This window comes from Hetaerina americana, unplaced genomic scaffold (assembly GCF_022747635.1).
Source record: "Hetaerina americana unplaced genomic scaffold, ioHetAmer1.1.p SCAF_81, whole genome shotgun sequence".
NCBI classification, from domain to species: Eukaryota; Metazoa; Arthropoda; class Insecta; order Odonata; family Calopterygidae; genus Hetaerina; species Hetaerina americana.
The window spans coordinates 538175-682353 of record NW_027287439.1 but is presented as its reverse complement, the minus strand read 5'-3'; the positions used below and the strand labels follow the sequence as shown (position 1 = coordinate 682353).

The 144179-nt window shown below is 37.7% G+C and overlaps 3 protein-coding genes across 4 annotated transcripts; 1 reads left to right on the top strand and 2 right to left on the bottom strand.

Annotated features, from left to right (window-relative positions):
• The first annotated feature begins 25489 nt into the window (after nucleotides 1–25489).
• On the top strand, nucleotides 25490–74026 carry LOC139698300 (uncharacterized). Its single transcript, XM_071597184.1, has 20 exons — nucleotides 25490–25565; nucleotides 30813–30981; nucleotides 39095–39220; nucleotides 42419–42491; nucleotides 43264–43446; nucleotides 45527–45618; nucleotides 53559–53776; nucleotides 54628–54893; nucleotides 55823–55881; nucleotides 59905–60456; nucleotides 61121–61177; nucleotides 63782–63847; nucleotides 65417–65503; nucleotides 66002–66108; nucleotides 67263–67488; nucleotides 69145–69274; nucleotides 69847–70009; nucleotides 70578–70722; nucleotides 70930–71128; nucleotides 72360–74026. The coding sequence occupies exons 1-20, from the start codon at nucleotides 25490–25492 to the stop codon at nucleotides 72516–72518; spliced, it is 3153 nt and encodes a 1050-aa protein (XP_071453285.1). The 3' UTR covers nucleotides 72519–74026.
• Nucleotides 74027–84548: 10522 nt separating this feature from the next.
• LOC139698308 (probable peptidoglycan muropeptide transporter SLC46) lies at nucleotides 84549–115191 on the bottom strand. Of its 2 annotated transcripts, none has more exons than XM_071597195.1 (9): nucleotides 114836–115191; nucleotides 98801–99203; nucleotides 89779–90143; nucleotides 89133–89258; nucleotides 88919–89020; nucleotides 88622–88759; nucleotides 87591–87674; nucleotides 86917–87073; nucleotides 84549–84801 (listed from the first exon to the last, which is right to left on the bottom strand). In XM_071597195.1, the coding sequence occupies exons 2-9, from the start codon at nucleotides 99133–99135 to the stop codon at nucleotides 84711–84713; spliced, it is 1398 nt and encodes a 465-aa protein (XP_071453296.1). In that variant the 5' UTR covers nucleotides 99136–99203; nucleotides 114836–115191; the 3' UTR covers nucleotides 84549–84710. The 2 variants fall into 2 exon arrangements, with proteins under 2 accessions (XP_071453296.1, XP_071453293.1); XM_071597192.1 differs by having other exon boundaries at nucleotides 84549–84767.
• A 15753-nt stretch (nucleotides 115192–130944) lies between these two features.
• Nucleotides 130945–134427, bottom strand: LOC139698299 (kynureninase-like; the record flags this gene model as incomplete). The annotated part of the gene is made up of 5 exons (XM_071597183.1): nucleotides 134341–134427; nucleotides 133362–133536; nucleotides 132476–132621; nucleotides 132125–132340; nucleotides 130945–131037 (listed from the first exon to the last, which is right to left on the bottom strand). Coding segments are annotated over exons 1-5 (717 nt in total), but the record flags the coding sequence as incomplete, so codon positions are not given.
• Nucleotides 134428–144179: the final 9752 nt, after the last annotated feature.

Genomic DNA, 144179 nt, shown 5'->3' with positions numbered 1-144179 from the left:
AACAATATTCTTTCTTCCCCCACCTTGCTCAGTACTTTGTACCTCTTTTTACCCACTAATATTTCACTTATTCCATCCTTAAATCCACATCAAACCTTCAAAATCCTCCAAAATTTATTTTTGTTCTCTATCCTCAACTGCCAAGTTTTGGAGGCATACAAAACCAATCTTCATATGAAAATTTTCCGATTTTCTACACTTCTTTACTCAAGATCCTTATCATCAATTTCCTCCTCTTTGTAAAACAGGAAGGAATCGCTTTGCTTCTTCGTATTTTAATTTATTAATTCATTTCTTCTTTTGATTTCCTTGCCGCCTTCTCCAGCCTCGTATAAAACTTCTTAAATGGGTCATCTACATGTTTAAATTTATCCTTCACCACCAAACTATTTGACTGAAAAAAATCACAGATTTTTGGGTTAAGCTGAGAGCTTTCAAATCCTAGTGGATAAATCCTCAAGGGGGAATTTGAACGCGGGAGTGAGATTTCGTCCATTAGACGAGCGCCAGTCACCCACCTTCCTGCCCACGGCACCAAGCGTACGAGTTCCCGTATCTTATGTCCCGCGCACGCGTGAATGCATTCGTGCTCACGCCTTCGGGATCGCCTCTCCTCTCCTTTCCTCCCCCGCCCCCCCCCCCCGCCTCAACTCACCGCCCGCCCACCCGGCTCGGATTCCGGACTCGATCGGCGTTGGCAGTGAGCCCGCAAATATCGTGAGCCGCTCCACTTTCACCGTCCCTTTAGAATCCTTTCTCCTCCCTTTATCTCCTCCCCAAATCAATCACTTTTTCTGTCCGAAACCCTTCGAATGAATTCGGCGGTTCGGCGAGCGGCGTTGGCCTCTCTGAAACGAAAATGTAATTCGAAAGCCAAATAAAGCACCCCTGCCTCAAATTTCGGAAGCGTTCAAAGAAAATATATTTTATGGGGGAAAAAAAGGATCGTTACCCTGAGAGGAGGAAATATTAAGCTCAGGAATTGAATTCAGCATCCTTCCTGCATTTTGGGAAAACTCCACAACAAAACGTACGCTTGAACGAGACAATCCTGAAGCAAGTAGTTGGCAAATTCACATAAAATCCTTTTTCCAGTCCGAGTGAAAGAGGATAGAAAGGGATCGATGTGGTTTGCGTCAGAGTGTCGCCCTAATTCTGCCTCCAATTACCAAATTTTGAACTTTTTGTCTGTCCTTCACTGGATTTAATTTCCAGCTCTGTTTTTGGGATATATTCAAGTGTAGCATTTAAAGCCATACTGTGTGATTTTGTCGTGAATGTATAAGTGATTTAAGTTGGCACTCAAACGCATCTACATTCTTCTATTAAACTAATGTGGATTTACTGTCTGTGTGATTTTTAATCATTATTGTTTCAATGGGTAAATATGAATTACGCACTCAAGTATACTGTGATTCTAGGATCATTCTCTCTCAATCCTTAAATAGAATCAAATTAGCAGCTATCTCGTGAGCAATCAGATCAGAATGCATTTGCCATGGCCTGCTTAAAAGTGAAATCCAAGCGAATTCACAAAACTGTGAGGACGTTTTTCAAGGTGTTTGACTATTTGTTCTGATGATTTCAATTCGTTTGCGTTTTTATCTCCTTTTTGACACACTTATATAAATATATAAATATATTTATATATCCCCCTACCCTGATGTGTGAATTTTCACACGCCGTATAGGGCTTAGTACTGGGTGATCTCTACCATCACCTACTAAACCGACCTTCGGGTTGATTACTGTGTTTATGGTTTATTTATATATATATATATATATATATATATATAAAGCACGAATCAATAAGTTTTTACATCCCACTTGACGTTTGATAAATTTTATGGTAGACGGAAGCATATGACATGGCATGGGAATCATTGTAAAAATGGATATTACCTTAATAGAAGAATTGGAAATTTTCATTTTATTTTGATTAAACTTAATATTAAGCTGCGAAACAGTTTATAATTTATGAGTAAAATATCACTTTTTCAATCACAGGGCGTAATAATCAATAACAATCAAACGCATAAGACCGTAATTATAGACTAGGGAAACCTTGAAGTTTAGTGACAAACTTTCTAACATATTCTCCCCTACTAAGTTGAGTCTTACGAGGTAGTTTAATTATTTCACAAGTATTTTATTCTAATGTTAAGCGCACGAATTTAGGCTTATCAGAAATCTATCATGGCTCAAGGTCTTGTATTCAATTCGAAAGGCAGTGATTATGTTTTCATCCACTGTATTCAGAATTGTTTCCCATTTGAATCTTTATCTCGATATACTCGAGCTGTTACTGCATACTGCCTTTACGTTTTCTTTGAGTAATGACTTATCAGAGGAATCAGGAATTAAAATGTTTGTACTTACCAACGAAACTAGTTCTTGTGTCAGAACTGAAAAATAAAATTTCTACAGATCAAAAAGAGAACATGAAAATACGTGAACGTTCAGTACAATACATTTATGTTAATTTCTGTGGCTTCATAAAAGGATCTGGAGGTTTTCATCTTTTTTAACTTATTCTCCTAGCCTTATGAATGAACTTAAAAAAAAGTAAAAAGTTTTAGACAGGTATATTCGTTAAATTCATAAACGAATGCCATTTAGCCACTTTGACATCAAAACAGTTTATTTATGTCGTACTCGCACTAAAATATGCGTTGATGTATTTTAACATTGTGCATAGAAAATGCCTAGAATTATACCCTTACATGACCCACTCCTAAGACGGTAATGTAAACAGCCTTATAGTTTGCCAAGGAGAAGAAATGGAATGACAATCATTGGAGTTTGTTCACGGAGCATGATAATGCTCCTGTGTGCAGCTGTGTTTATTTCTCAACGGTTTATCTTTCAGTGCTCCAAGTCCTTGAGAAGTTAAGACTTCCTTAATTCCTGAGAAGTTAAGACTTCAGCCAAGAGTTGCGTCAAAAAATCTTTTAATCTCTCTCTCTTTTGTTTCTGAATCAGTTTATATTAGATTCATGAGTTTTCGTCATGGTTGATGGAAATGAAAGGAACGAAAGTGCCTATTCATTTACATGAGTTATAGACCAATTTACAGTAGTTTTCGTAAACTTACTTGCGCAAAATGGTTAGAGGACATTGTTTTTAAAACAGGCCAAGGATATTTTTAACATGAAATATTATTTGGAAAGGACCTTTGCCAAATTTATTGCATTTATAAAACGAAGCTGTAAATACTCTTTATATTCTGGCTTCGATCATTTTTGTCTAAATTTACCCAATGTTGTCCAATGTAAAAAAAACAGGATCTTTCACTTTTTACCTACCGTAACCAATTAACTTATCCAAGAGTCTATTTATCATAAAGTCTTCACCTGCCATGATTAAAAAATACGTGTAATGCCAACTCATAGCAATTTTTCGGAAACCGAAGAAAAATCAGCTTTTTCTATCCATGTATTTATTCCCTCATGAAGAATGAAAATTTCATGTATTTCCTTCTCTTGAGGTAATCATGCTTCTCGTATACTTTTGTAATTTTTTCAGTTCCATATCATTTCGGACTGCCTTGAGCTTCCATTTCTTTCCTATCACCGTCAACCACATGAATGCATCGCGTTTTCCACACCGAGTTAACCAGCGGTATAATTTACATTCCTGCGCGTCACGAAGCCGTAATTAATTTGGCAACGGGAGTTTGGGATAAAAGTCTGATTCGTTTACGTATCACGCATTCCACTTCTGCGGAACGGTGTAATTTGACTCGACGAAAATAAGTTCCAGGAAATAAAATCGAACCATTAAAATTCTTGCGGGGCGAATTAGTCGAAAATTAACTCGAATGAACTCCAGGTGACCCGTGCCAATTGTCGTATACCGAAAATGGGGTGTCATAAATTTGAGCTGCTTTTAAGTGCTAAAATTAATGTTGGTGATACACGTTAAGTAGCCTCATGAGAAGATCTTATTGCTTTCATAAGGGCATTAGAGGTGGAATAATGTGATGTTGAAATAAGCATTTCCTTTCCTTTCCACCTTTTGACTACCACCGCCCACGAACACTTTGTACAACCAAGGTTCATCTAAAGTTCAGTTTCATAGTTCACTCAGTACTCTCCATAGACTCCGAAGCCGAGGTATTTGTTGACGTCTCCGACTGCGGGGCCCAACAATTTTTAGAACAAATGGTAAAGGCGGCGAGGATATGAGAATAGTTCTCAGGAATCTTATTTGTTCTGAAGCATCGGTTGACCAATTCCTTGGAGGAAGCCTTTGGAATAAATTAAACGTATGTTTTTGCAGAGCGACTCCAGCGACCCTCACCGAGGCTATGAAGAATGGTAAGTGGTATATTCTACACATAATTTCCGCTTAATTAATGTCGATTGAACGAATTCTATACCTCCAGAGACCATAGTTTAGCAAAAAGGGAAGTTTGCAAGGGGGGGAAGCCATTTATATTTAATTTTATCATAGCGTTCCTTAACAACGATATTCTGATGATTACGAGTGAAATTTTTAGAATTGTAATATTGTAAATCTAAGGGAGGAAATATATCATTGATTAATATTTAATGGCCCAAATAATTCAATATTTTGCTTAATTCCTGCAATTTAGTTTGCTGGCTTTGATTAAATTTCCCTTTGAAAATCATTTAGCGATTGCGCATAGCTATTGAATTATTTACCATTAGGAAAGAAAAAGAGTTTGTTTCACATATCACATGTGTAATTGATCATTCGACAAGCGTCATTTTCCTAAAACAACTTTATTTAGCGAGACAGCGTAGGAAACATGTATGTAATCACACGTGTTGATAGCAAAAGCCATGCACTCGTTCGTCGACAGATTTACGAAGATCTTTTGTTATTATACAACATTTTGATTATTTTTACATTTATATCGCTTCCTTCGAATGATATATGAGAAAAAAATTAATAAACCTTGGGCATGTTTTTCAATGATTGACCATACACAAAGTTGGTTCGATACATATTGTGATATATTTTTCATGAACTGAACTTGAATCTGTCTACAGTCCTAGATCTGTTGCCGTCAAAGAGAGGAGTTTCATTTTTTTGCCACGTTCGTTTCAAGTCAACTTCCTGTGAACAGAATGCTCATGAGGATTTAAGGATGAGAAAAACGTCTTTTGCACAAGAGGAGGAGCGTGACAAGATCGTATCTCGCCCACCCTAATGCAGTCAAGTGGACCGTGATGCGACAGCGTTCGTTTTTGCCTCTTGGCGGTGATTAATAGACTAGACTAGCCACCAGTTCTCTCACGCGTTCACTTTCGTTGAGGACAGAGGGCGATGACATCTGGAAGGAGGGGAATACCCTGGGCATCTAGAACTCTGTCAATGTATCGTATATTTTTCGTCCGGAATTGATATTTCCGGCCTTTGTGTCGACTTGCCACCACCTTACTCAACAAACCGAATTTCGGTTTCATCGGTGAGTTTAGAGGTCACATAGAACCTACGACATTAGATACTTATACAATTGAGAGGGTAGACATCCTTCCTGTGTGACCTGGGTGTGTGGTTTCTCAGTATGATCCAGGAAAATAGAGAAACATGGTCCTAGTCCCAGGCATCACTCAGATTTGAGTTATTCAGAACGTTCCATTTAGTAGTTGAACCCGCCCCCTCCTCCCATACCTGGCTCTGTCGTCACTTAACTACATATAGTATGATCATCAATTTTTGCATTTTAGAAGTGTGTCCAGTTTTGTATTGACTAACGTTGGATACATTCTTCCTCCTCTGTGTCCATCTGAGGGCTGCATAAGCCCTGGAAAATACATGTAGCCTGGAAATAAATACACACTTGTAACATGAAGTTAGGTCAAAAAGTGTTTTTTTTATTTTCAAAATAATCCCTTTTGTTGAGCTGGCGGAGTTTAGAAAACCAGACATTTTTGTTCAAATGTCCACTTATAAATAAATTATATATATACATATATATATATACTAGTATGTATTTTATATGTAAATATATATGTGTGTGTGTATATATATATATATGTGTGTGTGTGTGTGTGTGTGTGTGTGTGTGTGTGTGTGTACATATGTATGCATTCAAACACGAAATCCCGCAATATGGCGAACAAATATTCATTCACATGGAAATAGATATAAGAGAAATATATATACGTATATATACATACACACACATTCCAACACGAAAATCCCCCTAATGGTGAACACATATTCAGTCACATGGAATTAGATATCAGGAAATACAAAAGACAGATGGTTTTAGCTTTGGCTTGGCAAGTTGAAGATCCGTGTTTCGAGTCCCGATCAAGGAAACTTTTTTAAGGTTATGATTTCCTCGATTCTACCTTCTTCACCATTCCTGTGTTCGTCATGTATGTGTGTTCCTATCCCTTTTCCTTATATCTATAGCAATTTGAATTATATGTACAAATATATATATATATGATTACATATATGATTTTATATATATATATATATATATATATATATATATATATATATATATAATTACTTCTATATCTTCATATGAAGACGGATTGTTACCGTCGAAATATCAAGAAAATACGTGTGAGTGTTCTTCTTTTTTTTTGTTTCTATATTGTGTGTTACTGTGTATTGTACTATATATATATATATATATATATATATATATATATATAGAATATACGCATATTATTTGCACCCATGCATTCGCACACGAGTCGCGTACACTTTAGCATACTAGCATTCATGCCTATGAGCATCATGAAGTAATGTCTATTCTAATAAAGATTTACATTTTCCTTTTTGATTTAAAAATGTGGATGAGCAAACTTGAATCAAAAAGATACGGATGTGCATTATTTTGTTATGATTGTGCATCGTGCTTTGTAATCGAATATTTCAGTGATCATATCCATCTTATTCTCTTGTGAATCTAATGTTATACGAACGGTGAGCGTTTAAATATCAGTCTTCCTTTTGGCGATAAGTCATAAATATATTTATTTTTTTAAGTTAGACCCTATTGACATGGGGTCAGGTGGAAGAGGAGTTTACATTTATCCATCTCGACTGAAGTGTAAAGGTTGCGTGTTCGTCTAGGTTAATATCTATTACTCTCTTTCTAAATGCCGGATCAAGTGCAGTACATGTTTTGAGTTGCCTGAGATTTGTTCGCATTGCATGGCATTTCACTTGAGACGTCTAGTTCGGAAAGCGATGAAATCGTAACCCAGATCTAATTCACTTTCGCGTAGTCTGCGAGTTTCCTCCGAGAGACAAAAAGCGTTTGGTCGATGGACGCGAGGAAAGGAAACGTTTCCTCAGGGGAACGACGCCCTTTCATCCACCGCCCGCCCACCCACGCCCCATCACGGATGCAGGGAACGGATTTCGGTCGTCCATTGTCTCCGCATAACCACTCTCACGGCATTCGTGGGAGGAGACGGTGGGGGTAGATATGGGGGGGGGGAAGGATTTGAGCGAAGGGAAAGGGTCCTTTGGTGAGTGGCTCGAGTTTTGTGTCCGAGTGGGGTGTTGAACACGAGGAACTGTCCATGCGTGCTGTGAGGGCGGCGTTCCGGCCGGCAAGTCCGTCGGGGGTGAAAGAAAATGAGAAGGCTAATTCGTTCGTGAAAAGTGGTCATAGGGTTGAATGTTTCCTGAGAAGGGCAGACATAATTGCTCCCTGTGATGAACCAAAAAAAGACAACTGAAACTTTTGGAAGAATTGAGAATGGGTTGGTGAACGGCAAGTCGTTGTCCTTTCCATCGACCTCATACGGCTGGTGGCGGTATCGAAAAGCGTGTTTTCTTTGGGTCCGAAAGAGCAAAAACATTGGCAGCTGGTGAAAAGCTGATTGGTATAAGGCTTTGAAGTCGGATGAGGATAAAGGAATATTTGTTTTTTAACCATAATAGAAAAAATACCGATAGTCTCTCCCTTGGTCATTTGTTCTTTAAATGGGCTGTGAATGAAAGTGCTGGCCGACACTTACTTGGCAAACAAGAGTAAAACAAATGATGGTTTTCTGACATTGATAAAAAATGAATTTTTCGTGATACACCCATATTTCTCAGGTCTAGGCGTTCTCCTGTGTCTAATAAAGGGATACATTACCTCGTGTCACTGAAATTCCGGATATGCAGACCAATGTCATAAGTAATTCTGATAGATATTATTATAAATCGTTTAATGTACTTTACAATTTCTCTTGATAAAAAATAAACTCTCCTGAAAGGAAAGAATAATCGTAACCAATAAGTATCACCTGTTACTCATTAAATTCTTGATGTGACATTGGAATATTGCACCATTAAAAAATAATTTCCAATCTCACATGGTCAATACATAACTATTCATACCTTTCATATCCCTATTTTATTAAATTATCTTTAAAACAAACGATAAAATTATGAAATGACATAAACTTGGTATTCTGTTACCTTTAAAGATATCAGCATGAGTCAACAACTTTGTTTCCACAACGCTTTTGCACTTAGCAATGGTAAGAAATAGTATTGTTTCTTTTCACACGCTAATTGGCATCGTAATTCTGTCTGAAAAGTTTCCCTTTTCATAATCGTACCCGGAAAAGTAGAGAAGTAGAAGTTAAGGCATTTCCTCTTCTGATGAGTGTAGAATGTACTTTCCCTTATTTTAGAGCCTTGGGCTTTCTGTCCCTAATTGCTAAATGCAAGAAATGTTTTGTCTAATCATATATCAATCGTTTTTTGAATAACAATGCAGTCGTTTGATTTTTCAGCAAAGAAATATTCAGTTTCTTGGTAAAAATGGAATTAAACAACTATTATCAAATTCAAACTGTGGATTATTATCATAAGGTAATCTACCGGTTAAGGTAGGTTTTTGGATGGACAAAATTCCAAATAAATATTTTCTGACTCCTAATAAAACACAATCCAGCAACCTACTCTATATCAGGTCCCTCTTCATCTCTGAGTAAACTGTGGATGTATATGACAAACTTTATGGTTTTTATTCGAGGAATGCCGATTCTTAAATGGATATAATGGACTTAAAAGCTTATTTCTCTTTATTTTATTTAGTTTAACATGCCAGCAACCAGATATTTTACGCAAACTAAAGAAATCTGAACAAATCCACCGCGATAAACACGAAAATGTCCGAAATTAAACCGTAAAGAAGTAAAAATGAAGGTCAGCATGGAGAAAAAAAAAGATTACCTCATCCTCGATAATCAATAGATTAAGCAATTTGTACGTGTCTGCTTCAGAAGCAAATATATTTTTTTTTTTAAACTCATGATTCCAATCATTTCGTTGAGTCGATCATTGTCAGCAACGGCGACTGTTGTCTCATTCGAACCGTCAAAGAGACAATAATGAGAAAGAGCCGTTACTGTCTTCCGTTCGAGAAACCTTCGGCGGAACTTCCAAGACCCGCACAAAGACCTTTAAAACCTTACTAGTCATCCCGCAGGGGGCCAGTGAAATCAAAAGCGTATAATGCAGCACCGTATCCTCCGACGTGACGCTTTGAATCTAATGAGGTGAGCCTGGGCCGCCGCTCTTAGCTGCGAGAGGGTGGAAGGAAAGTCTCGAGGGTTGGATCGGTGGAAGTAAGGAAAGATCCGGGGTGGGGTGAGCGCGAATGTAGGTTGAGCCTATCGGAAGAGATGTGGGTGTTATAGGATTTATGGGGTCCCAGTGTCCTAAGGACACTTCCCGAGTGAATGTACTTGGAGAAAGGGATATGGGGGGAGGGGAGGATGGGCGGGAGACTGTTGTGGTGGGGAGATATGCGTGAATTAGTAGAAAATCTCGAGGAGGGGGGAACCTTCGTCGAACGGTGCGGACACGCGAGCATGTTCTCGTGAAAGGTTTTGACACACGAGGATGCTTTTGGACCCAGTAACTGTGAACGGAGATGCTGGGCACCACGTTACCAAACAGTTTCTCTGAATGTCAGAGAGTGTGTCTGTTTGGTAGAGAAACGACTGGGCGTGGTGATGTCCCTCGACGCGAGAGAAAATAAATCTCCTTCCTCTCTCTCTTTTTTATATATATATATATATATATATATATATATATATATATATATATATATATATAACGTCTCTAATCTTTCCGAAGTCGAAGTCGTTCGAGTGTGCCAGCAGGATCTCTCGAAATGAAATGTCGCCTTTTCCTTTTGTGCCCTTAATTTTCCGAAGCCTCTCTGTTTTTTTCTGTTAAAAAACATCAGATATATTGAATAGGACGCTAGAGTAAAAGAAACCGACCCGGATAAGTCAAGAGAGCTGTTCTTTTTAGGATACGTCGGAAGTTTTGAAGGAAGTGAACATAATTGAGAAGTGTGAGTTATTGGTGGAAAAAAAGTCTTTTAAAGCGATTTTAACTTGCTCGAGGAATAAATTTTTTCCTTCGTTTGTGAGTGAGTTCATATATAGTTCCGTACGTTAGATATGAGAAAAGGAATGACGCATAACAGACGTTATAGTTTATAGAAACAAATAAAAGTGAATGTATTGCTACTTGAGAGGAATAAGTTATCGGAAATATTCGAATAAATGCCCTGTTGTTCTTTATTTTTATCAACTCTCTGTCGATGTAAAGGCCAATAATACGTACATGTATCATGTTGAGTTTTTACACCATACCGACATTTGAAACAGGGTACTTAGCGTCTTCATTAGTGGTCCTTAAAGGGTATGAAGGACAATGAGTTCGCTATACTTAACTGTAAATTAATAACTCATCCCAATTATGCAGTGATCCACCAAACCTCAAGGGAAAGAAAAATTTTATTTGCTCTTGATACTTCATTCCAAAGTCAATCTCTTTCTTTAGGATTCTTTCAAGTCACAATAGAAAAAGTTAAAAAACCGAAAGTCCTCCGTGAAAGCCGGAGATTTTCACATTGATCTCAATTTTTTCCTCTCAAATGCCTTCCCCCGACCTTTTTTAATATACGAAAATTTGAAGTCGACTTCTCACGTCCGCCATTCAATCTCCAGTCTCCAGGTTGTGAGTGTGTGATCCACTTTCACGTCCGAGGGACAGATTTACAGATAACAGAGAGAAATTTCACTTTCGTTAGCGGCACATTGGGCGGAAAGGCGACCTAGAGAGTTGGTTAGAATCCTATATAAAATAGCACCATGATTTACTAAATCTACCGTAGGAGTTTTCTTTACTAGTTTGATTTTGTCTTTCATTTGTTTTGATTCATAATCTCCATTTGTTTTCCCCCTGGGCGGAAGCATCATTTCAGAATGGCTCACATATTTTTTCGCTAGGTTCATATTCTCATTGATATTCTTGATCTTTCCGAAGATAAAAGGGGCCTCTTTTCATTTTACCTCATTTAATTATCTTATCATTGATAAAGCAAGGCATGGTAAGTGGATCAACTCCCCACTATGAATATAACTATTTCTTGTTGTATCAACGTAGATATATTGTTTATTTTCGATTTTTTAATGCGTATAGTTTAATTGTTGAACCAAAAATTGGAATTCTATATGCTTTCGTTTAATTAAGAAAGTTATCTCGGCAGGTAATGTGATTATTCATTATTTATTAGAGTTTTCATGTCGCGATAGTACTCGTATATACCAAGCATCGGAAAAGCTTTACAAACTTGTGACGCTAACGTTTTTCCCTCTTTCGTTAATGTCTTTCTGCTGAAAAACTTATAAATTATGTTTCCCGTTTTGTTTGCTCAAGATTAAAATTTTATTAAAAACATATAGTATACCTGTTAACTGATTCGTCAAGCACTGAGAGTTGCAACGGTGTTATTTCATCAACCATTCAGTCAATTAAATACATCGAAAATTACACCATTAGAGAGGCTAAGAAAATCCACACAGCGAGGAACGATTACTTAACTGTCCAGCCTCATTTCGTCGTCCCGCAACACGAAAATCCATTTACGCAAGCTCCCCTGTGAGTGTCTCCTTCTGCGAAGGGAGAACTTTCCATTTTCGAATCGGCAAATTAGAAGGAACGCCTCGGGAATGAAGAGATTGGTGGACCAAGGTGTGCGGTTGAATTAATATGCAGACTGACCAAAGGGACTGCCGGAAAGTGTTATATATGTTGGAAGGACTTCTGTTTTCAGTAGAGCGACGAAATGTTTCGAAAAAGTCCATCTGTAACGCCGCAAATACAGAAAAAGAGCACTTAAAAGCGGTAGAGGATTAACTTATGCAGTCCTAAGTTTTGATCAAATGGGATTGAATTATTCGCTCATTGTAGGGGGAATACTTTAATAATAATTTATTAATACGCTCGTGATTCACGTGTCTCACAAAATTTTTCTCCACCTAAAATAAACTTTTATATATTTTCTCTTTCACCTGAGAATGACATCTCATTCTCGTTCTTCGTTCTTCATTCTCACCACTAAAGAAATTCTTCTACTCCATTTCGTGTATTCGTTAAACATCTAATCTAAAAGCATTACCTAGCGCCTATTTAAGAAATATAAAATCCATATTGGCTCTTAAGAGGTTGAACAGGACAGTCAGTGTTAGGGAAGGAATTAGGAAGACGAGAAAAGGTAGAGAAATACTCTTTAGTGTTGATACAATGAAAAGAAAGCTAGAGTTTCATTCAACGTATCCCGTTCAACTTTTTAATTTTTATTTTTCCCCCATGATTAATTATATTTTCCTATATTATTTCCAAAGAGCCTAAAAGTAGACCAAAGGCATCTTGATCAATAATGTAAGAAAGGATCAAAGACATATTGATAATCAAAATTTAAAATAAAACGTACGATAAACTCAATTTCTTTTGCGTTAGAGGAAGATTATTTTTTTAAATTAATCTCGAATGAACATAAAACACAGAACACACCATCATTAGCCAGTAACCCAAAAATGACTTTCCGATATATATTTATCAAACAGGAAAAAAGCATAGAGATTCTTTTAGCGAATTACATCACTTTCATTCGATGTGTTTTTTCAAAGTCGAGACATATAAATAACTTTCTCACCCGAAAGTGGTAGTTTCATTTCATTTCATCAAAATTTTCAGGTTGAATCTCAAGATAAAATTAGCGGGAATCGCTTGCTTAAAAATTTAGAATACCAGTTATTAGAGCAGAATGAAATTTTTCAGGAGGCGAGTGGGAAAAGCAGTGTACGAATCTCCCCTTCCTATAAGGTTTCCAGTCGAACGTCCTTCCCTGAGGGCAAGGCGCCTGGCGTGTAGCTTCGTCCCCAGCAACGCTCCCGCTCGGCTTGCCTACCGACTGATTTTTCCGTCACGCAGTTCGCGGGAATTCTCCCTCCTCCTCTTCACTCCCTCCCACCACGTGAGATCGCATTAACTCTACGTCAGACGTGAAGTTCGAAAGATCTTTTCAAGGGTTTTATTCGACAGTTTTGAAAAGATGCTATGGTCGAGGTATTACCTCGAGTGGACTTAAACAGTCCAACCATCCCTTAAATCAGATGGCGATGTACTGTCATTACCGGGTTCCATCTGTTATTTATCCTCGTGAAACGAACTAAAGTGAGGAGGCAAATCTTAGAAGGTGACAGGAAAATCGTGAGGATAAAAAGAACAGAAATGTAGTGCGAGTTAAGTGGGTACCTGGATGCGTCTTATTCTTTTTTCATGGTATTCAAGGTGGACTGGAGTAAATCTCGTCTCTCGAGTAAGGGTATAGGAGTTTCATAGGTTCGGATTTGTATGATTTCCTCGGACACCCGGAACCTCAAAATCATGCAGGAAGATTTATGTAGATATCCGGAGGATCTCCTTGCTGTGGATATATGATTTCACGTGACTGTAGGTCATTTAATTCTCTCAACAACCTCAACCAAATTAGTCTCGTGATGTTTACACTACCTGGACCTTTATAACGCTCGGTTGTAGAGATGACCATCAGGACCTGATCTGTGGGGGGTTAAAACTATTAAAAATATAAGTGGCTTTGCGGATGTGATAAGGAACAGAGTCAACTAACAAAATAGAACAAGGGCAGCGTTAAAAAATTATATATATACACATATTAATATATATATATATATATATATATATATATATATATATATATATGTATGTATATATATATTAATATGTATAAATTCTGATGACGACGGTCGTACCGTCAAAACGTCAAAACTTTATATGCAAGTGTCCTTTCTTTATGTTTCTATGTTTTAAAAATCTATATCTGTGTTTTTATTTATGCATCCGTCGCCAAACAGCGTTCCATTTCGAATATATATATTTAAATATATATATATATATATATATATATATATATATATATATATATATATATATAACTCCTCCACGCGTACGTTCCCATCGTAAACTTAATGGAAACTTACCAATGCAGCATATTAAAAAATATTTATTTACGCTCTAGACTTTTTTTTAAGATACCAGTAGGTGTATATTTTGGCTTATCCCCAATTCGATTGTTTTTCCTGCACAAAACTTATAAAGGTGAAATGGGAATATTAAATTAATATTTTTCTCTTATGAAATATTTGAAATAGTTTTTTTCGAAGCGTCTTGGCGTGGTGGTGTCCTCTTGACTTATTGATGGTAAAATGTGCTCGGAACACCATGCATGTAAGCACTTGTACGCCCATTAAAATGACGAGTACGGGGCCTCACAAGCTGGGGAAAAGATTAACAAGGGGATGGCGAGAAGAATAATCGCAGTGCGTTTGACCCGTGGAAGAACAGGAGATAATCGTGAGTTTATCAAGGCCTTGGAAGTAAGGAGAAGGGTAGGAACGCCTGTTTCCCAGTTTCGAGTTCGGTCCCCGTCCAGAGGCATATTTTACGTCGGCTGCCTATTGGTTGCTTAAGTTGCTCCCTCCATAATGGACCACGCCACGCGCTCTTCCATTGGTGGAAAGGATTTTACGTCACTTCACCACCAGGTCTTTTGTTGCGAGGCGAGTGGTGTCGACGGTCAAGGCATATACCGTCTCTCCCAGCATGCAGCATGGGCGTCCACAGTTCGCCTCAGCACAAAGAGGTGCTTGGGAGCGAAGCCAGGAATCTGTCATCGTAAAAGTAGGGAGTAAGTTTTTGCCCGCCGGATCCACGTTACGAGCGAGGGAAAGGCGAAACTGGAGCCCGTAAAACTTCATTTAAACCTCAAGGTGGGGGAAAAGGGAGAGAGAGAAAGATAGAGAGTTCTGAGGAAAGAGCTCAGGAGCGTGGAAAAAAATGGGAGACACTGGTATTGAAATCGAAAATACGGAAGTGTATAAACAATCTGATCCAATTAAAATTTTGAGGCCGTTCTATGAGACGGACGAAATTACGAGACGCGAAGGTGCCCGAAATAATTTCATCATCGTAGAGATAAATAGGAGGCAGGGATTTAATTGAAGATCGCATAGAATTAGAAAAATAGGAGCAAAGAAAGATGAAAAAAACTGAATTTTGAAATACTTCCCTTGTTTTGCCACTCTCATCTTTCGAAATGGAGATTCTTTTCTGGTAATTAAAACCAGAGTATTTTGATGCAACAAAATCAGAGTGTAAATATCATTCGCCTTGACCGGAATTCGAACCCAGACTCCTCGATGTCTGGCTGAATGATTTAAAGCTTAGCTTGGCTTAGGCCTCGGTAGCTTAACTGGCTGAAGTACTTGGCCGGACATCGAGGGATTCGGGTTCGAATCCCGGTCAAGGCGAATGACTTTTACACTCTGAAATTGTTGCATTGAAATGCATATTTGCGGATGACTCCGTTAAAAGTTACTGTTGCCGCATTCTAAGCAGTTTCTTGGAATTCGCAGTACATTGGTTGCTTACCTATGTAGCTCTCTATACTCAAGTCACCTGAAAAGTTGGAACATTGTCGCGACGTGTTCTTAAAAATAGAAAATCTTGGCTCGGTCAACGTTCAAGTTTTTCTTCACTTCAAGACAATTTCGTTGCTGGATATTATAATTTTTTCTACAGAATGCTAAGGTTATAATTATTACTTTGAAAAACTAGGTAAAATGCCAATATGAGACCAATGGAAAATGTATAATAAAGTTTGATTTAATAAATCCTAGCCTATATCTGGTGGAGCTATAATGATAAAACGGCGAATACTAACGCTCTTTATATTACTCCACACCAGAAGGCATTCTCTTCACTGAAGCTGAAGAGCTGTGCCCTCTGTATTCTTTTGAATATAGTTTATTTCCAATTGCAAAGGATATCTTCAAATCAAAGTGATGACCTTATTGACCCGAAGATGCCCTCTTCGAGGGGAACATATCTGAGAATAAAAGAAAACGGAGGAAAATTTGACGCATCTGAATAAATAACATCAAACAAGCAACGAAACGTCGAGGAAACTTAAGGATAGGTCTCTGTTTCTCAAAGCTTCGGGTCAATTTAGAAGTACTTACTCTTGTAGAACCTTCTAGTGGAAATAACTATGTCCCAGCACTTATCAGGTCTGCTTTTCATAGGAAGCGTGGTTTAGAATGATCCATATAATATCTTCAATTGCTCTCAAAGGACTTGTAAATTGAGTCGTAGCGTTGATAAATGGATCACCGATATTCAATCAAACAAAACGAAGACCGAGAAATCGCGAGTGAATTTCCTTGAGGGCTGTTTGGCTTGCGTAATAAAAAAATATTTTTTTTTTAATTTTGAAGAGCTGTCGGAGTAATAATTAAAAAAGGAATGGTCTGTTTCTAACTGGACCAGGATGGGAAAATATCCTTAGAAGAAGGGAAGTAAAACAAAAAAACAAAAGTAAGAATATGAATCGTGAGTGTGACGAGTTCCACTGAGGGGGGGGTGGAGCGGAGGGTGTGAGAGCTGTGGGTGTAGGGATGGAAATAAATATAATGCGAAATGGAGCTAAAAGGATGTGGGGCGACGATGAATGATTGAGTGGGCACGACTAAGATACGGAGAAGAGGAAATCAGGGTCGGGACCACATGAATCAGGAAGAGGGGAGTCGAAAGACGAGAAAATAAAAGAGAGGTGAAGCTATATATATTTACCGCCGGAGGCTGTCATTTTATCGGCGCGGATCCTGTTTTAAAATGGGTCCAATGTTTTTTTTAGTGCAAGAGGGATATCTTTGCACCAGAAAATTTCGTCTTGAATCTGCTTACAAATATCTTCATTAGTCCGCGTTTAAAAATTCACACATCGTTTTTTGCATGATGCCTTCATTCTAAAATACGTAAGCTTCAACTTTACAAGATTTGTATAGTTGTTTTTCATAAATATTTTACTACGACCAAATTAATATGTCCTTATTACAATGCAATGATTTAGGGGTGTAAAAATCATTCGGAAGCCGGAATTCGAACCCGGATTATATCTTCCAAAAATCTTCGAAGTATAAGAGGACGCCTTGTTAGCTAAACTGGCTAAAGCACTCGGCCGGACGACAAAGGATTTGAGTTCGAACCCCTTTCAAGGGGAATGAGTTACTGTCGTGGCATCTCCCTCAACTTCTTTGACTTTGTCACGTATTCGTATTCGACATAAACGTAGATTCCTCTTGAACTCGATGAACCACAAATGATAACCATGAATACATTATTTTTTTATTTCGTAGTTGGGTTTAATAATTTCGTTTCGTTTTTATTAGCTGTAGTCTCTTGATAAAGCTCCACATCTGTATGAATAAAACGAAGCCTTATTTTCAAATATATTTATCGATGGAAATGGGTGATGAAATGTCGAATTTCAACGAAGGAAATCATCTGGCTGTAGAAATGATTTCAATCACTTGGAGGACACTGGATATAGCAAAGTATACCCGCCTTACAAAATACAAAAGCAATGGAAGAAGGAATGAATATATTGAACAAGTTTGAGAGAGGGGAGTGCATGGTAGAGGGGAGAGGGGGACAAGCGGGAGATGGGGGAGTTACGTGTGTGGAGGTGGAGGGCGTCATGGGTGAGTTTGAAAGCGAAATGAGAGTGGGGTGGGGCCGGCGGACGGGCGGGGTGCTGGATAGGCGGGAGGGCGCTCAAGTGGTGGGGAGGAACCGGGTTCTCTGGGTTGTTTGTGAGCCGAACGAGCTCTCGTTCCTTCGGCTTATATATATTTTTTTTCACAGCTGAACCCAGTTTCACTCCCACTCTCGGACGCATGAAAAAAAATAAACGTGTATAGTCCGGAGCTGACCACGCCCGCGCGTCCTTGGAGCATTCTTAAATCGCCCCTGCCCCCGATCGCCCCTCGCCGCACCCCAACCCACCCCTCCCCTCAATCCCCATTCCCCATCCCACCTCCATCTCTCGCTCTCTCTCTTTTTTTCTCTCTCTATCTTTATCTCTCTCTTAACCCCTTTCTCTCTTTCCTTTCCCTGCCTCTATCTCTTTTTTCATAATATCTCTCCCTTCCACTGTAAAAATTATTTCTCCATTTCATTTTTTCCACGAGACACGCCCTACATCACCTTCCTGACGTGTACCAACTAAATATTTTTCACGAATTATTTCACGACGCAGCTGTTGCCCTTCTGACAAAAACGGAGGCTAAGGTAAAAGGAGAACGGTCTCGGCGACCGAAAAGTCTTTAAATGAGTTACGTATTCTGCTGCGAGAGAGAAGGGGAGAGAACTCTGAACGACGGAATCTTAACTTTTTCGAAAAAACTCCTTTTCCCATGGGCTAAACTACCACCATTAGCATTGGTACTCCATGAAGTTTTATCTTCTACGAGACCGAAGACCTTTTTCTCCCTGTTTTCGATCATTTTAGAAGTCCCTCTTTTCTCGAAAATACAATTTTTGTCAATAGTGAGAACAAAATCCTGTTTTATTACTTTGTTAAGTTAATTCTTTCTGTCTTTTGGTTTGGGTACGCTTTACAATATTTTAGCGCTTTAACGTCGAGGTCCTCTGGTTTGTTTGACCTGTAAATTATTTAGTCGACACACTTTAGACGACATTGACATATTGCTTAGGGTGGAATGTCTCCCACCTCCATGTATATCGTAACAGCGGCCATGACCCTCCCCTCCACCTTGTTTTTTACTCAAAACTCCTGTTGTTATTTAACGACGGTATATGTACGTGAAGAAAATGTGGTGCTTATTTAAAATTGCAAATATTTACTGTTTGTAAACGGTGATCATGTTTTTTTCATTACGAAATACATTTATCATGTTTAATCTCCACGTTTTCGTGTCGGCGGAAAAATTACTTAATCTGTCTTACTCTGAGTAGAGTAAAAAAAATCTGCAGTTTCTGTGTTCAAGACTGTGACCTGAAATCTTTTTTTTTTGCTGCTCGGACTTTCAAGTTGCGTAAAGTCGGTCGGTTACGCACTGAGTGCAATAAGGATTCCTCGAATATAAACAAAATATATTACTATAAAATCAAAAAGCATCTGAATCACCAAGTCCAGCGCTCACCAGGGCCGATTGAAAACCTTCCCAGGCCATATCCAAAGGCTATGGGTTTGCGATCGCTGTATTGCTGTAACATTCGGCGCTTAACATCTGAATTTATTTATTGTCCTATTCGTAGTTGCCTCTTTCCGATACCCCATTCAAGATATTACCTATTGATTCATGAGAAAATATCCTCTATTTACGACAATTTCTTCAAAGAAGCACAACGTTGCAACGTCCTCGGACTTCACCGAGCCTCACTCAACGGTTATTCGAACTCCTCCCTAGCAGCGCACCTAAAGATAAAACAGACCCTACATCTCCGGCAAAAACTGCTGCATGGCATTTGTACGGCCTATGCTTTGAAAATTATAGCTCCACGTTATGAATCCCAAGACGGACTTGGAACCCACACAGTAATTCTCCGCGATAAAACAACAACGGTGACCCGAGCTTTCGTACTAAAGGCAGAGGATTGGCTCGCTCGGGTCTTACGTTCCAAGGAAGCTTTGAAGGCCCCACTTGCCTTCGGAAAGTTTTTCAAGCATTCGGCCGACCCAAAGGGAAGTGACACGTGCGTGAGGTGCCATCCTTTGTTGCCCTTGGCATCTTTCGTTTGGAGCAGACTAATTTCGACGCAGGGTTTTCCCTCCCTCCCCCCCCCCGTTTCCTTTGCATGCCACTGTGTGTGCGTGATTTGCCTGTGGGAAATGTGAGATTTTGCGATACGCTGGAATACTGTCTTCGCAGACGACGGCCGATGAGAACATCACCTTCGGTACGAGGACTAGGGAAACAGAAGCGTTCCAGAGAGAAATAAATTAGAAATAATTTCTCTTTGAGAGAATTTTCAGTATTGTTTTTAAACCTCGGATTTACCTACAGCAAAGCTTAAAGCACGAAGGGTTTTTGATAGTTAAGTTACTCCAAATATCGAAGTTAGATTCAGCCAACATTTGAAAGTCCAATAAATAAATGTACTTTTTATAGATTCCTATCCTATACCTGTATATCCTATTCCTAAATATAATTAATATCCTTTTACGAGCCATCTGGTATATTTTTCGTTGAGCGACCCTCAAAGTTTATCGCCTTTGTATTGAAGTTTTTATTTTTAATGCAGTAGTTATTTAAACATAGCGTCTCAGTGAAATCGATGATAATTCCACAAACCCACCTGAATTTATCTTTTGCTCGGGTGAACAGAATGAGTGAAGTATATAAGTTAATTCGCATTTGTTGGAAGAATAATAGGCGAGAGAAAGAGAGCGGCATATCATAATTTTGGCTTTTTTTAGGTCCACACAAAAAACGTAGATTTATGTTTGATATCCTATGCCCCACCCTTCCTCTTGATAAGTCGTGATAACCCTGTCTGCAAAGCAGGCAGGTGAACAGTTAAGGAGTTGGCACGAAATATTCAGGAGCAAAAAGTGGTCGGCCTTGAACTCGGGTCAGATTTTATACCCATGGACCTTGGGGAAGAGAGGATAAAGAGAATTGGAGTAGTTATTTAAGAAAATAAGGCCTCACTGCCTTGACCCTAGGTTCAGATTGCAAAGATATCTATCGAAGTTCGTGACTTTTAAAGTGCTCCCAAAAATCAAAACGATCACGTTTTTTACCACTTTAGATATTTTTTTAAAACCTTCAATCGAGTTTTGGAACGAAGAAAAGAATAAAAAATATCTTTCATTCCACTCTCCAGCCTTTTTACTGGCCACAGTAAAAAAAACAATAGAACGCAAAATCTCGCTCTTTTATCTTAATCATCTCCCCAGTTAAGTCGTCGTAATTGACCGATTATTCTAATCTTTTATAGAGTTCGTCTTCTAAGAATTAGACGAAATTAATAATGGTAGTCATTCTTTTTACTTTCCTCTCCGACGATGCAAAGCGTGAGATTGATCAATATTTTCATGACAGGATCAAGATTTATCGTGGGAACAGAAAGTAAGAAATTTTACACTCCGATTTATGATTCCGTGCCCAATATCTGCGGTTTGTCCTTGGAAGAAACATGATACGCTCTGGAAAACCAAATCAGCGGTCTTCGGTGGACAAAAGCAATAATGAAAACGTTCACCCTCCTTCCAGCCACTAGAAGTTCGATGATAAAATGTTTTGAGAGGGGTCTTGAATTGGGTTGGATTAGTGTATTAGTCGTTTAAACCCTCCAGTTCATAATGCAAAATATACTCTCTCAGATATGTTGCTTTCAATCGCCTTAATTGGAGGAAGTGCATTCTTACTCTCATTACAGCCGCACCTCTCGGATACCAAAGTGTCCCTCCAGGGTCAACATAAAAGGTCACAGATAACTTAAGTAAAATTATTTAAAAGATAAATCAAATTTGGTTTGTCTACAATAATTTGTTCATCTCCTGTTTTTCCTGTCTTCGTAATTGGTGAGATTTTAACCACCTATTCTTCTGTTCTTCCTTCTGGCATCAATCTTGGCCAGTACAAACATAAGGTTATAAGCTGTCTTCGTGTTGTTAATTTTTGTGGGGTTGTCCAATCTGACGAAAGGCACTGGAAATCCTCGTGGAAGACTTTCTTGTATCCACTTATTCACCCGCCAGATTACGCAATGCGTTTCGAGTTTCTCTTTCACGTGTCACTCCGACCCTCAGAAGGAAACATTTCATTAATTAATCTGCAAAATATTCGACAGGAACTTAACCAGCACTTTTAGGTGTAGTTTTTATTTTCCTATCGCAATACGAACCTTTTATAAACTCCTTGTGATAATGAATTTAGTAGATGAAATAAGCTTAATCATTCTGGAAATATTTTCACCGCAGGTTTTAAGCTCTCAGAATTTCCGCTCTTTTACTTAACACCATTAGTTGCATCCGGCTCAATCTCCACTGAAAGTGAAGTGAAAGTCACTCTCATTATATTCAAGTGCGTTAAAATTTTTTTGTGGGTCGATTTTAGAAGAAAAAAATTCTGCTGTGTAGTCTTCACTGTCACTCTAAGCTAGATCTAGAATGTATGTAGAATTGTCGGAACGCTTTGAATAAAAAGTTTCCTCTTACTGGGAGAAACATTTTCACCACTGCAGATGCATATTGAGTAATATCGTCATTCTACCTCCTTCATATTTAAATCCCAAAATTCTAGCTTACATACGTACAATACTGCTTAAATAAACGAAAGGTTTTCGATTAATCATTTCTACGGCTATTGGCGTAAAAACACCCCTATAGAATGCTAAACTATGTTTTAATTTTTTATTACTTGAGATCTACTAATGAAAGCGCTCTCTTCCCTGATTCGAATAAACTTTGGGAGCTGATTGAATTATTGGGAAATCATTCTTTCAATTTTTTGTTAGATGGATTTAAAACCTGCCAAATCTCTATGTTGCATGAAATTCACACATATTGACTCAGCACTTAAGAGCCAATCTCATAAAATTTCCTTGGTTATTTCGCGAAATTTAAAACCCGCCGCTACGTCGGATTGTATCGTAAAAATATTAAATTTAAGTTGCTCCATTAATGCTCTCTAAAACATTTCGGACACAAATAGTTTCATGTGATACGAGGGAATTTATTACATCTCCGAAACTGAGTTCATTTTGAAATTATTTATGCAGAATGAAGAAAAAAACTATGAATGAATCTTCCTTAGATGCAATGTGATTTAAGCTTTAAAACGGCCAATTAAAAGCATGAATTCGATTCATTATGTAATTTTTTCTCTCCAGAGGAAAATTTTCAAGTAGGTAATCTTTATATTTAATTGAAACCTGGATTTTATGCTTCTTTGTATCTATTAACAGTTATATTTAGCATATTGTGCGTTTTTTAGAATATTCTGGAATGAAATTTGAAATATGTAACATACTCTGAAGAATAAAATTGCCGAGGAAGAAATAAATATTGCCAATATTTTAATGCAATGTGTTAGATGAAAATACTGAATATTTTAATATCGTATGTCATAATAGGAATGCGAAAAGTATTTCATAGTCTTATATGGTTTTCACCTGATAAATGGCCGATGCAAAGATATGTTTATTCGTTAATCCGAGTAATTGACATCAATATGCACACCTATCAACTTTTATTAGCTGAACTTGCATTTTGTTGCATTTTGAAAAACAACATGAATGTATTTTCCACAAAAGCTTCATCTTTTTATGAGAATATTATTCATCTACTGTTACAAACCCTTTCTTCTCCATTCCAGTGATTAATTCCATTTCTAAATGTTGTAATAATAAAATCCGTCATTCTATTCGAACCTTTCACTTTTATCGAAGCCTTTATTTGATGATTGCAGAACACATTGTAACACATTTGGCGAATTTCTAAGTAAAACCTTCCGCTGGTCCGTGAGGCACTGAGAAAAGACTCTTCCTATTAATTAAAGTGTTTCCCTCCCCCAGGGTAATATATAACACCCATTCTGCCCAAGGAAGACTATACGTTTTCATATATATATAAATATATATATATATATATATATATATATATATATATATATAAGAAATAACGTGTGAGTGTTCTTTGCATGTGCTATGTGCTCTTATATTGTTTGTTGCTGTCCAATTTATATATATATATATATATTTTGGTAGTATATTGCTAATTTTGTCTGAACTCAACATATTTGCTCCACAGTCTCAGGATCGATGGGGAAATTACGCTCTTTCGGATTAGAACTCTTACTAGCACACTTGATGCCTCCACTAGTCCAATTTCTATGTTCGGCGCTCTTAAGTTATGGTTCAGAGGTAATTGGAACTTCTCACATTACCATGAAAAGCAGCAATTAAGAATGGACTTTCACCGTTGAGAATATAATTAGCCTGGAGACTTTTACGCCTGAAATAACGTACCTCCGGAACCTGTGACGCCGGAGGCGCTAACTTGACCGTCTTAGGCGACCGATGAATGCTTTTCCTGAAAGGATATATCTCTAATTGAATTCATCCAGACAATGTAGACAATCTACATGTAGTGCAGTTTCTGCATTGTCTTATTGTTCACCCCAACAAAATCATGACTGGCCTCCTGTGAAAAAGATGAGTTCTATGACGCTGGAACTATAGGAGAACGACCGGAACCTTACATCAAATTTATGGTTGATAGCAATAAGCTCTGGCATAAACATTAGGAAGAAATACTGTATAATTTTGAGATTTCTTTTCGAAAAAATATAGAGGAATAGAGTCCGTGCGAATACCAACAGAACTTTTCATCAAATCGAAAGTGTACATGGATATGAAAGTGAAAATGTATTGTATAATTTGAAGTCTAAAAAGCGAATTCTGGAAGGTAATACTGAACAATGCAGTTTACAGTTTATGAACATGTCCGCTGGCTCTTTACTTGTGGATTTTCTCCCCTATGAGCGACAAAATATTACTTCGAAGATCTCGTAGCTCTACTCAAAATTCAAGTTTTCTCCTTTTACTCCTCTTCCTTTCTTTCTCTATCTCTCCTTCAACAATTTTCTTGTGCCAATACAATTTGAATCAAGTCAATGGGGCCGCAAGGTACACGTAGTTTCCCACGAGTCGTTGAACAGCATGTAGTCTTGCACGATGGTAATTCCTCTGCATATTCCGAAAGGCGAATACCGCGCGAATTATATGGAATGACAAGGTCCAAAAGAGGAGAGATAATAATTTCCTGGAGGAAAATCAGAACACGCTCAGCAAAACTGGACCCGCCCTCTTTGTGTAGGAAGGATGAAAAAATTACCTTGCAGGTTCTGTGTTGTTTGTTCGCCAAGTTTGACCGGAACGTATGTATTTAGTTCAAGGATTTTACCACCAAATTACGAGCCGGAACTATATTGAAGTTATAATATTTTGTCATTGTGAACGAGATTATCCGGGTTGTCCCCGTCGTTCTTAACCTTGAATTCTCATCCAGAACTTTGGCTCGGCCTCGTATGAAAATAGCAGATCAAGCGCCCCAAGCGAATCATCCAGTAGGTTTATGAGGCAATTGGGGGAGAGATGGGAGACCCGAATGGAGAATGGCAGGATGAGAAGGAATATGGGACGGGATTGGCGTTCCGCAAAGAGCGGGTGTGGCTCGGACGAAGGGGGCTTGAAAACGGCAACAGGATCGGAGATTGACCGAAGATCTCAGGTTCAAGATCCTTTTCAGGGCAAACCGGACCCTCCCGAAGGACGCCTCACTTGGAGATGAGATGGACGAGAACGAAAGTGATCTTTGTGTTGAAGAGCTTTGGTTCAGGGAGAGAATTGAGAGAAGTGGAGAGCTGGGTGTGGTGGGCGAGGAAAAATGGCAAATTGCTAACCGTAGATGGGATTTGGGAGGGAGGTCAAATATTCGGAATGAAACGTCACTCAGTCGGTTTTATTGATCTTAGACATTTTACGAATTCCATGATGCTACGTGGATACCTTTTAAGTACTTATGTGATTCTTTTTTTCACTGAAGGAAGCTTTGCAATAGGATATTTTTTGCTTAATTTATTTTTTTCCTAAGTAGCTCGCTCGCTTAAATAATGAATGAATAATCTGAAATAAGCAATTTGCACGGATTTATTAAATGGTATTTCTCCTTTAATTAATTCTAAGAATTGTACACACTACCGTATACTTAAAATAGCATCATGCTCATAAGAATAATCATGCTAGAATTTTCAAAATACGTTTTTTCAAATTTCATAGAAAAAGATCAAAAGTCTGTCTACGTAAATTACTGGATACTCAACATTTACGAAAATCTATTCAACATTTTCATTTATGAATAATTAATGATAATTATTTGGAAATTATTGGAGATTAACATTTCTGTTTGATAAATTTTCGTTGTCGTTGATAGTTTACGAGACTCTTTTTTCTATCTAAACAAACGGTTTCCCATTCTAAATGCCATCCTGATATAGCCCATTGATATAGATAGCCCCTCTACCAATTATACGAGAAGTTGGAAATGTTAGAGGGTAATACCGCCACTTCAGCGAAGCATTGTTTTATCGATAGGTAATTGGAAGATTCCTGGGTAATTGATTGCTTTGAGTCCCGATATTGCTCTTTTCTCAGTCCTTGGGAGTAAATAGCGCAGCATCCAATCCCTTGCACACAATTTGCTCTTTTTTTTATTCCATCAAACCTCTGAATTTTCTCATTTTTTTCTTTCTCCCTCTCCCATCCTTTTTGTGCCCTCATCGCATTAGCACAGAGCGTGGTCCAAACAGAGCTTCCCGCTCCGCAGGTCTAAAAGGATGTAGCATCAAGGCGATGCTGATGCTTGGCGTCGGCTAGGAAATGAAAGCGCATTTGGCTTAGCGAAGGTCAAAATAGTTTAACTGTAAGAGGAAGTTTCCTCTATAGACCACGCCCTGATATGGGCGAAGGTCACTCAGGTCTGTCCGCTCTCAGCATCCTTCCTAAATCTCATTAATGCTTAGGTATGGAATAATTATGGGTTTAAGAGAGAGTGGAAGCCGTTACGAGGTCATGTGTCATGCTTTTGTGGTCAATGTATAAAGTAGGAAAATCTACACCTCTCACCAAGATATCTTGGTGAGAGGGTTCAGTAGAAGTAATTTAATGCGCTTTGGTGATTCAAGGTGTTGTTTCAATGGAGAGTTGGGTCAATGCTGGATTAGATCGTGGCGCCACTACGTCCTCTTTGATCCTTAAGATCCTGAGATTCATTTTCAATTGCGAAACTCATGACGTTGAGGACCTGGTCCATTATTAGAACTTCAGTCTTCTATTTCCTTCGATTAAAAACACTTAACTGTTTATTACTGAGCGTTACACCGTGTTCAAAGATTTCCAGGACCACTGGGATCAAAAGAGAATTCTATAACCAGCATGCAATGAAAGGGAAAGAACAATGACAAGCTCTCTCATTGTCTACTTAATGAATTAGTATATGTAATGGTGGTTCTAGAATTATAACCCTAGTTTTTGCTCACTTGTGAAAATAATGATACCTACATTTGAGAGACCAATGGCGTTTTTAACAAAAAACGTAGAATTTTTTATAAAAAATGTCCCTTCAATTCCTGATGAACTCTCAGGTAAATGGAAGAACCAAAGTTAACATTACTTTAAGTAACAGAATATGGCTTAGATTATCTCACCTAATAAGCATGTGTTCATCAGAAGTTGCTCTTAAAAAATTACCCTTCACTACCAATAGCCCGGAAAATGGGTGCCTGGCACGCACAAAACAATAACTTTCACCCTCGATTTCCAACTACCGTTCTTTCACTTTCCACCTCGCTTCTTTTGATCTGGTTTTTGGTGCAAATCCTGTCATTAATCTTGATTGAATACGATTATCCCTAGCATGAGTCTATCATTCTTTCAAAAGTTTAAACTTATATGTCTCAACTTCTTCTCCTGCTCTTATAAGTCAATTAAATCGTAAAAATTATAGCGTTAGCATTATCCTACATAATGAACATCAAATTTAATATTTTCCTTTCTGTCGGTGTGTAAATGCATGCTTATTATTTGTATGTATGTGTGTGTTTATATATATATATATATATATATATATATATATATATATATATATATATATATATGCTACTCCCGTTTGTGCTCAAATTTCGCTATTAGACATATAATCATTGTCAACTTGTATTTTCGAGGAAAATAATTGTTTCAAGAAAATAAATCTGTTTACAAGGTTCACTACCTCAAATTAAGTGTGCTTAGCTTTCGACAAGGAAAGTCGACTCCAATCGCTGTGATCTATTGGAATAACTCTAACCGCGTGACCCTAAGCAAAGCATCAATTCAGATAGCAGGGCTATGGAGGAAGGCACCAGGGAGACCTCCACCTGCGCACTTCCAATTGTAAGGCCAAAGAAAGCAGACAAAACGATTCACGGCCTGCTCATGGCTATTACCTCCCCGTTTCGCTAACGGAGATGGACGGGAAAGTGCGGTTAGCCAACGGCGCTCTTGAAGCGGCCGGGAGAACAGGAGGAAGGAAGGTGAGATGAGGAGGGAAGCGGTTGGGAGAAAGGGAGGAGGGAGGCAACTGGAGACGGACGTGATAGGAAGATTGCTGGCCTTGCCCAAGGTCATCTCCATGGAGAGCTGTGGAGATGTCGAGAGACGGCTCCTCCCATGATCCCGTTTCTAATGGGAATTAATATATCTAACTGCAAGGGGCCGACTCATCTCTGTGATTGGACCATGTTAGAAATAGCGTTTTAGATTAGTTGACCATGGTATTTCCGAGAAAAGGAGATGAACTATTTTGCCAGGAACAAAAATAACTTGATTCCAACGTGCAGTTAAGTGTCTTATAGAAACTTTACCAGCCTAAAGTGCTCAATAATTGTGAAAACAACAATTTTTTTTTAGTTAATTTGATGAAATCGATGAATTTTAAGTACATTTAAACTCAATTTTTCTTCAATTTCTTCCCTTTTTGCAGGGTGTGAGCCATATTAGTTTTCCAAATACCCATCCAAAATATGATTTCATTTGAAGTTAGAAGTCGTTTCCACCTCCCTACTCCACCAAGTAAATGTAGTTTATGTACACCGTTGCCATCGGCCCCCTCCTACCTCTCCAGGGGGCGTCCCAATGACCGTGCTCCTGATACAACATTTCTTTCGTGGTCATCATTAGAGCCGATCGTCTTCACTCGCAATTATAAAAAAATGAGACCGAACAGAATTGTGGAATGGCAAGGCCCAAACGCGTCGAAAAACTTGAATCAGAGGCTTTTTTCCATGGTGGTGAAAGCGGGTGGTGCGAGGACGGACCTCCTCGGTTTCCAACCGCCGGTGACTTCAACGACCGACTCAATCGGCAGGGCCGATCTCGGAGATTTCAACGCGGGCGGTTTGCCATGTGGAATTCGTGCGACCCCGGGCGTTTCGGATGGGTGTGATTCCCCGGCGATCCCAATGAGTCTCTCCTTCCGGAGACTTCTCCCTTCCGTGCAAGGTGTCTCAGGGAGACTTGCGTGGGCCTATTTTGGAACCGGTGACGAGATTGGCATGATACTAGACGTCCTCGCTCCATTCAGTTGCATTGCGTCCTCGCCAGGAATGTCACAAAACCTCGCCCAGTGGCATTTAGGAGGAGTAGGAAGCAGTGTTGAGATATGGAGGACGAAGGTCCGGAAAATTAATTCAACGTTCAAAATTTCAGTGATGGATATTGATGAAATCCTCGGACCATGCTGAATGTAGAGCGAGGACAAGTAAATATAATTATTGAGATCAAGGCAGGGAGAACATTATTTGAAAGGAAAGAGCGTAAAATTGCAATTAATTGGATAAAAAAATGCTATGTTGATTTCTTTTAATAGGGGTACCAAAGCCATTCGATCGTAAAAGTCATTCAAATCCCACAATGTAAAAATTATATATTGTTATTTTATCACACTTATAGATTAAGACTGAATAGAAAAGAATGAAAAACAGCAGTAAACCAGCCACATGATCTAAATACTGATGATGATACACTTTTATGAAATAGTTAATATAGGAATGGTATTTAGCTCAATTAGACAAAAAATATTTTTTAGCATTGAAAAAATATTTGAAGATTTCAACCAACTGTCAAATATTGATCTTTATTTATATTTAAATATATTAATGTTTGTATATTTTATATATTACTTTCTAATATTCATTATATAATATCGTATTTAAACTTCAACCGTAAGAGATACTTTAAAAGTGACACTTCATTCACTATTTACGAGAGACGCAATTTTTCCACTGAGTGACTCAAGTTTTATTTAATTACGATGGTTATTGAAGTCCGCAAGCCAAAGTAGATCAGCCAAGATTGTAAGTGAAAGTATGCATATTCCTTAATTATATGAGAAAGGTAAGCACCGATATCCTTTTTATTTTCCCCGTGATAATTATTCAAAGAGAAAAGATTGCGGACGGTAAATTGTGAAGGCAATTAGAAAGTGGAAAGGAGAGCTATTATTTCCTATTGGTATTAATAATGCCTACTAAGAATTAGAATAAATGAATTATTGATTCCTTGATCTTATCATTGTTTAGGCAATATAAGTGCGTACCAATTGATAAATAGTATTTATGTTTACATTTTTTTACTACAAGTTTGGTGAAAGCGATGTCCTGGCCACATCAAAATGATATAATTGAATTTATGAAATAAAGGCTCTACAGCTATTTGTAAAAAGTTACTTTTAGACCGCATTACGTATTCATAGATCTAATTTTAGGATATCAGGGCTAATTAGGGAGCATAAAAAATGTTTACGGTCATTAATTTATGACCAACGCATCGAAATATTATGATATAGGACCATTCTGAGAAGGAAATTGGTAACTATTGGAAAAATCAAGGTGTGGAAATACACGCTATAGTTTTGGGAATATATATTTTTCTTGTTATGCACAAGCGACGACTGACGCATGTTTTAATTAAGTGAAACAGTGTAATAATTGGAATTTGGATATTTTGTATGCATGACAAAATTACGACTCTCTTTCCTTATTTTTATTGTGACCCTAATCATTCTTTTTCTTCCCACAGATGTATCACTCTGTCAGAGGAGGCGAGTCAGAGGAGGATCTGGAGGTGTCGAGTTCGACTGTCCAGAAGAGTTTGGATACTACCCACACCCGACAGACTGCACGCAGTACTATGTCTGCGTCTTCGGCGGTGCCCTCCTCGAATCCTGTACCGGAGGTCTCATGTACAGGTGAGCGAACACTCGGATAAAGACGGGAAGTTTAAACACGAGTTTCTCGAACGTCTCCTTTGAATTTGTAACCAAACGCTCGAGAAAGAAGCATTAGATTAATAATCTGAAGAGATTTTATTGGGTTTTGTATAATACCCAATATATTATCCTCTTACTAACGAGGATTTGGTTTCTATTTTTTGGTGCATATTTATTTTCCGTTATCCTTGCATTTCTGAAATGATCCACCACTTTTTAACGCTAAATAGCAATATTGGTACAACCTGTAAATCTTCATATAATTTTGCCGACCCTCGATGGAAACTGGGTATGGTCTCCGCCTGCCAATCAAGAGCGGGTTCGATTCCCCCAGGGGAGCTTTTCTCCACTTTGCGGCTTGGATGTTTATCTTTGTTGTTATTTTTAAATTTAAAAATCCGATTCAAAGACCAAAAGTGGTTATTTTTGGATTAATGGCAAATTAATGTGCGTTTCGGTTTCAATTTGAAATTTAGAATAAAAATAAGAACAGGTCTAAATGCCCACGCACATTATTACACCTTTTTATGTGGCAAAAAAGTGATATTACTTGTGTCACGTTTTTCATGGTTCATACAAAAGGTTTATCTTTTCTGCGCCATAAGAAAATCCACTTGTTCATGGTTTAATCCCTTCCCTTTAATTTAAAAAGTTTTTCATCATAATTCCACGAAAAAACTGGCGTAGCTCCCTATGGAGATCTCCACACCATTATTCATTGCATGTGCATTGGAATAAAACCATTCATTAAGTACTACTACCAAACCTGAATGTCCTTTTATGTCTTCTTTTGCTGTCATTATTATTATTGGTAGGCTATAGTTAAAGGTAGGTTTTTTATGGGCACAGACTTATCGTCAAACTTTCCAGCTCCGTCCAGTATGACAAAACCTGACATCTCACACTACAGTGAGCTTTTCTTCAAATCCGAATGTTTTTATCTCCTTCATTCTATACAACTTGCCTAACCTTTTCCTCCCCTTACCTCATTAACAAAATGTTCAGCCTGCTATCACAGTCTTTATCATCCCATTGCCGATCGATATGTTCTGCATCCATCTTTCCTGCCTTCTATGGATGGCTCCCCACATTCCCCTCTCCTTTCCAACCATGTCTTGTTTCTTCTTGGTGAGTTTTCCTTTCTTTTTTTCTTTTGTACCCTTCTGCCCATCCGTATCTCAAAACCCTCCAATCAACGCCTATCATCTTTCTTCAACGACCACGTTTTTGCGCCGTACAAAGCCACTCTTCATACCAAAGTTTTCACTAGTCTCTTCTTAACGTTTCTGTTATCGATTTCCTTCAACTTTTGAAAGCTTCTTTGCCTAACGCAAATCTTTTTCTTATAATACTTCAAAAATTTTGATCCAAAACATTCCACCGAGAAATAAACTGTCCCATCTGCTCCAGAGTTTTTTTCCCTCCAATTTTAACGTTTAGCATTTTTCCTTTTCAAGAACCTCATAAATGTTGTTTGTTTAGGCTGATCTTCTTCCATTACCTATCATAGACAGGGGATACAGTTCTATTAGCGAAGAATTAATAATTATCATAGCAAATCTTCTCCATCTCAAGGCAAACCCATCAACTAGCCGAAACTTATAAAGAAACAGACTTGCAATAATAGAAATGTAATGGAAGAAATCTCCACTCGCCGTCAATTTCGTGAGTTTTATCACTTCATTCTTTAAATCCAGGGGTTAAAATCAAATGTTAACGCAAATGGGAAACAACATTACAGGCCATGGAAAAGGTTATCATAAATCATTTGTGCAATTATTTTTCCATGAAAAAGTAATAGCTTTAGTCGATGACCAAAAATATAATCCGGGTGATTGTGAGACGCGTGGCAGGTCTCATGCGTCCCTCATCTTCATTTTTTTTCGCACGGAAGAATGCGCCCGCGGGGATTAGTATTAATGAAATTGCCTCTTCTTCCTCCGTTAATAACAGGTATCCAACCCCTTAATTGTATCTTGCCTCATAATACCTATTTCTACGGCAACACTGGAGGGAGAGAAAGAGAGGTACAATCATTATCCACGAAAAAAAACAAATAAAACAACAATAAAATCTGCTCGGACGAAAGAGGTTAATACTTTTTGTGGGTTTATCTGAGAATGAAATTTAAAGAGAAAAGAAATTCCATTCCGTTAGATTTGAAAATAAATTTTTCTTTTGCCTGTAATTTATGTTAAATGAAAAAGAAACATGTCGGAGAATTTTGTTTCCAATGGTCGCAAAAAAATATTGAAATGAAAGTAATATCGACTAGAAACTTTAATTTTTTAATGAAAGGATTCATTTAGGAAAGAAATACTTAGTTATTACACATATATTTTATTAAACACCACATTAGTGTTTAATAAAATATGCAGTAGTCAGTCTTAAAACATATCATAGTGTCATTTAGTCATATAGTAGACTTACAAAATAAAAAAAATAAGGAAAAACAATATATTGTGATACAGCCATACACCTTCTGCCGTATTGCATTGAACAATCCCATCATGTATACCTTTTACATTCACGCCTAAATGATTTAATGCTTTTGGGTAAGGGCTTAAAGAGTTCATCAGGCAGCTGGTTCCACTCTTTGATTCCCATATTTAGGAAAAAAACTTGGCGGTGTTTGTCTTTTGGGGCATTAATATTGGGGCATATATGTGGAATAACTAAGTATTTCTTTTAGAAATGAATCGCTTCCACAAAGTGACGCCTCAAACCATTCTATTCAAAAGGATTCAGTATTAAATTTATTTATCTTCTCCAAATGGTTATTTATTCGCGAGATTTTTTCATTTGAAGAATGAAAAGTGTTATAGTAATGTAAAAGCCTATTATGCAAGGAAAAGGGTGCAATACTTTTGACTCAATTGATTTCAGTTTTTGCTTTGGTTGAATCAATCTAAAAGTGGTAGTTTATCGTTAGGTAATCATTTATTGTCAACGCTGTTGTAGAATATAAATGCTAAAGACCTTTTTCATCCATTAATGATTTCATATTGCGCTAGTCTTTGGAAACAAAACTGTAAAAAGTAAAACAATAAAGAGAATTCTTGCTCTGTCTATACTCAATCCCCAAAATTCCTATTTCATTTTAGTAAATATTAATTCAGTTGTCAGTAGGGATTCATCAAAAACTTTACCTTTTCATTTAACATATTTTTATGACATTATTCCCCTTAGGCCTTCCTCTTAGAATTTATATCGTACCGTTCGGTAGTTTTTGTTAGTTATTTGTTAGTTTCATTCGGAAAATTTTACACTCGCTAATTGCCGAATTTTATCTTAATAATTTTTTTGCTCTCTTTTTTATATGAAAATATATGTCCGTGGCGTAATTAGTCTTTATCAGAAATTAAATATCGTCGCCTGTCGTCATTATTATATCTCCATAATCATCTAGCTAAGAAAACTATAATTATCCATATTAAGCCACAAAGAACATATGATCGTGTGCTCTGCAGTAATTCGCCACCATTATTGTCTCAAAAATAATCTTTCGTGTGCGAGGTCAGTTTTGCGACGAAACATATTAGTTCGCAGATCTTATAGGAAGAAAAATCGAAAATCAGCAGCTTCATTAGTCCACATGCTGTTCGTGTGCTGAGAACATCATTCAAATATCCATAGGTTATTTATACCAGGAGTCTAATACAAGAAACGAAAGGAGTAATGAAATATGTCTACCAACTGCTGGACCCGCTATTAAATATTTCCTTTAATATGGATATGTACACGCACATGTACAAGCTCGTACGCGTACGCACACGTACATGCTCGTATAAACGTAAATCCTAACTTCACAATCAGCATCACTATAAAAATATTTGATCATTAAGTTAGAGTAAGATTTTTATTTGGATTGCAGATTTTTTCCAAATTATTAAATGCCTGAATTTATATTTCGATCACTTAACAGTAGTATTCATTTAGGGAAATTGACCTGCCTCCTATGGTATCATGAGTTATATCATGTTTAGTTGCCTAAACAAGATATTGCGAGACGAACTAACATATACTTGCACTAATATAGCTTCCAAAATGTGACTTAAAATATGCATTTAGATAATACATGAACTCAACTATGAAAATCTTAGCAAGTCATAAATCAACAAATATTTCGGAATATGGCAAATAAAACGTTGAGATTAAGGCAGCACAGTCATATTATTAAATGATTATGATAACCCATCCACTCTGGGATTTTAGCCAATGGTTTTGTTTACTTCTCAAATGTATATGGTTTGGGTATATTTAAATGTGCAGGTCTTCTTGTAAAATGAACACAAGCTTTCTTCAATTGTGCATTTATATCTTCTTAATCTCTTCCCTTCGTAATACCTCAGAATTCATCTTTCCCAATCGGATTCTAGGATCGCCTGAGGAGGTTTAAATATTCTTATTTTCGAGATTTAAGGCTGAATTAGAACCGATTTAAATAAATGTTTTCTACATACCACTACAACTGTTATCAGCAGGTTTACAAGGTTAGTTTACTAGGTGAGGATACAGCTGACGTTATTCTAGTCCTAACGGTGTGTGAAACTCTCACAGCTTGGTGGTAATGGGACCAGTTCCTTTCTCTGTGCTGCCTGTGGTTCTCCAGGAAGATTAGGTACTCGAAAAATCACACAGTTAGGGTGAAGCTGAGGGTCCTCAGTGGCGTCCCCGGGAATCGAACTCGGGCCCTCAGGTCAGTAGCCTAGCGCTGTGCCCATTGGACTTTTACGTTCCATTCCAACTATATTATGTCTTATTCAATGCCGTACTTGTGCCCGAGCTGTTACCTTTGCTTTAAAACGTGATTATTACTCCAACGGAATTTCTAAAATAGATTTGTGTCATAAGTGAAGATTGTTCACGTCGTGATAACTTCGTGAGCTTCAAGGCGCGCTTCTTCGCGAGGCTTTCTAGCGTATAATAAGCTACGAGTCACTGTGTAAACGTTTTTAATGGCCAGCGATCACGAGTAAACCTTTCGGGGCCTCCTCTCCCGCACAAAATCTCGTCATTTTCTGTTTTCGTATGGAAGAGAGTCCCCTGGATCTCCCATTGGCAATCCGAATATATTTTTACCCGGCTCGACTGGAATCGCGAGTGATTTTTATGAGGAATTCGGCTTTATTACTTTTTCTCGAAGCCTCACCTTAATTGCTTGGGTGCATTGGTGGTCAATTAAACCAGTCGCAGCCCCCATTTTATCGAAGTGATGCCGAAAGACGATCAGACAAGGAGCAGCAGCACAATTTGGAGTAGATTTTTTTCAAGATTTAATACGACATATAAGATTGGACAAGAGACTGGCATTGAAGCAAATCCCAAATTTGCACCAACCACCCATATTTTCGCCACGAGGCGAACATTTTGACTCGGGGCGTTTCGAGGTGGCATTGACTCAAAAACGGAATGCACTTGTTTTGGCGCATTGAGTGATTCAACCTCTCGTTTGTTGACTCAATGCGATTCGTATAAACCCCCTATGAATATCCTAACTTAGCTAGCTCTCCCTTTTAGAGTCGCACATGAATGTTCTTTCTCATTTATTTTAAATTAAGATGACCTTTACACATCTAGTTCCAGGAAACTGCGTGAGACGCCGCGAAAGTAACTTTTTGACGAAGTCATCCGCTAATATGCATTATAATTCAAAAATTTCAGAGTGTAATAATAATTCGCCTTAACCAGGATTCGAACCGAGATCCCTCGAGGCCTGGTCGACAAGCGCGTAAGACAGTTAAGCCATCGAGGCGTCTACTTATAATCCGAAATTTTGGGGACTTTAAAGGAACAAGATGTTGTGAAGAAATACCGTACATTCAATGTCATAGGCATTCGTAGCCGTGGGCAACGTGCCACAGTCCACGAGGTTAAAGCCAACTTTAAACTGCTGGGACATCGAGGAATCCGGGTTCGAATCCCGGTCAAGGCGAATGACTTTTACACTCTGAAATTGTTGCATTATAATGCACATTATTTTGCATTACATCTAGTGCTTGTTAATTTAAATATTTAAATGTCATCAATTCTACCACGCTCTGGTAATGACGCTGAAGAAAGGGTAATAAAACGCAGCAATTTTTCTGGCGTTTCGTCTGTCGTAGGTAACAGTATGGGGACGTTAAGGGAGGTATAGCTCGAAAGCTTCGGTTAAAATAATAAAAGGCAGACGCATTAATGAATGGAATCAGCAGTTAAAAATAGCTCCAGACAAACAATAAACTTGATGGAAGTCCGCCCTTCATCCCAACAACACATCCCTCTCCATCAATGGCAGATGGGCGTTATGGACGATCCCAAAACGAGAGACAAGCGTGAGACACCGTGCGAAATTTACCTCCAGTTTTCAAATGGGCAGCACTGATCGACAGCGGGCCGGCTAGCGTTCTTTAAGTTGTCTCAGACCAAGGGCACGATGAAATTTCGCAATGATGTTTCCCCCACCCACGACTGCTCTTCTCCTTGAAATTTCGATGTTTTTATTTTTCTCGTTTTTCCCCCTCCCTTTTTTCTTTAGATTTAGCAAGCGCGGGATAAATTCGTTTCTCCATCTAGTCTTCAGCTCCGTGACAGCTTCGCATATCCACTTGGAATTCTCGGTCTAATGAATTTGTCGCCTTGAAACGGCTCGCGTTTCAGTCCCACGTCGGTATTTCGACAACCAAGGGACGAAAGAGGAATTCGAGTAAGCACATAAATTTCAAAAGCATGGACTGTATTTGAGGTACTCCCGACGGCTGGAGACACTCACAGCATTAGTTATTTGAAATAAAAAACATTGTAACACAGCGCAGATGTTAATGACTGAAATCGGTGTTGGACCTCAGTCCTCAATTGCGCGTCAGCGTTGTAACCGGTACTTAAGATAAACCTGTTGAACGCCGAATAAATTTTCCCCTGGGGTCATATGTTAGCTTTTTTGAGAAAAAGTGGTTTAGTTTCGGCATTCATTTTCAGGAGAAGCATTACATTAAAAGTAGGGCTTCAAATACTCAGAGGAATATTTTCGGCACTCCTAAGTGCGCGCCATCTATATGTCAACTCGTAAGTCAATCTTTAATGCATCAATGATTCTATAAGTGGGATAGGTTTTAAAAAAATAACTTTTTTGGCATATTTTAAGCACATAATTGAAATATTTCTAGAAAATGATAGATTTTGTATTTTAAAAAATTGACAGAGACGAAAACTATTACAATTCACCGCTTATTATGTATTAATTGGATTACAATTAAATGGAAAATTGTAAAAGTTTTCGTATCTGTTGCAATGGAAAAAATCCACCACATCACACCTGAATTTTTAATTTATATTTGAAAAGAGTTTTTTTAGTAAACGGATTTTATTCTGTTTCCGCCGCTGTCCACAATGGCACCGGTGAAAGACTTTGTTTATGGGGAAGAGTAAAATTATACTAAACCTACAAATTGATGGTAAGCCATATGGATAAGTAAAATTTAATCATGATGAGGGTAAAAAAGAAACTTTATGCTTCGGCAATAAAGTTTCAATATTTCACGACCATGGTTTCGATGCTGCGCATCATCATCAGGTGATGGTGATCATGTGATTATGATGCGCAGCACTAAAACCATGGTCGTGAAATATTGAATCTTTATTGTGGAAGTGTTAAGTTTCTTTTTACCCTCATATTGAAGGAAATCCATATAGTTAAACCTGAAATTCTTATGTTTAAAATTTAATCAGTTTACACCTTTCGGTATCTAAACATTAATGTGCTCATTACCAGCAGTTCGAAATCCCTATATTTTTCCACAGAAAATCTCTCCTCTTAGTTTGTCTTTCTCTCTTAACTCTTTCACAGCTCTCTGCATCCATGCCCATCATTACTTCTTGCATTATTTCATTCCTCAATCAGGTGAAAGTAATCCCATGGAGGGTTAACAAAAAATTTAGTTGCATCAATGAACTTGCCTTTGAGTTTTCTTTAATGTCCTGAAATTGCGAGCGAGTACGCGTAAGCACATGAAATATAATTTCAGAGATTTATTATGCTCTCGTGTCTCTTTTGCCGCAGACTAACTGGTTCATGCTCACACACCTCTCTCCTCTTTTGTTTCATTTCCAGTCACGAGCTCCAGACGTGCGACTGGCCGCGGAACGTCGGATGCGGTGGATCCTCAGACCACGCATCTCTCTCCACGGTGAGGGTGACCGATCCGCGTACCAGAGGGGACGCCAGGTCATCTACAAGGTAAATGGAAAGGGGCAAACCATCGGCGGAGAGAGTCCGTCAGCCGCCAGGCAGACGAAGTTCGTCGGTCGGACGCACGCCCACATTCGCGGCGTGCGTCCGACCTCCTCGATCCTCTTAGTGTTTTATGTATGCGAAAATGGTTATTCCCGTGCTCGTAGGCTTTAAGGGTAGTCCCGTCTGAGAGTTTGAGCGTGGGGGTTTAATTTTCTCCGTCGTCTGCGCAGAGAAAAAGGAAAACTTCTTCCATCCCATAAATTTAATTCTTCTGCATTAGGACATGACACCAGAGCATGATTCCCGCGTTGGTACGAGAGATGTAAATTGTTTTTTTTAATCCAGGGAGAAATATTAATGCATGCATGTTTCATTTAACGAATGAGAAAAATATTTTGCTGTAAAATATTTCAAGCGCAAAAATTAGTCTGGTGTTTATTGACCCCCTGCCACACACCCTAGTGGTGGCTTGCAGGGTACATAAATAAATAAACAATGACTGTCACGGTTGTAACTAAATGTTATAAATTCTGAAGGCTTGGAGTACTCACTTGTTCTTTGAACCACGCATTGCGAAGAAAAATTATGCCTTGTTGATTAGAAGGCGAATATTTTCTCCGTTTTCGCTGTTTTTGCTATGATTGTACATTATCTCTTAGTTACAATTAAATTGCCTTATTGATCAATGCAATAAACTGTAAGGAATGACTACAAAAGCAACTTTAGAGAAGTCATCCACTTGAATGCATGAATATTGCGAGAATTCCAAAGTGCAGAAATCTGTCCGGGGAAAAGAATTTTGCACTATGGAATGCTCACGTTTTGTTCAATGATCATATTGATAGCATAGTTCCGGTTATCTACGTCTATATCCATCCCTTTTTCCATCTCAATTTAGTTGCATAGCTTTTATTTGCAGCTTGAAGATAGATATCACTAATTTGACAAAAATGTGACTAATTCCAAAGAAACTGCGGGAGATGCCGCAACAGTAACTTTTAACGGAGTCATCCGCTAATGTGCATTTCAATGCTACAATTTCAGAGCTTAAAAATCATTCGCCTTGACTGGGACCCAGTCAAGGCGAATGATTTTTAAGCTCTGAAATTGTAGCATTGAAAAATGTGACTTCAAACTTCCAAGTATTCAAAAGCAAGAAGTGGATAATAAACCAATTTCTTGAACTGTATTTAATTTGGACTATTTTTTACAGCTTTCATTTTTGTCTATGATTGAACGAGTGTATTTTAAATAATATTAGACTCAAGGTTCACCTGCTCTCCCTCTGAACTTCTTTTCCGATTAATAGTAGACAAAAGCGCACTTGGACGTTGGGGAGCCGTATATGTACAAACTTTCTAACAAGGGACTATTCTGGATCATTTCATTCCAATAATGGACAATATTTTTTCATAGGTCCAAAATATTCACCGAAATAATGGGCGTTCTTTATGATTTGAGCCATTGATAACGTTACCTTTAAGATATGAGTGTATAATTGTAGATTAGCTACATGACGCCCACCTTGCTGAATCCATTTCCGTGTCCTGAACTAATTCAAGGGATAGGGATTCCATCGCCATGGCATCGCTCTCATAGTGTCGTCCCAGTTAATTAAGTATGGCTTCGAATTTTGCGCGCTCCTACTTGTGAAAGCGCTTAACACACAAGAGCGAAAGTGTATTCCACAACCTTTTTTTAGTTCTTCCCACCCATCACCTGATTCAGTCTATACAGTCCTCTGTCTCATTAAAAGTCACCAAATTGCAAGACAAATGTCCCTTCGTGGTTCAAACCATTAAGTCTTATATTTATGGTCAAAGAGTCTTCGGCGTGTATTGCGAAGAGCAACGTCCCCGATATATACGTGGATTAATAAGACAGCGGGCCCTCATCTCTCCTCCTATTAACCCTTCTATCGCCGCTGCAGGCCCCCAGTGTGGGCGAGGACGTGAGGGAGTGAGGTCAGGACCTGAGGGGGCGGCGAACGCGTGGATGAGGACAGGAATCGGTTCGTGTGGGAGGGGTGAATCGGACGATGATTCAGCGGAGGACAAAGGAGATTCTGCGGCATTATGCTTTTTTCGCGAATAAACCGGAAATACGAGTCTTGGCGATCGGGATGGGATGCTTCATTGGCAAACGGCAGTGGCCTTTAGAACTCTCCACCACGAGCGGATATGATGCTTTAATCCTATCTATAAGATCTCAGTGACAGAATGCAAAAGAAGCCGATGGGAAAGATATCTTGACAACCCTACGAGGTACGAATTTTAAAGTCCGATATCGTACCGGCATGTTGGTCAATTTGATTGCTTATGTTGGTCAGCTCTTGAGCATTGGGGAAGAAACGGCCCTGAGCATTGTTTCTGCAATTGACCGCACAAAATCGTCGCCGTTGAACCATGATTTAAAGCTTGATTTTTTGCTGACAAAGTTGAGAGACCATGGCTGATGCAATTAGCTGAAGTAGGGTTTCATTTCAAAGGCAGTAGTTGTAATGAAATACCTTTACCGCTGTCATTTATTGTTAATACTGAGTTTTTATTCCGGATCAAAATCGATGTAAATGTCAGACTGTGGCTCTCAGCAACCATTAGTAGTTTTCATTGACCTTTTCTTCGGCACAAATGTCTATCAAATGTATTGAAGACTGTCATACCAACTATCAGCCAAAGGACAGGTTTAGAGAAATTTGGTAAGTGTTCCGTTTGTCCAAATGCACAGCACAAATTGATTAAAAAATTACTAAATTAGATGTTACAGTCGTCATATCTTAATTTTTTTCCAACTAAGTTGATTAAAACATGAACTAGAAATCAAATATTTTAAACAAGAAAAAATATTTAAGTTGAAAGGTGTATACTGATATTATTTTTGTAAGGGAAATTTCAACCCTCCTTGTCACAGTTTTTCCTTTATTAGTCCTTTCATTAAAACGCTGAATCTCTCCTTGCAGAAATTAAACACAACCCTTTCTAGGCCAAGGTGGTCAATGTTAAAAGAATATGTGTGTTTCCATCCAGTATTAAGGATGACTGTGCTTACGCCTAGGTTACACTACCATTAGTGAGGAAAACATCATGGATTCAAATTCCCTTTCGAATAGATAAAGAACATAGTCCTAGGTGTTGAATAAAAATATCTTATCTTAGCTAAGTATTGGGTATGTTCAGAGGAACTTTTGAATTTTCTTTGCAGACCCGTGACCGTCACGATACCCTCTCGAGACCAAGATCACCAGAGGCGGCAACAAGAAGATTTCGTCAAGAAGGTAAATCGCAACCCGTTACTGATTGAAATATATTCTGTGGAGTTTTAGAGTAAAATTCAAATTTTTATAGGCCTTCAATTTTCTAACACATTCCATATCTATAGGGGAGGAGACATTTTTACAGTTACATATTTTCTAAATGTTACTATTATTCATGAATTACTGGCCTTTGGGTAACTTAACATTAATTTTTTGGTTAAGTTCAATAACTATTTTTTTACAAATGAATATTTTGCTTTCCTCACTAGCGAAACATATGTAACAAACAATTTTCAAACTGTTCAGTACCGGGCGAAATATGATTGATTCGTCTACTCTCTTGAAAACATATCTCGGGGTGTCAATCTTTATTTCTGTAAGGGGATGGCTTTGAGTACTTGGTTGAAATGATCGTTTAAAATAGGGGTTCATTCAATAATTTTACTAGTTATTTTTATTTCAAACTGAGAACAGATTTTCTTACGAAATATTTGTGCGTGTTAAATTGTTCTTATTTTTCGTAAAATATAGCTATGGCGCATATCCCCGTCACGAATCCAAGGACATATTTTTTAAATCTCGTTTAGATGGGTGTTTCTCCACAGAGTGAACCTTGTTTATTTTTTGTTTCTTCACGATGAAATTTTAAAATAAAGACACATCAAATTAGCTCTATATATCTGCGTTCGATTTAGGTAAATGTTATTGTAAAGCAAATTATTGCTTAACCTATTACATCAATAATAGGAAACCAAGTGATTAGAAAGCATCCCTGACCCATTCCTTATTGCAGCAATATCCACTGTACGCCGAGGACAGCAGAGTGACGCCGGAGTCAGCAGCTGAAGAGGACGAGGGCCCAGAGGGAGGAGAGAGGCAGCAGAGGGTATACAGAGGACAGCCCGCCGGCCTTGGTGCGGCACCCAGGGAGAGGGACAGCCTCAGACACACTGGAGCGGTGACTAACACTATTCCTGTGAGTGACCATTTCGCTCCGTCCCTAAGCGCGCAGGGCATAAGTTATCAAATCACATCAAAGGGTGTTCAATCCACGGAATGCTCTATCGGGGTCTCTATGATTTATAAAAAATATTGCTTTTTACGGTTTTTTAATGGTTTTTTTAACATTATCGTTAAATAAGAGGGATACGAGAAGGAAGAGACAAGACCTCGAGCCAGAACCTAGAAAGAAATATGTTTATTTTATCTTAATCACACCCAGTCACCAATGGAGAAAGTCCGACGAGGAAATAGTAGAATAATAGAATACTTATCTGAGCTTTTTAATTGAGACGATAATTGAACAATAATTGATGAATACTTTTCATCACCCTCTAAACACCGTACTGGATATCGCAGCAAATGTTAAGGAGAAAAATGGTGTATATAAATTCTAATTTTTCAAATGCTTATTTATACGTGCATCAACTGGTGGAGTTTTGATTAAAAAGACGGTAGAAACATCCTAAGGATCTTATCAGTGAGTCGAAAGTTAAAATAGTTATCAAATTGGAGCAGTACCCTTTTTAAAAACTGTTCAATTTTCTTTGTAGTTGGCTGAAGACCCCATCTTGAAAATAGTGTCATTGAGCTGTTTTAGGTATTAAAATAGAACATATTTCTAAAGGAACTTGTGCCTTTTGCATCGGCATTTATCGAGTGTATTTTACGACAATGTTCTGATTTCCCTTTCACTTTTGGTGGATTCAGGTGTCTTGCGGAATTATAGAACCAAAATCAGCTATCCGAACTAGCCAAACATAATTAATTAACACTAAGTGTCACGACGGAAAATTATTTGGCAAAGTAAAGCGTCAAAACATCGAAGTATTTATATTGGAGTTAATCAATTTTTTCTTTGTTGTTTGCGTAATTTTGTTACAAATTATGCAAACAATTAGTAACATAATTGTTTGCATATTATAAATTCGATACTGAGCGTCTAGAAAATTATCCAAGGATCGATTTCTGACTTAATATTCATAGTATGAATATTAAGTACCATAGTATTCTTACGCTTCGAATAAATTATTTATACTGCCCTTATTTTCGATTCGTCCTGCGCAACCAATGAGGATCCAGATAAGGTAAAATGTCGAGGCCACGCGTATGATAATAGAATGACTTGCGCCGTAATTGGATGTTATTGGAATTCATGGAACAGCGTAAGAAATATCGGGACTTAATGAAATGCATTCCGTGGTGGAATTTCTATTACTTCTTCTCCTGCATGGATCAACCCAGTCATTATGGCAGTCCCTTGGTCGGCTTACCTCATTCAATCCCTTCCTGATTGAATGAGGTAAGCCGACAGTGCTCCATCTTTTTCACGTAATTCATAGATGCGAAACCTCTACAGGTGACGCCTGCAAGCACCCTTCCGTTGAGTCACTAATGCGGAAAAATATGAACCTAAACCTGCTCTGAGCAATGAGAATTGTTCACTGTCCTATTAATATTGAAATGTATTGAAGCTGTATCGTATATTTTTACTATTTATCGTATATCTTTCAGCAATTTTGTCACACTACTGTCTTTGTTATATCCCCCTTTGACAAATATCGTTGCCCTTCGCTGCACGCGACCTAACTCTTTTCCCTAACTCTAACCCTGCCTCATGAGGATCCCAGATACTGGTTGTATCCTCCAAATGAGGTCTAACATTAGGGACTACTTAACACATATATAATATATCAGTAGTACTGATGACTAAAGATGTATTGAAAGTTTTAGAAGAGAGTAGGAAATTCACCCTGTATTTCCGAGTCTGTCCACTTTCGCAGCGTGAAGGAGTGTCTCCGTTCAATGAGTATGATCTAGCCACCAATCTGTTCGCTAGGGTACTTAAATATCCTTTGACTACCGATGTAAACGGACGTCGATCCCTGCCTTGGGGACAAAATATGTCTCGATGTGACAGTGTGCAGGTGACCTTTTTCTGGGTGAAAATAATTGTGGGTCATCGGTAGAAAAAATCCAGATCCGTTTGATAAATCCTCTTAACAATAATTTCCCCCACTCCCTCTTTCCCTCCACCCATCTTCTCTCATTCGCAGGCTTCTGCAATCAGCGGAGTTCGCGGGGATAAGGGTGTCACTTACACGCTGGTGCAGCAGTCGGCGCAGCCGCAACAGCAGCAGCTATACAGGTGAGAGCGACATGGTGGCGACGAAGTAAATCGTTTTGAGGTGTCGCTGCCATTGTCTACAACGCGTCTTTTTGAGAGCGTTCCGTAATGTCTCAGTCCAAACTCTCGTTTTCCTTTCGGCATTCCTCGAACGCTCTTTTTCAAGTGAAGCAACGATTCGGTTGGGAGAGAAAAAAATCTCTCGAAAACGTAATGAGGTCAAACCTTCCTGGATTCTCAGACAGATTTCCGAAATGGACTCGAAGCCAAAAGTGATGGTTTGTATGTGTGATCTCCAGAGTTGGCATATGTGGGTCAGTGACTCTCCCACTACGGACGGCGTCGGGCAGAACCGTTTGACGGTGAACGAGATTACCCACTTCGGCTCAGGAAGCTATTCAAATGAGTATGGACTATTCGGGTAATGAATTTTGCTGCGGTGACAAATCTGTTCAAAACTTGAGAACTCAATATAATACTCTCCTTATGTCTGTCATTTTCCTTATGTCTGTCTAACACATACTTTTTGTTGGCAAATACGTCTCCTTTCGCTGGTGGGGCAACAAAGCTGGGAAATAGATTATGAAGCTCGAGTCACTGAAAGTATATACTATTAAATCACTATTCTTAAATATATGCCGATAATATGTCTTATTTATTTGCAAGTTGCCAACCATGAACCTTCAAACCTCAGCCAAACCTAATTTTAAATCTATTATAAACTTAACAGCTCAGTAATTGCATTACGAAACTAAATCTGGATCTGTTGAGCATATAAATATATCAATAATCAAAAAACGACTTCATAGGATAGAATATAATTTTATTGATAAGGTAATAATATCACGCAAATATTAAAACTTAATCAAAGCGCCTTGAATTTGGGACTTTAGGAGTACTTTGACTTGATTATTCATATTATCCCCAACGTTTCAATAATTCGGTCTCTTTGTTAGCCTTCTTCATAAGCTGACTCCGAAGATCATTCGTGTTCATTCATTTTTCCTTAGGAACTCAGTTTCACCAGTTATCATTTCACTATTTATTTATTTCCATAGTGGAATGAAACTCATTTTGTGTTTGACTGCTTCGTTATTGAGGACATATCCCAGCTAAGAGTCAATTCAGTTTTAAAGACTAAAACTCATAGTCAACGAAATGCTCCGATTAAAATTTGAAAGTATCACCCGAATACATTCAAGGAAAAAGAAGATAAGAGTTTTACAATGCCATCATAATGTACTACAGAGTTGATTTCATTTTGAAGAGTATTTTTCAAAACTATTGAGCCGAATAGGAATCAATTGAAGCCATTTTCTTCAAAGACTCAGCGAGTGAGTCAAGGCATTATTCACAAATGTTATACATTAAGTGGAGTTGATGGACATCTTGAATGGCGACCGCTACTGGAACTTTATCAGACAGGACATAAATACTCAACTTCCAAAACAATTGATCAGGAAACAAGTAGCCTGAGAGAATACTTGGTACGCGTGCCGTGGTTGCGATTGGCTTCGTGCCATGGCGCAACGCCAATGAGGGACGAACGTCCTACGTGCCTCGAGAACTTCACTTTTCTCTCGCACAGGAATTTATGGCAAAGAGCACTTTCCCCAAGCTAATTCTCTCATTCGACCCCCGCTCTTGGTGTCTTCTGCCCGGTATAATTCCTTTCTCAGCGGTCTAATATCGTGACCAGCCAGTCTGCATTCTAGCTATAATTGCGATCTTTTGCTCTCACGAATATTTCAAACGCATACTATGCATATGGATCTAGATATGGAATCCAAAAGAGCGAAATTATTACCTTAAAATGTAATGGGTTTATACACATATCCTTTACATTGTGTGTGAGGTCAAATTTTGGCTATTTGCATTGATAAAAGTTTTAATGAAACGCGTTGTCTTTGCATTAAAAGGATATTTCCTTGGTATTTGCGCTGAACACACTTTAAAACAGGTATGTAAAACCATTTCTGGGAAAAATGTCAATTCCCACAAGATTAATCAAATGCTTTATTTATTTTTGAGGAAAAATAATAGGTATATAGCAAAATAAAACAAAACTTTTTCGAAGCAGGATTAATAAGAAGACATTTCCGTATTTACTATTGCGTTATTAAATTAAAAACAAAAAGTAAGGCATATAAATTTCTCAGCCCATTTATTCTAGTATGATTCATATATTTATGCAGTAATTACAATTCCAATGTAGTATGGGAACCTAATATCTGTTCGACTTATGGGAATATCATCCTTTTCTTTGACTTTGAAAACTTGATAACATAAGACCAGTAAGTTTCTAGATAGACCAGCAGATTATATGATACTTACAGGTATTATTAGCAAATTACACAGCAGAAAAACTGCTCATGTGAAGTCAGTCAACCTGTAGAGTGTCGCAAACAACTCTGCCCTGTTCAGCTTGGCGATGCTAAATCCTAAATCCAAATTGCAGCATGTTGAAAACATTATAGGAAACGCTCGTGTGCTAACATTGGTCCAAACATTTGAATTTAGAAATGAGCTTTACGTTGCTTTCCGTTTTAGACGGAGTAGAATCGTCGCCAAAAGTCGTCTCATAGCCGCTATTGTTCAATTCCTGACCCTTTCTTCGTCATTGCATTTCGCTTCGCAGAATAGTATTTAAAATCTGATACATAGTTCACCAGTTATATATAATAAACGATCACAGGTTAAAATTTATAAAGTACCTACGAAACTATGGCAATTATTTCAAAGAAAATGAATGACGAACAAATATTGACGTAAATATTTGTTAACAATTAGAAACTGATAAAAAAATCAGGTATGAAATCTATTGTATGGACTAATGCGTGATTTTCACAAACATATGACTAATTATTTAACAACGAACAGCTTGATTTACACCAACGACATTGAAGACTCCCCTGGCAACTTGACCTACTACAATGACCAAAAATACGATGTCTACGTGTTCAGCGAATTCAACCTCTTGGACGCGGTGGGTAACAAGAGACTTGACCAACCAAGAGCATTACGGACGAAGAGGCAAATTGCTTACAGGTAAATGCTGGAGACGGCTTTAAGTGACGTTGACCAAATATTATTAAGGAATAACAATTCAGTATGAGACTATATGACTGGACATGGACTTGAAATATACTTACAAACCTTTGTTCTTTAAAATGATGGAATAAATTGATAATTTAAATGAAATATATTGAATAAATGAATCATATTCTTTATTAAATATACTTTAATTCCTCTAGTCTTTAAACTAGAAGAAATGAAGACACCATTTTGATGTCATATCGTCATATATAGATTTTAATTATCAGCGAACGTTATTTTGTAACTTTGAGAGGCGGCCATGCTGGCTGATTTTAAACAATCGAGACTCATTTCAAACAAATAATATGGTTATTAGTTGGATTAAATGAGCGGAAAGGGACTGACATCTTTTTTGTGCCGTCTTTTTCTCTTCCGCGAGCCAGATTCCCCACGGGAGGTCACCTCGTCACTGCCCCCAGACCTTCCTCTTACCCCCTCCAGTGGCCACCGGTCTCACCATCGGTGACCACCTTACCCCTCGCTTACTCCCCAAAGTTGCCTCCCAATAGACCCGTACCCCCGTCATCCTCCCCCAGCCAGAGGCCCCCGCCATCGGCGCCCCCACCGAGGCCCACCCTCGACCCACCGCTCCCTTCCTCTGTCCCGCCACGGCCCGTGCTGCGCTATCCCCCCTCTTCCCATCGCTCCCTGGGCGAGTTTTTGGGTTTGACGGGCGTAGAAGTCTCCAGTGGAGGGGCCCGCGACAAAGGATCGCCTTCCCAACAAACGGACTACCGATCCCCCACAACTCTGTCCCCCGACTACCGACCTACCCAGGTGACTGTAAGTCCGTTACAAATCTATCAAAACCAGAGTCCTATAGCTGGAGCACAGGGAGATCAAGGGGTCAGAACTGCGTCGAGACCGTCTTCGGAGAATAATCGTCAGCAGCCATCTAGATTGCAGTACCCCCAGCAATATCAACAGAGACCTCAATTCCCGCCAAGCACTAGCAACACTGGGTTTCTGGGAGATAGTAGAGATCCAGTTAAGGCACATGATGACCGGAGTGTCGGACGTCAGGAAGGTTTAAATGATGGAATCCGTCAAGGGAACTATTATCGGCAGGAGGCCCGAAATAATGATGAATTCATAGATTTTAGAAATGTGAAAGAGCAGCAGGGTGATATACATATATCACCGACGCAAGTCAGCAGGTTAAGTGGACATCCTGTAAGGATACATATACCGATACCAAATGTTAACTCAGCACCCACCAAACCAATTAATTTTGCCAGACCTCAGGTAACGTTAAAGCCATTACTGCCGCCACAGAAAAACTTTGCGGTGAATCAAGAGCCCGATCCATCATTTCCAGATGTCTTATCTCAGACTGCACCACTTGATACCCCATCCCCAGTGATGAGGCCCCCAGTATATGATTCTCCTTCACCTTTACCTGAAATCACAACCAAAGTGCATGTTACACCTTCATATCCTCAGTTGCCACTTTCACCAAGACACCCTAATCCCAACAATCGCCAAATTGTCCCTCCAAATACAGCCTCATTCCATTCTCAATCCAGTAATGCCAACATAGCAAATCCACCAAAGCAATTTTCACAGGTACAAAACTCACATAGAAAAACACCACAACATTCTGTTGATCACAGTAGAGTTGAGGAAGCGACCTTAGTGAGGCCGCATGTGCACCTTCCCAAAGAAAAAGATAGCTCAAAGAATGAGCATCCTCTTTACCCAGCTGCTCAGGTGCCATCAACATCCAACAAAGATGCAAAGGCAACATTAGCTTCAAAAGGAGACAAGCAAGAAGATAGTGAGTATGACAGAGATAATGATGATAGGTATGATGATGAAGAAGAGTATGAAGATGAGTATGAGGATGAGGAGGATTCTAGAGAAGAGGAGGATAAGCAAAGGAAGCCAAATCCATTTTATGGTGAGCACCGTTTTGGTCCCCTCTTAAATAATCCCAGTGAGGATGAAAATAAGAGTTCATTCAAGCCATCCAAGACAATCACAGACTTTTCACAGTCAAACTTTGATTTTGATGCATATTTGGACAAATTAAGAGAAGAGGTAGGTTTTAAAGGCCATAGTCAGGAAAAGCCTTTATTGCAGGCCACAACTTCAACTCAGGCTCCAAGAACAAAAAAAATAGATTCTAAGTATTTAGATAACCCCTTCCTCGCTCCTATCCTTAGGAGTCATTTGGGTGATTCTGATCAGCAGGATAATAAGAATGGTGTGGTAGCTACTACAGAAAAAATTATTCCAGAGCCAAAATCTGTTTTACAAGAACCATTCAAGCCAAAGGAGTCAGATTCTAGTTCAGCTAGGCATGTGGGTCATAAACCAGGTTCATTCAATCAAGAGCAATCACAGAGGACCAAAGAATCAACTGTTAGACCTAGCACTGAAAAAAATATTCAAGGGCTGTACAATAGGAACCCTTCACCTGTCAAAGGTCATTACATCTTACGAGATAGCCCGGCTTTACCAAACCAAGGGGGGATCAAACCAACACTTATTCGTATACCCGTGGCTATCAGTAGGCCCACATCTGCACCAAAGAAAAATCTTGTTGAAGTCACAACACAGCACGATGTCTATGAATTGGAGGAAGAGGAGTACGATGAATATACTGAGGAAACATCATCTCCCCTCCTTCCCACTGAGAGTGTACCTTACAGGTCTGGTAACCATATAGGGGAAGGTAAAAAGCTTTGGAGGATCCCCTTAACCTCAACTGAAACATTATTGCGCAAACCAGAGAAGGCCATTGCCACAACAACATCAAGGACAACTTCAACAACAACCACAACTACCTCAAGGCCTTATGCCCCATCCACCAGGAAGAGTCCCATTCCAAGCACGACCCCCAAATCAGCATCATTGGGAGGCAGCAATTTCTCCCCTAGACCCACCCGCCCAACCCGCCCTCCAACACCTTATCGTCCAACCCAGCGCTCTCGGCTAAGGACTACAACGTCCACTCCTCCCAAAGACCAATTGGACTCCAAAGACGAGGGGGTTGACAGCGCCAAAGGCAACACTAGATACGTTGCTGATGCTGGACACCAGAGCAGAACTCAGGGCAAAGCGAGGTAGCTTTTGACTCATCTTGGGATGCCAAATCACGTCTGCAGCACAAAATTTTCAGACTCTTCTCCCTCTTAACGCACGCAAAATGCACTCACATATGCTCCGCCAAAACTGACCAAGGTTTTCCAGGTGCAATGCATTAACACGATGTCTTAAAGTGCTAGCGCGGTGTACTTAGACCTCAAAACATTTTACTCGCGCTACTTGAAATGCGCCACTAGATATGCTGCTGTGCTGAATAGATGTTCTATTTCTTTCAACTCAACAGTCGCCATCAACCTTTCCACTTGATGAGTCCATATGTGTTTGCTAAATCTTATGTGCTTATTTTGCTTTTGATGTCATGTTATGTGCTTACATCCATCTTACCAAATAGCAAAAATTTCTCATGCAACCAAATGGCAAAAATCTCTTATGCAACTGATAATTGTTTCATTTATGTTCAACACAATGTCATCCACTCTTTTTATATGTTCTGTCAATCACTTTTGGCACTAGGAATGAGTTCACAATTTTCTGATGTGCATACTTCTGAATGACATATTATGAATGTTGTATGGAAAATCGTTTATAATATTGTAAAATACATTTCACTTTCATGTGCACTTTAAGACTATATGTTTGTGTTTTTAGTGAGGGTGGCTTGATATTAATTGTTGGAATTTTTTAAAATTTCTCTGTGAAATTGTGAAAATTCTAAGCATGTACTTCAATTCTGCATGACACTGAATACTATATAGTATACATAATTTATCCAAAAAAAATCATTTTGTTATAAGAAAATTTTCTGAAAATTGTATATATCTTTGCATGTATGGGTCTATAGGAATGTATAAAATGATATTTAAATTATGTAATAATTCTACATTTATGTAGAAGAAGTTAAAAGCATTTAAACCACCTTGTAGTTATACCTTTCTCATATAACTGGGTGACCTAGGCATTAGGTTTTTTAATTTATTGGTAAGGAAATATTTTAATGAATTCATGGGTATGAAGAATGAAGTTGGGCCTTTGTAGGTTAATGCATTTAGAACAGGCATGAATAGATGTAACAAATATCTTGTTAAGGAGATGATGAGTTTTGTGAAGAAAATCTCAGAGTGCCACTGTAGGCAGTTAATTGATTTCTGACCTTAGAAAGATATTTGTTGGTGATATCTCCATGAATTGGGCTTCTTAGTCTAGAGAGAGGAGAAAGAGTATTGAACAATAAATCCTCTTTTTCAGCTGAACATGTTATGCCTGTGGAATACAAAAATAATACCTATTTATTTCACATTTTGGGATTCTCACCATTTTGTAGATGTTTTCTTGAGCATGAAGTAGAAATTAAAGAACTATTATATTCGTCCTACAAAAAGTATTAACTTCTAATGTGGTTTAACAAAATTTATTTCTTTATTTCGTCCACTAAATAAACCTGTAAATTCATTGGTAGTAGGGTATTAATTTCCAACTTGCCTTCTCTATTCTAATTTGTGAATATTCAGTCTGTTCTGTGAATATCTTATTAACTGAAGCGCCACAATTTTCAGCCTGAGATAAATTAGCACTTGTGCAAGGACTACTCTCACTAATGTTTAACACCAAGCAAGTTACAATATTATTTTATTTTCATTTTGCTCAATCTCTTAGTTTCACTTAAATTTCACCTTGCACTTATGTAGTACAATATCATAAATTACAAATATATTCATTTTACAAATTTTTTCCAAAAAATTATTATTAATAAGTTTGAAACTATATTTTATTGACAACAAAATCATCTTACTAATTAATGCTCTGGTACACTCTAGGCCTGTTGATGCATCAGGATATTCTGACGTTGAAGTGTCTATTGAAAGTCGTCCTGTTCAGGCCCAGAGAGCAAGGCTTGTTTCAACTCCTGCCACATACAATGCCACAACCACCACCATCTATTCTTCTTCTGCTGCTCCTCCAGTTGCTCAACAGTATAATGCTAATTACTATGCTCTCTATGATGAAGATGAAGTAGAACTTTACAGGGATGTAGGTGAGCATCAAACAAAATCACCTTATTAATAGGTATTTTATCACTTAAATATATATATATATATATATATATATATATATATATATATATATATATATATATATATATATATATATATATATATTTATATATATATATATATTTATATATATATATATAACACTTTTTGAAAGTCTCACGGACGTGAATAATAATGTATAAAACTTAGCACTAGTGGACACAGACAAAAACACAGAAACACACAAAAAAGAGACTCACTATTTTTCGAATTTTCGGAACTATCAGAACAGAGTTCTGTCCCTCTCTTCCTTGATAAAGGTGGCAACGACCACTGAAAATTCGAAAAATAGTGAGTCTCTTTTTTGTGTGTTTCTGTGTTTTTGTCTGTGTCCACTAGTGCTAAGTGTTATACATTATATATTATATATATATATATATATATATATATATATATATATATATATATATATATATATATATATATATATATATATATATATATATATATATATAGATCCCTTAATGGTTGATACCTGTAGTCATTTTTATCACATAGTAAATATTGATATTTACTGTTTGAGTAATAGCAAATAAATTCATACTCTGAGTCCCACTAATTATGAAACAATTGAAGTAATTTAAAGAAATGGATATTTTGTCATGCTTTTACACACAATTTTAGAAGATAAGTTAAAAATTTCATGTTCTGTCATTTTTTGTTTAATTAAAAACACTTCCATTTGAAGCTAATTTTAACAACAGTTAATGTATCTCACCTCTGTAAATAAGACATTCAAATGGGAGATTAATTCTAGGGAGCACTAATTCTTCTTTTCTCAATCCTTGTATAGACTACAGCCAAGTATCTGGTGGGAGACAAACCAATGCAGGCAATGATAACTACAGAGGACAGACCAATTATAAGGTACAACAGGTTCAACAGCCTGAGGTGGTTCAACAGCAGAGTTACATTGGGCGAGGGAACACCAACAGCTATCTCAGTTCACAGCAACAGCCTCAGCAGACCTATGTTCAGCAGGATGTGCAACCTGAGATTTCATATGGAGGGGCTGCATTGGACTCTCCCGACTACAATGACAATTACAACAGCGCTGAGGTATCAATTTAATATAGAGCTTCTTAAAACATTAGCTTTTGTTTTTTGTTCTTGGATCATTTTCTCCGATATGTTGTCATTTACTGTAAAAGATTTTTGTTCCTTTGTGGACTGACAACATACAAACAGGTATCAAATAGGCCAAAGGGTCTTTAGAAATCTGTTTTATTCTGTAGCGTAGAATGTATTTGACTTACTGTTGTTGCTAGCTTTTCTCTCTGCTAACTTGAATGCTTGGCGATCATGAATATGTGGTGTAATAATTGTGCAGTACAGTGTGATAGGCATGCATATCTTCATAATGTTAATAATTATTGTCAGTGTCATTTATCATGCCAGTGATTTCTCTTGCTCTATGCTAGGAGATGAAAGATGGCAGGTTTTATCAAAACTTTTTTGCTATTGATTTTGAATTCAAATTTTTATTTCATCCATATAAATTTATTATTATGCAACCTATTGATGGAGGTTACATATAATACAAATTTTGTGATGAATAAAGCCTTACAGGTTCTCTGCTGCACTGAAAAATCAGGTCAAATGGCAAATAAATCTTCTCCAATCAGAAGAAGTCAGCAGGAATCCCTGCTAAATCTGTGATCTTTACATTTGAATCAATATAGAAGTGAATCCAGAAGTCCTTCAACTTCTAAATCTCCCTGGAAGCCTTGATTCGACATTTCATTTACACAACTAAAATAATTGTAGATATTTTAGAAAGGATGAAAGAAATAGGGTGAACTAATCCATTTTATGCTATACTATTCAAAAATCTTTGAAGTTGCTACTATTTTTAACCAATTTCAATTCAGCCTGTTCCAGCAGATTTAAATATTTGTGCACATATCAATCAGTTTTTAGGCAGATATTTAAAATTCAAAATTTTAAAAAATCACATAGTTCTCATTTTTCATTCATTAAATTTATAGGACAATGGAGGCATTCAGTACAATCAGGCTCCGCAGCAACAAAGGACTTCAGTGAACAGGTATGTGTAAACTTCAGTATCAGCAAAAGGTGTTATTCTAATCTGGAGATGTTTGGAAAATTTTTTATGCCTTCCTTTATTTCCAAAAATATTACTTTTCAAAAAGCTGGTGTTGCATTTGTGGTTACCACAACACTACTCTATGTAAATAACCTAGGTGCATACTATTAGTTAACCTTCTAAAATAGTGTCCCTTACGTAATAGGTACCTATCTACTAACATATTTGCTGTTACAACCAATGTTATTTGATGATGCATTACAAAATCAGGAATACCAAAGACTTTAAGACAATTATTTTCAATCTATTAAAACTCTACCTACCTCATCAAGTTACTATTCAGAAACCGGCATTTCTTGTTAAAGATATATGATAAAAACCCTACTAAATAATGCTTCATTTTGTTGTTTCCATGAATGCATGTACCATGTCTTCAGATATAGATAAATGCTAAGGCGTTCATATTTGCATATAAAAAGTTCTGTTTAAAAGAATTAGTAGATAACATTCAAGTAACTGTTAATTGCTAAAATGTCTGATCATTTCATTTGGTAATACATTTCCAAGGTATTCACATTTAATTGGCATGCAAAATGTTTTAAGACTTTTGTATTTTGTTAAGTACAAACAGGAATTTACCGGATAGGTTGACAACAAAACCTTGTGCATTATGTTTTTTTTGATAGAATGATGCCTAATTAAAGCATTGTATGCATGGCACAATAATCAATTTCTAAAATTCTGGTTGTAGGATATATATACATTGAATTAATGTTTTGATATTTCATTTTAAAAATTGCTTGATTTTTGGAAACTAGTATATAAATGATATAGTGGTGCAAACTCACCCACTGCCCCCCAATGCTAGAGTTATAAACTCCCGACCCTTCAATTTTCCCTGCTGCCATTGAAAAAAGAGAGTATATCCCTTGCAATCAGTGACACTCATTAAAATATTAAATTTTATGAAATTATTAAAAAGAATTATATGTATTGGGCACTTAGAATCCTCCCTTACTGTATGATTTTCCATTGTGGTTAATCAGTTGCTGCCATAATAATTTTGCTTCAGCCCTCAAAGAGCTAGATACATATATAATAGGTAGTTTTATAGCAGGTAGCGATTAAGTACCTACCTAATTTAATAAAAAAGTAAAATATTGAATTCAAGGTTAGGCAACAGTTTAGAGAAATTAAATGGTCCTCAAAATTGAAAAGTTAATGACAATTTCATTAGATACTTTTGGAAGAATCATACTTTCCATCTTGGGTCCATCTTCATGCTCATTTGTTTATAACCTTGTGGTGGCCATGATCAGAAAATGAGCATGAGCAGAAAATGGTGAACATTTTGGTCAGTTGGTGATTGTGGGTGTTGTTGGCTATTTGAATGTGATGACCACTCATCATTATGGTTTTTGACCTGGAAGTTTTGAGGAATGAGGAACTCTAAGATAGATCATAAAACCCCACCATATGGATGTCTGAAATTTATCATTACACTGACTCATTTACATTTGTGAATATATGGCATCTACCTACATCCCACCAGTGCCACTCAAAGTAATTTGGGTGTGACCAGAGGCAAGGTTAGGGGTGCCAGGGGAAGTCAGTTTCAGGGAATGGTCATGAATAAACCCCCAAAGACTCCCCATCTCCATACCTCACCTCAGCAACCCTCTATTCCACTGCTAACTCAAATGTCATGACTTCATATGTCAGCTGTGGGCATGAATGTTGTGTTTTGAATTAGCAAAGGTTTTTCTAGTACTGTGCTCCTGGTGTAATATGGCCACAACTGTCACATCACTTAACTAGATATCACTGTAATTGGTCACTGTAATATTTAGTTATCTTGATTTGAATAACCACACCAGGTTATGGATATTGTGATTGACATCGAATTCCCATGACTAATGGTAAACTAAATGCTAAACTATAATGCTATTGATACATGTAGAGCCACCAATAGAACCAGGTCTGTCAAAATTATGGAAGTCTGGTGAAGTTAATGAACCCTTCCCAGGTTTTGGAATGGGAGGATGTATTTTGGCCTTACCTGCTCCAAGAGTCAACCTCATCTACTATGGAGTTAATGGGTTGCATGCTGAGGAAAATGGTTCATTTATTTGAATATAAATGGTTTTTAATGCATATATATATAATTTTTATCCTCATATAAATAATATATTTTTACCTGTTTAATGTGTGTGGCAACTCAGGAAGTGTTCTAATGAAAGACTCGTTAGTAATATTTCATTTTAACTATGGCCATGAGTATATTAAACGATCATATTTCCTGGAAGGGATTTTACAGTGGATTTAATTATAAAAGGATTACTAAGTTTAGATGATTTAAATTTATGATTGATTCTGTCATAAAATTAGGCTAATAGTTTTAATGCATGCTTTTGAGCATTGGACAAATATTTACTTTATTTTTATAAATATTTATACAATTATAATTAGGCAACAATTTCCTTTCCCCAAATAATGATAAATTCATGACTAAAATGTGTGTTTCCTGTAATAGCAGGCTTAGTGTGTGCTTAAGTTTTATTTAAAGTGAATTATCTTGTAAAATTAATAAATGGGATAAAATTTTAAATTGTTGTTAACACTAATATTTGTCTCAGCTTTCTTATGTAAATAGGCATTGTATAAAAATTCTGTGTGCCAAGTATGCTGTACTTTTTAACTATCTGTTTCTCTCTTGGGAATGAAGTACCATATTTTCATAATTATATGCAAAGAAAATTCATTTTTCACTGAAATGTTTAGTAAATTGTGTATTGCCATTATTTGTTACTTCTAGGAGGATTTAAAACAGCAGATATTGTTTAATCAATGTGTATATACAACTGTGCAAAAATCTCTTCAAATTAATAATGCCATACGAGCTGACTCACTACTGTACCACCATTTAGCTTTAACAAAATACAACCAATTTTTCTTTAAATTGGCAAAATATCAATTTATGCATGCTTTCCATGAGTTTCTTTCCAAAAGTTTCATAAATACCAGAAAATATGGTACATTTTAATCTTGGTGGCTTAAATAGTGGTGCCGGCTGTGGATTAAGATTGCCATTTGTTTAGTAATAGATTTTTAGAATATCAGTATTGGAAATGTTATTAAGTTTAAAGGGACTGATGCCATAATAGACCCCATGACTATGACTAACTAGTGCTTTCACAAGCTGCCACAGGAACTGCTGGTAAACTGACCATGTTTGAAACTTGTAACTGTGAGTGCAAGTTGTCAAGATGAGGTTTCAATTATTTTATTTTCACATGGTTATATTTGCCTCTTTATGGCTGTATGGTATGGTAACACCATGCATTGAACAATATGCTTTCTTGGTAAAATTAATTTTTTTACAAGAACAAGCACTACTTTCAATCCCTACATAAAGGCTTGAAAAAGAGTAGAGTATAAAAGGAAATATCTCCAATAATCAAAGTATCCACCTGAAAATTTTAATATTTCATTTACCGCTCCATAAATGATAGAGCCAGGAAACATTAACAACTGTAGAAGATAGTAGGGTTTTGCGAAAGATATAAAATAAGCTGTTTCTGAGGTAGTACGTGGCAGCATTTGTTAATTGGGGTACTTATTGCTCTGCATTTTAAAGTACGGTCAACTTGGCTCAATAAACAACATTTGACCTAATTGTATGTTGCTTCGGTTAGAAGTGCACCTTATTTTGCTCTAAGGTTCTTGATCTGGCATGTTAATAGAGCAATGAGGTTCATGTGATAATCTATCAGGTTTGAGGATGTTACCGATTTTAACATTTTCACATTCATAGCCATAAGTTTGAAGGTGTCTCCGAATGCCAAGTCAATCTTACTTTCTGATTCAGAGCTATCATGGCACTAATACCTAACTTGTCCTGTAAGATACGCAGAACCATCGCAAGTGGAATACTATATGACGATCTCCAGTCCACTTTCAGCAATTGCTCCAAGTCTTAAGTCCTCTCTATCTCTCTATGTCTTTCTGTCTCTCCACTCGCAGAAACAGACAGAGGGGGAAAGCATCAGCAGGGACAGCTATTCGTGACGAGGCGGACAGAGCTCCTTCCTCTTCTTATTCTTCTCCTGCCATAACCCGGCAATCCCCGACCACCACCACGTCTACCACCACCACCACCACCACCACCTACTCCACCCCCACCGATTCCTCCTCTCCTCGGAGGGGTGCCTCCTCACGTGATGGCACAGCTTACATAAGAGCTGAGCCAGCCTCACCAAGACGGGGTTACCCAACCCAAAGGCCAATACAGCAAGCCCGCCGAAACCCTCCTCAGCCGCAAACTGTTGAGGCTGTGGAATCGGACTCTCTACCCTCCCGTCTCTCCGCCGCCTACCCAATCTCTTCCTCCTCTGACTCATCTGATCAGCCTCTCTCACAAAATTCTATCGAGCCTTTTGATTATGTGAATCCTTCTCGAGCCAGAGGATCTTTTAACAGGGAGCCTTCGTATACCTATTCAAACACGTCTGATTCAACAGTAGGACAACGTTTTAAGTCTACATCTGTTCTCCCAAAAGAAAAGCCACACGTGAGGTATGAATGCAAATTTCAAAATTCAGCTCCAATTTGATCATGTAATGCCAGTACTTACATTTTTCAGTTATTTAACTCCAGTAAGATTATTATTAAAATATCAACACATTTGAGATTTTCTGAAAGAGGTTACATTTTTTTTGCTTGCTGGCAAATTGAGATTAGATTTGTTTTCAGAATGGGTTTTATTGTTTTGAAAATTTCATATTTCCTGAAAGTCAGGATGTAGGTATTCATTCAATAGCAAGCTATTCCATAGCTGACTTAATCCTCAAGTAAAATGCTTATCTTCATAAATTGTCCAGATTGCTCCATGTATATATATATATATATATATATATATATATATATATATATATATATATATATATATATATATATATATATATATATATATATATATATATATATATTTTAATGACAAAGTTAAAATTTTTGTTTAAACAATAATTTTTTTTTAAATAATTCAATAAAATTTCAGTAATTTGTGATGATTAATATTCTACAATTAAATTATGATATCCTCATGGTTTAACTTCCGTTAAAAGTCACCTTCACAAGTTAAAACTTTTGCTCTTTCAGTCAGTTTTATTTTACAATCATATTTGTCTGATATTATCTAGCTGATATTATAAGATTCCTTTCTTCTTATATTGGGCTGCAGAATAAGGCCCACCACAGCCTCACCTGAAAGCCAGTCTACCACTGGTTCCCCTTCCAGGTAGGATTTCAGTGAGTCATTGCTTACGCAATTGCACCCACGTAAAGGAGAATTAAACTCCATGCTTTGCATTGCCCATTTTTTTTTTAAAGCAAGGATTAAGGGGGTCTTCCTCAATCTATCTTTTCATGTGCAATCTTCAAATCACAACATATGAATACACTTTCACCTAGAAATTTCTGAAGAGCGATGGTAGCAAATCTTCTCTTTTCTATCACAAATAGCTAAACTCAAACAACCTTGAGAGCAGCTCAAATGTAACAAAGCTATGCTATATATATTTTCCTTACAGCAATGTTTTATACACACATCAGTCAAATTTCCATTTAAATGCACTAAATCTATCTCTTTATCTCTCTTCTTTTCCTCTGATGAGTAGTGCAAGTTTTAAATGACCCAACATTGTTTGTGTTATGGTTATTTACTTAAGCTTTTCACCAACTTTAGTTAAAGTGAATCTGGCTAAAAACTTAAATTTGACTGATACAACTTAAAAAAAAAACACAAAAATATCTCCTTGTGTCTCTGTCACTAACTCTTTGTCTGTTGCTGTAATAACCTTTGCTTCTTATATGCAAAATATTTTTACATATTTTTTAAGTTCCTGATTCAATTATTCTATACCCTTTTTATGAATATGTTATCATCAAAATTTAATAATCATTATATTTTTATAGTAATGCATAGCATGTTTAGGGATGCACCAAATGCCTTAGAAAATATTTTGTTGAGTGTGTGAGTTAAATCCTTCATAAGCTTTATCTTTAATATAAACATCAAATACAAGCACCTACTCCAAACATATTAATTTTGGTCTTCATCGCAGGAATCAAGTTTACTACCTGGCTAACACAATAAATATGTAGTACCTTTAGCCTTATTTGCAATTTGTGTATATCCTTGATGGAATTACCTTATTTCTGCATACATAAATATGAAAGATGAACTTTAATGACTGGTGATTCCTAATGATAGCTATCACCAACATTTCTGGCTGGGGATGAGGGAGTTATAATGAAAAAGAAACTTTGGACTGGAATGGTTTTCTCTGTTGACTCAAATTGATGGAGGGCCACAGGGTAGATAAAGAAATGGGTGAAAGTAAGGGGCAGTACCTTTGCTAATAAGTAACCTATAAATTTTAGTAATTCAAACCTCAGTATAAAGGTACCTATTTTAAAGCCTATCTACTTAGGTTTAATACATTTCAGGATTCAAGAGCAATAATGCATGTGTTCACACCCACCTACTTAAGATGCCAACAGGAGAAATTTTCACAGATAATTGATTCTTGCATTTTTTAAATGTTTAGTATTACAGTGATATAAATACAATTTAGAGGTTCTTTCAGACTAAAAGATTCTATGAAAAATTTCAAGTATTGCATGTAAGTTTCCTATATCTGATATAATATCATGATTCTCAAAATCTACTCAAGTTAACTAGAAAATATAATCAAGTGCTATGGAAACTTAGAAAAGTAATTGCTATTTTAATGCTGGAATATTCAAATTGTGTGTCTGATAGTAAAGATAAAACTATATTCCACAACCTCTTCAGAATTCTTGCAATCTAAGCGATGAAGACTGAACTGGTGCTGTACAGTATTAATATTTATTGCAATGCTATATGACAAAATTTAATTTATTTTACAAATACATACAAAGTATCTCAAGTGTCATGATCACATAAAGTTTTAAAGAGAGCTCAATTAGCTTTAGATCATCATACAGATATAAGCTGTGCATACTTTCACATCTACCATGAATGAGAGTTCTCCTACAGAATGTACAAAAAAAATGATTTGTGTTTAGCAGCATTCTTATGTGATCATGAAATTTGAAATAATGGTATTTTCCACTGGAAGTATAAATTACATAATGTAGTTTGTGTACCTACTAACATTGGGACACTGGAAAATTTTCACAGCTTGCATTTGGTGTTTATGGCATGTGTACATTATTCATTCATATTTGGGACGTGTTAATTAAAGTAATCCCTTTTTTATTTATCTAAAAACTTCTATAAACCAATTCTGTATTAATGTCATTCAGCCTTACCCAGTGCTGTTGATCATTAACCCTGCATGTCTTTGTACATAATTATGCTTTCAGGATGCTGTTATAATCATGGTCCATCCATGATTACCTATGCTTCTTTGAATACTTGCTTGCTATTGTAAAATAGAGTGAATTAATGTGCATGTATCCTCATCAAGCTGTTCAGTTCAAGTTGGTTTACATTGAAATACCTTATTGGTTTTTTTACCCTTTATAATGATAAAAAATGTTGTAAATGGTTTAACCTTTACATTGATTTTTCAAACAATATAAATTAATTAAAACAAGAATAAACAATACTTTAATTAGCTTAATAAAAAACAATAAGTCGAATGATCACTTAATATATCTATTGCCATTACTGAAGGATGTTTTATTAGTTCATTCTTTCATCATACTTGAATAATTCTTTGGAGAAATATTTTTCCAACACTTATGCACTTTTATGAAATCACATGACTGTGATATTTTTCAAATAAATATCCATTAGCTTAAAACGTGATAAATACTTGTGTTTTAACAATATTTTATTTCACATCAATAGAGGAAGTTCTTCTAGCCGAACCCAAGGAAGAGGAAGTTCTCCATATAGTTCATCCAGTGTATCTGGGTATGTTTACTTGAACACATATATATCCTTATTAATATGTGCATGTTCAATCATACATATGTAGTATGGTGTGCTTTTTATGTCAGCCCAAATGCAATAGTGTCTGAAAGATTCTAACATCACATGAAAAAAATCATACACTAAAACGTGCTGAAAATATGATTATTTTTACCGTAATCATTTATCCTGAATCTTTATATAGGTAAAGGACAAGAAGTAGGCATACATATCACACATTTATCAATAATGGTGCTCTGCCAGTTTTTGTCACTGTTTGAGTCTGGTCTAATGAGATAAATGACTACCTTAAAATACTGTGGGATATAATTCCTTCAGTCTAGTCTCTTGATAGTACTCTTACAAAAACTGCAAAATTAACCATGACTAGTTGCTACTTTAATTCAAAGGAATCAATGATTAAGTGGAATGCGAATGTTTAGTAGTCATTGTGGGCTGCTGAAATCTGTGACCAGTACATCAGTCAAAAAAACTATTTTCCCATTGAAAACCATAGTTAACCGTAACTCTTATTTCTTCTTAAATTTGATTCATGAGGACAAAGTGAAAGCCACATTGCCTTCATTCCCTGGCTTGGTGGTTTCTCTTTCCAACTGTGCTATTCTCGGCTCATGCACATATTGAATGGCTTTTCCAATATGATGTTAGAAGATATGAAAATAAAGAAACAAATGTACTTATAAAATCACTGACTATTATCTAAATAAAATAACTTTGACAGTAGATATATTGAACTTAGATGCACAAATACCCTAAAAAGTGATTTTAACTAGTCTTTCCTCTGTGTGGATCTTAAAATGGCCAGTATACTTACTTATGTAAGTGATTAGCAGAGTCAATACAAGATCTTAGTCTCACATCTGAAGTGAGGGCAGCCTTCTATTGAAATGGAGTTTAGTTATGTACAGTGCGGAAACATGGTCATTGAAGAAGGATGATCAGTGTGCATAGATTGGAGGTTTTTGAAATGTGGGTGTGGAGAAGGTGGAATGGACAATAAGGAAAACAAATGAGAAGGTGCTGGGAAAGGAGAAAGGATTGTTGGGAGAAATCATTAGGAGACAGAAAAAATGCATGAAAAGCATATTGATCAGCAGAGGGATGCTGAAGACTGTGATAGATGGCAGAATGTTAGGCAAACAAGGAAAGGGTAGGAACAGGATGGGGATGTTGAATGGGATGAAGGGATGAAGGAAGTGCACCGAGATGAAGAGGGACCTGATGTAGAGTAGGATGTTGGATTGTGTTACTTAGGAGTCACAAAATATTTATTTGGTAGTTGTGTCCATTCAATATCTACCTTAACCAGTAGATTACCTAATACAGATATTGAAAGTGAAGAATGACTTAAGATTATTCATATATTTTCAGGGAATTAACTGTTAATATGCTCTCGCCAAAGTAAACAATGATCAAGATAAAACTTTCATGCATGTTTTGCATAACAATTAGAGATTAATTAAAATTTTTCCTTTGATCCCATTAAAACTACCAAGCCCCTTTGCAATATAAATTAACAGTTTCAAAAATAGCAAACCACTTCTATTACAGACGTTCAAGGCCTACTCTGAAACCATCCACATCAATTGTTTCCAAGGCATCTGAGTATATTGACGTATATCGCTTCCCACCAAGCCGGTAAGTTAAATTTCTGCTTAAATTTTTAAGGTAATTTGGTTTTATTATGAAAATAGGATCCACATTGCATACATTTTCATGCTTCAGTGGTGTAAGATAAATTCATTTATCATAACTGCAAGGAATGATACAAATTAAATATGCACAAATATTTATATGAAAAGTCAAAATTTTCAGAAACACCTTATCTGTCATCCAAATATTTTGAATTGTCTGAAAGTTTCACAGGTTACAATGCAATGACTCATGTATTGAACATACTAATTGTGCAGTGTTCTTTTAATTTGGTTGGCTGAGAGCCCTCTCTGCTCATTAAATGAATTTATTGAGAGTAATACCCTGAATATTGTATTTCAAAGTCATCCTATGCCTAATTGTTCTTGTATGATAATGGCTATTACATGATTGTAAGCCTGGTGTCTAATAAAGTTGACTTTGATGATACTTCTCAGATACCACTATGATACCCTCTTATCAATTACTTCTTACATTCTGTAGGCCAGAACCAGTCTACCCTCAGCCAAGGGTTGATCAAGCTGCAGCCAAATGCAGGAAAGATATCTGCCTGTTGCCAGATTGCAATTGTGGAGGAAAGGATATTCCAGGTACTATTCCATTATCTTTTGCTGGTATACATTATAATAATCATGAATAATTCTTTCTAAGAAGAAAAACCCAATATTTTAAAGCAAATATATATATATATATATATACACATATATATATATATATATATATACACATATATATATATATATATATATATATATATATATATATATATATATATATATACACATATATATACACATATATATACACATATATATATATATATATATATATATATATATATATATATATATATATATATATATATATACACATATATATACACATATATATATATATATATATATATATATATATATATATATGTATATATATATATATATATATATATATATATATATATATACAAATTCATTATGATGCCAAAACACCACCTTAAAACATTAACTCATGAAAATATTTGGATACTTGATAGCATAATAAACATTATTACAACAGGGAATTATTTGAAATGTTGAAACAATACCATATAATTATGTAATTAAAAAATAATACCTAATTTAAATTTTTTATAGATGTTGCAGTAAGTGAAAAGAGATATTGGCTAAACATTTTATTCATTCATGCAAAATAACATAATTATTCTTAATTCATATAAATCATTGGACAAGTGAACAATAATGGTAAATGTTTGGAAATGCAATGGAGTTACTATGACCTGAAAACTGTAATTATAATCAGTAGAAGTGGAAAGTGAGCTTATACCGTTGAACCCGAAGGGGTTTACTTAAAAAATTCCCTTAAATTTAATAGAACTGACCTTAAATAACTACCAATGTCTACCTTATTCAATATAATAGTGTTTGAATACCATAAATAATGGGCACCTATTATTACATGTATTTCTGTTTTCCATAACCCAATTAACACAAATGAAATTTTAGAAAAGGCACAAATATGACTTCAGAAGGCCAACATCTGTCAGAATGCATGTGATCCTGAATTTCATTATCTCTTTGTCTCTTTTCCCCATAAGAATATTCATAATGAACCAAGGTAAACATCTGTATAGACTTAAATAAATTGCAACCTCTACTTTCCTGAAATAGGGAAATACCTCCTATAATAGAGAGGCAGTATAAAAGTGGATCCTCATGGGTTAATAGTAGATTACTTTTACTTTCAGGCGGTTTGGAACCACAAAATGTGCCACAGATTGTGCTGTTGACTTTCGATGACTCTGTTAACGACCTCAACAAGCAACTCTATTCAGATCTCTTTGAGAAGGGCCGCAAGAACCCCAATGGCTGCCCAATTTCTGCCACGTTTTATGTCTCGCATGAGTGGACAGATTATTCTCAAGTACAGAACCTTTATGCAGCTGGTCATGAAATGGCATCCCACTCAATTTCGTAAGTATGGAAAATACCCTGGGAATTGGCATTTAAGTAAACATTAGTTGATTTCCTTTCACTGTTCTGAAGAATTTCAGCTGACATCAGACAAAACTATGATCACTATGAAAAGTGTATCTATAATATAGAAAAGTGTATCATGTTAACTGCCATGTACTAACTGCAATGTCCAATACCCACTGTTATATTCTTCTTTTTTGAAATTTGAAGCTTCATTTCACTCCACAATAAGAGAAGCTAAGTCTCTCTGAAAGTGTGACAGTGAAGGGGTTGAAAGAGAGGAGCTAAACCTAAGTTTGAACTCTCCTCACTGAGGACTTTCCATAAATGAGTAATCTTAGGAATCTGTCATCAGTATCCTCTGTCTGTGAATCAAATAATTAACCCCTTGCTCGAACTTAAGTTGCTGAGATTTTAAAAACTACGGCAATAGTAGTAATTCTTTATTTTGCCTGGAAAAAGTATTGTTTAAAATTCATTGCATTATGAGTATGTACTGTATTCTCTGAATTGGAGATTTAAATCTAGTTTTTCTTAAATTTTATAGGAATTAATTTCCAGGATCATTATGCTTTAATCTAGGAAATTTCTCTTTTGGGAAAAAAACCAATATTACCTCAGTACAATGGTACAATAGCTTTGTGACCGCAATTGCTAGGTATACTAATGTTTGTCATATGCTGTAATAGGAATGAACTTGAATGGTTACCAATCCTATTGGAGCAATGGCAATGATGTCATTGGTAAATAGAAGTTACCTCAATACTGCCATTAAATCAAGGCACCTAGAGTGCTTAGTGACCATAACTACTAAGCTTGTCAGATATTTTAATACAGAAGTGATCTGAAGGAAACTTAGGAAACAGGCTGACTTTTCTTTCTCAGTATCCGTCTTGACTCTGAATTGATACCTTTGGCTCAATAATTTGCATGAAGCTCTGAGAATTCACCTGGAATATTTAGGATCTGTGGTTCAAATCTCAGTTCAAAGTAACTTAAAGTGACCAGTGGCCAGGATTCCATCATTATGTGGAAATCAACTACTTTTATCTCAAAATTTAAAAAATCAGCATTTCCTAGTTATGAAATAATTTCAATATCAATGCATACCTAATGTCAGTTTCCTATTGATTTTTAGATTCTAATAATAGTTGGTGATCATATTAAAAGCTACTTAAATATCTGATATTTGACAATCAGCTGAATGCCTAATTTTGATGTATTGTGTATATCTTACAATCATTAGACCAGTGCCTTACAATGTTCTTCTATATCATGATAGGGTCTTTATTTCAAGTAATGTAATGAAAAAGACATTGGACAATATTTTTTACACATTATTTTTTTGTGGGTCGCGGTAGCCCAAGGGTCTTAAAGAGGACTCTTTATAGAGTTGGACTGCTGACCGAAGGGCCCGGGTTCAATTCCCAGATAAACCTTTTTGGGCACCTGCAGCTCCACCCAAGTTATGTGATTATTTAGGTACCAGATCTTCCTGGGAAACCATAACCAGTACAGGGAAAGGAACTGGCTCCCCTACCCTGAAATGTGAATTTCACACGCCATTGAGCTTAGTACTGGATGAACTCTACCATCAGCTACCAAACCGACCTTTGGGTTGATTAATGTGTTTATGGTTATTATTTTTTACAGGCATAGCTTTGGTGAACAGTTTTCTCAACGCAAATGGTCACGAGAGATAAACGGTCAGAGAGAGATTTTGGCTGCCTATGGAGGAGTTAAACTTGAGGACATCAGAGGAATGAGAGCACCTTTCCTTGCTGTAAGTGATGAAATTCTTCTTATAAAAAAAATCAACATTTATCTAAGAAATATCCCAAAATTCATTGAATTTGAACAACATTTTGACTAATTACTTGAAATAGAAGTAGATTTCATCTTTCACTCTAAGCTGTGCAAAATCATGGTTGCATTTTTACTTACTTGAAGTTATTACGTTGAACATTCATATTTCAAATTTACCAAATACATCGATTTTTACTTGAAAATTCAAGAGAAAATACCTATCACATTTGTGAATTTAAAAAAATTAACCATCTCAATGAGTCTGATCTTAGGTTTACAAAAGAAGTTTTATGTTCAATAATTAACATCTCAAATAATGTAATCATGTCTCGAGAATCTGGTCAGATCTGCGAGTCAGTAACTTGAATCGAATGGTTCAAATAATGATTGCACCAAGGGATGTTGTGCTAACTTTGGTGGTTTGGTTCTGGCAAAATCTGATGATAAGTCAACAGTAAATCAATTGAAAACCCCATTCCTGATTAACTGTTTCAGTGTTTTAGGCATGAGCCTACTTTGGTATTTGAATGCGGTTTCTTTCCTCCATAGGTTGGTGGTAACAAAATGTTCAAGATGTTGTATGACACAAACTTCACATATGATTCATCAATGCCTGTTTATGAGAACCGTCCACCAAGCTGGCCATACACCTTTGACTACAAGGTGTTCCACGACTGCATGATACCTCCTTGCCCAACTCGCTCTTATCCAGGTAAGGTATAAGCACGAATGCTGTACTTATTCATGATATGTATAATCTTTTTCTCCACCCATAAACTTATGATAAAATCATTTAAACCCAGTTATTGAGGGTACCTAAGTTATTGGTAATGATTACATTTTTAGGTATTTTATGCTTTTAATCATTACTGTTTGGCAAATGCAACTATGACTTGTAATTTACAAACGATTTAAAGTTAAGTGATATTTGATTTTTTTTATTTCAATCTCACCAGTACATTTCAAATCAATTTTGGCACAAAATTTTCCTGCTTTTCAAGGTCAAATACTATTAATTTTGAAGGAGAGAGTTTCAAAACCAGCCTTTTGTAACCTGTAAAATACATGCTATTAATGCTTTTATTTTTTGATCTGTGCATGTATTGATTAGCAAGTAACCCACATTTAAATATATTAATCTCCATTAACTATATGTGTAATTAGAGTTAAGCAATACTTTCTCACATTGAATGTACCATTTAGGCCTGCTTTTAAAATGTGGAAGGATCTTTACTGTATGATATTTTTTCTCATAAAAATAACAATTTGATCCTGTGCAGGTGTTTGGGAGGTTCCCATGGTTATGTGGCAAGATTTGAACGGAGGGCGATGCTCCATGGGAGATGCCTGCTCCAACCCACCAACGTCTGATGGAGTGTACAAAATGCTCATCAAAAATTTTGAACGCCATTACACAACAAACCGGTAACAATGAATTCATATATAGATATATATAAAAATTGGTTTGAACCATGAATATATATATATATGTGTGTATATATATATATATATATATATATATATATATATATATATATATATATATATATATATATAAAATATGTGTGTATTGGTTTGAGTTGTCCCTCACATTGTATATAATATTAACATTTTTTGTGCGATATATTCCAGTGCTCCCTTTGGTCTGTATTACCATGCCGCCTGGTTCACTCAACCACACCACAAAGAAGGCTTTGAGGCATTCCTGGACACAATTGTGGCCATGGATGATGTGTGGCTTGTCACCAACTGGCAGGCAATTCAATGGGTTCGTGACCCCACCCCACTCTCTCACGTTAAGCAGTTCCAGCCATTTGACTGCAACTACCCCGTAAGTACCAACACAGAATGGCATATTTGTGGGAAACAATAAGCAGTGCAGGGAAAGGCTCTGCCCCTCCTCCTTCCTACCCTGATGTGATTATTTCAACTGCCATTGGGTTTAGTAATGGGTGAACTCTACCATCTCCAACCAAACTGATCTTTGGGCTTGATTATTTTGTAAACTTTACTCAAGAAGGTAAGATGAGAGTCTATGCAACAAAAAAGGCTATATGAAATATATAGATCTGAAATCATTGTTTACTTGAGATAAATAATTGTATTCAATGCTGATTTGTAAAAAAATAAATCTCATTTAGTCTAATAATGTAGAATCAGTTCTTCATGTCGTGTGGTGATCAATGGGAGTGAAAAAAGGGATGGGTGAGGGGGAAGTAAGACATGAATCAGGAATGATTGGGTAGGAAAGATACTTGATGATATTTGAGGGTCGAGTCAGGGATGGAGAAAGAATTGAGAACCAGGGAATGGCAAACATCAAATATTAACAGAGTGGCAAGTGTTTAGGTAGATGGTTTTCTTAAATTATTGTGTGAATGGGACATATTTGTTCTACATTACACATCTTGGATTGGAATTCATATCCTGTTAATATGACCTTAAATATGAGAATAGAATGAAAATATTCCTGATGCAGTGCTGATTTCATTGATATGCCTCCTCTCCATCATCACTTTATTCATGTACCCCTGACATACTCCAAAGAAACTGCGGGAGATGCCGCAACAGTAACTTTTAACGGTTTAAAATTTCAGAGTTTAACAGGATGCCTTGACAGGTTAACTGGCTAAAGCACTCGACTGGGCATTGAGGGATCTGGGTTCAAATCCCAGTCAAGGCAAATGATTTTTACACTCTGAAATTGTTTTACTGAGAACATATTTGAATCAGAATATTTTATCAAAAAACCTTATTAAGTATCTTTAACTAATTTGTAAATAATTGAAAGCTTTACCAATAATAATTTCCTACCATTTCTGTGAACATTCAAAACCATCCATTTTACTCCATTCCCCCTTTGTGATTGATTTTGTTTCCAGACACTAATACAATCCAAGAATCAAACTTCCAAGACACTAAAAAATCATGGGGTCATCCAAATATTATTGATTAAAACTCCTTTTTCTTCCAATTGACATGAATATGGAATGGTATATGTATTCATATTGTCCTATGTTAATTACTTAACTCCATCACACCCATTTATTCTGTGATTACAGGATAGACCCAGAAAGTGCAATAACCCTAAGGTCTGCAACCTTTGGCACAAAAGTGGAGTACGCTACATGAGGACCTGCCAACCATGCCCAGATGTCTACCCATGGACTGGAAAGACTGGTGTGAAGAATAGTCGTGTGGATAATGAAGTTGAAGATTGAAGAAGGTAATAAGTGCAAAAAAGTGTGATGAACTGGGAAATGAATGGAAGCAGTGAGAATGAACAAAATGATGTAATCAAGAGGTTTTGTTCAGCATAGGGCTAATATATCAATGTCAACTCATCCTCATTTAAGATCTAATTCTGGAAGAAATATTAACTAGCCCTGTCAATTACTTCAAAATTTTATTCAAACAATTTCGCATGAAAATATTTAGCAAGGTTTAAGCTGAATAACAGATCAGTCAGCTTAGTTAAGGAGATGAAAACTGCCATATGATGACTGGATGAGTATGCTGTAAGAAAATGTGATAATACTTAAGGTTTCCTCTTGATATTAAGAAATATGTACTGACCATCTGAATAGGTTTAACTATTATTTAGATAAACTCAAATGGCAACCCTTCATTGGTGCTTTTGGAAAAAAAATGATCACTGACATCATCATTGATGATATTTTGATTATAAAGATGATGACCTTTTTTTTAAGCTTTAACAACATGTTCATTTAAAAAGAATAACTTATCATTAATGCTTCATCAGAAAAACTGAATTCATCACGAAATTTCAATGGTAGGCCTAGCCTGACTTTGGTGAATGAAGGAATGACTTGAAAAGTCAACTGCTGTCAAACCTATTCCCCCATCCTTCATTATGCTCGTGATACTGTATTATCAATGACAGCATGTGTTTGAGTGTGAATGTGCCAGACCATTTCAGCCATATTTGGGCTGTTATTTAATAATTTATCAGCCCTTGCCAATTGAGCTTAATTAAGAGAACATAAATACCCAATTAGATTCAGCATAATTTCATGATTACGGATAAAATCTGCTGAACAACATTTCAGAAGACTTCATTAAATTTTCTCTGCAAGAAAGTTATAGTTTTGATGGAAGGGAAAGATATATAACTATTATCTTGTGATAGCTACTAAAATGGCTGATTCAAAATTGGAAATTTCACTGAAGAGAGACGTTTTGGAGGATAAAATTGTCGCCAAAATCTCTTTATCTCTTCATCAATACTTGTTTGAAAATGAAAATTTTAGTGATCTGTATACATATATTGTTTTCAATATAACTGAAAAGTGTTTAGCAAACTTTAATTCAATCTGTAGTTGCTTAAAAAAAGAAAGCAAAACTGTTTGACACAAATATTTGTAAATACCTTCATATTACATAAGAAAAATAAAAATCATGGATTTCAAATAAAATTTTTTGAACTCATCTGATTTGTTCAAGATGAACTACATGTACTACCCACTGCATTTTAATATCACCTATCCATTGTGCAATATGCCATTTAATATGCTCCTACATACTGCTGCAAAGTGCCTACCTACCTGTTACTTTCGCTGTGACATAACAGCATTGCTCTGCGTAGAAATTTCTCCACATGGGGAAACAAATAATAGTGCTTATGTGTCAACTCAAATTAAACTAGGACCAAACGGAGCATTATGGTAAGGACTGGCAATGTTTATTGCTGTAAGTACATTTTCAAGTAATAAAAATGAAAAAATAAATAAAATTGTTTATATTTTTATAGACTTATTATTATGATGATATTAACAATTCATATAAGGGCCAGGCATTTCTGACTTCCTTTTTATATGTACACCTATAATTCCATTCAAAATGTAATTATTTCTTTAGCATAGTTCCATTTGGGTGGTGTATGGCTCATTGAAGATGTGGGAATAGCAAGGAAGACCTACTCCAAATTGAACCTGATGAAACTACAAGAGTCATATTTCATTCCAACAGAAAGAGTGACAAATACACTCTGATATTGGTTGTGGTATCACCATTACCATTTACCTACAATGTACTTCAAACCTTGAACTGTACAAGATGAGATCATCCTAGTGCATTAGATATTATGCCTGACCATGTTGTGTTTAAGGTTCTGAAAGGGCATACCCGAAAGGAATAGTGCTAACAGGGTAGCTAATGCGTTACAGATTTCAACCAAACTTGTTAGATGTCCCACTAAGACAAATGGCAGAAGGTATATATTATCATGCCCTGCATCTATTCCTTAATTAAGAATTACTGAGGCATCTGAACCAAGACCACTTTAAGTCACATTAAACTCCACTATTGAAGAATGCAGCAAGTAGTCGCCTCAATCATTTATCTCATGGAAATGAAGTAACCAAACATTAAACTAAGTCTCTGAAACCATTGGACCCTAGATTTTAGGTTGTGTTGCTCCCATCAATGGGAGAGGCGAAAACTTGCTTTGGTGTACTGACATCAATAGTGATGAGGACACTGAAGAGGGGCGTGAATGTTAGGATGAGGTTAATGGTATAGACATCGGAAAATAATTTCACTAATTTTTTCACTGTACAGAAAGAATAACATGAGTTGATGGCCGAGATTTCCGATTTTATATCCGATTCCCGTCCATCAATTTCACCTCTAAATTTCCGAGAATTTAATTATTTGTGGGCGAAATTACAGCGCAATGAGTGCTGAATCACTAAATTACATTCTGACATCTACTTTCGCTCCGCCGCCATACAAAAAAAAACACTAGACTCGTTGTTAGTAATTAGGACCACAAACCAAACAAAAAGAAGGCGTGTATTGGAGAGGAAGGGGTCATTGGTCCACTGGACATATAAACAGGGAAAGGAGAGCAATCCTCTCGTGAAAAGCAGGGTACACATCAAATGCCGGACCTTTTGATCTTCGTGCTTCTAACTGGAAGTAAGGAAAACATAGTGTCACCTCGGAGTTTACACATCCATTGTGCCTTACGGGGCGTAGTCACCAGTTCCTCTCCTTATTTCACATGACGCGGTGGACATTCTTCGGTGCCTTTTATTAGTTTCTTCTGAATATATTGATGCGTGGTGGTATCTAGTTTTCTATATCCTCGAGGTGTGGTTGCAGTAGTACGTATGTGAAATACAGATGGTAAAATCACAATGTTATCTGCTAATAGCTGTTTGAGGTGTTGGCTCATACTAAGTGAAAAGTGATGGCGATTGGTGTGTTGGCTCTGGTGTTGCCCAGCCAAACAAGGGTACACGTGAGGACTGACTGCACCATAAGGATTATCGTCAATATATTTTTGCGTACGATAGTGCTACTTATTCCACATGGGTGACATCGGCATCGTGATTTCATATCAACCAAAAGAAACAAGGTAAGTCATACCAAGTTCGCAACCTCCATAGTCATCGCTTCAAAAACCAAGCATAACATTCCTGAACATTCCAATGTATGATACGAAGAAGAGAATAAAAAAATCGTGCTTTGCCCATTACAATGCAATCAAAATCAGAATTCATAGAGTATTATACAAGTAGAAGTGGGAGAATACTGGTCTGAATGAGAGAGCATTGAGACAATTATGCTCTCAAATGCCATTTGTCCACCAACTAGAATATTAATGGAAACAATTAATACACTTCATTATGGCTTGTTAATCATAATTCGGAGTGAATGTAGTTCAGCGTGACACTTCTTGTCGTATCAAAAGCAGGAGAGTTGAGGTAATATTATTGCTGGTCATATTCGGTGAAACTTTGTCCTTAAAACTAGGCGAGGAGTATGTCTCGGTGCCATAACACAGTGCATCCGCGATCAATGTTAAGGTTACTCCATAGGACTTTGAGAGAACCGCATCTTTATGGTTGCCATTTCCATTGGAATTCTCCAGGAATTTGGCCGTAGAAGCCATTCCCTTCCGGTGAGAGTTTCAATTAAGCATTGTAGGTTTCTTTCCATATTTAGTTATGCCGGCATATTTAATCCAAATGTCTAAGTATATCTAAATATAAAATCTTTACCTCCTCGACGATACTGTACTCTTTTCTCAACTAGAGATGATTGATGACATTTGGTAATTACCTTAATTTATTTATTTACTTTTTTAATCAAAAAATTTGATTTCATTTAATCTGTTTTATAGTGTTAAGGTTACCACCTCTCGAATATCCCTACAGGTTAGTCACTTTTTAATTTATCGAGGAGGTCTAAATTTACTCTGCGGTTGAGGAAATACGTACTTTGGTTATCGTTGAAGTCGTGATTTTTTACCTAAGAGGCGCCCAGCCATCTCGAAGACTGTCGGCGCATACTTTTAAGCCTGGGAGCAACAATTACGTAAACCTGAATGCTAGTATTGTCGAAGAAATGGCACTGCGGTCGGAAAATTTTCTTCTGGTCCCTTGTCGTTCGTGGAAAAAAATACATCTTAAATCCATCCATTCTACAGTTGATCTCACTAATTTCATTGGCATGATCTCTTCTACCGAAGTACGATGGAGGTAATAATACATTTCTAATATCACTGCTAAAGAGACGTTCTTCCAATGCATGAAAGAGAATTAATTAATCTATAATTTATCCTTCGCTCCATTAGTTGATTCCTAGCCTAGTTCTTTTAATATATTGGATTCTCTACTATGTTTATCCTTACAACGTTTTACACATCTAGCTCCTCTAAGCTGCACGCGATCCAATCCGGCAAATAATCCAACTTCGTGAGGATCCCAATATATTAGCAGCATATTATGAATTAGGCCGAACTGGCGAAAGATAACCTTTCTCTTTGACCTGATCATCACATTGACCTAGAACCCTTCTAATAAATCTTAATTTTTTTTGAGCTTGTCCACACATACCTTGTATGTGTTTCACCCATGAGAGGTCGTAACGCCTAATTCGGGATCGAGTCTACTCATTCCATTTCTGTGATTTACGACTCCGCACTTGCGAGGTGAGATGCAAGGATAGTGGGGATTACTGGAGCAATAATAATAGAGTAATTACCAGCGGAGTGGACGAGAGAATCGAGGAGGGGTTACCATAACATTGAATAAATAGGTAGGAAGGATCGTAGTTAACAAAGAGCAAGCTACTGATAGAATTTTACCCAGGTCAATTAAAAGCAGAACCCATCATAACCGGTCATTGTTCAGGTATACGTACATGTCACCAAACAATGATAAGGAGGAAGAAGTCGATTGGATATGCCATCAGTTAGAGGATATAATCGCGGATGTTCCTGGAGGGAAGCATTTGATAGTGATGGGGGATTCGGATGGAACAGTGGCGAAGGGAAAGATGGCTATGAAGTAGCCTATGACGGTTTAGGCAGGTGGAGTGACCGTGGGGAGAAAGCCTTTTAATTCTGCATGTGACAGGGGTTAGCAATCACGAACACTTAATTTAGACGCCCCAAAAGACGCAACTATGCATGGAAAATGCTGGGTTACTCCGAAAGGTATCAGTTAGATTATTTTGTGGTTAGACAAAGATTTAGGAACAGATTGATCAATGTGCACAGGTTCCCGAGAGCGGATGCGGACTCATCAAAATTTAGTTGTTATGAAGTGCAGCGACGGATTCAAAAAGAAAAGGAAAGGTAGGAGGGTGAGGAAATTGAATTGAGACGCATCAACTGGATTGACAAGAAAGGAATATCAGCAGGCTGAATTTAAGAATTTTGTAGAGAATATTATATCTAATCTGATGACCTTCTACTAAAGCTAATATTCGAAAAAGAAGAGTAGTGGAAAAAAGGAGAAATAAAACCCTTTGAAATAACTTGAAGTATCACTAAATGTAAACTTTGAAGCCTCTATATTACTCACTTGTTTGACTCATTATGACATAAACGGAACATAAAAAAAGAGAACGATCAAAGGCTCGGGTTACTGTTGATCGGAAATTGAATCTCAGAGCAGCACATTACTAATTTCGAATTCTTGCAAATGTTGACCATGTCAAAGTAGTAATATCTTCAATTCAACTGGCAAGGCAGAATTAGTCATCTATCAAAGAAAAAGGGGGATTGGCTTGAATTATTATCTTAAATAGCTAGTGGACTTTTTTTTGTTAGTAAACAGGTCAGTGACATCAATTTGCACGATAGAGTGGCCTTTGTTTAGCCTAAAGATATTTTTGGTGTGAAAGGACGACTCTGGTGACGACAGTGGGCCCTGGACTCTTAAGTAGGCAATGAGCATGGGGTAAGCGTGGGCCTGCACATAGAGGAAGAGGTGCTTTGGATCCACGCAAAATTTCGAGACAAGAATCTTCTAGGTTAAGATATATTGTTTTCTACCTTCTGATTTTTGGTCTGAAAGGACGACTCTGGTGATGAATGGTAGGCCCTGGATCGTAAACTAGGCAATGAGCATGGGGTAAGCGAGGGTCTGCAGATAGAGGAGGTTTTGGATTTACGCAAAAGTTCGAGAAAAAATTTTATATTTTCGGAGAAAATGTCTCAAAATGTTTTTCTATCGCTATAAAAGACGACTTACCGCTTAGGCTACCTTAAATTTAGTTATCTTTTTACGGCCGTATATCAAATCCTACGTAAATGATATCGATGTTGCAATTGGTAGTTAATACAGGGAGTGTTACTGAGTTTATTATGTCCAATGTAGAGAGATTAATGCAATGGTTAAGAGATTTACTCAGTTACTTTATGTAACAATGTGTATTTTCGCGTGAATGAAAAATCCATAACATCACCGGCCGCTAAGTAGTCGTGAGCTAGCTCTCAGTGGGCCAATTTCAGTAAAGTATCATTAAAAAAATAGAAACGGGCGCCATCGTTAGGGAAAAATCCCTAACGATGCCCTGACGATAAAAAAACTCATATTTTCACAGTCCGTAGCGAGTGAATAAAAATCAGCAGCATTAACTCCCTGAATTCTCCTTAATTCTCATGTTTACTTTGTGTTTTGTATGACGATTTTGACATATGACTACCAAAAAGCAATGCATTTGCCAAGTCTATTATGCCATATTGTCCAGTGCTCGGCAGTCTGACACTCGAATAGCATCCAGAAATGGCATTGGTGCCTTTCACGGAATAAATGCTGATGCCATTTTACGTAGTCAATGCCATAATGGCGTCCTTTAGGCAATATCACAGGGAATAACCTCCCAGAGTGAATGATGAGGCTCTTACAATGCATATCGTGTAATATATTGATCAATAAATAATTTATACACACTCAACATGGATAAATTCCTACCGGTTGGTTGAATCATCGATTTAACCGCGACATCGACATGCCCAAATTATATTCTGAAATGTTGGCAACAATCACCTCCGCAACAATCATCCACGGCAACCTCCGCCATGTTGGAAGGCTATGAGAACTTAGCCTTATTTTGTACATGTAGTTGCTCATTCAATAAATAATCATTTATACAAGATCATCAAGTATTAAAATACAGTAAACATAGTTTCAAACATCTCCATAAGCTTCGTAAATTAAAAAAATATGAAATTACATCGTGATAGTTTTTACTATCCTCTACTTCACATACCAAAAGATAAATTATGAAAAAATGAAAACAGTGCATCAACTTCCTATCTCATCGAAATTTGTTCTGAATGATAAAATGCCGAATAACGCCTAAAGAGTAAGATGACGAATAACACGGCGAGTGACTGGAAGTAATGGAGACATAAAAGGCGAATATAATTCCCCCATTCTTGCGGTGCCGCTCGGGGCGGAGGTGCATAACAGTGAACGTAGGGGCCTACTTCCTGGCCTGACCATGGTGCCGAAGTCTCGACATCGTGGACGGATCCCACCGGTGTCGCATCTTTTGATTTTTTTCGTCCCAGCCCTTTTTAACTTCTTCACGTGGATACCAAGTACCGGTGAGAATAAAATAAGAAGCCGCCATTGTTGGAGTGACACCGGTGCGAAGGTCGCGGATTCGAGCCCAACTGAAGGCTATTGTGACGAATTATTTTTTCTGAGTTTGTTTACGGTATTCAAGTTATTTTTAGTCTTGAAAATTACAAATATTTTCAGACATAAACAAATCTGCTCATTGTATTTCCTAAAAACGTCTGTTTTGCCCTCTCAGTAAATAGTGACATCTAGTTGAACAACGGTCTTTACAATACAATTAATTATGGATTTTAAAAATGGATGCCTTTCAGTGATATATGTTGCAAATTAATGTAATAAAATTTTCAAGTTCCATTAAAACCATGAGATAATAAGGTCAGTTTGGTGGGTGATGGTAGAATTCACCCAGTACTAAGCCCGACGGCGTGTGATATTCACACATCAGGGGAGGGGCGTTAGTTTCTTCCCCTTCACCGGCTATGGTTTCCCAGGAAGATCTGGTACCCAAACAATTACATAGCTTGGGTTGAGTTGAGGGTGGCCAGAGACGCTTACCTGGGAATGAATCCCGCACCAAAATCAGTAGGTCCATGTCTCTACCCTAGGAATAGCGCGACCCACCAAGTACCATTATATTAAGGAATAAATAGAGATAGTATCGAATATATTGCTAATATTTCCAGCCCGTAAAAAAAATTAAACTCAATTTATTACAAATTGAATCTTTTCTTTCCACATAAACATATTGAAATGCATATTTCCATCGAATAATATTAAGTGTACTTTTGGGGGCACTGCAGTTTACTTCATTCGTGATAAGATAAATAATTGGGTACGATAAGTAAAGATCAATTTAATTTAATAAACTGAATGACGAAAAGATTCCTGGTAAATATTCCAGCAACCATAATATGTTAGAAACAATGTCTAAAATAAATACTGTCTTGCCATCCCACGCAGTTTCTTGGAATCTATAAGATTAGTTAAGAACTGAATTTTAAAAAATGTAAGTCTCTAAATATCAAAAGTCATTATAACACAGGCAGACATGCTAATATTGGTTCTGGCTGGTTCTCTTCTGTTGCAGCCAGTGGAGTAATTTTTCCGATCTCCTTTTCCATGCACATAAATGACAAGAGTAAATGCTATTGGAGTGGTTCCAGATATCCATTTGGATAGTGTTTGTTGCTAAATGAAAAGTCACAAGTCCTAAAGAAACTTATGTTTGCAAATTTCGCTGACCGCTGGATTACGGAGTTCATTCAATGCTAGAACAATACAAAGTTTATCATTCCAAAAAATCAATTGTGACATCATGACCATAGAAGATTTCAATGCCCAATGTATCGCTTGGAGCACGTGCAGTTTAAAATGGAGGTAAGTAAAAGCAAACCTTGAGCCACATTCCTTTATGCTGAACTCCATACATCATCTTGTCACATTACCAACGAGGAATGATAATATTCTTAATTTGTTAACTTACAAACATGCCCGAAGAAGTCTTAAATTTAGATATTATTTAGGAAATAACGACAACAGAGTAGTAAACTTTAAGTTTTCCCTGAATTGAGCTAAAAATAAGAATCTGAAATAAAAAATTTAATTGCCCAAGAACAAGGGACTATAATGGCTCAAACTGGGCGTTAAAGATTTCATTTCCAAATTAAAAAAAAAAGATGTCAAGCACCAAATTACGTAGGACACGGGGAATCATTTCCTTGAGATCACACGTGCAGCTGTCAACAGGTTCATTCCTTATGAATTAATAATAGATAATATTGGAACCTAGATGGGAAAACTCTAATGTCAAACAGAACGTGATATTTATGCCACAAATGTAATTTATTTATTAATTAATTCAAGTATTATTTTTTTAATTTGCATTTTATCAAGATTTGAATATAAATAATGACAATATAAATATACATTCTATCTCCATAGTCAATTGTTATTTTTATGGTCCATTGCTGATCGACTCTATATATTTCCTTTCTGTTGAGAGAACCAGATTTCATTGCATTCTTAAAAGAAAAGTTTAAGAAATGGTCTTAATGCTCTCATGCAAATGGTCTCATTTGGATTGAAATGGGAATTGTTGACTGGCCAAACTAAGTGAAAACAAAAAATATATTAGCAAAGACTTTCAGGAAGATACCGTCATCACTCATAATAAAATGGCAGCCTTATTGAATGGTTCACATTCCCCTGCAGTTCTGATGGCCTAACCTAATTATAAAAATGTATTTAACAAAAACCACAAGTGTGCATTGCCCCCCCCTCATGATGGTTTTAAGAATACTTGATGTAACTGAAGACATGTTAAACAAAAAGCAACATGAATCAACCACCATAAATTAGGCAACCTCTATCCTCTATGTAATCCCACTCAAGATGGTGTAAAATTCATTCAGTTGGCCCCTTATCTTATGAAGGGGTTTTGAAAATTTTCCCACATGACTTGAGGTTAATTGCTTGGCCGGGATGTAGGCATTCATTAAATGACAAGCAATGCGTTGTCATCCTAAAGTATGTAATTAATGATTTTTATGCCAAAGAAATGATTAAAAAATATTGTTATCAAAACTATGCTCTGTTTTAAAAACAATTTGATTTCAATCCAAATACAACAATCTTTTTAGCTATGATAAGATTTATCAATACAACTTTGATTGTATAGTATCGACATTTGATGTAAATAATATAACAAGCATAACAAACTCATCCAAATTTTCAGCAACTACTCAAAATCAAATCACCATGACAGACCAACCAAAATATATCTTTGACAATTTATTTATGATTTATATTTAATAATTAAATGAAGTTATGATGTAATATATTTGATAAATAAACAATGTTAAAGGGTAAAAGCAAATTTGCACTTTTCCTCAATAACTTTGACCGAAACATATTGTGGTTCATTCATATTTTAGGTCATCTTGCCCACTAAAAACAGATTCATATTTTATTATCTGGTTCCAGCATTGTAATAAATTACAGATGGGATATATTTTTATGCCAAGCAGGAGATATGTTTAACTACTCTCATAAAAAGGCAAAATTGATATAAAAAAATTACATAGTAGCATAAAAATAAACGTTATATGATGAGTAGAAAATAATCCTTATTTTTATTCCTAATAAAATTGTCCTCGGGAAGTCAAAGGTATTTTTCCTCACACTCTCCCCACTCCCATTATTGGCTATTTGATTAGGTATTTTTAATTGATGTCACTAGTCATCTCAATGATCTTAATTTAAAAAAAACTAAAAGGCAAGAGTAAATTATTCCCTAAGTTTACAAATAGCATCAGTTCATTTGAAATTAAATTAAAACTGTTCATCTCACAGTTAGAAAATGAGGATTAAAGTCAATTTCCACATTTGAAAGAGTAGAGTGAATGTGCTATGGATAATAGCAGTTGGACTAAATATATCGAAAAAGTCAAGATTTCATTAATTTACTGAAGAAGAAGAAGAATAAGGCTGCATGCTTGCATTTATAAACCCAGTTTCACATAGTGAACAAAATGTAATGCAGATGCTTAGTAACAAACAATTGGAACTGATTGATTAAAAAACAAATTCATTCTTGAAAATAAAATTTGCTTTTCCCAGATCGAAATGTTACTGAAATAATTAATTTCTGGCATTTATTACCCAGTGAACATTTCCCAGAGCTAAGAAAAGATACAAAAATTTATATTTGTCACTTTAGAACGACATAGAGATGTGAACAAGAATTGTCACCCATGAAATTGATTAAAAGCAAAACAAGGTCTTGAAAAACTGACTCAAATTTGAAGAACTCTTTGCTGCTTTCAGTAACAAGTTTAATACAAAACATTAAAAAACTAGCAAAATCGAAGCAGGCACAAAAGTTTCAATAAAGGTAAGTAATTTTTTTGTGCTGTAATAGATATTGTTTTTCATACAATCATTGATTCATTTAAATATTTTGATTATTTCAATAAGCATTCTTTCATTCAAAAGGGCCACCACCACTGTTATAAATAATACTCCTGGGCCCCTTCTATATAATAAGGATGCGCCTATCTAAATGCCGTAAATTAATTAATTCAATTGCTCAATTGAGTTATTTCACTTCCTCCCTTAAGGTGAAACAGATCCTTCCCCTATTTTAAAACCTCAAACGTGAAATTAAGATGGTAAAAAATTGCTTGAGTTGTATGGCATATCTGAAGTCGTCTGCGAAAAAATTGGTGCATGGTATGCTTAAAGTTGGCCACCATCATTCTCATCATTGAGCTGCCATGCCCATATCTTTTCCAAAATACCTTGGTTACTTTACTTTTTTCCCTTCTACAAATTTTCCTCATCCTCTGAAGTAAGAAATCAAATTGTTTTCCAGAATATTTGATCAATGGATAATAATATAAAATGTAATTATGAATAAAACTTATTTATTTATGATGCACAAGAATTTATATAAACCAAACCCAACCACAAGCTATAAATAACTAGTGTGGATTTTATACTGTTTAATCCTCAATTGAAGTCAGGTTGTCATCATTATTTGAGTGCAAGCGATGGAGGTGGATTTTTTTAACTTGGAGTAATAATCGTGGAATCTTCTCTTGTGATGAGTGGCTGACGTTCAGGCTGTGAATACCATTTATATGTTCCATGAATTACACTGAAAAGTAGAAATAATTTAAAACAAAAAAACCATGCTAATTACAGTACCGTACAGCTCCCAACAGATTTCACAATAATAACTTGATAAATTAATTTTACCTAACTCACTGTGCTTGAAATGCATATAGTACAGTAGGTAGAACAATTTACCTAGCATACCTGTGTTTTGTACCAAAATGGTTCGAAGAATCAGGGACATTAGAAGAAAAATTGCATTAGGCAAAGAACAACTAGGTTTTAACAAGGTTGTGAGATTTGATGACAAGGATGTTGAGTAGTGATGTTAGGAAAAGACTAGTGGAAACTTTGAAATGGGGCGTGGTTTCATATGGTCATTGAAACAAACAAATTCATTGAAGCAAGATGATCATGAAGAAGATACATCATTGAGGAAGAAAGTCATAGAAGTAATTGAAGATCATTGAAGAAGATAGTGATAGATTGGAGGCTTTTGAAATGTGGTTGCGAAGAAGGATGGAAAAGGTAAAATGGATGGAAAGGAAAACAAAGGAATTAATGCAAGGCATGGTGGGGGAGGAGAGACAACTGTTGGGAGAAATCCAAGTCAAGCAGGCAAGGTGGGTGCAGTGCATTTTGATTGGGGATAGAATGTTGAAAAATACTGAGATGTAGAGAAAAAAACATTGGAAGAAAAGATTGAGTATGTTGGATGGAATGGAGAAAGAGTGCATGTGGAATTGAAGAAGAGCTTATTGTAGCGTGGGATGTCAACTAGTGTCTCATTAGACAAGACTAAGAAATGTAAAGGGGTTTATATGAGTTAATCCAAAACCTACCTTAAATAGTAGATTACCAAAAAACTATTAGGATTAGTTTTAAATGCAACTGTCAGCTTGATTGGCATTCAGGTGGACATGATCGATGAAATGCAAGACCATTGCTCTTTACTCTAACAGGGAATTGCTTTTCACAGTTGATTGAAGCTAAAGAAAACTGCCTACCCAGCCTTGATGAAAGGTATATCACCGCAGGTAAAAAAAATGGGCAATCATGCACTAATTCAGTTGAAATGGGACTAAATTCTACTTTTAGCATGGGTGTTGTAATATAATATTGAAAATACATATTGCGGATAAATAATATATTCCATTTATAATATGAGAGTTGTTTACTAAAGTGATCATGAATGTGTCAATTACATTAGTCATTGATCAATTTATTGTTACCTCAATATGTAATGCACTCATTAATTTAACATTAAGCTAACAAAGTAACATAAAATTAAATTTTTGCGCAGTAAATTATGGCAATGGTTTACAATCACTCTCTTTTGAACAGGTCTTATATACATGGCACATGTTTTACTGATTTTATTCCAATTAGAGATATTCACCATAAAACAATAAATAATTGTATGGGCTTCATTAAAGATTCAATCAAATTTACACCAGCATTGCATTAAGGGCAGCCATTAGAAGCTGAATAGTTTATTTCACTTCTGTTGATATAAAAAAACAGGGCACAATGATGTTTCTTCACAAAGTGGTAAAACAGATCTCATTTGCAATTTTTATATTGCCAACATGTGTGTGGCACAGAATGAAATTAAAATATTTTTATTACAGTTATCCTAAAGTTATTCAATGGTCTATTCTCACCATGGTAGCACTGTGTTAATTAATGTTTACTTCCCTACAAGGTAATGGCTGGAGTTCCGGATTCATCCTCCTGTGAACTGACTCTTTGGTTTATTTAAATCACTCTTCTAGCTATACTAATATAGGAAAGGATAACCTCTCCATTAGCCTTCCATAGTATTATTAGAGGCCTCAACTGATGATATACTGTGGTTAAAACAATTTTTCAATGCAGCATCACATCTTTTGTCTTTATCATTGCTGTAGGTGAAGTGAATATGTTTCAACTTGCAATGGCCAACAAATAATGGAGTGAAATTATAGTAATGTGCAATAATTTATGCAAATTGTTTGGTAATTCTTCATTGAACAGCCATCATATATTCCTGATTGGCCAGCAAATGATAAAGTAACTAGGGACTTCTGAACCTGGCAACCATTCTTTATTTCAATGCGTCAAACCTGGAGTTTTTCATCAAATTAAATATGTAAAACTTTTAAAAATTACAACTTACCAATTAAATATCAAGTCCATGAAAAAAACCAGAGCAGAAAACATGAAAAATGCCCCAGGAAAAGAAACAATGGTGTTGCTGAACATATATGTGTACAGGGGTTGTCCAGCCAGCGGAACCAAGGCTTCTAATGATGTGGTCACCATAAAAACTTTGCCTGTAGACATATTCATAACCAATTGTATATAATACATATTTCAACAAGAAAGAATATGCGATTAAAATATCAAATTATTTGAGTTCTCAGCTATTTCTTTGATTTCAAGGTGCCTTCAGTTATTTACATTATTGAAATTAGTCTGTGGATAAATCCTTGAAAAATTTACCTTGACCACACTTGTAATAATTGGAGCAGAAATACTAAATATTTTTTGCTTCCCAACAGCTTTCCATTGCATTCAAAACAAGTGTAGACATTCACACGCAATTATCATCAATTAATTTCTATTTTTTAACTGCCACAGATAATTGCCATGAGGTAGTAAATTTATTTGAGCAGGAATTCTTGAGAGCTGCATTTAGACAAGACAGATATAGATAGATAGATGCACATGATTAGTTTTAGTTGATTGCAGGGAGAAATGTGATAATTTAGATTGTTATAAAAATAAATGTGAAGAACCTCCAAGACTGAGGATGATTAGTGATTAAGATATATTTTTATCATGTCTCACCTAATTCATTTTGGTGAACACATTTAGACATAATTGATCTCACCATTGGAGATGCAGCTCCATGAAACATAGTAATGACACTACCTAGAACAACAAAGAGCACAGTTATGCACAGTTAAAATCCCCTTACTTAGAAGAAATTAAAAGATACATTAATGACTATACATTTCATGATAAAACATGATGAATCAGTTTTATGAATAATATATACTTGGTAAATTAGATAAGTTTAAGGATCAAGGGATGATGGGGTCCTATAACTAATTGAGAAAAGTAATCTGTCTCTATTTTTTACTTTGGTATGCATAACAATATTATCAAAGATATTTGACGTGCATGACATTATATCAGTAATTGATATCACCTTATGCTAAGCCGTAACATAATACAGTGCAATTTAAAGTGGATCACTTAGGGGAAATTAATTTTAGAGTTAAATTCATTAAAAATAATATGAAAATAGAGCAGTTTGATCAATTAACAATGGCAATTAACCAAACAATCACTGTGAAATCCCACATTTATATATATCAGTATATATTTTCCACTTCAATTAAACATGGAAAGTTAGAACTACAATCAATTTTTACTTGAAATTGTTATATACCTTGCTTGATCTAATATATTCATACTTATATTTCCTGAATTTGAGGATACTTCAACCACCACACCACTCCATATGCACTCCACATGCACTCCATTGTATACTACTTGCAATTTGCTTATCAATTGAATGCCATGCAAGTTAAGTATTTAATTCAATAAGCTCTCACTCCCCTGCTCACTCAAAGCTTGCTGGTTCCAGTCCCCATTTGAGCATAACCTATTTTTTAAAGTAGGATTTGAATTCATAACGTATGAACCCAATTATGCTGTTCTTGAAGATGGTTTTATTATATTTCGAATGCTTTTGTTGCTGCGCTGGCTCTTATAGGGGACATCCCTGACTGTTCAAACCATTAAAACCTTCATATAGCGCTAAGTTAATTAATGAATGAATTGTGTAATAGACACTATTGAAAGGAACATACCAACATACATCATCCAGGTTGTACTTGCAAATGCTCTTAAGATTGAGCCAAGAGTTGCTCCCAAATAGCTTAAGATAGCCAGAGGAGCATCCTCAATCTTCATCCGTAGACTTAGAACAGAAACTGCAAATAGGGTGCCTGAAATCAATCAAAGATTCAATTGTTATTGATATTTAAAATGCACAAAGTTTTTGTTGGGTATTCCCACAATATATTGTGACATTTACTATGAAAGCAGAGAGGATTTAGATCCAATTGTAGAGCTCCTGATGCATTTATGAAATTTTGCAAACTTACCAATCATCTGTAGTCCGTAACTAATACTTCTATAAAGTGTAAAATCAAATACTGTCCACTTGAACTCCTTTCTCCCATACATATAATACAGATTGGATTCACCTAAAAGTCATATTACCAGATAATGAGTATCATAGTATTAGGTAATATTGTGTATGATTAAATTGGTTAAAAAGTAAAAATATTTATCATTAAAAAGGAAAATGAAATTTACCATTATATGCAATGATGCTTGAACCAAGAGATAAGACACTCAGAATGAGAATAACCTTGCGGCCATTGGATCGATATTTAATCATAGTCTGGAAAACATCTTTAATCAAACAGGTATCTGGATTACCTAAAAAAGAAAATTATCATGAAAAAGTAAGGAAAATGAAAGTTAGTATACCGACAAAATCAGGCCAATAGTATTTTATTATTTTTTTTAAATTTCCAGCTCGACGATACACTTTTATCTATGGCCAAACGGTGACTCTTATACATGCCACAAAAAATTAAAAATACCGCATTTTCCCATCGATAACGCGCACCAAAAACTTTGTAGCCCATAACGTATTTTAGCGAGACTCTTCTTTAAATTATTGTTTGCATAGGTTTGTATTTCTGTTTGGATTTTTTCAAATTTCATTACATAACGCGCATCGTCATTTTTTCGATCATCTAAACATTTTTGTAGAGGTTACCCGCGCGTTATTGATGGGATAATACGGTAATACGGGTGTAGATTTTATCTGGTGATAACTCAAGTCAATGTCTAAATTCAAACTGAAAACATTCAGGATTACAAATTTATGCCTCTTAGTGCAGAAAAGCTAACATGAAGCATCTGCAGTTACGTTCATCCCCCCCAGTGTTACCTCCATCATCGCTGCTTGAACCATATGTTTCACTGACGGTGAACAGGGCGATCAGGAGGGCCACGAAGCAGACAGTGCTGGCCAGGAGGAACACACCTATATGTCCGAGGGCATGAAGGGTGATGGAGGATGTTAGACTTCCCAGGATGAGGCCAATAATGAAGAAAACCTGTAAGAGTCCAAGGCGGAAGGTCCTCACATTCCCGTCTTCTCCCGTCTCATCTCCGACAACAGAGGTGACGGCTCCGAAGAATGTGGTCCAGCCCCCAGTGATAGCCAGTGGCACAGTTGCGAAGAGGAAATACGGTACTGGCAGGGTGGGAATGCTCATGAAAACTGCAAGCAGGGCGAATTTTAGGATGTACCTGTTATGGTTCAAAACCACTTATTAATATGAGACACGTAATTAAAATGCCTCAGAAATGGTAAAAACAATTGGTGGAAAAACTAAGTATACAAGTTTGTTAAATAATACAACTTCACAGTAAATTATTATGGTACACTTAAAAATTGTTTCCAATGACAGAATCACCTCTAGGAAGGATTAAACTGTTAAGACAAGTAGAATTTTGGTGACATAGAATAATTTGCAATTGCATGCATGCAATTGAAAATAATTCTGTTATTCTCATGCAATTCTATGCAATTACCCATGCAATTCTCTTAAAAAAATAAATTAAGCCTATTCCATTTCAGGAATCAATATTCAAATTTAGTTATCTTACAATCAGTATGAAATTTCCGATGGTTGCTTCACACATTCAGTTCTTCAAATGCCTCCATGAAAGTATTTTGAAAATTAAAGTTGTTGATTCTTCGAGAGAATTTAGCTGTCTTCAACACATTATCAGGAAATAATCGATAGCCGAGGATGACAAAATATCTAAGATCAACTTAGCAATCACATAACGAGCCAGAGCTTCTACTTAATCCCTCAAATTCCAAACGCCTCTTCAAATAATCCCTTGGTCTAAATTGTGATCAATTAAAAAAAGTCATTATCATCAGTTAAATACCATCTGTCTCTGATAGTGGGGAGGACGTAGCAAACAAGGAAGGGGAGGAAAAGGAACGGTACGTTGAATGGAGCAAAGGGGGTCAGAGAATATGCAGAATTGAAGAACAGTTAATTGTAATGTGTGGTGTCAAGTTGTCTTGTTATGAGAAGCAAATAAATTTCAAGACTTCATCCGTTCAGTCTGATATGATTAAAAAATTTCCTCTGCTACTCCTTCGGAAATTCATACTTTCTCAGCTGTGGCTGGCACGTCAGCAGAATGGAACAGTAGTTACGTTGCTCTTGCTTATCCCGCAATCGCCTTGGAGGGCAGGATATTTGCGGTACTCGTTGAATCCATCAGTTGCCGTGACGCAGTGGCGCTTTCACAGGAAATGACTAACGCTGGAGGGACAACTCGCCTGGTCTCACGCGCGACTCCTTTTTTGTTGCGATAAGGAAACTTTGAGGGACCGGGTAGCTTCGCATCCATGCGTTCCGAACCAAGGGTGGATACATGAGGGAAAGCACTCCACATCTCCTCAATAAAGGAACGGAAAGAAAAAAATAATGGATGTAAGTTGACGAAATAAATGTTTTTTCTCACACAAACTTATACCTACCTTGGCACTCCTCCACTGTTTATTTTTTTCATTTTTGAACAATTTCATCGAGTGAATTTCGCGTTATCCTTGTTATTTAACATCGCAGTAGCAGTTACCTTAGTTACGAAAATAAATAATCAAAATTCGTTCCCATTTATTCCTTGGAAATGGAATTTCGATAAGAAATGAATGGACATGCTCATATTATTATTACATGTATTATTTGAGAATAGAATTTCGACAAAAATCGACGGAGATGAATCTACAGTATTACATCGGTCGATTGCCAATGGAGCATATGATGAATTGTGCTTTACACAGATCCAATTGTCAAAAATATGATGTGTTAATGACAATCCTTTAAAGATAATATATATCACAATAAGCCGAATTGCGAACAGAGAAATCACTGACACGGCTGAGAGATATCTTCCCCTTGCACATTTGCTCTCGAGTTGACATTGTGGACAGGTGCGAGGAATTGTTTCATTTGTATTGTTTTAGTAACAAGAAAAATCAGAGCAATAAAATTAACACTTGCATACGGGATGCGTTCCGAGGATAATGCCATTATTTTTAAAACTAATTTATTGAACAGATTTGCACAAACACTTAAAATTCTTCAAAGTACTATACTTTGGCATCTACACATTTTTTCCTGCGACTCTGCCATGAGCGGTACGTGCCCTGGAAGGCGTCTTAGGGGACCTCTCGCAAAGTCTTCGTCACGGCTCTTCTATGGACGAACAACTGGTTCCTTTCAAGGCTTGCCCAATCCGAGAGAACAAAAAGAAGTCTGCTGGAGCGACGTCAGGACTATAAGGGGGGGTGGGGCAGCGTTGGGACCTGATGTTTGGCCTGGAACTCGCAGACTCGTAGCGCGTCGTGGCAAGGCGCGTTATCGTGATGGAGTTGCCAGGTAGCGGAGATGTCTTTTCTCGTCCTGATGACCCTTTTTCGGAGACTTTCCAGTTTATTCAAGTAGTAGGCAGAACTACCGGCTGTCCTTGAGGAACAAACTCCTTATGGACCACTCATTTATTGTCGAAAAAGACAATGGGCAATATTTTCACTTTAATTTGCTCATTCTTGCCTTTATGGGCTTAAGGGACTGGTCGGTGTGCCAGCTTTGGGGTTTTGTTTCTGGGTCGTATTCAAAAACCCAGGTTTCATCACCGGTGATGACTAGGTCCAAATAATCACATTCATTTTCAATACGTTGCAACGCCCGTTTGGGCACATGCAGCTCCACCCAAGCTGTATGATTTTTCGGATACCAGATCTTCCTGGGAAACCATAGCCGGTGAAGGGGAAGAAACTAACGCCCCTCCCCTGATGTGTGAATATCACACGCCGTCGGGCTTAGTACTAGGTGAATTCTACCATCACCCACCAAACTGACCTTATTATCTCATGGTTTTAATGGAACTTGAAAATTTTATTACATTAATTTGCAACATATATCACTGAAAGGCATCCATTTTTAAAATCCATAATTAATTGTATTGTGAAGACCGTTGTTCAACTAGATGTCACTATTTACTGAGAGGGCAAAACAGACGTTTTTAGGAAATACAATGAGCATATTTGTTTATGTCTGAAAATATTTGTAATTTTCAAGACTAAAAATAACTTGAATACCGTAAACAAACTCAGAAAAAATAATTCGTCACAATAGCCTTCAGTTGGGCTCGAATCCGCGACCTTCGCACCGGTGTCACTCCAACAATGGCGGCTTCTTATTTTATTCTCACCGGTACTTGGTATCCACGTGAAGAAGTTAAAAAGGGCTGGGACGAAAAAAATCAAAAGATGCGACGCCGGTGGGATCCGTCCACGATGTCGAGACTTCGGCACCATGGTCAGGCCAGGAAGTAGGCCCCTACGTTCACTGTTAGGCACCTCCGCCCCGAGCGGCACCGCAAGAATGGGGGAATTATATTCGCCTTTTATGTCTCCACAAACGTTCATTGACTGCCCAAGCGGGCAAGTATAAACCGTCCCGGTGAGTGAAGTCCCACCTTTACCGGTCATTGTACATAAGAAACGCATGGAATTGAAGAAAGAAACATGGCTGAGGTGGAAGTGTGGTTTGCGAGAAAGTGAAACTTAAAACTAGGAATAAAATATGAATTCTTAATCTAACAAGAAAGGAAAGCCGACAGGTTACTTCCAGTCACTCGCCGTGTTATTCGTCATCTTACTCTTTAGGCGTTATTCGGCATTATCATTCAGAACAAATTTCGATGAGGTAGGAAGTCGATACTCAGTTTTCATATTTTCATAATTTATCTTTTGGTATGTGAAGTAGAGGATAGTAAAAACTATCACGATGTAATTTCATATTTTTTTAATTTACGAAGCTTATGGAGATGTTTGAAACTATGTTTACTGTATTTTAATACTTGATGATCTTGTATAAATTATTATTTATTGAATGAACAACTACATGTACAAAATAAGGCTAAGTTCTCATAGCCTTCCAACATGGCGGAGGTTGCCGTGGATGATTGTTGCGGAGGTGATTGTTGCCTACATTTCAGAATATAATTTGGGCATGTCGATGTCGCGGTTAAATCGATGATTCATCCAACCGGTAGGAATTTATCCATGTTGAGTGTGTATAAATTATTTATTGATCAATATATTACACGATATGCATTGTAAGAGCCTCATCATTCACTCTGGGAGGTATTGCCTAAAGGACGCCATTATGGCATTGACTACGTAAAATGGCATCAGCATTTATTCCGTGAAAGGCACCAATGCCATTTCTGGATGCTATTCGAGTGTCAGACTGCCGAGCACTGGACAATATGGCATAATAGACTTGGCAAATGCATTGCTTTTTGGTAGTCATATGTCAAAATCGTCATACAAAACACAAAGTAAACATGAGAATTAAGGAGAATTCAGGGAGTTAATGCTGCTGATTTTTATTCACTCGCTACGGACTGTGAAAATATGAGTTTTAATAACTCGAAAGTGAAGGCTACGGGATTAATCAAACCATTTCGTAGTGTGCGGCGAATGTTTTGCCTGTTGTTTTTTAGTTCTCTGCGAATATTGAAGACTGTGATGGAGGGGAGAACATTAGGTAAGCGAGGGAGGGGAAAGAAAAGGATTGGGATATTTTTGGACGAAATGAAAGCAGTATGCGTGATTGAAGAGGGGCTTATTGTAGTGTCGGATGTCAGGTTGTTTTTGTAGAAGAGGCAAGTAAATGCATCATTGTACCGTTATCGAGGTTGTGTGCATCCAAAACCCTACCTTTGACGTTGAATTATCATTAACAATAAAAAAAACCATAAACACAGTAATCAACCCGAAGGTCGGTTTAGTAGGTGATGGCAGAGTTCACCCAGTACTAAGCCCGACGGCGTGTGAAATTCACACTTCAGGATAGGGGGGCCAGTTCCTTTCCCTCTGCCGGTTATGGTTTCCCAGGAAGATCTGGTACCCGAAAAATCACTTTAGCTTGGGTGGAGCTGCAGGTTCCCAAAGAGGTTTATCTGGGAATTGAACCCAGGACCTCTAACGCTCTACCCACTGGACTACCGCAACCCACATCGATCGTAAAACTGTATCACTATACATGCATATATGTATATCGGCAATAAGAGGCATCTTAGATTTCACGGATCCGCAACTTTAAACTCGTAAATGCGACAATTAAAGAAATTCCTTGGGAAATGTCAAATTGCAACGTTATTCCTACATAAGATTATTTGACGAATCTTAACTGAACAAAATTAGTTCATATTATGGACGAAATAAAGCTATATAACGTAATGATTTGATATATTTGTGGAGTGAAGTTTGAATTAAATTATTCTTTGATCATTTTACCAAATTGGCATTTTGTACAAAAACTACTTTAGCTCGAACTAAAATTGATGGCTGAGGATAGAGTACCGGAGAGTTGTTGGACAGAAATTCCGCGCCAGGAAGCAAGTCGCTTGCCTTTAAAGCAGCAATGATAACATTTTCATTGTTCGCTGATTATGCATATCACGTAGGTACGACACTGATGAAACACAAAACACAGGTACATTTCAACACTATGAATATGTTTGAGAAAGAACATATGCATTAGAATATGTGATAAACGCAATGCAATACAATTGATTTTCCATTTAAAAATGCATTCCATGAATAATACTTTAGTAGAAGGTTTACACAAAAATCTAATCTTATTCCTTCATGAAGAAAATGATGACTTGAAGAGTTTTGTGGAAAATAGATGCCTGATTATTTGCAAACTACATTAATATCTCCGATATAATAATATCAGCGAGCTATACCTCTAGAAGATCATTACGGAAGTGGAAGCCGTTGTAGGGAAACTCCAGAGGTTAGAATCTCCAGAAATAAGCGAAGATGTGGCCCGCGTTCTACGACCCGCGAAACCACCCAAGCAAAACATAACGACAAAGCAAAGGAAAGTCCTGCGGAACCTTCCGGACAACGACTACAGACAGCAAGGAAGAAATCTTTGGTCCTATTTTGCAAAGTAGTACTATTGGCCGTGCCTATCCATTTGCCTCAGCAAACATCACTCATGTCACTCTACAACGCGTAGGCACGTTTAGGTTACACTTTTACCTCAGGAAAGATTATACTTTTTTATTTGAGAAACGTTTGACGGGTGCGAACTTGGTAAGACTTAGCTCGTTTCTTTTGGTTGAGATGAAATCACGATGCCGATGTCACCCATGTGGAATAAGTAGCACTATCGTACGCAAAAATATATTGACGATAATCCTTATGGTGCAGTCAGTCCTCACGTGTACCCTTGTTTGGCTGGGCAACACCAGAGCCAACACACAAATCGCCATCACTTTTCACTTGGCATGAGCCAACACCTCAAACAGCTATTAGCAGATAACATTGTGATTTTACCATCTGTATTTCACATACGTACTACTGCAACCATACCTCGAGGATATTGAAAACTAGATACCACCACGCATCAATATGTTCAGAAGAAACTAATAAAAGGCACCGAAGAATGTCCACCGCGTCATGTGAAATAAGGAGAGGAACTGGTGACTACGCCCCGTAAGGCACAATGGATGTGTAAACTCCGAGGTGACACTATGTTTTCCTTACTTCCAGTTAGAAGCATGACGATCAAAAGGTCCGGCATTTGATGTGTACCCTGCTTTTCACGAGAGCAATGCCCTCCTTTCCCTGTTTATATGTCCAGTGGACCGATGACCCCTTCCTCTCCAATATACGCCTTCTGCACATAGCCCCTGCTCTTTCCTTGCGCTCGTATTCCGTCATCCTGAAACTTGTTAATTTCCTCAGTGCATGTGAATGGGACAATAATTTTAATTGATCAAGTGGCAGAGGTCAATGTGAAGCTATATAGCTCGCGATTAACACTCACGGAAACGGAAAACATTTATTTGATAGTTGTGTCCATCCAAAACCTACCTAAACCGGTGGATTACTTAATAATAATAATTCCTTGTCTTGACAGTCTCCTCGGCAAAATTCCTCCTTATTTTTTTATACCTACCATTTCCTCTTAAACCGTTCATTTTCCTCTCATAAAAAAACAAATTGTCAACGAAGTTATAGCAATGTGATACAGGACCACTGACCTATGCAAACGATGAGCTATGACCAAATGCAAACGGGGTAAACTAGAAAAAAATAGCTTTTTGATAAAATCAATCAGCGACCGCTGGAGGCCCCTATCCTGTAATTGGCAAGATAGGAAAGTATGCGAGTAATAATAATGTAAACAATGTATTCATTAATTGGTATTCCACCGGGGAAGGAAGGTTTTGGATGCACACAGGCTGAACAAGCTTACATTTATTAGCTTCGTCAAAAAAGACACCGCGCACTCTATTTCAACTGTTATTCTATTTTGCATGCTTTCTACATCCCTTCATTTTGTCCAACACTAGCAACTATTCTCAATTTGTTCACAATTCAAGCTCGAGTCACAAAATACCTTTAGTAAGTGAAGTACGATAGCGGAAGCGAAAACTCGAAATATTTCTCAACCTCGAACATCTAATGAGAAAACCTAACTCCAAGCATCAGAGCACATGAATGGTAGAAATTCGACATCCGACCCGCAGTTAAATATTGTTTCCATAGAGGAATATGATGGTTCCCTACAAGTATCGTCGAATTAAACAGATTGCACTTGAGATTTTGAACAAATCCAAAGAATTTCGACTATTTGGTTCTAATTTTATTTATTTCAGTACCCTGCTAGCCACCGCTAGGGTATGTGGCAGGGGTGTATACATACCAGGCTAATGTTGACCCGAATATGACTACCGCGGTCGGGCGATGTAATAAAGCAGGAATAAAAGTGGTCCGATAGCACTTCCCTGGGGAACACCTTAAGTAACTTCTACTGCATTTGAGCCAACTCCATCTATAAGACTTTTTGAATGGTCTGGTACAAAGAGAAGTGATAGATGGAGTTGGCCCAAATGAAGTATAAGTTACTTCAAGTGTTTCCCAGAAAAGAGTTATCAGACCTCTTTTATTCCTTATTTACGTTAACGATATTGACTCGGTGGTCCCTAGTAATATACGTCTATTTGCCGACGATGCAGTGGTTTACCGTAATATCCGTGATCTTGAGGGCACAGCAGCTTTATCAGATGACCTTAATGCTTTACAATGCTGGTGCGACACTTGGCAACGAGAATTAAACTTAAATAAGTGCGCAGTCATAAATATTTGGAAAAAGAACAATTCCCTCTGGAACGTCTACTGCACTGGGAACACCGAAATGGAATGTGTAGACTCAATTAAAAACCTAGGCGTTACCCTCACTCACGATCTGTCCTGGGAGAAACACATATGGGAAATATGTGGAAAAGCTAACAAAAAGTTAGGATTTATTAGAAGAGTGCTGGTTAGATGTGATGGAAGCCAAAGAGAAATGTTAGCCGTCGCTAATTAGTGTTCATTTAAAATATGCTGAAAGTATTTGGGATCCTCACGAAGTCGGATTATTTGCCAAATAGGATCGCGTGCAGCGTAGATGAGCTAAATTTCTAAAACGCTGTAATGATAAACTAAGCAGTGTATCCAAAATATTAGAGCTGCTAGGCTGGGAATCACTCGCGGAGTGAAAGTTACATTACAGATTGAAGCTCTTGCATAAATTGGGAGTCTCTTTAGCAGCGATATTATTACCCCCATCGTACTACGGTAGGAGAGATCATGCGAAGAAAATGAGAGAGGTTAAGTGTAGAACAGATATATTTAAGGTGTCATTTTTTGTACAAACGATAAGCGATCATAATAATATTGTCCGGCCGCGGTAGGGTCATATTCGGTTCAAAATAAGTCTGTATGTATTTACCCCCTGCCACACACCCCAGCGGTGTCTTGCAGGGTACATAAATAAATAAAATGAAAAATGAATTGTGCTCACCCTGTCAGCGGTAAGACAATGAGTGGCTTCCGACTCCGCGCTCGATCGCTCCACGCTCCCGCCAGGCAGGACACCATCGCCGGGACGACGCTTTCGATGAGACTCGAGATCATCAGCAGTGTCGCGGCTTTCGGATGCACCACCTCCTCGGCGGTGGGGTGGTCAGGGAGGGAGTCGCACCAGGGGCGAGGGATGTCGGGCGTGTCCTGGCACAATTTCCTCAGCAGGAGGTCGTGAAAAGGTGCTTCGAAGACTGAGGTAGCGTACGCTACGAGGAGAAACGAGGGCTCCACGGTCAGCTGCAGACAACGCCGCCATCCCGTGGGCGATTCCATCGCAGATGCCCAAGCTGAATCTTCTTCTCGATCGCTCCTCCCAAATGACCCCTAGCCATCACGCGGGCCTGATAATCCAAATTTGAGGAGAAATTAGATGAGATACGTGCTAATGCGAAATCATTCAAGATTTCGCCATACACGAAAATACGCTAAAATTAAAATCTCCGAGGATAAATTGTGTTTATCTTCTATTTCCCCGAAGGCATCATTTCTGCCTCTTCCCTCTGACATTTCACTGCGCTTCATCCGAGCTGTTGGCCTGTCTATCCCTTGTATAGTATGCTTCTCATTTATTTAGGTTTTTTATACTATGATTTATGCTTAAAAGTACATTGGACAATTTACAAGTATCTAGGGCAAATTAACAAAGGCATAAAACAGGAAAGCAATCAGGGGTTGAGGAAATTAAGAATGAATAGCTGTAGCAAACCAAATTAATCATTGAAATACTAATAATCCTTACCATCCGTTTTCCTTCCATCCTCGTTACATGCTCGTTCCACTCATCTTTAATGTTACACACCCATTCAGTCATTGGTAGTATTCTGTGTAAATCTCTGATGCTTACTAATCATGTCCCCTTCATCCTTTCCCGCTATTTCCCTAATCAAAATAATTTCACCAGTTTGCTTTAATTGATTTGTTGGACTTGTCTACGCTTTTGTTTCCACAGTTTCCATGAAATACGGCACAATAGGTCTGTTTACTGTTTTATACATTCTTCCTTTTGTTTCAGGTCCCGGGTATTAGTTTTCCTACAATTTGTGATTCAGGTAACCATAATTTATTTTCTGCTTTCCTTAGCTGCCGGATTATATTTTCGTTTAGGTCTCCATCGCTAGTTACGAGTACTCCCAATAATGTTAATTTTACTTACTTGCTCCATAATATCATTGTTTTGTTGTGGCCCATATATTGGTTCTTTCGAAATTACCGATGTCTTCATGTCTCCTGCTGATAATTCCTGATTTTTCCTAACTCGATGAATCTTAGTAGGACTCGTAGCTAGGAAAGAGCAATTCCCTCCCGCGCGCCTAATGCATCGGCAACACCGAAATGGAATGCGTAGTCTCTATTAAATGCCTAGGCGTTACCCGTTGATCGTTTAATTCTAGCACAGGATCTAGATTGCAATTCTAAATGGTATTATATTGGGGATTGTTATTAAATCATAATAAATGTTCGGTGGTAAATTTATTTAAAATATAACGGGATTTGTTCACAAAATGGCTTGAGTTGGCCTACAAGTAGTTGAGACGGTAAAATACTTAGGTGTTACGATTACTAGACTTAATTTTGGGGATCAGCATACACTGTCGCAAGTATGCGACATGGTTCTCCCTTCCTGGCTCCTCCGAATACCCACCCCAAGCAATCAACAACGCACTGTTGCAGGTGTACAACAATAGTATTCCTCCCTGGTTTTCCCCAAAACTCCCAAGCAACCAACGACAATGTTTCCAAGCGATCAACAACAATAGTATTCCTCCCCAGGGTTTTTCCCCAAAACTCCCACGTGACCAACAACAATGCTCCTAAGTTGGGTATAAAAGCCCTGATCGCGGGGCGAAAAGCAGTCAGTGGTTATCTGGCGGTGACCGGTAGGGCACGAAGCTTCGGCAGTGTTGCGCTTGTCGCGACAGCGTGTCCTATTCTTGACTCATCTTGGACGAGGGCTCCGCCCAGGTTACGTTCGTCGTGACCGCGTCCAACCTGCCTACACCCTTTCCCAAGTCAGTGGTTATCTGGCGGTGACCGGTAGGGCACGAAGCTTCGGCAGTGTTGCGCTTGTCGCGACAGCGTGTCCTATTCTTGACTCATCTTGGACGAGGGCTCCGCCCAGGTTACGTTCGTCGTGACCGCGTCCAACCTGCCTACACCCTTTCCCAGGTAAGGGTCAGTTGGTTATCTGGTGGTGACCGGTAGGGCACGATGCTTCGGCTATGTTGCGCTTGTCGCGACAGCGTGTCCTATTTTCTGACTCAACTTCGGACGAGGGCTCTGCCCAGGTTATGCGTGTCGTGACTGCGTCCGCCCTGCCATACCCCCTTCCTGACGGACGCGCGTTGGTGTACTGAGGGTCTAGCCATCCATAAATTGCGTATAACTTTGTAAATGGTGCATTTCAACTGTATTTTGTATAATAAACGATTGTTTGGGTAAGACTTGGTGTAGTATCTCTGACTTTCCCCGATACCCTTTGTGTCGCAACAGTTAGGAACGCCCCTTGCGACATATTGGTGTCAGGTGTGTGGGTTACGGTTGGACTGGTAATTTATTCAGTGAATGCGATAGTTATCATAGATTTTCATGTTCCCGTGTACCTTTTTAAATCGGAAAATTAGCCCAACCAGCGCCCACCGTGGGTATCGGATAAACTCGGAGTATGAAAAAATAAATTAATTAAGCACCCTCAAAATTTTAACGTAATTAGCATTGGATTAAATTTCGCGATGGATGGCCTTAACCCTCATAGACTTGGTTACTGTAACCCTTTTCTCGATTATCAAGGAACCGTCCCTGAATTTAAACTCGGCAATACACTCGACTTCACACCTTCGGTTAATGTGTTAGAACAGCCGGGAAGTAGCACGAGCCCCCAAAATGTTTGCGGAGAAGCTGCGCAAACCGCCGCTATTGGCAGCCAGTTTCATTTAATTCCAACGTTTAGCGGTGAAGATGAGATAGGGGTTGACAAATTTTTGGAAAGCGTTCGTATTGTAAGTCATCTTAGTGGTTGGAATGAAGCACAGACCTTAGGAGTCGCTCAACTTCGGCTTGGAGGAACCGCCGCGGATTTTGTCTCTGCAAATCATCACATATTAGGTTCATACGCGGACTTTTCCATTAATCTCAAAAGGAGATTTTCCCTTAAGGCCTCTCCAATCATGTTAGAAAAAATATTTAACACTTGTGTACAAAAACCGCTGGAGAGCGTCGCAGAATTTTCAACCAGATTGCGCAATGTCGCCCGTAGGCTACGCGAGTCATGGGGCGAGATTGATTCAGAAACAGCGAAGAGAATGATTGAAGGTAGACTTCTCGCGCAATTTTTAATTGGGCTGAGGGAAGAGATTGGCAGGTTTGTGTTGGTGCGTAATCCAACGAACTTGATTGAGGCAGAAGGGTTCGCAAGCGTTGAAGAAGCTAGCGTCAGAAATTACGCCGTCAATAGAGAAGTAAATTCACCTCAACAGTCTCATGCGTGGTTGTGTCAATCGCCCCATAGGTGGCCGCCGTCTCCAAATATAACGCCTTGGTCAGGGATGCACGCGAATCCGCCAAATGTTGCAGGTTGGCAGTTTCCCGTGGAACAAATTAACGCCGCGCAGGCTGTCGGGAGAGGTTCCCAAGTAAGATCGGTTCCCCCGGGGCAAGGAGGGGCAACAAAGGATAATCACGGCGCACGCGTTTGCTTTCGCTGCGGTAAAACCGGTCACATTGCTCGAGCGTGTAGACAGAGTGAGAGGGGAACGAGGCCGTCTTTGTGTTTTAATTGTGGTAATGAAAATCATTTCTCTACAGATTGCCCGCTCGTGATATGCGGCATCTGTCAAAAGACTGGCCATCTTCCCAAACGCTGCCCGAGGCGCGAAAATCCCTTCGCGGCGGGAAACGCCGATCTCCCGACCGGGAGGTCGGGACAGATTTAATTCTAGCGGTCACTCCAGAAGCGGGTTGGACAATAATCGTCAAAATTTTAGGGAAAGATTACAATTTTCTAGTGGACACGGGAGCAGCCGTTACCATCATTAACAATAAAAAATTTCCTTTTGGCCAATTAAAGATTTCTGATTACAATTCTCGAGTGCGAAGCGCGTCAGGTCATCCCTTACCAATCATTGGACAGAGTTGCGTGCCATTTTTGATCGAAGATAAATTATATCCCCATGACGTCTTAGTAGTGGATTTGGGGGAAACGAGCTATGACGGTCTTCTAGGCCTTGATTTTATGGTTCGTTACGGGAAAAGTATATCGTTCAATAAACGGAAAATAAGAATGGGTGAGGGACACGAGACGAACCTAAAATCTAATACCGTAACATCGCAGATGAACGAGCCCAGAGGCGCCCATGAAATTGGAGTTTCGGAAGAGGTCAAGGCGTTTGATTCTTTCATTTATAGTATAATTAATGGCAATGATTGGCAAATGGCCACGTATGATTTAGTATTCCTTGAGGAAAAAACGATAAGCGACACTAAAAACCAAAGTGCTCTTCCGGCAGAGATAATGAAATGTAACTCGCGAATAAATAATAGTATGGAGGGAAGTTGTTTTCAAGTAACGATGGAGGAATCGACAGCGAAGGACGATGGGAATAAGGATAACGGATCTCTAAATAAGGATTCACAGAAATTAGCAGAGGTGGCGAAGGCCGAAAGAGTCATAGATAGGGTGCCACCCGCGTCGCAATCAGGCTGCACCGCTAGGGACGAAGTTATTGGCGATGTCTTTAAGGTTTCCACCGACTCCCGGTTTGGGATAAAGGAGTTGGGTGATGATTGTGGTTTTCCGCCAGTAACAGAGGATCGATTTGTTGTCCCCCGGTGCGACGAAGTTATTGGCGATGTCTTTAAGGTTTCCACCGACTCCCGGGTTGGGATAAAGGAGTTGGGTGATGATTGTGGTTTTCCGCCAGTAACAGAGGATCGATTTGTTGTCCCCCGGTGCGACGAAGTTATTGGCGATGTCTTTAAGGTTTCCACCGACTCCCGGGTTGGGATAAAGGAGTTGGGTGATGATTGTGGTTTTCCGCCAGTAACAGAGGATAGATTTGTTGTCCCCCGGTGCGACGAAGTTATTGGCGATGTCTTTGAGGTTTCCACCGGCTCCCGGGTTGGGATAAAGGAGTCGGGTGATGATTGTGTTTTTCCGCCAGTAACAGAAGATAGATTGGTTGCCCCCTTGTGCGATGGCAAAGTTCGCGAAATTCAGACCGGCGCTAGTAATGGGATTGGCCGATCGAGAAAAATTATATTAGAGGAATCTATTACAGTACCGCCGTTATCCGTTGTGTTGTCGAAGGTAAAGAGTCAGATGGCTGAAGGCGAAGAGGTGCGAGTCGTGGAAAGCGAGAGAGATTTATTTATTCTGCCGAGTATTGCTTCGGTGTCACCTGAAGGCACCGTCCCCATATTACCTTGTAACATTCATAGCAGCGAACAAAAGTTAAAAAAGGGCCATATAGTCGAGGTGGTGCCATTTCGGGAGGAAGCTCAGGCACCCCTCACTAACTGGGTAGACGCTGAGGACGAAAATTTCTGGCCAGACCCTTCCGCGATGAAAAGACTTGTCGCGAGTCAATGTTAGTGAAGTTCCGTCCGAGGCGATGGAGCCTCATGAGGGGAGAGTTTGCATGGCAACACCCGAGAGTCTGGTGAGGAGGACCGGGACGATCCATTGGAAGATTGGTGGCTTTCCCCCGAAGGAGGACCCCCGGAGGAAAGGCCATCTCTCGCCCCCGCAGGACATCTCAACCAGCCAGAGGTTGTGGGATTGGTGAACCAGTACGAAGAGCGCCGGTTCCGTTGCTGGTGGGTTGCAACCATGCGGGAATTTGAGGAATCCTGGGCATCCACCTCGCATGGACTCTCCTCAAAGGGATGCAGACCGAACTCAATCGAGAACTCGTTTAGTTCCCCAGAGTCTCCTCATTGTGCTCCCCTACAGTGTAGACTCCCCTCTACGCTTGTAGAGGCCAATGCTGTCCCTAAAGGACGTAAAAGACATAATAAGGCCAGACAATTAATATATCGACGTCGCCGGGCTCTAAGAGTGCAAGCTTCCCAAGCCCTCACGCCGAAATAAGTGTTTGTGAATTAGGGTTAAGTGTTTCTATGTTCGAGATTATTAAGTGTTTGTGCATTAGGGTTAAGTGTTTCTATGTTCAAGATTATTAAGTGTTTGTGAATTAGGGTTAATTGTTTCTATGTTTAAGATTGATAAGTGTTTGTGCATTAGGGTTAAGTGTTTCTATGTTCGAGATTATTAAGTGTTTGTGCATTAGGTTTAAGTGTTTCTATGTTTAAGATTATTAAGTGTACCCTGTGTTAAGTGTACCAAAAAGTGATTCATTAGTGATCTTGCTATGTTTGCCCTTAAACCAGCATTGGACCAATGATTGAATGTTAATACGAACAATTTTGGACTCGGAAAGAAAAACTCTCTGTGTAAAGAACTTCGTAGTCATTTGGGATTCCAAAGAACGTGGTTATAAAATGTGGATTTTTTGTGTTAATTTTAAGTAAACGGTGAATATTTTAAGGCAAATACATCCGTATAAACAGAAGATTGGGGTTGCATTTTCTGGCAGGTACAAAATGCACAAGTTAAATATATCTTAAAGAAGATTGCTCAATTGACCGGTGATAAGGATTGGCCACTGCTGTACTGCAGACCGAAGAACTTCTCACTCTGTAACAAATTAGTTTTGTCCCTCTCTCCCGGCATTCTTCCCAGCTATCCCATGAAGCCAGATGACTCAATACTATGGTGATGCTAGCCGAGTATGGGGTGTTAACACCTTCTATCCCTGCTCCCGGTCTCCTAAAAAAGGCGACCCAGAGAGCGGAGCGAATGAATACACCAGGCTTGGCATAACGGGCGCCTGAGGAAGGGATGTTTTACCCCTTTACAAGGTGGCTCACGTTAAAATAGCGCGGCATTCTGGAAGGATTGCCCTGCTAGTCATTTTACTCATGCAACAAAGGAGTCAGAAAAATACGATTTTTGAGGTTCACCCCTTTCCGGCCCCATCAGTAGATGGTGATCAAAATATTTAATTGACCACAGATTCACTTTACCTGGCGGTGAGTGATTTCAAAATGCAATTTGTAAAAATTGCTCACAGATGTGGTGTGCACATAATTAAGGCCCCCTATACAATTCACAGTGAGAAGCTCGGACGTTGGTATGACAGCAGGTTTTGAGAATGAATGGTCATGGGAGTTTTACCTTACCTCCCAGATGCTCAGCTGATGATGGCTTCCAATACCTGCCAGGAATAGTCAGCCGAAACCAGAAAGATAATATTCTTAACATGGTGAATGTGTCCAATGCTCCACTGTTCTCAAATTTGTATTGTGTCGTAAAAAATTGTTGTTTTCAAGGGAAAAACTGATTGTGAAAAACTTTTCCTGCTTACCTTGCTGTTGAAAATTTTCGGGTTATGTTCAAGTGCTCTATAATAAGTTTTGTATTTTTAATTTGTGTATGTTGTTTTCCTGGAATGGTTAGACCCTTGATTTTATTTGCTACCGGGGTAATGTCGCAAGTATGCGACATGGTTCTCCCTTCCTGGCTCCTCCGAATACCCACCCCAAGCAATCAACAACGCACTGTTGCAGGTGTACAACAATAGTATTCCTCCCTGGTTTTCCCCAAAACTCCCAAGCAACCAACGACAATGTTTCCAAGCGATCAACAACAATAGTATTCCTCCCCAGGGTTTTTCCCCAAAACTCCCACGTGACCAACAACAATGCTCCTAAGTTGGGTATAAAAGCCCTGATCGCGGGGCGAAAAGCAGTCAGTGGTTATCTGGCGGTGACCGGTAGGGCACGAAGCTTCGGCAGTGTTGCGCTTGTCGCGACAGCGTGTCCTATTCTTGACTCATCTTGGACGAGGGCTCCGCCCAGGTTACGTTCGTCGTGACCGCGTCCAACCTGCCTACACCCTTTCCCAAGTCAGTGGTTATCTGGCGGTGACCGGTAGGGCACGAAGCTTCGGCAGTGTTGCGCTTGTCGCGACAGCGTGTCCTATTCTTGACTCATCTTGGACGAGGGCTCCGCCCAGGTTACGTTCGTCGTGACCGCGTCCAACCTGCCTACACCCTTTCCCAGGTAAGGGTCAGTTGGTTATCTGGTGGTGACCGGTAGGGCACGATGCTTCGGCTATGTTGCGCTTGTCGCGACAGCGTGTCCTATTTTCTGACTCAACTTCGGACGAGGGCTCTGCCCAGGTTATGCGTGTCGTGACTGCGTCCGCCCTGCCATACCCCCTTCCTGACGGACGCGCGTTGGTGTACTGAGGGTCTAGCCATCCATAAATTGCGTATAACTTTGTAAATGGTGCATTTCAACTGTATTTTGTATAATAAACGATTGTTTGGGTAAGACTTGGTGTAGTATCTCTGACTTTCCCCGATACCCTTTGTGTCGCAACAGTTAGGAACGCCCCTTGCGACACACGTATGTACTCTCTGCCGGCGAGCATATGAAAAATTTGGATTTATTAGACGCATTGTCGGCAAAAGTGACTCGAAGGTCAAGGAACGTCGTTACCACGCTCTTTTAAGGCCTCATTTAGAATATGCATGTAGTGTATGGGATCCGAGTGAAAAAGGCCTCATTCCGGAAATTGATAAGATTCAACAACGGGCAGACCGTTTTGTTAAAAATTCTTACGATAAACGCAAAGCTTCACCGAAATGCTTATGGATTTGGGGTGGGAATCATTGGAAAAGAGACGATTCAATGCAAGATTGAAATTATTAAATAAATTCAGATCCGCATGTATCAGCACCGAGGTCTCGCACATTATTCGTACTCCTACATACATTCGTCGCTTGTATCATGTATATAAAATTCGGGAAATGGATGCCAGAACTAGCAGACTCATGGGCTCCTTCCTCCCATGGACAATACGGGATAACAACTGAAGGGTTATAGATTGCGAAAATTCCACTTGCCACCCTCAGCGCCTAGGGAATAATTAGTTCTACTCAATTGCATACACTATCACTGACGTGTTTTGTTGTCAAAACTCTTTCTTTCCATATGACCTCATTAGAATGCCATTAAATAATGTAAAGCTTGTTACAGTAAGTATTGCTTGCTCGGCTTTGTCTGTTTTTAAGTTTCCTCTTCCATCCCTCGTCTGTCTCTCTCTGTGGAGGGACCCTCCCGCTACCTGCAGCGTTGGCTCACATTCCCTACCTGTTTTCTTAAGGAGGAGACTGTTGCATGCCCATGTGTTAGTGGAATTTCGCCTTCTTACTTTTCATATTCTAGCTTGAACATTATTGGATACATGTCATACTGCATCCTAAGGCGCAATCAATTGTTAAATGATAGTATTTGTATTTGCATGCGTGTGGAAGAAATGGATTTTTGCATGAATGTGTACGCCACTTTGGGTATAGCTTTGCATGGATGTGTTGATTTTGCATGTGTTTTTCTTCTCTTTTCCGGATGGTGACCAAACACTCCCCGCCGCACGCCCTTGCAGGGTATTATGTATATGTAAATGATGTAGATATCCCAACTCAAGACCTCTCCTGAGTGAAACACGTACAGGGAATACGTGGACAAGCTAAGAAAAAATTATGATTTATTAGAAGAGTACTGGGTATATGTGATGAAAAGGGCAAAGATGAATTATCTTTCGCTGGGTAAACCTCATTTAGAATATGCTGCTGGTATATGGAATCCTCATGAAGTTGGATTAATTGCCGAAGAGGATCGCGTGCACCGTAGAACCGCTGGATTTGTAAAACGTTGTCACGATAAACTTAGTAGCGTATCCAAAATATTAGAGCAGCTAGGCTGGGAAACACTCAATGGAGCGAAGGTTAAATTACAGATTGAAGCTCTTACATAAATTGGGAGTCTCTTTAGCAGTGATGTTGAAAATGTATTATTACCCCCATCGTACTACAGTAGGAGAGATCATACTAGTAAAATTAGAGAGATTAAGTGTAGAACGGATAGATTTAAGATATCATATTTTGTACGAGCGATAGGGAATCATAATAACATTGTCCGACCACGGTAGAGTCATATTCGGGTCAAAATAAGTCTGTATGTATTCACCCCCTGCCACACACCCTAGCGGTGGCTTTGCAGGGTACTAAAATAAATAAGTCATTCACATTTTCTGCCACCAGAACAACGTTATCAACATAACACAGGACACATATATTACTTCCTTCCATTCTGTAACATTTTTTATTTTGACCTTTTTTATCATTTCCTGGTGTAATCCCTTCCTCTGCTAAAATTGGTCCAGGAAAGCCTCCTTGGCATAGAGTGATCTCATTTTCCCTGTACCCAAGTGCATAGCAATTTGCTTTCATCGAGGACGGAGATATCTTTCGTTTAAAAGTTTTAGAATGTTTTCTGAACGAACTGCCAATGCCTTCTTCAGAACCGCACATGAAAGCATTAGAAATTACTAAACTCTATCTTTTTCTCAACTATTTTCCGAATTACGAACTGAGCGTAATTTCAATTTCCACCCCTAATTAAACCTGGTTGCTCGTCTTCTAAAGCTATTAATTTTTTAGATTGTCACTTATTATCCTCGTCGCTAACTTTAACTATTTCCTAAGTAAATTACTTCCTTTGTAGTTCCTACGGGACATGAATGTCATCTTTTTCGAAGATGCGCAATCTTAACATTTCTATGACACAGATTCGTATCCACAATGTTTTGTAACAATTTTACCAATTCCTCCACTACATTCTGTCCACTATATTTGATGAGTTCGTTCGTAATTTCATATTTGCCGGCCGATTATATTCACACATATATACGTCTGACTATCATATAAGTACCTATACGTACAGGTACCTGTATGTGTGTGTGCATGTATATTAATATGATATATATATATATATATATATACATATTCATATATATATATATATATATATATATATATATTTATATATATATATATATAGATAATAAATTAGACAGCAACAAACAATATAGAAACACATAAAAAGACCACTCACACGTTATTTCTCGATCATTTCGACGGAATTCTGCTCCGTCTTCATCGGAAGATATAGAAGTAATGTATTATTATATAGAAGTACCGAATATATATATATATATATATATATATATATTCGGTTTCTTAATCACTCCTTTGACTCCTTTTCCTCGAACGATAGGAGATCATTACAACATTCACTAACCAAGCGAAGGTAAAATTACAGATTGAAGCAATGAGGAATAAATGAGGTCCGATAACACTTCCCTAGAGAACGCCTGAAGTAACTTCTACTGCATTTGAGCTAACTCTATCTATTACAACTCTTCGCACCCGAGCCTTCAAAAAGCCATCAAACCCTGGAAAGTTTATCAATGCTATATGCTTCTAGCTTTGCGAGTAGTTTACTATGAGGTACTTTGTCGAAGGCTTTCTTAAAATCTAGAAAAATCGTGTCCACTGTAACATTGCTCTCTCCCGAAATAAGAATATCATGAACAAAAAACGCAAGTTGTGTCTCGCATGATTTACCCTTCTTGGAAACCGTGCTGATTTTTCATTAATAACTCTTGACTATCGAGGTGCCTCACGATCGAACTAGCAACTATACGAGCTATTTTCCATAACCTTGCACGATATGGATGCGAGGGAAATAGGTTTGTAAATTTCTCGGTTCGTCCTTGTCTCCGTTTTTAAATATTGGTGTTACGTTAGCCGTTTTCCAATCTCTGGGAACCTTGTGATCTACCTGCGACTTCTTAAATATTATATCTAGATACGGCGCAATCTCCGAAGCTAGATCCTTAAATATACGAGCGGGTATTTCATCGGGTTCGGAGGATTTGTTAGTCTTGATATATTTCAGCGAACATTCTATCCCATTGCATGAGATTTCAATTTTGGGCATCGGCACGATTTCGCAAGCTATCGGAGGAATTCGGTGAGACATTGTTCAAGACGCTTTAAATGAAAGAATTTAATGAGTTAGCCTTTTCCAAACTGCTGGTTACTCTTTCGCCTTTATCATTTTTGAGTGAATTAACAGTTGACTTATTTCCCTGAACTTTTCCTACGCAACACCAAAATTCTTTCGGATTCTCTTTCAAATTTTCCGCTATCCTTTTCCTGTTGAATTCACTTAACGCTTTCCGAAATTTATTCTTGGCATTCGCCCTAGATATCATGTAATCATAAGTTATATCATTATTTTTGTCACTAGAGATATCATCTCTAATATTTTTTTATCTTGGCGTGACATAGCCTTTGACATCGTAAACCTTTTTAAACATCCGCGTTATACCTTCTCAGTTCCGTGCTATCTTTTATAAATTTACTGGGAATGAACTTGTTCCTGCTGCACGCGTGATCTCAAGTAAGTGATTCCACGTATCCTAAGTATTTCGGTGATTATTTTCCTAAGATGCGCTTTAAATTTTAAGCGTACTTTCTTAAAACGAGCAAATTGATTCTGTAGCACGCACTTTAGGCCATTGTTGTTTCCTTCTTTAAGCAAGTAAATTTTCCTTTAAGGCTTCTTATTTCGAACCCCGTTTAGTGAAAACTTAGCATTTACTGTGGTCACTAATTCCTTTTAAAGTTTGTATAGTTAAGACTTTTTCTGAAATATATGTTGTTAACAAATCAAGAATATTATCGCCCCTCGTCGGTGAAGTGACAAGTTAATTCAATGAGTTCAACGTAAAAGAATTCAATAGCGATTCGCAGATATCATTGTCTAAACCGCCCGTTTTAAAACTATACGAGTTAGCGCTCTAGTCAATAGGTGGGACTTTGTTATCTCCACCGATTATAGCGTCGGGATCATTGTATTGGGATAAAAAAAATCTTTGATTTGCTGAACTGAATTGTCTCTGTCGACTGGCGGTCTGTAAAATGCGCATGCATTAATTCTTTTGGATTGAGGACTATAAATTGAGCACAGAACGCTTTCCAAACCATTACCCGGAATTACCTTAGCCTTGCTGACACAAGAATTTTTAACTGCAATAAAGGCACCGCCCCCGATTCTTTTTGTTCTGTCTTTCTGTAAATGGAATAGGATTTTGGGAAAATTTCACCCTCGGCAATATCCGTGGGTAACCAGCTTTCTGTCCCATTAATTACACCTTCGCCTGTGCTTTGAATAAGGTGATGATATTCTGTGACATTGTTTTTTAAACTTTGGCAGTTTACTACCAATAAAGATAATGTTTCCTTGGCATTACGGTTTTTTGAATTCATAATAAGGATCATCTTCTTATTAATATTGAATCCCTTATAAAATTTTCCGTCCGATGCTATCTGAGTCGTGTTAAATGAACTATTGCTAGCACTGAATCTCACTTCATTGAAAACTACATAATTTGGCAAAGAAGACTTTAGATACCCACTAATTGACCTACACTTTAATCTAAAAAAGCCCTACAGTGTTCGAATATCTTACCCGATACACACCTAGCGGCTTCAGACGTGTAGTAAACACCATAAGGGGGATCCTACACGATTGGTTCGCGGGCTGAAGGTCGAAGAAGGACGCCCCGATATCCCTACAGAAAGCACGCAACCTTTGAATAATGCCTTCCACTCGGCTCCAAACCAGAGGTCCACGATCATTCCTTGGGACAAGGCTTTCCTCGTCATTGTCATTGACATGAGCCATTGCCATGACACACGCAAATAATTTTCAAAAATGCGACTTGTTTTTCCTTTCGTCCGAAGTTTTCGAAAAGATTTGGTGAGGGGTAAATTATTGACGCTTACAATCGTCATGAAATTCCGACGAATTTTCGAAAAAAATGTTCTCATATAAGTTAAGTGTGAGGAAAAAACACCTGAATGGAAATTTTTTCCGAAAGATTCAATTGATTCCAACGAAATTTTGTGAGTAATTAATCTCATGCAATATTCCCGCAGTGAAATACGAGTAAAACTCGTAAAATCTACGCTCGGATTTCGGGCGGTAAGGCTTGAAGAATGCTTCCAAACCGACAGCGACACCCGGAAAAATGCAACCACGTTAAATAGCGCTGACGTCATGCGCCTGACTTTGAGGATCACACTCCTCACCCTCTTCTTCTCGAGCAACTTGAGAGGCGGTCTTGTCCTCCAAACCAAACCGAAGTCGTGAGTCAATGGGAATAACAAGTCTCTTCCTCACAGGGACTTCCTTCGCTTTCTTGATTTTCGTGAGCGACAGTGCCCAAGGGAAAAATATCAAGTGAACAACCTCTTGTCATTATAGCTGTCCAAACTTAATCTAAAAAGTACAGGGGACGAAGTCACACATAATTGGGAGTTCAAACCCTCTACCCCCCACCGCCGGTAACATTGGACAATCTCGATGCAGCCCAAGTATGGCTGTGCGACACTTCGATATGTCGAGTTTGGGTCAATATTAACGTTGATGTCAACCTGTCGACACTGACTTAAGGTGTTGTTGGCATATCGAGCGCGCTATTGATGTCGAGTTCGATATCGTTATGCATATAGGACCAAGACATTCCGCGGGCGACAGTCATGACTCCTAACATCTGTCAAATATGGAGAAGGAAGTCTTTTAAAATATACGTATGGTACGTAATAGCACTTATTTCTTTCAGTTCGATTAAGCCCAGTGGGAATCATTTCTCCAAAGTTATTAGAAGTTCAATTCTCCTTCTGCGGTGAGTTTAAGAGACGAGACGGCATTTAACCGTTTAACGAGACTGAGATTTAACCGAGACGACGCAACAATGAATTTCGACGGATATCGGTATCGACGCCGACGCTGAATGTCGACCTCGACATTCAAAACGCTGAGGTCTCACAGCTCTGCTCCACGCTACAGTAAAGTTGTTGCCCTTTAAAAAATCATCTTCCCACTCTCATTTTTCATATTTCATTCTGACTAGTTCTACAAACCTCCTTATTGCATGTTCCCTAACTCATATACTCCATTCATTGCCTCATCTCTAACGCTTTTATCAACACCTTTGTCTAATAGACCAGGTCTCCAGAACATTCAGCGTGACACTCAAAGTTTTAAATTTTTCGCTAATATTTTCTTTGTCTTTACCTTGAGAAAAATGATTTCGTCTAGACTTAAGCTGTAATTTCACTCCATTGCAGCTCATCACATTACTATGTGGGTGGCTTTAAGCTTTTTACTACTCATAAATGACTCTTCTTCGCGATTAATTGACCTTATCTATCAAAGAAGAACTCGTAATCAGCGACGTGCGTGCTTTCCAAGAGCGTTCGTACTCGCGTGAAGTCCTGGGTTAGAGCACTAGGATATTAACAATCGAAGATATTAATTTTTTTATTGAAATGAAATAATTCAAGGATCTTTAAAAGCAAACCACGAGTAATAGGGAAACTAGTGGTGTGACGATGTAGATTTAAGATGTAATTTTTTCTAAGAATAATAAGGGGTCATAATAACATTTTCCGATCGCGGTAGGGTCATGTTCGGGTAAAAATTAGTCTGGTGTGTATTCACCCCCTGCCATACACCCTAGCGGTGGCTTGCAGATTACATAAATAAATAAATCTTTAGAGTCGTGATGAATCCTCACGTCCGCCTTCCCCTTCCGCTGCCTCAGGAAACTGGGTACTGAGTTCCGCGAAAAAGGAGATGCCAACTTCCTCAAGGGAACTCCCCTTCCTTTCATTGACACTCAAATATGAGAAAGAGCTCTGCATTGCTTGGCATTGCGGAAAATATTAGTTACGAGGGTCATCCGGAAAGTAGTACTCGTACATCAAGTTCTCACGGAAAGAGGTCAAAGCTAGCACCAACAACGCGGCAAATACCGATAGCTCTTGTATCCTAAGATACAGGGAATGCATTTGTTGGGGGAAGGAGGAGGGAGTTGGGGGTTTGTACAATTTTGATAATCGAAATTGAAATATATCAAACTATTTTTTTAAATGATAACAACTATTATTAATCGCAGCCCAAGAGATTAAAGAAATGAACATGAAATTATACAGACCACATCTAAGTTTGAGCTCCTTCTTCCTTGCAGAATGGAAAAGCTTCCTCCCTCGCCTCGCCTCCTTATTCTTCAGAAGAATGGTTGGTTGAACCTGGAGATTTTCCAGATGATATCGCGTACTCCAAAGGCTACGTGGGTTCGAATCCAGCCTCCGATGAGAACGATCTTCTTAATCTTACAATGGATTATCCTCACTTTGGTGCGCGACGTTGGTCCCCATCTTCGGAGAACTTTAAAATAAATACGTGTAATGAGACAGAATGACCGTCCGTGTACTGAATTATACCAAAGTTACGGGTCTTGTGCGTGAATACCATCGAAATCGGACGGATATGACCGCCGGCATGCGCGGATTCTCCCGGCAGTGCCGTCCGTCTCTCGGCGAGTGACGAAGCGAGGGTGGGGAGGGATGTGAATGCAATGTGGGGAGGGGAGGGATGTGAATGCAATGAGGGGAGGGGAGGGAGCGGGGAAAGGAAGGAAAGACTGTTGCTGATTGTGGGGTTATTCCGGGGAAGGCGTTCGCGGTTAAACACAGAGAGAAAAATGGAGTGCTGGCCTATGAACATTTATCACAACACTACGCAATTGGACTCCATCCGCACGCTGTGGTCGGATTGGTGCGGTGGCTAATGTGCTAGCTTCCCACATCGTGGACCCGGGTTCGAACAACGGCAGCAACAAAGTTTATCGGATGTATCACGTTCCCTACCAAGTGTTCTCTGAGGAAAGCCCCTGGAAGTGAATTACGCCGTCCGTCGGATGGGACGTTAAACTGTTTGTTCCCTTGGCATATTTCTTTATTAGAGTAATAGGCTAATGCCGACGCCGGATTTCTCTCACCACGTATTCTTCCCCGATCCCCCTTACAATTTCGCCTCTACCTAATAAAGCCATCAGAATAAATGTTGCAAAAGAACATAGCCGTTCAGTGCCACCCCTAATAAATACTACTAATATTCCATCCACCAAAGAAGAATATAAAGAGAATTTGGTGATGAGGCAGTGGAGGTTGGGGCAGTGGAAATAAGGAGCTCACCTAACTCTGATACTTAATGTTGCTCATAATAAATTGAAATGAGAAAAAGTCTTCTTAGTCTTTCATCACTCCCATTTGGTAAAAAAAAAACTCTCATAAAATATATAATATGCTTAGATGGAAGGATACTCACTCTTTTACTCAGATTTCACTGTGTGGAACAAGCTGAGTTTCTTGACAATACAGCAACCCACAACTCACTTCTTTGGCCATCGTGTTTTTCTGTCAATGAGACTTCTGAAGAAATTTTAAGTCATCTTCTTATTTAATTGATGAAATGCATGATCATCCACCCATGCATCCTGAAAGAAGAAATATCTCCCTCAATAATAATAATAATAATTAATTCATTTTGAAAAATGGTACAATAATATTAAACGCCATCAATATAAATATTACTTAATACATAAAAATAAGTTCTTAAATGTAATGAAAATTGTCACAAAAGAATTCTTCAAATGAGTATACATCTACAGTATAGTGGGTGAGCAAGTAACTAGGTATATATCCTATTCTTGAAACTCTGGATAACGTCTGATTTCAAATGAGTAGGTAGATAGTTATACAGTCATATGTTCACATTATGAAATTTGTTGTAAGTTGATGACAATGTACAATAAGTATTATTCAGATTTGATTTACCTCTTGTGGTGTAGTTATGGATATTAGATCTTAATCGGTAAGTTTCTAGATTAACTTTTGCATGAATAAGTGCCTTAAAGATACATACACTAAATACAGTTATGATTCCATGCCAAATAAAAAAAGGTTTGCAGGAATCATGTGGTGGTATATTAGCAAGAGAGCAAATAGCTCTCTTTTGTAGTAGCAAAATTTGTTTAAAATGAGGGGGAATGACCCCATTACTCAACACCATAATTCAAATGACATTGAAAGAAGGCATCTTAAAGTGTTAAAGGATATTCATTTCAAATGAGAAAGTTGAGTTTTCTTAACATTTACACAGCTTTACTCAGTTTATTACGGATATGACTGACGTGGGTCTCCCAGTTAAGTTTTGTATCAATATAAATTCCTACTATTTTAGCAGTTTCAATCTCAGTTATTTATGATTTCAGGCTGCATACAAAATGCTGAGTTTTTTTAGTATATAAATTTAATGATTAATACCAAACCATTCCTTAGCCTGTTTTGGGTAGTGCTAGATCATTTATTTACACAATTTATTTACGTAATTACGTTGCAATTAGGCAAATTTCCTGGTGGCAACGGTCAGGTTAGGTCAAAGATAACTACTAACAACGAAAATTACATACAAACACATAAAAACCGATAAGAGACAAAATATTTTTACATAATGACACTTCCACATCACATACAAACAAACTTCCACACGACATACAAAATGCCGTCCACATCACATAAAAACAATATTTTCAAAACTACAGTGAAGTTTATTACCCAGTGGCTACTTTACATTTCAACTTAAAACTTCTAAAATTGGATGGAAAGGGCTCAAACAAACCTCCAGGCAGCTGGTTCCAATCAATAATGGTTCTATTTAAAAAAGAGTATTTTTTCTTATTGGTTTTTTGAGTCCTTATTTTTATTTTGTGGCTATGGTCGTTTTTTCCCTGAAAGTTAGGCTTTTCTATCCCTTGCCATAAATCTTCCCACGCTTCGTCCTTTTTAACAATTCTATACATCGCGCCTAACCTACTCCTTTTTCTTCTATTTTTCAAACTCTCCCATTTCAGTACATCTAACATATCCGTGACACTATCTGTTCTTTTGTACCTTCCGAGTACATATCTTGCTGCCTTTCTTTGAACTTTTTCTATCTTTTTAATATGTCCCACCTCATATGGATCCCATACTATGGAGGAGTATTCTAGGATAGGGATAACCAGTGTCTTATATGCTTTTTCTTTTGTGGCTACGCTACTTCCTTTTAAATTTCTCATCACCCAATGCAATACTTTAAATGCCTTCCGTGTCAAATTATCTACTTGGACTCCCCACCCAAGATCCCTAGTTAAATAAATGCCTAAATATTTGCATTGACTAGTACATGGGATTCTTTCTCCAAAGAGGGTGTAAATTTCCTTTTCTGCATTATTTTTATTTGAAAAATTTATATGCTTACTTTTACTTATATTAATGCCCATATTATTATTTGTAACCCAGTCACCAAGGCGATCGATGTCATTTTGTAATATTACGTGGTCATTTACGTGCTCTATCCGTCTGTATATAATGCAGTCATCAGCAAAGAGTCTTATTTGGGAATGTAAATTGTTTGGTAGATCGTTTACGTAAATTAGGAAGAGTAATGGCCCAAGAACAGTACCTTGTGGAACTCCTGCTAATACGCTCGCCTCATTTGAAAATGTATCCCCTAATTTTACTTTTTGAGTTCTGCCTCTGAGAAAATTTTTTACCCATTGTTTTACCCTCAAGTCCAATGGTAACGAATCCAACTTTAACAATAATTTATCGTGAGGCACTCGGTCAAAAGCTGCCGAAAAATCAACAATTACTGCATCCACTTCCTTTCCTTCGTCTATTGCGTCGCCGATGTATTGACTTAATCCCAAAAGCTGCGTTTCATACGAGTATCCCGTTCTAAACCCATGTTGGTGTTTGAATAGCCATCTATCTCTTGCCCACCATTCCCGAATGTAGTCAGCGATTCTTTTTTCGATTATTTTGCAAACAACTGAGGTTATGCTTACCGGTCTATAATTGTTGGCTATTGTTTTATCCCATTTCTTGAAAATTGGTGTAATATTTGCTTTTTTCCAATCATTGGGCAAGGCATCATTATTTAAAGTTACTTTGAATAGATGACTCAGGTACAAAGCTATTGCGGTATCACCCAGTTTTAGAATGTCAATTGAGATATTATCCGGTCCCACTGACTTATTTTTCCTCATCCTCCTTATTTTTTCACAAAATATGAGTCCTCCAAGATAATACCGTTTGTCGAGGGCAGTAGGCTATTTGGTGCTGTTATGCTGATGAAGTTCTCTGTCGTTTCTGAGCAATTTAGGCAAGCCTTATTTTCCTTTTTGTTTTCTATTCCCCGAAAAACATCCGTATAGCAGGAGTTGAACATATTTGCTATTTCTACAGTGTCTGTTACAATACCATTTTCCTTAGTTTTTAATATAGTCACGCGTTCCCTGTTATCTTTCCTTGTTCTCATGTATCTATAAAATTTCGTTGCGTTGTCTTTTGAAATTGCATTGATAAGAAATTTTTCCTTTGCCTCCTTCTTTTCCCTATTTAGGTTCCGGACCAAGGTCCTGTAATGGTGTGACATTTCTGTACTTTCATTCTTTAATCTGTGTGCCTTTCTTACCGCTATCTTTAGTTTTTTTATGGTTTTGTTGTAGTACTCCGGATCCGTGTTCTGTTTCAAATTTTTTATGGGAACATACTTCATTTGCCCTTCAAGAATTATTTCTTTGAATGTTTCCCATATTTTCTCCACGGTCGCTCCACTAGCTGCCCATTCAGGAAACTTGCCCCTTAAAAATTCCTGGAACCCTTCCCTATCTGCCCGGGTATATTGCCAAATTTTCTTTTCATCCCCCATACCTTTTGTTGATCTATACCAGTCCATTTTAACACACACTGCTGCGTGATCACTTATTCCCAGAAAGACATCTACACTAATGATAGGGTTTGGAGGTCTAAGTAGAAAAACGTCGAGGGTATTTTCTACCCTAGTGGGCTTATTTACTACCTGGGTAAACCCTTCTTCGTTAATGAGGCGATTTACCAGATCTTGTGCCTGCCCGCCACCCGCTGTTTTGCCCCCCCCCACCCTATTTCTGGAAGGTTTAAATCCCCGGCTATGATGATGTTATCTTGGGGGTTTTCAGAACAATAATCAGCAAGGATCTCCAACGAGTGCATACCTTCGCTTGGACTTCTATACAGAGCAATTATTTTTAACCATTTTCTACTTTCTGCTTCTCGTATCCTTACACACATCATCTCACAGTTACTTTGTTGCCAATCTAAAAAGCTTATTATGTTGCTACAAACACAAATGAATACTCCTCCGCCCCTCCCACCTCGATCCCTTCGATAGACATTGTAATTTGACGGAAAAATTTCGGCCGATGTAATGCTATCGTGAAGCCAAGATTCTGTGCCAATTATGATGCTGGGATTACAAGCATCTATTACAGTCTCAAATTCCCTAGATATGTTGAGGATACTTCTACAGTTTACCTGGAGGATATTTAAGCCCTTACCTTCAATTTTACCGTCTATACCGTGTACAATCTCGGGTCTGCTTGTAGAGCCACTGGGCAACACTCTGCTCGCCACACATCCCGTCGTTCCTCGCCAATCCCCGTCTTCGCGCTCGTCGAGTGTCCTCCGCCCTCCGCTTCCGGTCCCTGCTTCAGTTCTTCTTTGTCTGACAGACTCTTCTGTGAACTCTCCCCCGTTGTATGAGGCTGTCACACAGAAAGTGATTTTGCCTCTGCGGTGGCTGTTGGTTTCCACCTCCAAATCACCTCGGTTGACTCCTATAAGTTTCCCTGCTTCTTGTATGTGTTTATTAACTTGCCTAGTAGACTTCCGTGCTTATGGGAGCCCCTTCTGTTTAGATGGACACCATCTATCCCCAAATCGCCATCGCTAATCCAGCAGTTTGTACCAACAAAGAATAAACCTAGTCTTTGACACACCCAGTCTATTCCCTCGTTAATATAGTCGATTTTGCGGTCCCAAATATCTTTTCTTCTTATAATCCCACTAATCACTATGTTTGCCTTTTTAAATTTTTGCTTTGCTGCAATGGCTAAATCCCACACCAATCCAACAACATGGTCACCTGTTTTAGCCCCTCGGACATCATTTGTGCCAACGTGTAGGATCACCACTTCCTCTTCCCGCTCACCCTCCATCTCCTCAATTTTTTATTGCAGTTGCTCCGTTCTTATACCCGGGAAACAATTTACCGTTGCCCCAGCTTCCTTGCAAACTTCTCCGCTGAATCTTATGATAGAATCCCCCATGATTCTAAACTTTGTTTTATTCTTCTTAAGTTCACACATTCCTTGTGGATGTGATTGACCTTCCCTAACTGAATTTCCTTCTCTTGTGCTGCCTCCTCCACACAAATCACACTGCGGCGTTTTTCCGGTGCTCTCGTTTCCGTGCGTCTCTTACATCTCCTGTCTCTAACAGTCTCGAAACGTTCACATTTGTTATCTAGCTGACATTTTAACCTTTCGTTTTCATCCTTTAGGGCTGCTATTACTTCCTTGGCCGTTTGCAGTTCACACCTTAGCTTTTCTATTGCAGAGTCTTTCTTGCCTAGTTCATTTGAAACACTCTTTTCACATTGTTCACAATTCCACCCTTCTTGAACACACTCTTTCATGGTCTTCTTACTGCACTTGAAGTGAAACCAACATCCACAATCCGTGCATTGGGCACCGTTTTTTAAGTTCTTTTTACAGACCTTGCACTTAATCACCACTTTACTCTCCGCAATGACCTCACCAGGCATTTTTGCCACAAACTTTCACTTCCTCGGAGCGATGAGAAAACACGTCCACCCTCGTTGACCGCGTGCGAGTGACTCATACCTTTGCATCTTCTAGATATTGACATTTTTGCATAAAAGTCGTGTCATTAGCATATAAAACAGATTTAGATTTCATATTACTTGGCAAATCATTAATCATGATGATGATAAGTACTGGGCCAAGCACAGAGCCCTGTGGGAAACACATGACACATTTTACTTAAAGAGCTGCAGATCGATAGCCATCAAGTTCAACCAATTGGTGGCTATCATCCAAATATGACTACATTAGTTTCAGTGCGACATCCTTAACACCATAATATTCTTGAGACAACAAGATTTATTAATTTAAAGTTATTTAAACAAAATCGAGAAAATTATATAACTATCAAAATTATTGAAACTACTTGTACAGTTTTATGTATTTTCTTGCAGAGGTTATATGCCGAAGTTTTTACTCCATGTAAACTAGCTCAATTCTCCCTTTCTTTTCAGTAAAAATATCTGTGAACCCAACCTCAAATGTATTAATCACAGTTATAAGAGTTTTTTGGACCTTGGTGTTGAGAAGAGTTCTCTTCAAATGAGAGAATGAATCCTTTGGAGAAGAAATTTGGACTGGAATTGTCAAAAATAGGCAATTGGACAAGTGTGTACTCAACAAACTACTTTTTTTCATACCAGGATCAGGTTCTCTATTTCAACATTTTGTTTTCACAAAGCTGCATAACTTTCTTTTGAGCATGATAATGTCCATTCAGGAAAAGATAGTTCTAATTGTTGTAAATAATTTTCATCTAAAAAGGTTAATAAGTAAAACCTAGTTTTTAAATGCCATCATATCTGTCAGAGATAGTTTGACCTATAACATACCCAATATGTTCGTTCGAAGGTTTCCGCGGCGATGAGTAGGTGATTTCCACATTTTTCGGGCTGCGTCCGCGTATGTCGTTTAAATGTACAACAGTTTCGCCAGCTATCCTGCTGGCGTCCTCAGGTCAAGGATGAAAAGAAGCTTGTTGTCCCGTCTTATATAGGAAAAATCCGGCGCCAATACCGGGAAATTTCTTGGCCAATCAGGGAACGTCCTCATATTTGCGCGGAATTATTCTTTTCCACGCACTGTGGAGTGGATATCCATCCTCTCTGTTAAAATTTTCTGGCCTTTTAACGATTTCAATGGCCTCTCTGATTATTCTCTGGAAGTATTTTCCTTCTTTCGCTATTATTTTAGCGTCGTCGAAGAGAATGGAGTGTCCAGGTTCACTCCAGGCGTGTTCAGCGATGGCCGATGCTCTAAACTGTTTGGCCTTGGTTGCCCTCTGGTGTTCACTCATGCGTGTTTTCAGCGCTCTGCACGTTTCACCGATGTACCATTTGCCACAGGAGCATGGCACTTGGTACACGCCTTCTGATATTAACGGTGAAATTCCATCCTTGGGTCCGGGTAGGGTGTCAGCTATCTTGGTGACGCAGTTGAATCTGGTCACCACATCATGTTTCCTTAAAGCCCTCGCGATTCTTTCCGAAGTCCCTGCGATGAAGGGGATGGTGACGTAAGCCTTCGGACGTGATCTGGAGTCTTCCTCCCTGTCAGGAACAGCGGCGGTTTGTCTCTTCTTTTCTTCCTTCTCGGCCCTTTTTTGGATCATATGAGCGCTGTATCCATTCCTTTGCAGGGCATTTGTCAAGTGTTTCTTCTCGTTGGCGATAGAATCGGAGTCACATATTTTATATGCTCGGTTGACAAGTGTGTCTACCAGTGAGGTCTTCTGACTGGGATGGTGGTGCGATGCAGCATTAAGGTAGCGGTCGGTGTGAGTAGGCTTCCTGTATACTCTGTGTCCAAGCCTCCCATTCCCTGTATTTCTCTTCACCATGACGTCCAAGAAGGGCAGTTGATGATCCTTTTCCACCTCCATAGTGAAGTGGATGGCTTGATGCTGTGAGTTCAGATGTTTCAGGAACTTTTTTAATTCTTCCTCTCCGTGTGACCAAATGACAAAAGTGTCGTCGACATATCTTAGCCACAGTGAGGGCCGCTTGTCGCAGGATTCCAGTGCTTTCTTTTCGAAGCTCTCCATGTAGAGGTTGGCCACAACCGGGGAGAGGGGTGAGCCCATCGCAGCTCCTTCCATCTGCTCGTAATGGTCACCATTCCATAGGAAGAAGGAATTGCGGAGGCAATGCTACACCAATCCTGGAAAGTCCTTAGGGATTCCGCGGGAGGTGAGTTCCTTGATGATATTCAGCGATTCCTCAATAGGGACGCTGGTGAAAAGCGATTCAACATCGAAGCTGACCATGAGATCGTTGTCGTGGATGGTGATGTTTCTTATTACGTCAATGAAATGCGTCGAGTTTTTTACGAAGCTGGGTGTCTGTCCGACGTGGTCCTGCAGAGACCGCGCCAAGTACTTGGCGAGTTGGTAAGTCGGAGCGTCAATCTGGCTCACAATCGGTCGGAGAGGTACATCTTTCTTGTGAATTTTGGGCAGGCCGTACAGTCTCGGTGGTTTCGGTGCAGTCGGAAGCAGGCGTCGTTGCTCTTCTTTTGGAATAAGCGATCGTTTAATGATAGCCCTTGTGCTTCTCTCCGTCTTGGCAGTCGGATCGCTTTTCAATTTCCTATAAGTCGGACTGCTGAGGATGAGCGATATTTTCCCTTCGTAATCCTCTCTATTTATCAGGACTGTTGCGTTGCCTTTGTCAGCTGGTAAAATGATTATACTCTCGTTGTCCCTTAGCTCCTTCAGTGCTCTCCTTTCTTTGCCGATGGTGTTTGATCTTGGTGGTTTTTGCGCCATGGAGGATACGTGCGACATCTTCTCGGATTTCGTCGGCGGCCGCCTTCGGAAGTCTCCGGATCGATGACTCTACCTCCGCGATGATCTTCTCAAGTGGTATCGTCCTTGGGGTCAAAGCGAAGTTCAGACCCTTAGATAAGACTGCGAGGGTGGCTTCATCTAAATGAAGGTCCGTCAAGTTCACAACCGATTGGCCATTGTCAGCCCCATTAATCGAGGTCAGTGGATGCTGCTTACAATGAAGTTTGTTGAATTTGTTGACTTGCTTTTCCCGCGTCGCCATTAGACTGGCTCGGGAAGAGTCGTACGTAATCCGCTCGGTTGTGTCCCAATCGTCAGCTTGTAGGGTGGCAGCCAGCTCCAAATGAATATAGTACAATTCTTCGGAGAGGCGGTCGAGGTTCCAACGTTTATTGTGAAGCGTATTATTCCTATATAAGACGGGACAACAAGCTTCTTTTCATCCTTGACCTGAGGACGCCAGCAGGATAGCTGGCGAAACTGTTGTACATTTAAACGACATACGCGGACGCAGCCCGAAAAATGTGGAAATCACATACCCAATATCTTTGAATAAAAACCTATCAGATGTTTCTCCATCTCATATTTAATCCACTCTTTTTGCCTTATCCATGTACTCCCAGAGCAAATTATATTTCCTCCTTAACTTCTTTATTTGCCGAAAGACTCTCCATTCTCGGGATGTCACCGCGTAGGTTGTTATTCTGACAACAGTTTCGCCCGTGTTTCAACAAGCGTCTTCAGGTGAAAGTGCCGGGACGTGTTTTGGCCGCGTTTATATATGTTTCGCCTCTCCCTCCCTGCTCTGTCTCTCCCTCCCTCTCTCACTTCGACCTGAAGATGCTCGTTGAAACATGGGCGAAACTGTTGTCAGAAAAACAACCTACGCGGTGACATCCCGAGAATGGAGAGTCTTTCATCTGAACGCCGCGAAAATATACGATTCTTTATTTGCAATTTAAAGCCATTAATGTTATTATTGAAGAAAGCATGCAAACTTTTGCAGAATTTATAATAAAATATTAAAATGAAGAAATTCAGGAATATATATTTATATCAAGTGCAAAAAATAACACAAACACCCTTTAAAAAAACCAGAGTCTTCAACCAAAATGACAGTTCTTCTGATTCCATTCAGCATTTTTACTTTCAGAAAAACTTTCCAGTCAGTGTTGTTTTTTTTGTGAATGTTTTTTGTTTCCAATTACTTGATATTCAAGTTACATTATATTTGAGGGAGGGATGGAAAACTCTTTCCTGGTACACATCAAAATCTCATGAATGATTTAATAAATAAGATGTTAAAACTAGGAAGAGAAATAAAATACTCTATAAGATTTAACCTGATTTAATATATTAATAATGTAAGAATTTAAAATAGGCTGGCTGTGAAGGTATTGGAACAATGATGACAGAGGTGCATGAATTATGTCATGTCTGCAGTTTTAGCATAGCTTAGCCTATAACTGTATATGTTGCTCCAAAACTGCAACCATTTAACCATGCTTGTATGACTGGGTCTTCAGTGCATGACTTATGGGTTAAAATCAATGCAAGAATTTCATAGAGGAAAAATCATTTGCCTTGAATTAGATCAGGTTTAAATTCCCATTGAAGACAAATGATTTTTATTCAGTGAAATTGCTGCATTTCAGTGCACATCAGTGGATAACTGTGTTAACATAACTGTTGCAAGATTTCTCACAGTTTTTTGGATTCATCAAAGGTGTCTATGTGCTTTAATGTTGGCTTTAACTTCATGGACTGTAGTACAGTGTGCATGATTATAATTACTTTATAATGTTGCAAGTGCAAATCCACACAATCTTAATTGTTATCACTAGTATTCATCACAATATCTTATTATTTTAAAGTCCTTAGAAATACACAGTGTAATTCATTAAGCTGGCTAAAGCAATTGGCTTGATATCCAGAATTCCATGTTTGAAATACAATCAGGGGGAATGATTTTTACCCTGTGAAATTCTTGCATTTCAGTGCATATCACCACATGACTCCTTTAAAGTAAATGTTGTAGGATTTTCGACAGTTCTTTAAAGGAGGGAATTAGTTTTCTGGTCTGAGCTGGCAACTATTTAAGAAGTGTAAATATCTTTCTTCAACCATTCCATCCTCAGTAATTTATTAATTTTTGAATGATGACCTTTCAGGCTGATATCCACAGCTCTATCAAGTATTATCACCACAATTATTGAAGTTTAGCAAATTTCTTTTTAATTTCACCTGCAATAAATTTGCCTACAGAAGTTATAAGGTTGCTCTATGTCCCCAGAGAGCCCATAAAATACTGCATATGTTCAAATGCGCTCTTTTAATGATATGTCATAACCAAACTATATTATTTAAGTAAGTACTCAACAGAATTCCCTTTTTTAAGTGAGTGCAGCTTTGTCATGCTCTCTTAAGGCTATGTCTTATTTTCTAATATAATTAAGAGCTCTAATGAAGAAACTATTTCCCTATTTTTTCATCAAAATACAATTTGCCTTTCAATTTATGGCCTCTATTGATCATTTGGAGGAAATTCAATCCTTACCTTTCCCCAAATATAATTAAATCTTCCTCATAAACAATACAATTTCATGAGTCTTGATGCTTTTTTACAAACCTGTAAATGTTATACAAATTATTATGACCACTCTTATTCAAAATTGTTTTCTCTTTATAAAAGAGAAGGAATGGGCAGCAAAATAGCATGTTAATTTTAGAATGCTCATAAATCAAGGATTCACTCTGGTGTACTGGCTCGTTTCAGTGCTAACAGTGGAGTTTCCAATTTACTTTATCACATGCAATATTGTCCATCTTTTACAACCTTACACTTATAAGACAAGCGTCAAAAAATGTCTTTACGTATTTGCAAGGCATATACTCTTCAGAGATCATCACATCAACCCCAACAATCTTATTTCAAAAAGGATATTCCTCCAGCTTTCCTAGGATAACATGGAGACAAACTTTGGAAATTTGCCATGGTAGAATAATTACCCTTTCTGGTTCCTCTAGATAGAAAATTTCATCCATTTCTGATATGGTCAATCATGATATTTATTCATATAAAATTTCACTCACATAATTTAAAATCTGATATAATTAAGCTGGAAATTTAATATCCACCCAACAGTTAAATCTATCTGTCATACATCAGAGGTCAGGGAGACAGTCACTTCTTGAGGAAATCTGTGCCATAAGACCCACAGGCCATTTGGAGTAACATTTCTCTCTCCTGTCATTCTCTGAGGTATTTTTCTAATGGCATTTTGTGAGAGTAAAATAATATTGGACAGAATAGAGAATCAAACATAATGGAGGAGGAACTTTCACACATACAATTAAAGAAGCTGTTCCTGCCTAACAAATGCTGAAGAAAAGAATATGTATCTTTCTTAAAAACTTTTATTTTTAAATTACAAAAATGAACATAACACATTTATGAAATAATGTCCATGAGTATTTAAGATCTTTCTGTCATACATATATATGATTAAGATGGAGCATATTTGGGTAAAATTAAAAGTGTGAATTAAAGTCATCAAAGTAATATGGAGTGAATGAAATTCAATTAACTTGTTGTACATTTCTGATGGTTTGCATAATAAAACAGCATATATAACTCTAAACATCCATACCTATTTTTCCGTAGCCCAAATGTCTTGCTTTTCATTAATATTCACATTTAATCCTTGACTGTAAGCAATGTTTAATATTTACAATATCAATGGTATTCATGAGTCTGAGATATGAATTGGGAGTATGATGAGTGCAGAATATGTTTCAATGAATGCATCATAAATGATTTCAGATCACCAAGACAAGCCCGTTTTAACACATTTAGAATTAGCTGAGGATAATGCTTTCACAAATTTCCAGACATCCAGATATGTGTTGTACAGTGGAACTGGTGCTATTCTTAAAACATTTGGATGGCGAATGTCAAACTGCAGAGAAAAATGAAAACATGCAATTATTTCTATGTGGCTAATGTATTTGACCTTTCTTACGTCCCCACTCTTAATTTTTTTAAGAAAATTTTAGATAATTAATGAACGAAGGAAATTAATACGATACACAATCCTCCAGCCATTGTCAAATGCTGATACTAATATATTTCCTACAGGTAATGATCATGATTCTGGTCCTTAAAAATTATGAACTTATTTCATGAAAGAGGCATGCGGAACCAAATTAACATTGAGCACTGAGCAACCTGTATATTATTTGATTTATGAATTCAAAGAACATATTTTCACTCCTAATAAGGTGGGAGACAATATACCATAGCCACATCTAGGGATACTTATATGTATACATTTATAAAATATCTCACAAAAAATAGGTACCTCTTGCTCAACACCAACTAAACTCTTCACCAAACATGTTACATGCTAGTTTAATGATAATTTAGATATTTATATCTGAAATCCAAATTTCATTCATATTCAAATCAAATGAATGAGTAAAAATAATGTACGCAGGTAATGAAGATCTGCATTATTCATAATTACTCCAAAATCATGATTCTGTTAATGCAAGGGAATATTTCACATGCCACAAACGTGAAAATCATCTAGGGGTTATCTATCCATATTAGTCTGGTCCATGCTATCTTATTATGTACATTTAATGAAGTTGACTTTTGAAATGAAATTAAAATAGTTCAAATTATTGAAAACTTAAAAATTTTAGCATAAAGTTTTATGAAGGTGAGATAATTTTGCATATGCAACTTATAAACAGAGAAGTGAAAAATTCAGATTTTACAAGCATAGAAAATATGAAAAGCAAAAATGGCAAAACATAACTGTGCAATCCTCAATACATTATTGCATGGTCGTGAAACCTAGATTTTCCAGGATAAACATGCATTTTGATTAAATGCTATTAGTATGTGTACCTGAGGAGTGTTTATGGTGAAAATAGGAGAGTGAAGAATGAATGATTGAGTTATAAAAGAATGAATTAGTGATGGATGAACCTTTCCAATGATGTATGGTAGGTCTGATTTGCCAATAGTTGTTGTGGCCGTGAATTATTTTCTCTTAGTAGTAATTGAGGAAACATTTCATACATTTGTACTAGTATATAATATTAACTATAACTATTTTAATCTAACATTTACTTTTCAAGTCACTGTGGCCACCCATTTTAAGTTTCATGAAGCAGATAACATTTCCATGTGTTTTGTTCAATTTTTGGATTGTTGTCTCCTGAGATGGACATAAAATGTTAAGGATACATATATTAAGCCTAGCTAAAGAGGCACAAGCATATTAGTCCAGTTATCAGACCATTTGGCTACTGAACAGGGGGTCCTGGGTTCATATCATTAAGTGATGCCTTTGGAGTTCCACATAAGTTTGAAGAGGTGCGATTTTTTGGTAACTAGAAGAACTTCATGGTGGTACAAGAGAAGGAATTGTCCTGCATAACCTGAATTAGTAAAAGTTCACATATCATACAATGGAGTGAGCTCTACCCTTTCTATACAAACCGACTATGGGTTGATAGCTGAGGAAGGATGGGTAGCTATGTAGAAATAACATAATTCCTTCACTTTTTTATGATAGTAGCCTCCCAGTATGCATTTATGTATTATACACACATATTTCCCATGGTATTTTCAACAAAAATATATTCATCATTATCTTTCTAAATAAACTATTCTTAAAAGCATATTTTTTTCAATTTGAATAACTATTCTGTGCACCATTAATTAATGGTCAGCAAATTCCTTAAAGTATTTCATATAACAAGTTTTTATTCCTCTATGAATAACTATAGTGTTATAAAAAATCTTGTCACTTTTTGTTTTTGAAATGAATTTGCTTATACAGATAAAGCACAATAGGGACCTATTGATAAAGTCTAATAGGGGCATCATGAATGTTTTAAAATTACTAGAATGTAATAGCTACTTAATGTTATAAAATTACTAGAATGTAATAGCTACTTAAATGCTGCACTTTTTTCAGTCGCAAATAAATAATAAGTTTAATCTCACCATAACTTACAGACTTTGGCATTTGGGTATATATAAATACCTATCTCGAAATTCAAAATAAAAAAAATCTACGTTTCTGTTCTTTCTGTTGCCTGATTTCAAAATATGTATTGTGTATAGAAACAAGGTCTGACTTAACATGATACAATGTTTTTGACCACTGTCTACATAAAGTTTGAAAAGTACAATTTCAAATGGATAACACCTTGTTATCGAAAGAGGGAGAAGAAATTTGGAAAGAGAAGAAGGCTAAAGAATTTTAGTAGGGAGGGTTTTTAAATAATAGAAGTTTATGGTGTAGGTAGGGAAATGAAAGCTTAAGATTTGGGTAAGCAACAAAATGACAAAAATGATGCTTACAGCAGCTGCAAATAGCTAGTCATAGATTCATGTAGAATATGAGAATTTACATGGATTTATGTGTAGTGGAGAGCAGGGAACATAAATGAGTTTTAAAAATAGGAATAATGGATAGGAGGATATTTGTGTTCCTCAGAATCAAGCAGGTTTCCAAATGCAACAAGGAAAATTAAAACCACGACTAAGTCCTGAATAAAATGAAAATATCAATAGTACACCCACCACAACACCTTGAGAATCTAGTTCACGGGCGACCGGATCAAGTTTCCCAGGAGGGAATTTAATACTCAGCTGGCAACCTCGCTCACTTGGGTCTTTGGGAGTAATTATGTAAGCGTTAATAGATGGCAGGTGTTTTTCCAGGAGTAATTCCGTGTATCCAGTGAGCAACCTTTGTTTTTCCAATATTTTTTTCATTGTGGCTTCTTCAAATATCTGAAAATAAGAAAACCCAACTGTGACAGCCTGAATTCCAAGTTACACCAATCTAATTCCAAGTCCCTGTTTTAATGAACAAAGTTTATATAATATAGGTGGAAAAAAGTTTAAAACTTCTCAATTTATGCAACATGGTAAACTAATTGAAAACAAAAATGACTCTGATAAGTTGGCTTGAACATATTGCATGCCAAAGGATTGTTTGACTAAACTATTTCTGTTGGCAATCTCACTTATTTTAATCTCTTTCAATCTCGCTAATTTTTGATGAGAAATATTTAAGAGATGAGGTTCACTTGAAATGTAGTATAAAATATACACCATAAACACTTAGTCAACACTAAAATCAATGTGATTTATCAATATCATATAATTGCTCGTAATTGTTGCAATTACCTAATTGAAATATTGTCGCTTACTTATACACCTAATGATGATGCGCAGCATGAAAACCGTGGTTGTCAAATATTAAATCTTTATTGTGGAAATGCTAAGCTTCTTTTTACCCTTATAATGAAGGAATTCCACAAAGTTACATCTGAAACTGTTATGTTTACTTATACAATGTAGAAAGAAATGCAAGCAAGAAATTGAATACGCTTGATTGAATTTTAGCACAACTGATCATAACAAAACATGCATGCGCTCTTCTTCCTGAGAGAGTTATTTGTTTAAAAAAATTACCCTACTAAATAGAACAACAAGAGACAAGAGATTAAGCTACTTCAATTTAAACTAGTTTAGGGTGTTAAACTTCACTAAGGAGCATGGAAACCAAGCAGCAGCAAGGCATTTTGGCCCAAAAATGTGCCATCTATTTGGCTTTTCTGAAATGTATGATCTAAAAGAAACTATTGCTTGAGTTGGAGGGGTTTCATGCTTTCGCGAGGACTGTTAACACTTTTTTATTCCTACTTAAATGAGGTAGCATATCATATACTGTCAAATACGGTAGTTATAAATGGCCGTATTCTGTATGCAGGGCTTAATGACAAGAAATCATCCTGACAAGGAGTAGTGAAATTTGGAATGACTACACATTTTGACCACAAACTTAAAAGTATACATAGTGATCCAAACTTACTTCCAAACTGGCCAAATTGAGGGCAGTGTGCCACGGAGATGGGTTGGACAACTTAAACGATGAAGCACCAACAGCAGGATCAAGCTTAAATGCCATTTTAAATCTTGTCTCAGGTTTATTGCTCCACCACCCATGAAGGGCTTTCCTTCCATCTCCTTTAAAGTGTCGAGAATGCACAAAAATACCTGCAACTCCACCTGCACCCGAGTTTAAATACTGAAAATAAATCAATGACAAAAAGGTGAAATATAAATATATATATATACTATAAGGTTGGCTATTTACATAAGTCATTCAAGTGTGCTTGGAAGCTGAAAAGGTACCGCCATTCCACACATATTAGTGACTTACCTTGTAAGAGCACCAAACGGCAAAATCAGGACCACAGTCATGAAGTTGAAGATCCACATTTCCAATTGCATGGGCCAAATCCCAACCAATCATGCAGCCCTCTTTGTGTGCGGCTTTGGTTATGGATTCCATATTGAACAGCTGACCTAAATATAAAATTATTATTCATGAGTAAACCTTGGCTTACCAAAATAGGTAAAAGAAAAAATATATTTATATAGGTGTGCAGGAACAACGGTAATTAAGGAGGAAGGACATGCAACTCTTCCATTTCTCTTAATTCTTACAATTTGAAATGTAGTGCTTCCAGATTTTAGCATAATATTGTTGAAATGATATAAAAAGCTAGCAGTTCTTTCTGCTAATGGCATGTTAATTGTGAGAACACAGATTGTGATCAGATGAAGTTCAACCAATAGAAACCGAGTAAGATGCAGAGCATGAAATGGTCAAAGACAATGAATGAACTATGAAAGGAAAAAATACAGTCCCAAACGCATTTGGGACCTTATCTCTGAAAATCCTTGACTGTCATCAAATAATGATAAATTAAACACATGAACTCTTAGCCACTGAGAACTTAAGGCATTAACCGATGGTAAATAAAATAATAATAAGTCAGTACCATGGTGCCAGTAGGTTGAAAGGGTGTCATCAACAGACCCAATGGTGCTGTCTCAGTAATTGTTATCTTCCCTTTCCCCCTTCTCCTTTTACAGTGATGTTATTTTCTTCCACCATGTATTCTAGATCAAAATGGCTGGATCGACAAATTTCAAACAAAAGAAAATAGGTACTACTAAATATCTGAGTGGACATGATCTGCTCTTGTCCTCCGCCCTCCCCCTACTGGCACCCATTGAAAGTAGAGCTATGAATATCTTACCTGAGTAATAATGAACAGCACTCAACAAAACCAAAGCTATTTCGGACCCATTCTTCTGTATTGCTTCAATGATGTCCTCATTGCATATATAATTATCATCACAATCACTCCCAACAATAATTAGAGCATCATCGACATTTTGCCCATGCAACTCAAGATGAGATACGACAGCATACTGATTAAAAAATCATATTGAAATTAGATTTCAGGGTGTCATTACACGACTTATATTAAAAACACGTTAAGTTTTATCATAGACACATTCATCTAGTCAACGTATCGAATAACAAGCAAAACATGATGAACTGATGTCTTTGAAATCCAACAAATGCTGTTTGACAAAATGGGAATTATAAACATATTACAGATCTTTATAATTTTGAAAAGTGTGTGACAAACATTGAATATTTTAGGATATCTTTTCAAAAATGCAGAGAGTGATGCTTTCCTCAAATAATATGTACTGATTAAATTTTTTGAAGATCTAATGAATATTTTTTATTCATGCCAAAAAATATCCTGAGCAATCTTTTCATTATCTTGTATACTGATATACTGCTCTTTGAGAAAAATTCTTTAAATAATAAAATTATTGGTATAACCTATTTTTACATGTAAACATGTAAAAATCATATTGTAAAAAGTACAAAAATATATAGAGCACAAAAAATTAAGATTGATTTTTTTTCTCAACATTATTTTAACAACATTAAATACCAAATTAGGAGAATGCACAAACTTATGTGCTGGGCACAATCATGCAAAATAAAATGCACAAAGGATGGAATAACTCAAATAATATGTTAATAATTTATTGAGTTTCAGTGAATAACTTACGTATAAAATAATGGACATGAAGCTCAGCTAGATAATATAGATATGTATTAAAAAGAAAATTAAAGGTGAACAAACACTCAAGTTTCAAGTATAATTTGTTTGGTTTAATATCAACATGAACTGTTTCTCCTTCACCCCTTACTTCATTAGAGCTGAATGGAAACTGGCTTCCATTGGACAGCCCAAAGGCAGACAAAATTAAAAGCTTAATATCTGTATAAATTTCCATGTTATGATTTATTTTTAGTATTTGTGCATTTGGTATTTTGTAGCTAAAGCTGCAGGTAGGCTGCATGGAGGTGTTTTGAATGCAATTTGCATGCAAGGGGACTGGGATCAGGATGAGAGTTCATTCTTTGAAGTTCATATTCATCGTGAGGTTTGTTTTTAGTTAGGAAGATAGTGGATGTCCTGTATATGGTATATAAAGGAATGTCATAGAACTGGAGGTGCATGCATCAATGAGCATCCCCTCACATTTTGAAATCACTCTTTCATTGCAAAAAGTTATTTTTTTTTGTCAACTAAATAAACTTTTTTCAAGACTGTACTCATGTAGTTTTTCTCATAAAATGTGCAACAAAAGTGAATCATTAATAAAATAATGAATAGCAATAATCATATCAGAAATATTAACTTACACTATTTGGTGCATCTATATTAAATTGAGAATATGTAACTGAGAATAATGAGAAACATAATAGTATAAAGGAATTTTTGGCGATGTTGAATATTATAAGGATAATAACTGGAAGCAACTTTGAATATTATAGGAGAAATAATTGAATTGAATAGCCATTCTTAAGGATATTCCGGTTTGGACATTTGGCAGAACATAGAGCTGATGTATAAGACTTTCTTGCAACAAGGGTAATGAAACCAATTCTAATAACAGACTGGCAGGCACTACTAATTTACTGAGTGATATAATGTATGTGCATAAATTGATTTTTCACTTTTTCTCTCAACAAAGTACTTCGATTTGAAAACAGTGAAAAAGCTATTATAATTATTCTGCACATTCTCAAGAAGAAAATCTCTTTAAATTAAAATCCAGGCTAAATGAAAGTTACAGTTCCGGTAAGCTATTACTTATGTAATTAAGAAATGATATTTACCCTGTCGGAAGGAAAGGTGTCCTTTTCAATTAGGATTTTGTAACGACCGACACCTGGGCCCTGGGGTTGGTAGAAAGAGACCAGCAGTAAGTGAAGATTAACGGTTAACGAATTCATTAAAGCAACCTCAGAAGGTTGGGCTCCAAGCAGTCTTGCTGTGGAATCTACGGCATAGTTGTCACATAGACCTGCTGGAAGGGCACCATGAAAGTGCGAGTGCACGCCTCTGGAAAAATATAGGAAAAAAGTGAATGGCTTTCTCTGCATAATGTGTCTTCAAAAGATTCAAAAATATGTAAATTCAATATACATAATTATATGGCACCAATAATGTCAGGTTAGGTGATGAATATGACATTTAGGGGGACCAACAAAAATATTATGTTTTATCAAAATTTCGCACTTAATGAATTTCATGCTCAGATTTTTCAAACAAACATTGAGTCACAAAGGCAGGAATGTATATCATCTTGTACCTTTTCAAATATATATTCCTCTTTATGACACAAAAACAGTAGTTTTTATAGACCAGTGAGCTCATCTATTACATTTACTATGTAATTTCAAACTTATTTCATCATTCCTGAGGGAAAAATTATTGTATGTATTTTTGTGGCATACAAGGTTTCTGTAAAAAGTGTCTGTAACAATTTTCTCCAGAAATGTGCGTGAAGTGCTGAATTCAGACTGTCAGTTAACTGTGCACAGAATAGCAGATCATATTGGTGTTGATAAGATGACAGTGAACATCATTATCACTGAAAATTTGGCAATCCAAAAGATCTGAGTTAAATTCATCCCACAGGTCTTCATGGAAGACAAAAAGCAAAGTCGAGTGTTTGCTTGCGAAGAATACCTTCTGCAACGATATCACAACGATTCCTCAATCCCCTTGCAGTCTCCCTGACTTGGTACCAGGGGATTATTTCCTATTACCAAAAGTTAAATCCTCCTTCACAGGACACCATCATGGGGCCCATCAAAGTCAAGTGTCATCAAAAAAGCTTGCACATGTACCCTTAAGGACCTTTCAGAATCTGCCAACCCAAAAACCTTTGAATCATGGAAAAAAAAAACTGGCAAAAGTTGTCAATGCTCAAGGGGTGTACTTTGAAGAATTTTGAGGCAATGTAGGAATATCTAAAATAAATCTATTTTTCCAAAATGTTTCCCGATACTTCTTATACAAACCATGTATTACCCTGTAATTGATGCCAAGGAACACAGCCATTTGAAACCTCTACGCTTTACTGTGTATGCTCTTTTGTTTTTCCTACCAAATCACAGCCCATTTCTCAGATCACATGCTAAATTCTTGTAAATACAAGAAGGGATGTTGGATTTCTCAGCTTCAAAAAGCTGAGGAAACTGCTTCTTGAAGCAATTTCATCGAGGGAGAAATTATCCACTCTGATTTCATATCATGAGGAACACTCCCTGAATCAGCAGAAACATTTCAATAATATCCATTTATCCATCTATCATAAACTACTCCAATCATCCAGAATGAGACTTGAAATCAATTACCAACTTTAAATCTTAAGGGTCAGTATTTTCTACTGACACAGAACCCATTATTGTGAATATTCTACGTAATAAAACCAGGAAAAAAGTGCTGCATCCTCTTATCATGATTGCAGTATGTAGGCACTTCTGTTACAATTTAAATTTACCTTTCTTGAACATGGTTGCTAATTTTTCACCATTTTTGATACCTGGTGATAAGGTATTGTATTTGGTATTCCAAACCCTTTGCATACGTCAGTTATGAATCTACCACTTTAAGGAATCCAATTTTCACTTTTACCAGTTTTGAATTTTGATCATTCCGTCTGGTAACCATTTAATGATGAGGTGCTTATGTTTCATGAAATTGCCAGCCCTGGTGGCAGCGGGGTAATGTCCTCATCTGCCGACCCAGAGGTCATGGGTTTGATTCCCGCCTAGGTGGTTTTTCCTTCACCTAGGGCTTGGGTATATGTGATTGTCAAATTGTTACATCAATGTTCAAAATCTGATGTAAAGGTCGAAGTGCTGTTTTTGGGACTAATGCAAAATAAATCAACAAAGTCATCCCTAAAAATCATATCAAAACAATTCATTGCCCAAAATGATTCTTTTATATTTCAGAATTTAAGTTTGTAATAAAAAAAGTTTCGCACAGAAGAAGAAGAATTAGAATAAATATGTTAAGATCATTGGGATCAGGAGGAATTTGGGTAGACTGGACAGATTTGATGAACAACTTTCATTGGCCATTGGGACCTCTTTTGAATGTAAGTTCAAAGAATTTGTTGATGCAGCAGAAGAAATGCTAAACAGTCCCCTTGCCACAATGTCAGAGAAACCATCAAAGACCTTCATCTTAATTGAAAGTAATTCATTCAACAGAGTGGCATTTCATAAATTAGGTAAGTATGCATATAGACAGGTGGAACTCCCTCATGGGCAAGCAAGCAGATATAATACCATTGATTAACATTTAATATTTTACATGGCATGCTAAAATGAGCTGTCGGTCTTTCAAACAAGCTGTCTGTATAACTACAAAGGGTATTTAACTCATGCGTATAGTTCATTTACAATTTGAAAATTTCAGATCATGTTACAGAATATTTTAACAAACTAAACTGGCTATTTCTGGAATTTTGCAGGAAACTCCACATGCTGTCCTTACACTATCAAATACTTAATTATAAAAACCCTCAATATTTTACCAGTGACTTCAATAGCCTTGATAGGATACATAAACTAAATATCAGAGGTAATCATAAACCCGTCATCTCTCATCACAGAGCAACTACATACAACCAGTCATGTGTGTATTTGCAAAATTTAACAACCACTACTGTATGTATTGATTTTATTGCTATTTATGTATGATTTGTTCAATTTATCTGTAATTTTAATATTGTAAATGTGTAACAAGGGGTTAGGCGGTAGAGGAGACTCCATAGTCTCAATCTCGCCTCAAAATAAAGACGACTGTCTACCTATCTAAATTGTATCACAATGAGGAATATTATAATTAATGGAATACACTTATATTATTTCATTAAATAATAAAATGTCTACGTATTTCTGCATACCATCCGTCAATTACATCCATCACTAATTTCACCACTGAAGTATTGAAGAATATTATTTGAACATATGAAAAAAACTCACAATTTTCCCCATGAGCTCATGGCTTCAGCAATTTTTGCATCTGCTGTGTTGGGCTTCAACCCTAAGGAATTTCCGCACAGATATATGCAGTCATCATCAGGCTCAATCAATTTAAGGTCAGCTGATGAAAGAAAAAAAATTATGAGAAAACTTTAAATATGTATTCAATCTTTTTAAGATGGAAATATTTTGAATGCAAGCAACTAATTATTTACAGCTAAGAAGACCTACTGATCAAAACATTAAGTGAGTAGATGATGAATGTCAACTCCTCTGAAATAAATTCATTCCCTTAAATAATTCTATTTTCAAATTGAAATGTAATGGGTCCCCGCAATGGCATGGTAAATGTAAGTGAGATATCAGGTAATCTGCTGTTACGTGCTCTCAGAAAATCATGAAAAAAGATATGACTTTATGAGTTGACATTAAAGAGGAATGACAAAATCGAAAGCATATACTTTTCATCACTCATTTAAGTGCAATTGAAAAAAATGCCCAATTTTGAAAATTGGTGCAAGCATTGAAAGGGAAATTCCAAGAAACTGTGGCAGATGCCATGACAGGAGTCATTCACTAATATGAATTTGTTGCATTGTATTGAAAGAGAAGTCTGTGAACTAACTGTATGGCAAATCTTTCATTTTGGGGATGCAAAATCTAGATCGTTGTTTCTTCAGTGGATCTTCTTCATCCATCTTCCTGGCAAATTCACTTCTATCTACTTCAACATTCCATTTCTTGGCCATTTTCTGAAGTGTAACAACAGGATGCTCCTGATGAAGAAAATAAAACTCTTTGTGATTATTTTAAACTACTTACTGTTCCATGACCCCATAAGTTCTAAAAAGGATCAATCAAACAGACACATTAGTTCACATTTCTAGCCTTCAAAGCCAAGAATTTTTTGGATTGTTCCAAACTCTTGAAATTTTATCTAAATTAACCAAGCAATTGCTCTTTTACTTGGTGTATTTCCAAAAATTGTAGCAAATTTATTTTCAGCACCGTTGAAAAAGTTATGTACAATAAAAAAGTGTTTAAATCGATTGGTGAGAATTAAATCTCCTGGAAAAGCATAAAATAAAAAGAAGGCGAGGATGGCTCAAATTTAATGCGGACTGCAGGATCTGTCCCAAAAGTAGTAGGACTTCTTATTTCCTGTAAAGACGAATGGAAGGGCGGCGGTTTCTCTGGCTGGGTTCGAGGGAAGAGTCTCAGGAAATTTGGGAGGCCGATGGCAGTTGGCTCCCAGCCTTTAGGGAGTGCGGATCGTTCGTTTGCTAAACCTCCATAACGTGAACTCGTTACGCTCCGTCATCCACCAGTAATTGAAACAGCGTTACGCCATCAAATTTTGCGAGAAACTGGGCAAAACCGGGAAAGAGACTCATGACATGCTCAATGCAGATTCTTATGATGATAACAACATGGGCAGAACAGGGGTTTTTGAGCGGCACAAGTTGTTTCGGGACCGTAGAGGTTATGTTGAAGACGCCGGACTTTCAGGACGCCCTTCGACCGCAAAAAGTGGCGAAAATCTTGCAAGAGTGAAGTCTTTTTTTGGACAGGGATAGCAATTAAGAATTTCCATGGTTTCTGATGAACTTGGCACCCCTAAAAGCGATGTGCATCGACTTTTAACCGAGCACATGGGCATGAAAAAGGTGTGTGCGAAGTTGGTGCCGCGAGTGCTCTCTGACGAACAAAAGGAAACTCGCACGAGGATCTGCTGAGAGCTTCTCCACCATGGGAGTGAGGATGCAAATTTTTTTAGACAATGATCCCACCAGACTTCTTCCTCATCCCCCGCCTCAAATCCGTGCATTAAGGAGGTCACCACGGCTCGGCGGAAGCGTTACGATAGGCCGTGACGAGGAAGCTTAGCAGCATTCCAGGTGTCCCCTTCCAGAAGGCGTACAAGGCGTGGCAAACCCGCTGGAAGCGGTGTGTGTGGACGCGCAAGGGTGCTACTTGGAAGATTTGTAAGTGAATGTATCAATTCTGGCAATAAAGTTTTTTTAATCGACTCAGTCCTACTACTTCTGGGACTGACCTTGTACCAGGTGCGGCGCTTAAATCCGGAGAAGCACGCGTTTCATCGAATGATATTTCCTCGCTGGGTTAGCGTAACATCCCCCAGACTTCTCCAAAACAGTATACTTGGCCACAATATCGTAAACAGTCGATCTTGGGTAAGAGAAGAATCGCGCTATTTCGAAATATAACGCCCTGCGCGAACACTTTCGATAATAGCACTCCATCGACATTTCTATATTGGGAATCGTTTAGCCGAAACTCTAAACATGGGAATATCCAAATACGGAAACATATCAGAATGTGCTGACATTTCACCCTGGTGACATTACCTAATACAACCCCTGCCACCCACAACTCCAAAGCGATCCAACTACGTAATACGCTCATAGCGGACTGAATTTAAATACATACATAAATCACTCCTTGATAAGGGGGGCAATTCAGTTAATTACGCTCCTGAAGATAATGATCTTCCTTTGTATTTTCATTTATGTTCCAACTACAGGGCATCCCGCAATGATACTTAGAGTAAGAGGGATGTCTAAGTGGACCACATGGGGGCCCAGAGAACACATCACGCGACAGTAATATCTCCCTCCTTAATTGACCTAGCAAACCGACGAAGAACGACAATTTTGCCAAATGCGTGTTGATATTTTCTTATCCCAAAAACTCAATGAATAAGCAACGTGTTGGCCAAACAGTCGAGGAATCGAGAAACAGAAGGGAATCGTTAGGACTCTAATTGAAATTGAGAAAATGTACGAATTCTTGGAGAATTCGGAAGGTATTATCTTAAGAAATGTTCGATAAGAAAAATGCTTTGGTTTTCTTTGCGACGCGGTCTTAGCGTAAACCAAGGGTATCTGTATATGATTGTATTCAGATTGAGTTGATCCTGGTGAGACGTAAGAAGAAAGCAGAAAGTTGATTTTTTCCATGTACTAGTTTTGGCTGAGTTAGATAGTCCATTTGCGATTACGGGAAAGTCGTGCACGTTCTTTCCGCGACTTTGAGCTCGACCCGACCGATATAACCCCGACTTCGACCACCTCAAAATTCACCGGAGACCCTGTCTTTCCCGGGTCTTCCGCCTGTCGGAACCCTTTCAGTAGTCACACACTCCGATCTCTCCTCATATTAACCGTATAAGTCCTGGTTCCATTCGTAGATTGCACAATAAATACGCGGACTGGTGCAAACTGGCGGTCATGACGCGGACTATAGCCACGCTCACTAGCGGCGCTAGTTGCCTGAGACCCAATTAGCCGTCTGAGCTTGGCGGATCGTCGAGCTGTGCGTTTGGTGACAGTTATGTTAGTTTCTGTGGTCCTTTTTTTTACTGTTTGTCGAAAATGGAAATTGAAGAAATCAAGGAGCAACGAATCAACATCATGTTTTTGGTGAAATATGGCAAAAGTTATCAAGAAATTACTGAAATGTTGACAGCAGTTTAAGGTGATAATACTCGTATACTTCCCGCTTCAAAAAAACTGATATTTGTGCACGTGAAATTCGGTAAATGAAATAAGTCTGTGCAAAACAAAACCTCTCCTTTAAAAGTAACATTGATATATAAAGATATATGCGCATTTTCAACTTTTCATTTATGATTCAACAGCTCAGTCTGTGATCACCGAAGTTAATTATAATTTAATATACTACCAAACACGCTTTGTGATTTTTCGGGTATCAGGTCTTCCTGGGAAACCATAACCGGCACAGGGAAAGGGACTGGCCCCCCCACCCTGATGTGTGGATTTCACACGCCGTGTAGGGCTTAGTACTGGGTGAACTCTACCATCACCTACCAAACCGACCTTCGGGTTGATTACTGTGTTTATGGTTTTTATACTACCAAAGTAATTTACCATTATCACAAAATTTTGTTTTAACAAATTTTAAATTTTAGGCTCGCTAAAGCTTTCACAATATGGAGCGTAATTTTGTATAGCGCGGCAACATGGTCACCGAAGCAATCGGATAGGCATGGATTGGAGGCTTTAGAGAAATGGGTGTGGAGATAGAAAAGGTGGCATGGATAGAGAGGAAAACAAACGGGGAAGTGCTAGGCATGGTGGTGGAGGAGGGAGGATTGTTGGGAGAAATCCAAAGGAGGCAGGAAAGATAGAGCAAAGCATTTCAAGATCAGGAATGGTATATTAAAGACTGTGATAGAGGGGAGAACGCTAGGCAAGCGAGGAAGAGGAAAGAATAGGATAGACATGTTGGGCGTAATGAAGACTGGAAGGAAGTATACGAAATTGAAGAAGTTCTAAAACGATCGCGCTAGAGGGGAAACCGTTTTTAATATCCTAAACAGCCTAGGATGCTAGAGTAGCATTGTTTCATCAAACCCTTATTTTTTCTCCTAGTTACTAGAAGATAATCTCTTCTGCGTAGAGAAATATTATACACTTAGATATTGTACTGCATGTACCTGAAGTTAACATTCACTTTATTACTTGAAATATTTTGCATTTTTATTGGTGAACAACATTTAAGCGAACTTAATTTTTTATTTTGCATGCCTAGTGTGGAAAAACCATTCCCTTTCGGTGGCATCCAAGGTACCATATGTAGATCTACAATAAATTTTAATGAGTAACCATCCACACGAAAAGAGTTCTAAAATGTTTAGGATACATATTTCAATTGTAAACCAATGCTAGTAAAAAATGCCCTACCAACAGAACAGGGAGTGCAATATTCATTTTGTCACGTTCCCATATAATATTCAGAGATATAGAACTACACATGTACTTCTCCAACAGAAAATGTTCATATTTAGCGTCACAAACTCCTCGGGGTTTTTTTTATTCACTCTGTCACCGAATACCAAACTTATCAAACCTCGTAATACTTCACCGTTCCAGCTTTTTCTTCTGGGATAATTTTCCTAATGGGAATAAATTTTTCCAACAGTCCAGTTGACTATATCGGTGCCCACAAAGCGAAGAGGGAACGTGACCAATTTATTTCCGGGTTAATCACGAAAATATCGGATAGCTTTCAAGTGAAACCACACTTAATCCACAAATATCTCACGCTCTAACACCAAGCAAATTTTTCAGCAAATAATCGTAGACACTTTCGCTAATTGAGGTGTATTTTGGAACCAAGCCATTAATTTTTTTTCAAAACTTGTGAAGGACGGCTATTTAAGTGCTTTACAAACCTTCTACACACTTTTTCCTAGTCTTTATTCATCATTATCGGTAGTTCAATCGTAGGATTGCTTTACTGCAGCCCTCCATTTTTCTCTGTCCATTGTCAATTCCTCCACGCCCCTAATATATCTTCTCATTTTTACGTCCTCCTTAATTTGTGTCCCATGTGCCTGTCTCTTGGTCTTCCTGTACACGATCTTCCCTTCAATTTTCCCTTCTATTATGTCTCTAATTAATGATCCATTGCACCTCAAAGTGTGCGCCTAATCATTCTAGTGCTTATTTGCCGTAGAGTTCTCTCCATATGGCCCTTTCCTCTTCTGCTCTTCAATATAGGTACTTCCTCGTTCCTCTCACTTTATCTGTCCATTTAATCTTCAGAGTTCTTCTCTACAACGCCATGTTCCAAAGCCTTCTACTGGTATTCTTCGCTGGCCCACTTGTCCAATGTTCCATATCACTGATCCCCCCCCGTGATGACCATG

Coding starts and splice junctions, on each gene's coding strand:
- LOC139698300 (XM_071597184.1), top strand. CDS start 25,490: ATGGACGAGAACGAAAGTGATCTTTGTGTTGAAGAGCTTTGGTTCAGG. Junction 60,457..61,120: donor AAAGAAAAGCCACACGTGAG/GTATGAATGCAA, acceptor ATTGGGCTGCAG/AATAAGGCCCACCACAGCCT. Junction 61,178..63,781: donor ACCACTGGTTCCCCTTCCAG/GTAGGATTTCAG, acceptor TCACATCAATAG/AGGAAGTTCTTCTAGCCGAA.
- LOC139698308 (XM_071597192.1), bottom strand. CDS start 99,135: ATGGAATCGCCCACGGGATGGCGGCGTTGTCTGCAGCTGACCGTGGAG. Junction 87,074..87,590: donor TGTTCACCAAAATGAATTAG/GTGAGACATGAT, acceptor ATATGTCTACAG/GCAAAGTTTTTATGGTGACC. Junction 84,768..86,916: donor ATGGACTTGATATTTAATTG/GTAAGTTGTAAT, acceptor TGGTATTCACAG/CCTGAACGTCAGCCACTCAT.